General features: G+C 41.4%; 2 protein-coding genes across 3 annotated transcripts; one reads left to right on the forward strand and one right to left on the reverse strand.

Annotated features, from left to right (window-relative positions):
* The first annotated feature begins 12873 nt into the window (after nt 1–12873).
* Nucleotides 12874–45718, forward strand: SLC18A2 (solute carrier family 18 member A2). 2 transcript variants are annotated; one of them, XM_074592202.1, is made up of 16 exons: nt 12874–12999; nt 13219–13355; nt 15146–15497; nt 23704–23762; nt 25645–25728; nt 28959–29051; nt 29643–29732; nt 29841–29884; nt 29960–30020; nt 35267–35362; nt 38734–38812; nt 39061–39112; nt 39575–39638; nt 40699–40818; nt 41384–41517; nt 44091–45718. In XM_074592202.1, the coding sequence occupies exons 2-16, from the start codon at nt 13235–13237 to the stop codon at nt 44199–44201; spliced, it is 1560 nt and encodes a 519-aa protein (XP_074448303.1). In that variant the 5' UTR covers nt 12874–12999; nt 13219–13234; the 3' UTR covers nt 44202–45718. The 2 variants fall into 2 exon arrangements, with proteins under 2 accessions (XP_074448303.1, XP_074448302.1); XM_074592201.1 differs by having other exon boundaries at nt 12985–13094.
* Nucleotides 45719–47711: 1993 nt separating this feature from the next.
* On the reverse strand, nt 47712–112767 carry PDZD8 (PDZ domain containing 8). Its single transcript, XM_074591881.1, has 5 exons — nt 111750–112767; nt 91781–91903; nt 85893–85995; nt 52956–53118; nt 47712–52383 (listed from the first exon to the last, which is right to left on the reverse strand). The coding sequence occupies exons 1-5, from the start codon at nt 112643–112645 to the stop codon at nt 50180–50182; spliced, it is 3489 nt and encodes a 1162-aa protein (XP_074447982.1). The 5' UTR covers nt 112646–112767; the 3' UTR covers nt 47712–50179.
* Between the last annotated feature and the right edge of the window lie 31412 nt (nt 112768–144179).

A 144179-nucleotide genomic window follows, 5' to 3' on the forward strand; every position in this document is an offset into this window, starting at 1 on the left:
TAACTGTAGTCATTTCTGAAAATGCAAAGCCTGCTTTCTTTATGTAACAATTTCCTTCGATAAAAACCAAACAAATGTAGCCTGCAAGTGCTTATCCATAAAGCTATTCTTGTCTGTAACTTCACGCATATGATGGGATCCCCTAGAAGCTAAAAATCAAGCAAATGGGTGCAAATATTTGCCGGTGTAGAGCAATAAAGCTCACTAAAGGAAGAAAGTTGAAGGGAAGAGCTTACGAAAATGGCTCTCCCTTAATTTAACCATGTGAAGCAAACAAACCTTTGGAAAATGAAAATGAGGAAATCAGATAATGAATAACTATAAAGGCTCATTAGAACTTAGACGTGCTCCCCTCAAATATAATTATGCTTAATATGATTTAATCAAATGTCACTGAAGAGCTGGAAACTCATAATGATGAGACACTTTTCGCCCCTTCTGCCTTTCGGTGAGAAGGTCTCATCAGGCTTTATAAATATTGACAATGACTGACTCTTCCTGCAGGGAAAATCTGGTGACTGGAAAATGTGAACGCTTAATCTAATACATGGCCCAGCCGGCGTCACACACCGGGTGCAAGATTGAGCCTCTTGGCCCCACGCCGTCCACTCAGCCGTGGTGCCTGCATCCCACACGTCCACAGAAAGCCACTGCTGCTGCTGGTTCATGCTCCAGCACCCTCATGTCAGCCATAGAAGGTTTGCAGGTTGACCTGCAAGTAGATGGTTTGCAGGTTGACCTGATGTACTTGGCACACGAGATCCCGGAGCAGAAGAAGGGACAGGGATGCTGCCCTGTGCTTCCAGTAAAGTGCTGCTGGCAGGCACTTAATCAGGTGGGACCTCTGATGATGCTCAGAGGTGGGAAGGTATGTCATCTCCACTCACAGCTCATGTATCAGGATGCTAAATATTTGTCAGATCTGAATATCTAATGGTGGGACTTCCCTCCCCTAAAACACTAGAACTTATCAGTGATTAACTAAGCTGCATTGGATCCACACTTCAATTGTGGTGAGCTGCCATGGAAAGTAGGGGAACTAGAGTGATTTATAACCATGAAAGAGCTGGCCTCAAATATTTCATATGTGATTGGCTTTGTTCATACAGAAAAACTGAAGGGGAAATTATATAAAACTATTTAGGTTATACAAAGTTATATAAAGCCAGGACTGTATGACAGAGAAGATATTCCATGTCACAGAATCCTGATTTTACATAACTTCTATCTTTCCTTTTCAGAAAGGTAGGAATGCTATAGTAAAAGTTTAATACCCCTGATGTCATGCACACAGGAATCCCTCCACTCCCTTTGTAGAAATATTTTCCTACTCACAGGCTCGTCCCTGGATAAAGATGGATGTACTGCAGGTTTTTAAATGCAGTGTTCAGCAAACCACATTTTTCCATTTCATGGCTTCTATGGTCTTATCCATCATGTTGCATTTTGCTGTACTAAAGAAAAAAAATCTCCGTTTGCCAAACTAAGCCTTTTTAAGGCTTTCACGGAAAGCTCTGGGCTCGGCTCAAAAAATGCCTCTTTTGATTTATCAGTAGCTTTGTTATTTATAGTTAACTTTCCAACCTAAAAGGGCTGAGTCGCTCCCTTCCCTGACTCTGTGAAGAAACTTGGGGCTGCTCATTGTCTCCCAACGACCGAGTGGAGTCTCACCTGAGAGATGCTGCAAACTCCCTTCTCCATGAGAGAAAGCCACGAGGGCCCTTACTCAACCCTTTTCCCACCCACATTACGGCTGATGATGGCATTTTGCTCGCTGATACCACCTGCTTCACACCTACGCACCCCCTTTCCTACATGCCAGACACAACCAGTTAAGACTTCTTGCCATTACATCTGTTAATTACTGTCTTGTTAACCATCTGACACCACGCCGACTTCACTAATCTGTTACGTTAGCATCAATATTGAAGTACAATGGCAAAAAGAAAGGCACATAGGAAAGTACAAGCGTAAGAAAGCATTTTATTGAACTGCTTTTCCCTGGAAGATCCATGAAAATCCTCTAGCCCATGTACCGTTTAGAGCTCATCTTTGGACTCCTGTGGCCCTGAGAAGCTATCACTGACAGCACACCTAACGCCCTGGGAAAGATTTGGTCCTTAAAAGAGGAATGTCACATGAAAACGTGCAGCAAGCTCGCCAACAGCCAGAACTTACTTCACTGCTCGGAGCTTTTTGGCTCATATTTGCTTCCTCTTTTACTGAATGCATTTACAATAGCTTCTGCTCAGTCAGAGTCAGCGCTCATTAATACTTTTGCTCTTTGTGTCCCCACGGAGAATATCAATAAAGACGTCAGGAAAAGCTCGGTCAAATATGCTGCAACATAAATGTGCAGTTGCAATGATACGTTATAAGAAGTTTCACATCTCATTGCTAAGTAGGGTTGAAAATAAAACTACAGAGCACACTTGATATATACAGTGTACCCACACATCCATACACACGTGTTTATATATAAATGTGACATTACGTGTCCATGCTCATGGATCCCTGCACACATGACACAAAATTACCTATCGCATTAAGCCTGCACAAGACTTAGAAAAGCTCAAAACACCAACAGAAAATAGGAAGTAGCACAGCCAATTTTGATGTCTTCCAATATGAAATTGTACCTTTTATCTTTCGGTTTTGTCAGCACAGGCCACCGTGGGTATGGGCAAACCCCGCTACAGCTAATGGAAATACGTCTGACAGCAGCACCAGTTATTTTTTCCATCTTTTAGTTCTATAAAGAGAAATAAAATCAGGAGCAAAGCAGGCTTTATGCAAAGGGAAATGTGATTTTAAATTTGAATGTATGGAATCAGTTTTGGGCACGGATCAGGAAAGACTCATTTGCTCAGTGTTCTGGGGGTCATTAGTCTGTAAGACACCGCAGTGTGATCCGGCACAGACTAACTTTGCCAGCGATGGTTCCTTTAGACCATGGAGCTAATTAGCCCCTCTGAAATTCCTGCTCAGTCCCTTGTGGATTTCTTTCTGAAAAACCTCAGAAAGTCAATATAAAAATTCCTGTTAATATTGTATGTCTGCAGCTCACTCTGTTTTTCAGTGTAGGACCAGGAAGAGTACCACAGCCTTTAAGATTATTCACAGCTCATTACACTTTTAAACACATACGCGATTCTGATCTTTAGTATTGCTGCCATTAATAACAAAAAAAAAAGTATAGGGTTTGTGCTGCTTTGATTTTCTGTTGCAAACATCACTGCTGAAGGAAAGAGGATGCGTGAGAACCCCAACATTTGTGCCTTCAGGTCCAGGCTGTAAGCACCACCGGGCCCATGAACACTAGTGATGAAAACACCATGGGTTTCAGCGGATCTTCAGAGATCGACAGCTCTACTTACAAAACAGCTAATGGTTGTACACCCCAGTCCTATCTTCTACTGCTTCCTTCACTTATCGCTTCTTCCTTTCCCCTGTTCACCACCTCTCCTGCCCTGTTTGCAACGTCCATCCTTCACTTCTGCTGCCTCAAAGGGTTATGGAGATACCAACCCCAGCCCAGACGCGCTGTCTCAGGATCAAGCCTTATACCCATACTATAAACTCAGGCTCTGGCAGTGATTTTCTCCGCAGGCTGACAACATGTTTTCTCTTCGGCTGAGCAGTACCGTCAGGCAGCTGCAAAGCATTACGGGCTGTGAAATGTCTCGGTATTGTTCCCTCTGCGAGTGGCAAGGATCTGTGGGAGCTGAGCTCCCTTCCAAACGTGTAAACCGGGCTCCTCAGGAATACTCTAGCTAACTCCGCTCTAGCCATCCGCTGTTGGATTATTTCTAGGCATTAAAAAGGTTTTCTTCAAACAAACACATTTAGGATTTTCTAATAGCAATTTAAACCTAATCTGAGAATGTCTGGAAGTGGAAAATGACTTCTACATGCTGGGGATACTGTTCCATTACCAGTAATTTATTGTCTTTAAGAGCATCACTGGAACATTTATTGACACAACAAAACACAGACATTTCTGGTTTATTGTAAAATCTCATTGCACTCAGCCATTTGTGACTAAGCACAGCAGTGCAATTTATATTCCCAGGCAGAGCTTCCTATTTTTCCAAGTGTGTTTAGACTCATATGAATATTGTATAATCCGAGGGACAAAAAAAATCTCCTGTTGAAAACCAATGCAAAAACCACAAGTATCCTTGGTCGAAGAAAATCCAATAAGACTTTTTAAAAAGAATTTGGCTGAAGAAATTTACTACAGCATTTCCAGTAACGTATGCAGGTATATAAGAGATTATGACAGATTTGATGAAGCAAAGGATTCAGTCATTCTAGATCATGAATCATGTTTCTCTGTGTTAAGAATTGTAGTTCAACAAGCTCATGTCAGGTATAAACTTAGTTTGTGTCTATTTACTTGACTCTAGAACAGATATTCCAGAGAAATGTAATTTCTATTAAAAGATTACACAAAAGAGCACTGTTTAAAGAGCAATTAAAAAAAAAAAAAACTTAAATACTTATTATTGCTAGTATATTTTAGGATCCAGTCCTGCAAAGTCATATCCTGAAGTCAGGGATTATACGTGTGAGTAACTGTTAGGGCTGTCAAAGTACTAGAGTAGAAATCTTCCTTGAATTTCATCCATTAGCAATGAGTGAGGGAATAAGTCCATGGGTGGTTTTAAGCTATTTTAGATGCCCTATGACCACCAAGTTTTTGGTCCAGGTGTTTAAGGAGATGCTGAGTGAGTCACACGTGTAGCAGAGAGGCACCCCGCGTTTCCCTGGTATTTCCTGCAATACTCAGAACAAACTCACAACCAAATTGTGCAAGGATTCACAGCTGTCCAATGCCAATATTTAGCCTTCAGATCTTTCAGAGACAGCCACATGTATTTATTTTACATGTATTAATTTCTTGGTACCTTTGACCAATCTATCCTTCAGCCTGACCTCTGTCACCTTTCAAAAGGGAAACCCATTGTCTTGGTAGGTTTGTGCGGGAGAGCCACATCGTTCCCACTCGCTGAGTTGCACCTCCCTTGGTTTTTTCTCATGTTCATTAGAAATTTCTTGTTGTGTTTGTGGCCCGATAGTTTTAAATAAAAGAAAACAAGCTGGTTATTCAATGACATCCTGCATGGAAGACTTTCAAACGTAACTTCTATACACTAGCTCAAATGGCTGTGTGAAGCTACTGGCGATTAGGTAGAGAGCGTTACACGCGTCCTACTGAGGCAGCAGGTGATTATGTGGCGGGTTTGTGACTTGTCCCGAGTCGTGTGGGTTAGTGTAGAGACAGGCAGCCGTGGAGGGGGTTCAGTCGCAGCAAGGGCAGCCGCCCTCTGAACGCGCCCGTCACCCTTCCCCGAGCCCTCGGGAAGCCCAGAAGGGAAAGGGGTGGCACAAACCTCCCTCTTCTTCGGCAATCTCACCTCTCCCGTATGACTAGGATATTTTATTTAAGGCCTTGTCCTTCTGCAAAACTATAGTGATTCCCCCCAGAGAAGGCAGTCAACATTCCTCATTGACTGCCTGTATATATAACATATTATATACAGGCCTGAAGAGATTTTATTTATGCCAGTAATATAAATAAGGCCACACAAACACTTTTCATCTCCCACCTAATCTAGCATCTTCGTTCCTGCATTACGGCTGTTTGTTTTCTCGCAAGCTCTGAATGTTTCTTTGTGCTCTTATCCCGTAATTATTTCATTAGGATCCATAAGGCTGTTGCAGCAGCACAGCACAGTCAGCCCAGGTGTTGCTAAAATTATAATCTATGGGAAGCACTCACAGTGTTCGGCAGCCTGCAGGTCACGCCTGCTCTGTCTGGTTGGCTTGTTTTTCATTATGAATTTTCCACAGGGTTTAATCCAGGATAATATATTTAGATGTAGGTCTGGCACGCCATTCAAGGATTTTGGGGTGGATTCACTTTCCGCAAAGGATGGGGTTTGCTCTTAGACGCTAATGAAGTCGGCCAAACTTTTGGAACCACTTCCACTAATGATGATTGTGCATTTGGGGGAGTCTACTATACTATCATAATTCTTTAACATGGCAAACAAAACCTTGTTTTATGTCGTTAACGCTCAACTCACCCTTTAGAGAGACAAAGTTACAGGTTGGTTTAACCTTTATACACAAGCAGAAGCCAGCTGTGCTAGAACTGTGTGAAAGAACAAGGAATGACCCCATGAGAAGTCCCAGGCATCCCGCCGCTCGGTGGGGCAGCCCTGACGTGACGGCTGTGCCCTTGTGAAGTGGCGTGCCATGGGGTGCCAGCAGCGCCCACCCGCCCCACGGGAACTGGAGGCCCCTTTACAACGGTGCACGGATACGTCTGAGCCAGCCAGTGGGTCCTCAAACAGTTCATCTTGGTCACGCTGGAGGATTTCACAGTGAACGGTCTGTTGGGGAAAAAGCGAGCATGGAAATCCCGGAGAGGAGAACCTCGACAACCACCTGGCCAAGAGTTTTACTAAGCCAGGACCCCTGATATGGCTTTCAGGGCCTTGCAGCATGTTGTGCTTTATCATGACAGGCCAGCAACTGAGCTGAAATGCAACCCAGAGGCAGAAGTGCTTTGTCGTATGTTTTACCCTCTTTGTTTGCACATCTTTCTTTGTGCTAAATGAAGGTTTACGGATCTGTGGGAGGTATGGAAGGAGTCCTCATTGCTGGCAGTTTCAAAGGTACACAGATAGAGGAGACCCTGCCCTGGCCGTCAGCCATTTCCTCCTATTGGAGGCAAACACTTCACATAACCCCCTTCCCCAGGGCTCGAGCTATGTCTTGAATGTATAGCCATACTCGGGCTGAGTTCAAGCAGGATATTCCCTATAACTGATTCAAGACCTGGCGAAAGCATTTCCCTGCCCAGCAATCCTGCTTTAAACTTCTGCATGAGCTTCTCTGGCTTTGTGACTGTTGCCTTCTCTGAGCATTTGCTTTCTTCTACCAGCACCACAGCTGATGGTGAATGCGTGTCCCACTTCAAACTTGCCTCACCTCCCTTTGGGGCTCTCTCTTGCTCAGGACACCCCTGCATTCAACTGGCCCCTTGGCCACTTCTGCTAAACGACTCGGTGCTAACGCAGGCAATGTGTTCTATGCCAGCAGAAAGAAGAGGTTGAATCCGCTTTCGGATGACGAGCTATGTCGGGGGAAAGGGCTTATGATGTGGGTGAAAACCACCTCATCTTTTAACCAGTCGACAAATATTAAAGGTGAACAACTACTTAAACCAAATTGACCTTGAAACTTCCTGCGCACTCTGAGTTACTGCACAGGCTGATGCCTGAGTTAAAAAAGCAGGAAGATATTTCCCTCTGAAGCCCAGCCGCTGAAGGAAAAGCTGTTGTGTCCTTTCCCCACAACCTGCTCACCCTCTGCTTTGCCTTCAGACTTCCCAGGGCGTGTGGCTTGGGCACCATCACCCCAGAAACGGCTGCACTCTGGCATCTTACACGTGCACACGTATAAAAGCAGGCACACACACACACACACGCAACCGTTTACATGCATATGTCTGTGCATGTATAAGTACGAACACATACTGCATTCTTATTACTAACCATATTTCTTAATATATGGAGTTCACCGTCTGTGCCTGGAGGGGACTCTGCTTTCTTGCAAAGCGACCTAAAAGGCACCGGTTTCAAAAGACATGTAAGCGGTCAATATAAACGCAATTTACATGCAATGACTGAATTCCTCTAAGCTCCAGGGACAGGAAAGATTTTTTTTGTCAGATGCCTTTTAGTTTCAGACAGATTTCTGAAGAAGATAATTAGGTTTGTAAAACTGAGGCCAGCATGCCTTCCCATTGATCATGGAGCTAACAGTGGGTTGCCCTGAGGGTTGGGTTGGCTGCAAACAGAATACCAGCTTGGAAAGAACGGATAAAACAAGACGTTATTTAGCCTAGTTATTTTCCAGACCCTCTTTTCTTGTCAGAGCAGTGAAACGTGTCAGAGCTAGAGCTCACCATCACTAACCTGTGGTCAGTAATACCAGGGCGGTTACACAAAGCCTGCCATGAACAGCACTAAAAATAGCTTCCCTGGCTCTCTTGCAGCGCGATGGCTCTCCTGACAGATCCCGCGGACAGTCACGTGAAATCCTCAGCATCACGCGGCTCTTGCTGGTGTTCACTCTTGGGAGGGAAAAATTATTTTGGGTGCAAAAAGCCAGCAGAGAAACGATGATGTTCTGGGGTGCGGGAGCGAAGGGGACCGCCCTCCCCTCCTCCAGTGTCGCAGACGTGCGGAAATACAACACAGCATTGGCAGACAGGAGGAGAAATCAGGGCCGGCGCTGACATCTGCCCCCTCCTTCATTGGTTTTGTGTTTCTTTAGGTTAAATTTTCAATCAAGTCTAAAAGGTGAGGATATACACCCGAGGAAACCAGGAAACCATTGCACTGAGCAAACATCACTGGTGTTTCTGCTGCCATTACTGTAGCTACTGTACCCATATGTAGCTAAATATTTTCCCATATAGAGTGAAATATTCTTTTCACGCTATAACATGCTGGCTTAAGCATTACGGGCTATGTGTTTTTTTCAGGGGTTTAGATAGGGAGCAGGCTGAGCGGAGATTCTCTACTCAACCGCTTCCCCAACTCCAGGAGAGCCAGAGATTTTTTCTAATGTGAATAACAAAATAGTTCAAAAAGTGAATTTTAGAGGGGGAGTGTTGTGCTGCAGAATAAAATTTCCTGGTTCCGAAACGCTCTTAAGATTCCAAACCCTCATTTAAAGTCTTACAATACCGTTTCCCAACCGTATCAGCTTTGGGTTGGTTTTTTTTTTCGGTGTGAATGGAACAGAGAAAACCTGCGGGGACTGTACCCCAAACTGCTGCTGCTGCTACTTTGGGCCAAGACTATGCGTGAACAATATTTCAGAATAAGTGCCCAAACTTGTAAAACTTTACTTTTTAACAGGTTAAATTATCTACTGCATAGAGATAGGCTATGCCATTCTGTATTGTGGACCCGGATCTTCTCCATGACACATCTCTGTGTCTCCCGATGTCTATCACTTCCTATAAACATCACAGCAAAGCATCACCTGTTTATCTTCATCTCTCCTACTCCTCTTCCACTACAGCCTTCCCACATCTCTAAAGAACGCCTGCACCTCCTGCCGCAGTTTCCCGGTGCGTGGGGAAATGGCTGCCCTCTGTTCCTACATTCAAATTGACCTTGTTGTTTCTGCGCAAAGTCATGTTTTGCTTCTTTTTTAGCAGAGACACGTGAGCTGTGTAATATCTCTGCTTCCCCCGCACGCCCCCTCTCCACCCTGAGTCTTTCCAGCTTTAAAGATGAACCCCTCATAGCCTCAGATGTTCATCTAAAGAAATGTTTAGCATTATGGATTAATTGATGAGTGGCCCTCTTGAAAGCAAAATTTCCACTTTTTTTCCTCTCTCCCCTGAACATTACCTGCCACGGTGAGCAATCGTACATATATAAATACACACATTCACACATATACTCACTCCAGGCTACATGGCAGAAGATTAAAACACAACGCATATCCTCGGCGCCTGGAGAAGGGGAGATGCATTATTCAGTGGAACTACCTACCACACAGGCTTACTACAGAGTAATTAGTAGCATGACTGTTGGGCACAAAGGAAAAAAAAAAAAGTCTTGAAAGAGCTACAAAGGCTGAAAAAGCTGACTAAGTATACTACTTGTTCTTAGTAAAACAGAAGCTGCCAGGTATGTCTTCCAACTGAAATTGTACAAATTATTTATAGCAGGAATTTTCCCCAATAGCAATAACTGCAAATGATTAATTCATACAGAAAGCTAAGATAATGATGAATTATTGCAAATCCAACTCCAAGCGCTAAAAATAAATGTAAATCTTAAAAAGAGACAGCTTTGAAAGGGATTAATTTCCCCACAAAAGCCGGCAAGGGAGTGCATTTCTCAGCCTCGGTGGTGAGAACCAGAAGCAATTTTTTCTAAATTTCAGCATTTAAGGAACCTGTTGGCAAATTGGCAAAATGTCACTTCTCCCCAGTGCTTGTAACGACATAGTGCCGCGTCTCACGGCAGCACCCAGGACCTCTTGCCACAGAGGAACTTTCAGATGGGGTCAAAATTTTGCCTGCTAAGCAGCAGTATTCTCCAACATCATTTCCAGGCTGGTGATTATTTACCGTATCGTTGCACGCGTGTTTATGGCTATTTTATTTCTCTGCATAGTTCACTTGGCTACGCAGGCTCTGTGGCACCGCAGAGGGGATTCAGGAGAGTCTACCATTCATTCTGCCAAAGCCTAAGAGTCACATACCACGTTAAAGCGTATTTTTCATCACCAGCTTTATGATGCTCCGTGCCTTTAGCCTGTGCCCTAATGGCTCAGGGGTGTTTCACTCAGAGGGGAGCATTTGTAAGTCCTCAAAATCCTGATTCCTAAATAAATAAGTGCTTTGGGAACTTATTTCAGAGTTCATAAATATTTCTTATTAAAAATTAGTAAAGCGATAATGTTAAATCTGGGTGTAATAAGCACATGTATACTTGAAGGGATAGCTAAAGCAAATAAAAGGTAGAGACTTAACAAGAGGTGGAGCTGGCTAGTGTTTTTCGAAGCGTGAAATTTGCTCAACTGTTCTACCGAAAGCTCAAATAACAACGGGAGGAAAATCCCGTGGCTTTTCTTCCCTCCTATTTGACCAATCTTAATTAACGATTATAGAATAGTAAAAAGTTCAGTAGGAAAACCAAATCATCAACAGCTTCCCAAAAGTAATTGCTGCTTTGGCTGTGCTCCTATTCTGTTTCTGCTTGTTCTTTGGTAGGCACGAAGTCATCAATTAAAGATAAATAAATGTTAGTGGGGGAATCACTATTTGCCTGAATACAGTTTACACCTGCAGAGCAGCAAACCTGGCAGGTTCCTGACCTGCTCACTCCCTAGAGGTAACCACAGTTTAATCGGATAGATTAGTGAAGAGATAGAACCTGTGCGTGATTAGGCACCTTTACATGCAAATAAGTGTATTCAAATGCTCTCATGCCTACCCATGCTAACAGTGCAGGCGTGATTTTGCATATATAATTTTGACATTATTTGTTGAACAGTCAATTGGCTGAAGGCAAGAGGAACTAGGAGAGCAGAAAAGAGGGGGGATTTAAAGTCCAGCAAAGCAGAGTGGCCGGGTGCTGTCGGTGTGAGTACCAGCATCGCAGCAATAGAGGGACGAAGAGGAGAAATATTCCAGAATAAAGAACTGGGAGGGGAGGTGGGGGAATGGGAGGTTCACCTTGTCACGGAGGTGATACGGAGAGAGAAGGAAGTTGCTTCTATAATCATGTCCCTCATCAGAAACGGCAGGAAAATGGCAGCGTGTTGTTTCTCTCCACGTCTGCTTTCTGGCAGGTGACAGAGAGAGCAGCACCGCTGGCAGTTAACTCTCCTGTGAACTGCTGGGAATATGAAACACCCAGACCCGTGTTCTCCTGGTAGAATATTGCTATTGACATTTCACCGGCAGACCCGTTCCCATATTAATGCTGCTGCTGCTGCTAAGCAGAGCCAGTGTCCTCGTTCTCCTGCTGCGCTCCACACAAGTTCTCAACTCAGTGATGTAACTTACTGTACAAACGCCTTCAGGATCTGATACTTGGAAGACGAAACACTTCTCCCCAGTCCAGTCCAGTAGATCGTACTTTTTTTCTTCTATTTCCTCTGAGTACAGAAGCAGAAGCTCTGTTTTGGAAATTCAACTTCAAACATGAATGTGCCGAACTCCTGAAGTTGCTGGTTAAAAAAAAATTGGGAAAGACGAACAATTTACAAGCCATCATTCAAGAATCAATAGCTTATTAATGGCCTTGGGTGATATTTGTCATGTACCAGCATAATAGGTCCCATATAAAAATAATACGTGGTGGACACGTGAAATAAAATCAAAGCTACCTACATGCAAAAAAAGAGATGTGCTATCAGCGCATCCTCTCCCACCTTTCATTATTTTTAGAAAAATCTGCGCATAGCCAATAACATGCTGTCATGAAAATTTACTCCCGTTCCCAAGGCCTGTTAAACTTCACCCAGAGATGGATTAGGACCTAAGAGAGCGATTTAGACCATAAACATTTATCTTCTACTGTTACGCACATTAGCAAAATTCCACAGTGTAAATATCTTTCGTTATTCCTGAAACTGAGTGTTTAGAGCATGAAAGGAGTGCTGCTATAGAAGCACCAGCATAAGTTGGAACGTCGCTTCAGAAGAAACCAGTGTTGGTAATGAAATCATATCGCATTCAAAATGAGCACCACTAAACCGGTTAGCACACACAGCAGGCAATGTAGTTAAAGAAATAAACGATTTGCGTAGCGATGCTGCCGTCAGCTTCAGCCTGACGTTTGGTTCTGGGACCAATAAACTCTTTAAGAGACTTCCCTTGCATTCAGTGGGCTTTACCAAAAGTCAAGCTCAGTGAAGACAGTGAAGCAAAGAACAGTTCACAAGAGTTCAGTACTGGGTGACTAAAAGTGTATTATGTGAGATGAAAAACAACATTATACAAAAAGAAGTCTTCGTTAAAATGTGTTTCTTGTTCAGTTCAATGCACAGGTGATCCCTTTTCTAACATAGATTGAGAAGAAAAACTCATACTGATGACGAACAAATGCCACAGGCTGGGTACAACACTCGGACTTCTGTACCGGCAAGAAAAATGAGCAATTTAAATGCCAAATGGTGCAAATTCCTTATTCGAGGAAAAAGAATCCATCAGCGGCACCATTTCGCTCTGGCTGGCCGATAGAGCACACCGCCCGCCTGTTTAAGCGTATGAGCAGCGACTCCCCCCCCCTCCCCGTATGTGTTTGGGCGCATCTCGGCGGCACAAGGCGGTGTTGCCGCGGTAGCCCCGCCCGCAGCCCGGCTCGCCCGCCGGTCGCCCCGCAGGGGAGAGGAGGGGAGTCCCCCTACCCTGCGCCAGCGCTCCCTGGGCTCACACGGGGACCAGAGGTGCCTCCTCCTCCTCCTCCTCCTCCTCCTCCTCCCCGCTCCTGCCCTGCCGGCTCGCAGCGTGCGGCTGGACGGGGACCTGCGCCGGGAGCCGGGTGCGCTCCGCGGGGGGATGCGCGGAGCGGGGCGGCGGGGTTTGGGGGGGGGGTGAGGGGGCACCGCCCGGGCTCCCCCACCTTGTTCCCGGTCGCCCCTAATGGCCTTTGTGTCTCTCTGCAGCCGGGAGCCGGGGAGCATGGCTTGGGGCGAGTTCAGCCTCCTCCGCTGGCTCCGGGAGAGCCGGCAGTCCAGGAAACTCATCCTCCTCATCGTCTTCATCGCCCTGCTCCTGGACAACATGCTGCTGACGGTCGTCGGTAGGTACAACGGCTTTTGGTGCGGGTTTGTTGTTGTTTTTTCTTCTTTTCCCCTCCCGATTTATGCCAGAAATAATCTCCGGTGACAGATGTACTCCCTGAAATGCACGATTAATGCGCTCCAACCAAACATTTCCAAGCACTGATTTTTATTTATTTTTTTTTTTAAGCACAAATGTTATTCTAGGTATTGCAAACACGCTGCCATACACATCAAAGTCTTGCCCTATTTCTGTGTTAATTGCAGGATAAGGAATTGTATCAAAGGGTCTTCATAATTCCTTTTTTTTTTTTTTCCACTAAATGCCACTAACGCTTCACAGAACGACAGATAACAGTATTTTTAGCTCATCATCGTTTTTTTCTCCTGTGGTCATGCAACTGAAACAACAGGCTAGATAACATTGGAGATGCCTGTTTCCTTGCGATAGTTTCTCTTCCCCTCCCCAGTCATCTTAAAATGAGAGATTAATAAGAAAACTATCTCACTGGGTTTTAAGAAAAGCACTTCTGTGAGTTGGTTTAATGAAATACTAAGTTTTGATCAAAGTCAAAGATGCAACTTTTACTGGCTTCAGTGGCATAGTGTCAAGATTTAGGAATCTACTCAAATAAAATGCCTGAAACATTTTTCACAGGTAGTTTTAGAAGTCAAATTCAAATGTTTATATGACTTTCAAGGGTTCAGAGAAACTAGTGGTTCATGGATGCCCACACAGGCACACGCATGAATGCACATGCTTCTCTTGGAGGTGAATTGGGCTGTGCAGAGCCGGCTCTCGGATGATGCTGCAGTGTCAGCTTCTGAATCAGACTCCGAAATTTCTTGGGGAACTTCAGCTTAAAAGCTGATGCCACAATGTAGACCTTTAGCTAAAAACATATATGTTTTTATCAAGTCGATTTTGGATTTTTTTTTTACATGAATATACTTTCTTACACAGGTATTAACATTTAATTACTTATTCAGTAACACGTGTGCTAGAAGCCCTAGAAATTATCATAGTTTGCACACTTATTGAAAGAGTGGGCTTTTGCAGGAAGAGATGCAAGACAAAGAGGGGTGATTCTGTCACTAGGGTTAAACGGAACGAACCTGACATCTGTTTTTACAAATGCTGAAATGCTAATTTCTGAGATACGTATTAAGGTAATTAAATTGCAGCTAAGATCCTAAAGCATATAAAGAAGGTCCCTTCTGGATGATCTTTTCAATGTAAATTTTAAAAAAATAATGAGACACGCAAGCATCAACACATTAGTTCTGATTACTTAATGCAGGAGCGTTACGTTTTCTTCCTTATGGCTGTTACTTAAACAATATTTTTTGTGGTTTATTTTGGAAATGTGTTTTACTACATTTTCTATATTTTGGTTTTACAATAGTTTCAATGCTTTTCTCATCTTTCATGTTTTCACAATCTGATAAATGGACTTGGGCAGTCACGTGCAACACAGACTCTTCAGACATGGGTTTTGATATATTTTGCTTTCTGAATGATGTCTGTGTAGAAAATCTTATATTTATGAAAACTGACAAAAAATAAAGATGAATGTAGAAGAACTTTTTTTTGGTTTAAATTGCGCTTCTGAGTTATGGGTGTGTTTTTTCCCTTGAGTAAAGTTCTATTTTAGTTCTGTGTTTCCGCCGTTCAAAATCCTTACTAATATGCTCTGTTGGAAAGCCTTGTATTTCCTAATCTATGGCAAAGCAAACAAGAAAATTTAGTGATTCCATTTACAAATAACCTGATAGTAAGATGCCAATATTATTCTATTTGTTTTTCCAGTGCCAATAATTCCCAGTTACCTTTACAGCATCAAACATGAGAAAAATGCCACACAAATCCAGACTACTACGCCTAACGTAGTCTCAACAACGATGGACAATTTTCAGAGCATCTTCTCCTACTACGACAACTCGACGATGGTTACGGGAAACGAATCTGATAAGACACGACCCAGAGAGCTGCATCACACTCAGACAGAACAAATGACAGTAAATGTGACTCCTTCCCCATCTGATTGCCCCAAGGAAGATAAGGACCTGCTGAATGAAAATGTTCAAGTCGGGCTCTTGTTTGCTTCAAAAGCAACAGTGCAGCTCATCACTAACCCCTTCATAGGGCCGCTGACAAACAGGTACGTTATTTCTGCTGCTTTACTCAGGTGGGAGTTTACATTGATGTTGTAGTCCAGGCTAGTATTTCAAACCAAGTATTTTTAATTCTGTTGTGGCCCTGACTTAACTGGCCTTCTCACTTTATCTGGAGGAATATTTTAGTGATTGATGAACAGATCTAAATGCCTTTACCCTGTCCAAAAATAAACTGGTAAGCTGCACACGAGCCATTTGATACGTTCAGTATCATACACTTTTCCTTCAAGTCCTGAGCTCTCTAGTTCTTCTAGAAACTTTTTCTGAAATGGTGTTGAAGTTCCTTCAGTCCGGCTGTATGGAGCCAAAAGATGCTACCGCTCAGTATTTAGGCAGCACTGTGAATTGATGATACGTCTGTTACACCTACATCAGGCAAACGTGATATTGAAGCTGTAGGCAGGGTTCAGATCCCTCCCTTGCTCTCACGGAGACCCGCAGCTCTCGGTGCCATTTGGTATTCAGTGATTCGGAGTCATCTGAGGTAAGAATTGGTGGGAAATTCGCGTGGACTTCAGTGAAAAATGAGAAAGCATCAAACTTTGCTGGTGCCGTGTTCATCACCAAGTTCAGTGGATCGCAGATTTCCATCAGTACATGATCTAGGCCAGCCTTCAAATTGTTCTCTCTGAATTCTCGCATAAATATGATATCTTCAACAAAATATGTTTAAATGGTACATTATAGAAAATCTATTTGAGCCAGGATAAAGGGTATAAGCACCAATATCAATGACTTATAACCCCTCCCCCAAAAAATCTGAGTACTAATGATGTTTACACAGATACTAAAAAGTATTTATAATATCATTTAAATTTCTGATGTCAAGAATTAATTTAATTTTATTCGTAGCATTTTGTGTAACTGTTCCCCCCAGAAGCAGCTGCAGTCCTCCCAAACCAAATACGAGATCAATCTCTGCAGGAAATAGACTCCAAATTGTATTTAGTCAGGTCACTGATTTTCATATTCCTTATTTAAGCTTATTTTATAAGTAATAAATTTTCCTTTCAGAAAATAATATGCCGCAGAAATTTGTCCTTGCGAAACATTTTTGTTTAAGCAGTCAATGCTTATCATACGTGGCAATAACCAAAACAACCAACGCCTTTTAATGCTACGTATTTCAGGGTTTGAAGCCAAAACTACCTTTCTTAGATTTTACAGCATATATATATATATTATCTGAGTGTTTAATTTCAATCTGATAGAAGAGTATCCAACTGAGGGCTCAGCGGTGGTTTGACGCACAGTGTTGTGAATTCAACCTGAATTCAATCTGTGGAACTGATCTAAACACAAAAGCTTTAAATGAGACAGTTTCATTCTTCTCTCATTTCACCTTATCTCCTGTGTGCCGCCTACACAGATATAAGTATGCTATTGCAAAATTACTTTTCTACAAATATGGCTGCAAGTTGAGGAGATAAACAGATTTTTGTTATTACCTGGATTTTCTGTTTTGTTTTGTGAGGATATGACAGCTCACCCACAGGCAAAGCAACAGAACATCAAATAATATTTTCATAATAGTTCTTTAAGTATTCTTCTAGATTTTCCTAGTTGACTAAATTATTGCCCTATTGATGTTTACTTTTCTCTGTTAGTATCATTATTTACACAACCTGCCAAACCAGGAGAAAGGCAATAATACGCTCTCCGTTGTCGATGGCTTTTTCGATAGCGCGGTTACGTCATACCGTAGATACGATCTCCGCTCTTTCTCTGGTAGACGTCTGCCTAAGCAAGAGGGTGGTGTCCCTGCCGGTGCCGCTGTGTGTGCCTGCGTGTCCGGGGACCGGAGCCTGGTGGTGCCTGTGCCAAGGCAGGGGGTCACACCTCTCCCCTGGAGCCGGCTGCGGGGATAGAGGGGGCACATCCTCAGGTTTAGGGATGGGGCTGGAGATGTTCTTGTAGCATCTCCCTTCACTATTGGGAGCAGGGTTGGCAACACACCAGTGTGAACATCAGTGCTGTGAGCTGAGATTTCCTCCTGGAAACAGCCCAGGGGGTTTTTTGCAGGGGGCTGAGTGTGTCACCGCAATCACAGGGGCAGGTTTGGGAGCTCGGATGCCCACCAAGTGGGAAAAGGAAAAGCAAGGAGCACATCACCCCAGCGTCCTGTGCGACAGAGACTTCTCTCATGCAGCTGAAATGAGTGCCTTAGTGACAAAGTGGCCCTAAATTAGATTTAAGGATTACTGGTTTTCCTTCATGCGTTATTTGTATCTTGGTACCAGGATCTGCCTTTCTTCTGAGAAATGCTTAGTGGGATCAGTTAACACATTTATCAATTAACTGTAGAAGTCATCAGAAAAAAAAAACCCCTAAAGCTGACATTTCCTAATATCAACGTGTGTATGATCAGTTAAAAAGCAGTGTGAAAATTGTGATTACTACAAATGAAACAGAAAATATCTGAGTTCCCATTATAAAGACTCTTTCGTACCACTGATAAGCCGTTTAGTGATAATTGTTGCTGCCGCTATTACTTTTGCAAAATTTCAGCAAAAAATCACAGCTTAAAGGAGGATTGGTTGCTTAGCTCGAGATCGGCGTGCACAGTTTGTTAAGATGCTCAGTAAGTTTCTTTTTCAAATAGGTAGCACACTGTGTTTGTGGTTTTTATTTCTCAATCAAATACAGTTGTTCAGGAGTGGTTTAGATTTTTAATCAAGTGTGGAGCTCCTGGCTTTCAGGAGGCTCTGGCTTTGAGCGCTTGAGTTTGCACAGGATGCAACAGGGTGTTCTATTCATATGGGTCTGTGAAAATTGTTACATTATTTTAGGTTTTCTGGAAGTTTTGTAGGCAGTTTTTCCTTTTTTCCTATAACTACTGGAGGTGTAGCTTTTTAAAATAAATTTGAAAATTGGTTTCATCCAAGAAGTTCTGCTAAAAATATTTCACAGGCAAAGCCCAGCTTTTTCTGTGGAATACCAGACAAAACACACACCTGGCTTAGGGAACTGGTTGGCAATTCATGAAACAACACAATTTACCTTTGGTCTAAAAAAGTCCGGGCAAAGGAAACGCCAGGTGGTGGCTTTGCCATAAGGTGTGACCACACACTTCCCACCGTGGGATGGTTTCAGGGCAGGGCTGACAAGATCTTTGTGGCTCAGACGCACGTTTTATTTTCACTTGTAGTGAAATTGGTAAGAAATTACACAAATGTCACAGCACTTGCTACAGGGCACTTTGTGAGGAGGATGCACTGGAGACTTGAAGGCTCTGCCTAATCCTTTCCAGTGAGGAGAGTGGGCAAAAGGCTGCTGTGCCCTCTATAATTAACCAATTTGCTCCATTATTTTTTTCTAATTCACACCGAGCTCTATGAATGAGGCTGTGAGCCCAGCTGTGCTGGCCCCACAGTCCACTGGAGCCAATGAATGTCTCCCCTGCCATGTCCCTCCCTCCCTTTATTTAACAGTCTGAAAAAATATGTGGTTTTAACTTTGTGCTTATCCAATATTGGCCTCAAAAATCATTAAAAAAAGGACAAGTATTTTCATCATCATTTTTACACCAGTCTGACTACAGCTTTGAAGGTCTTTGCATGCAAGAGGGAGCGTGTAGGACCGTGATATGTTCATGACGAAGATACACACAAAGGAGGAGGCAGAGAGATAAATAGCATTTGTAACTGCTTATTTCAGTTCCTGTGTAAGCTTTCCTTTGAGGTTTTGGCAGATGACAGAAATGACCAATTCTGCAGGTGGGACAAAGCCCCTCTGCCTACCCTGTGCTAGGGCGTGGAGCATGGAGGTGAGGTGGAGAGTGCATGGACCACGGACATTCCCTGTCCCTGCTGACCCTGCACGTTCTTCCTTACCTTCACACACATTCAGCAGTTCATAACCTCAAGGAAAATACTCTTCTTGCCATACATCCTCCTCAGTCTTCACTGGCAGTGAAGAAGACAGCCATACTGCCCACCAGGACAGACGTAACAAGGGGTGCTCACAGTGGAACGGCTGTAGCTGTATGGCAACAGGGTTGAAATCAGTGGATTTGCAGCACTGTAATGAATGGATAATTAAGCTCTAATCATCCACAGCTGCTAACCTGGTCAGTGTAACCTTTGTTTCACTGCTGCACAGGATCCATCAAATGGTTGTCTTATTGTAGGGTAACCTTATTAATGGGTATAATCCACTTCCAAACAGTCCTGCAATCTGAGGTCAACACGACACTGAAACAGAGTAATTTAGGCATTCTCCGTCAGCGGCAGCTTTTCCTCTCCCTCCTTCAACTAATGACTCTGGCTTTTTCAGATGTCATAAATACTTGTAGGAAGCAGTTTTAGCTGCAGGTAGCCTCAGTGAAACATGCTGGACTCTGCTTCAGATTCTCTTGGAGAGTTTTGAAAGGAATGCCTGAGAAAATCATAGAATCATAGAATCTTCATGGTTGGGAAGGACCTTTGAGATCATCGAGTCCAACCAAACAACCTACAATCTCTGCCACTAGAGCATGCCCTGAAGTGCCACATCTAGACGTTTCTTAAACACCTCTAGGGATGGTGACTCAACCACCTCCCTGGGCAGGCTGTTCCAGTGCCTGACCACTCTTTCAGTAAAGTCATTCTTCCTAATATCGAATCTAAACCTCCCCTGCTGCAACTTCAGACCATTCCCTCTGGTCCTGTCATTATTCACCTGGGAGAAGAGGCCAACACCCACCTCTCCCCAGCCTCCTTTCAGGTAGTTGTAGAGGGCAATGAGGTCTCCCCTCAGCCTCCTCTTCTCCAAGCTAAACATGCCCAGCTCCCCCAGCCTCTCCTCATATGACCTGGTCTCCAGACCCCTCACCAGCCTGGTAGCTCTCCTCTGGACACACTCCAGCACTTCAATGTCCCTCTTGTACAGAGGGGCCCAGAACCGAACACAGCACTCGAGGTGGGGCCTCACCAGTGCCGAGTACAGAGGCATGACATGCTTGAGCATGGTAACGAGAAAAAAAGAAGAAACAAGACAGGCTATAATATTCTTTTGTGTTGCACACATGCAGAGGAACAAAATGTAGAGATAACTGTGATGGAGCATGTCATGTCATGGCCGAGAAGCAGAAACTGCATATCACAGGTTTCACGTGTCCAGAACATGAATGGCCCAGGACCAAGGGACTGAATCACTGAATAGTTGGCTGTTACAGGTAGGGCCTCTCCTTTTTGTGATTATTTATGTTATATAGTGTAACTGTTTAGCAAAAGCTCCCACTCTGGGCTCTCTAATATCTGCTGGACGCATCAGGGAATGCAGCTGCAGATTAGACATTTGTGGGGGCACAACTGCCAACTAATTAGTGCTGCTATTTCAGGAGGAGGCAGGGTTTGCTAAGATTATGCAGGAAAAGGCAATCTGCATATATAACCAAATGCCAGCTGGATGTGGGTAAGACTGTCCCCTGAGCAAAAGCAACCACGACTTCTAGAGGTTCAGCGGTCTCATGCAGGGGCAGCACACCAGAATCGTGCATCCCCAAATTGTGGGTGAAGCTCCAGGCAATTTTTAGCTTTCCAGAGGATTATAACGACTTGTTAAATTCCGCGCAGATGCATGTCATGTGCTGACCCGTGTACCTTTGCGTCATCTTGTATGACGGATCACTGGCAATGCAGACTTTGCGCAGCACTAGCTGTGCCCACACACGGTCTGGTTCTGAAATGCTTAATTTCTGTCTGGAGGAAAAGTTATGTGTTAGACCTTGGTATATGTGATAAAGCATCATGGTCTGCTGGGTAGCGAGAGTAAGACTGAGTTCTGCTCCAGTTCTGCCCTCGTCACCCTCTGCTACGTAGCGCTTCACACCTTGCTGTGAGCCTGTTTGTCCAAGATAAAGGAGGAATAATACCTGCGGCTGCAAAAATTAAGAACAATGCTAGGACATTATTTCATTGAGCGCTGAAAGTGACTTCCAAAATACTGGTTTTCCTACAGCTTTCAACCACCAGAAACTGTCCAAGTGTAGGAAGCCTAGTGGACAAATTTAAATCTGCTTTAGCTTGATAGAGTATCATTTAGAACTAGCATGATAGCCCTTCTCTTTTTATCTCATTAATGTTTGTGGAAGATTTCACAGCTCATATGATGGAAACATGAATGTGGGAGCCAATCTCGATGGCACTGGTCTTCATGAAAATAACCGAATTTTAATTCAGCGTACTTGTAGCAGAAGCAAATTGCTGTCTCATGGCCCCTGTGTCAAGTCTAAGAATTGCTTGACTTCCGTGCTGAAATCAGCCTTCTCCACCACACTGTCCCTCCTAAAATACCTCTGGGATGGCCTTGATAGACACAACCCTACTTTACTTTGCAATGGAATAAGGCATAAGGACATTTAACTTTTGCTTTCATACCATGGAGAAAGATGATATCGCTCACCAACGGCAGTAGAGTTGCAGAGTTGTTTTCATCTGTACTTCTATTGGTCCTTTTTTAATTGAAAAATCCAAAAATCAAAGCAGTTATGGTCAAACTCTCTGCGGCCTGTTCCACCCAAGCCCACTTCCCTGGGAAGTGCCCCCTTGAAGATGGTAACAGGTCGTTTTTTATTTCCTCATGTACATAGAAACATCAGTGGAGATTAGCATCCTGTTGTATAATACCTATTATACAGTAAGAGAAGAGGCAGCCTTGGAAAAATCGTCCACTTTAAATAGAGCAGACCAAAAAAAGGTAGTATTATTTTCTTACAGGTCATGTATCAAGGTGCTGAGAGACTAAAATGATTATCGTAAGACCACAGAGGAAGTCGGTGATAGTGCTAGAGATTTAATTTGGAGACACCAGTCCAGTGAAGTACCACACGAGTAACTAGTCTCTGCTGGATATTTGTAACACCCACTTAACACGTTTCAACTAGAAGAATCCACGCTACCCTTTTGTCATATTTTTAATGTAGCGACAACATTTAAGGCAAAATGGTTCTTCATTAGAGATTTCTGTGGCATGTAGAAATGTGCATGCTAGATTTCTTTCGTTCACAAAACTCAAGTGTTAGAATGAGACATTTAATAAACATCAAGCCCTGCACTTCAGAGAGTTTTCCATTACCCATGGTCCTTACTTGTATAAAAATTATATTAATGACAAAACGAAGCTCAGAATAATTAGGTTGGTTTATCTGTGCAGGGACTGCTGTTATTAAAAATAAAAAGGAATTATAGACTCTTCCATTATTTGCTTGACCTCCTTAAGCCAATGCTGCCAATATAAATGCCCAATACGGTCAAATCATTGGAAATGGAAGTCAGTCAGTACCCCTTTGAAAAGCATTGTCCATCGTTGGAGAATTTAGCCATTAAATAATGTCTTTGCAAATACATTTGAGATGCACAAGCCTATGAAAAAAGAAGCCGTGAATAAAGCGTGCTGAACAGAATATACAGGTTGTCTTAAGGGCTACCTGGGTAATGTTTTTGATTCTACAGTAGAATTTTAATGGTGTGAAAAATAGTATATTGTGAATTTTTTGTTGAAATTATGATTTTAGCTGCTCAAAAAAAAATGCATCTGCTTTCCAGACAGAAAATTCTCTATTTCCTGGAAACTTGAAAATACTTATAGCAACCAGGCATTTCTACAGGCTGTTTAGAGTCATAATGAAGAAGCGGGCAGATGAAGAAAGCTTTGATCAGCTCCATTTTTACTCCTAATACCACAGAAAGCAAAAATATTATTCTCAGGCTCCTTGGGACTCTTCCAGTTTTCCTGTCTGAGGCAGAACTCCCAACAAAGCGGATGACAAATTTTTCCAGTAAAAAAGCCATTGGTTTGACCGTGTCTCGTTATAGTCATTGTCTCATGAGGGTGGAAACAGATGAGCACTGAAACACTACTGGGGTATTCCAAAGCTCAGTATGCTCAGACAAATCTTCCTTTCTCATATCCTTGGCAACCCCATGGAGGCCCGGAGGGGCTTTATTGGGAACAGTTACAATGGAATGAGAACAGGGCAATCAGATTCTCATGAGGGAAGAATTTCTTCCAGGGATTTCAGATACAAAGTCTGCTGTGCCAGATGAAAAGGCATTTGTAACATGGACAAGTTTGATCATGTGGTCCACACTATGTGAGTCAAAGCCTACCAAGGAGCTACAGGTTGGGTTTTTGCGGTGTGTGAGGAAGTCTAACTCAAAATGTCAGTGAGACAATTCCAGAAATGTCAATGTTCCTTTTGTTTTCCAGAATAGGCTACCAGATCCCACTGTTCGCTGGCTTCTGCATCATGTTTGTGTCAACAATCAGTAAGTGTCCACATCTTATTTGGTCTGGCCCAGATGCAACTTTTAAATAAATGACCTATAATAATTGTCACTAGGAATTATTCTTGTTGATGTAGAGGGACTGATTTCCAAGGAAAATTTAAGGCTGGCTGTGCCATGTGGATGGTGGTGCTGATGGGATTTGACAAGTATGTTCTTATGAACATGCTCTAAGGAATTCACCACCTTCCATCCCATCTCAGCAGGTCTCTTTCTTAGCTGAATCTTTCTCTCAGGTTCTTGTAATACGAAGTGGTGCTCAGTTTTAAACTGATAGCCATGGGAGAGCTATCAACCATGAGAGGGCTATTCTGCAGGGTCCTTAACAACTAGCTGTCGTAGGGGCTTATCAGAAAGATCGTGAGGCTTCAGGGGCTCACGAGTAGAATATGAGTCAACAGTATCATAGCGCTGCTAAACATCGCTGTGGGATGTGCAAACAGGAGCATAGCCTGCAAGTCAGCTGAGATAATTTGTCTGCTCTAATGGCATTGATAAGGCTTCAGCTGCTGTTTTATGTTCAGTTTTGGCATGGCACTGAAAACTGCGGCCCAGATGGAAAGAGTACAGAGGAGAACATCAAGGATCATTAGAAGCCCGTGAGGAACGATGAAAGAACCGTGTCTGCTTTAGAAGGCAGATGTAAGGCATATCAGAGTCTATGACAAAAAGGAAGGGAACAGTTTTCCATGTCCACTGTACATAAGAGAAGGAATAACGAGGTTAAAACTGTATCATCCAGGGGACTGAAGTGCTGGAGATTACCTGGTCTTGGGGTCACTGCATTTTAGGAACTTGTTAGACAAATTTTGGTTCGGTTGGAGATAATACTAAGCCTAATTCATGGCAGAGGGGAGTATACTGTTGATTTGCTGGCATACTTCTTCCTCGATTTTTCTCTGTCTGCACGTGTAGGGATTTTTGTAAGACTTGGTGAAAAGCCCGAGAGGCACAATGCCGCAGGGTAGGTGGGAGAAGTGCACGTGGATCTTGGGTTTAGTTGGTGCGTAACGGCTTCCCCCAGCTATAAGCTGCCTGGCAAAATTCCTCAGGTGGGCAACAGATAGGAGCTTTAAAAAAGTTTTTAAAAACTCACTGTAGATTTAATGGTACTGACCATGACAGAGGCTCTACAAACAGAGATGGGCTTGGGTTTCTGGGATGCTCCTACTTTCTGATGTTGTGGATAGGGAATTTAGCTGGACTGATGAGTACAGCAACCAGGCGCTCTGTTCCCAAAAGGCAGAGTGTTGCCAGGCGTGAAATGAGGAGAGAGACAGAGAGGTACCTCTGGTGGTCTGCTCTTGGGAGGATCAGGAACTTGCTACGGCCCTTGAATGGGTGGAGCTGCCTTCTCTGCACCTCCAGCCATTGCAGAGCTGGCGACACCAGGGTAAAACCTCTCTCCACCCCTTTATTTACTGGGGAAAACATCAGTACATGTATGCGGGTGCGTGCATGTTAAATCCTGCTCTCCCCGAATGCCTGGAGCTTCAGACTGGGCAGCCTTAAATGAAGCGGTGTGGGGAGGCAAGGCTGGGAAGAAAGGTCTTTAACTCCTTCTGTGTGCAGCTGAATCAGAGCAGGATGTAATCAAATCCTAAGTAATTAGTTAAAACTGCTTGTGCGCTTGCATTCTGTGTTACCGGGAGGCTTAGACACCTGAGAGCAATTCAACACTGACACATCTAAATGCAATAAGAGAAAATAATGCAGTTAGCATTGAAAGTGGCACAAGTCACTGTAAACACTTGACTGAATTGTATGAAGTTTTTGTGATAGTTTCCAGAGTTCTAACTTTTTAACCTAGTTAGAGTTAATCTAATTTTAAAAATTTACCTCTGTTTTTTTTTTTTTTCTGTAGTGTTTGCCTTCTCTGGAAGCTACACATTACTGTTTATTGCCAGGTCCCTTCAAGGAGTGGGTTCCTCTTGTTCTTCGGTGGCAGGTAAGAGAAGAGATGATAGAGTAAATTACAGATCACCGATTCCGTCATTTTTAGTCATTTTCTGAGTTGTGTTTTGTCTGCAGTTTCAATAATTAATACAAAAATATTCAATTAAATCAATTTCACGTTTTTTATGTCCCTTTCATATGAAGTAGCTCAAAAGCAAATGTCTTTTCAGACTTGCTTGATATTTGGGTTGCAGGAAGGTAGAGCACTAAATGAACTGCACTCTCCCTGGGATTTCTGCATCTGCGTCTTCAACATTTTAAATTCGTTTTTAGCCATTTTAAAGGTCATCGGGAACTGATGTTGGTACTTATTGTAGAAGGGATAGCAGCTCTGTCTGTTACTGAAATTTATGTTGCAAAATGTTGTTTTCAAGGACTTACCATGTCATCTGCCAGTTTGGACTCAGTTTACCTGTACCAGATTTCCAATACAAGGTTATCATTTTTAAATGAGTAGGTGAAATGGAGTATGGGTTTTCAGCCCAAATTATTTAACCATGACTGAGACCAGGGAAATATGTTTTGTTCATATTAGGACATTTTGCAGTCTTTTATTGGAAAAGTTTCCTGTGACGGCAGCAGAAATATAAATTTGGCTTGGGTAGGGAGATGAATACCAGTGATTTGTAAAGAGTGTGTCTTCTGGCTTCCTTGGGAAAGTTCCCCCTTCCAAGTTGGACTGGTCTATAAGCAGGGTTCACACACACTCCATAGAAACTTAAGAAGAATTTGGCAGCTGAATTCCTCTGAGGTTCCTTTTGCAGGGATCGTGCTGCAGCCCACATCTGGGCAGTGCTGCCTGGGGCAGATGAGGAGATGCAAAGCCCCAGACTGAGATTTCAAACTGGGAGCAAGAAGCTCCCTATGCTTAAGATGGTTTGGAAGCTGCTCAACAAGCACCAGGGAAGCAGGGAGGTTTAAGCCTGGGTGAGCAGTGGGAAGAGTGGGGATGTGGCTGAGGGAGCAGGCAGGGGCTGGGGTGAGGAGCCAGGGATGGGGAAGGCAAAGACAAGCAGGAGGGGTGGAGACAAGAAAATCCATCTCTCCTCCTAGTACCAGTTAAGGTTACAAATCAAGCTTTCCACAGGGAAGACATGCCAGAATCAAAATCATTGTTCAGCTTTAACTCAGTCCCTGTGGAAATGTGCACCTCGAGATACAGCTTTTAGACGAGTATGTGGCTTTTTTCACAGACAACCTAGAAAATACAGCAGAAAAGGCCAAGAGACCATCTAGTCCACCCCCTTCCTGAAGGCAGGATCAGCGTTGTATCTATCATTCCTCACGCATACTTGATAGGCGTGTTTTCAGAAGCCTCCAGAAACGCCCTCAGCATCTAGCTTTGTGCTTACATACCTTTACTGTCAGGAAGATTTTTCTGATGTCTCATCTAAAGCCTCCATATGGTCACGTAAATCCATTTCTACTTCCTATACTTGAGAGAACATGAAGAACAGTTTCTTTTCTCTTTGTAGCTTTTTTTCACATTGCAGGACTATTATCACGTTGAATCATAGAATGATTTCGGTTGGAAGGGACCTTAAAGGTCATCTAGTTCCAACCCCCCTGCCCTGGGCAGGGACACCTCCCACCAGCCCAGGTTGCCCAAAGCCCCATCCAGCCTGGCCTTGGACGCCTCCAGGAATGGGGCATCCACAGCTTCTCTGGGCAGCCTGGGCCGGTGTCTCACCACCCTCACAGTAAAGTATTTCTTCCTGATATCTAATCTAAATCTCCTCTCTTTCAGTTTAAAACTGTTCCCCCTTGTCCTATGGCTCCACTCCCTCATAAAGAGTCACTTCCCATCTTTCCTGTAGCCCCTTTAGGTACTGGAAGGGGCTATAAGGTGTCCCCGGAGCCTTCTCTTCTCCAGGCTGAACAACCCCAACTCTCTCAGCCTGTCCTCACAGGAGAGGTGCTCCAGCTCACATTAGTTTTCTCCTTTCTGGTTTTAAATTAAAAGTCCTGCAGTTGCCCCTCACAGATATTTTTATAAGTCTGTATGACAGTCTCCAGTGACCCCCACCTTTCTTCTTGTGCTGCACCAGAACCAGACCCAGCACTCAGAAGAAGCTCCGACTCCTTACAAGGGCCAGGAGCAGTGAGAGTTAGTTCATGTGTCTCACAGGCAGAGGAAGTTTTCTGTAGTATGGTGCCAATCAGTCTTTTACCCGCCCTGCGTTTGTGCATGTAATCATTCCTGTCCACATGTAAAACTTTGTGTTATCTTCTTTGTATTGCCTCCTGTTTTTTCCCCTGAATATTTCTCCAAGTCTCACAAACTCATTGTGAATTCTGATATCGTTTGCTGACTTGATCTTCAACTGCTCACGCAAACACTTTGGTGTCCTCCTCGGTTTTCTAAGCATCTTCATCTGCAGAGGACCTCTGCACTTTTGGGACACGTGATGGATTGTATTCACTTAATCATCAATCATGCAATATTTTGTTTTCTTTTTCTGGCTCATTGTGTAGCTGTGGACCCTATTTACCGAGTCCTACTTAAACCTTGATTTGAAAACAGAATTATTAATTTCTATGAGGACTCTTCTGCAGCATTTACCTCTGCCTCTAGTGCCTGAATGCTTTGCAGAAAACACAAATAGATTGGGCTTCATGTTTCCTTTTGTGAAATGAAGGCTCGTCATCAAATGCAGAAGTGAGGCATGTGAAGAGCAAGGTCGAAAGAATCCTTTAATTTGGGATGCTGAACTCAAAATACTCATTTTCAAAGTAATCAGCTCAGCATAATATCTCATGCCTGCAGCAGGAGCCAGCACTGACCACAGCTACAGCTGGGAGTGGCCACCAGACCTTCGTGTCAAGTGCCCGGAGTATAAATAACCGATAGTGAATACTTGTCAAAAGCTTTGTTTCACCTAGTTGAAAAGCATCATCTAAAAGCCTTGTGAAAAAGGCAGGGACAAAGAAGCTAGCAAATGAGGGCATCATTAAATTACCTGAGTAATACTGTATAATGGAACATGGTCTTAGAGACCATTTACATTTGCCAAAACTCCTTTTTGCTTCAAGGTGAATTCCATGTGGAGGGGAGATATACATATATGTATATATATATGTATATATTTGTATTTATATCTAGAGAGATACCAGCTGTCAGGCCTGTATAATGTTTAGTGGGGCTGGCAAATGATAACCATAAACTGCAGTACACAGCTGCCTAACTTTGTGTTGTGCTTTTTTTTCTTTAATTTATTTTAGGGATGGGTATGCTCGCCAGTGTATATACAGATGATGAAGAGAGAGGCAACGCAATGGGAATTGCACTAGGAGGCCTCGCTATGGGAGTATTAGGTCAGTGAGATGGAGACTCCGCTGGCAAGAGAAACCACCCCTCAGCCATCCCCATAGCATGTGCTTGTGCCCTGTGAGAGCAGCAGAGGAATTTCGAGTGCAATGTTATTGTTCCATCTCCAGATTAGATTCATGGTGCATGTTAAGAATGGTTTTTCCCACAGAAGCACATCTCTCATGCAGATACGTATGGCAGGCAATAATCTCTGAGACGTTTGGGGTTTGTTTACATGGACCGTTGCCCAGAGAGGTGGTGACAGCCCCATCCCTGGAGATGTTCAAGGCCAGGCTTGATGAGGCTGTGAGCAATCTGATCTAGTTAAAGATGTCCCTGCTTACTGCAGGGGGGTTGGACTAGACAACCTTTAAAGGTCCCTTCCAACTCAACACATTCTATGATAAGAGTATTTTGGGGAGTGACGAATACGGTTATTGTCATCATTGGTGAGCTTCGTGTTGAGTTTTGGTTTGTTTTTTTTAAATTGAGTATTTTGGTCACTGAGTGCCAATAGCAGGATGCCCAAAGGCTTGCAGAGGGTGCTTGTTCACAGATGTGGCTTCACAACTGTGTCCTTTCTTTCTCCCTGGCAGTGGGCCCACCTTTCGGGAGCGTCATGTATGAGTTTGTGGGGAAGAGTTCTCCTTTCCTGGTGCTGGCAGCACTAGCTCTGTTAGATGGAGGTCAGTAAATACGAAGAGTCAATATTGCCGTGTAGCACATCCCTTTCGTATTCTTACCATCTAACCCCCTACTTGAAGAAATGTTACAGTATTGATTTCTTTTCACAGCTGTTCAATTATTTGTTCTGCAGCCGTCCAGAGCACAAGCAGAAGTAAGTATTAAGGTAAAACACTCTGGGCAACGGGTGATGCTTTGCCTTTCCTAATTCCAAGCTTTTGTTTCATAGAGTCAGAAGGGGACACCGTTGCTGACACTTTTGAAGGACCCGTATATCATTATTGCAGCAGGTACCAGATCCTTTTTTTTTGTTTGTTTGTTTTGTTTGTTTTTTAATTTAAACTGTCTGCTGGTGTTATACCTGGCATCCTGGAATGCCTCAGGCTGAGCTGGTTTGACAATAGTGTCATTTGCTGTTTTCATTAACATAAAACTCAAAAAAAAAAAAAAAAAATCATGTTGGTCATACAGAATGAATATGCCAGTAGAAATGGAACAGGCTGAAAGTTTGAAATGTAGGTGTCTTTCCAGCTGAGAGGACACTAATGACTTGTGGATGCTTGCTAAGGCGATGAGATGTGGCCATGAAACTTTCTGTCAGGCAAGTGAATGGGGCCAAGGCTTTCAGAGGGAGGGATCACCAGGACGTGGCAGGCGTAGGGAACAACACTGAACTTCATTTCCATTTGAAGAGGGTGTGAGTTTGGTCTCTAGAGCATGGATTATATTTCAGGGTTGAATGGTGAATGGCGTTTGGTATTACATGCATCGTTTCTCCACTGAGTCTTTCTGTCTCAAGGGAAGTTTGCCTTTTTGCATTGTTTTTTGTTGAATGTTTATTCTGAAGTCTGTAATTAAGGCTGGCCCTCTTTAATGTTCATAAAATATCTGAAAAGAGATTGTAATTTTTACTGGTTTATTCCTTAATCCTAACCCCCTTGTCCAAGAAAGCAATTCTTCCAGGCGTTTTTTCGGGTTCGCTGTTTCTTGGTGTTCTTGGGGAATGACCATTACCCGAACTCTTGACTAGACACTTGGTTGTGCTGTGACTGAAGTTATAGAAACACTTTTCCTTGAGAAATTCTTGGAGCATTAAAAGACCTTTTAATAGAAGTATTTGAGGGAAAAGAGTAGCAAACACAGTAGCTGTTGTAAGAGGTCAGATCTATCATTCAACTGATTCAGTACTTTGTCTCTTGCTGTGCTTAAAGCAGGTGCCGAAGGGTGAGGTTCATCTAGCATATAAAGGAGATTTCTGGAGAATAATGTAATCCCTGCCAAGGTCTAATCTGTGACCAGAACTTGGTTTAAACCACAAAATATGACCAGGGGACTGATTTCAAGGATGAACCTTGGCTCATGCCAAACTAGTCTTAGCTAAGGAAAAGGTACCCAAAGACCGTGTATCCCAATATTTTGACCATGTCCCATGTCTGCTAAGAGCAGGGGTGGGCTTTGTTCCCATTTTCTAATGCATTTGCATGGCATTCGATTTCTGCAGCTATTCTCTTCTCTGAAGCTGTTTCGGCTGACGTTTCGGGGCTGTGTAAAGCAGGGCTGCACAAACAGTCGTGGGGCAGCAAAATAGTGAAAAGATTCAGGGCTGTGTAGCTTGGAATCAAGACAGTGCATGTCAGGGAGACCTTACCTTGGCTGCCCTGGCTCTTTCTGCCTCTTGCTTCCCTGCGTGTGCCTGCAGGCATTGCCAGTGCCTCCTGTTTCCCCTTCCCATCTTCCATCCGCAGCGGCTGGGCATGGCCAGAGGAAGGGAAAGGAAGGATGTACAGAGGGGTAGAAATATAAAAACCCTCTCTGTTCCCATCCCTCCTGCTCTTGACAACTGCTCTGGCTGACCTGTCCCCCTCCCACCAGGCATCAGTGCCCCGGATCCGAGAATGTCCCTGTGGTGGGCTACCGGCGGGGTTGGGTACAGCAACTGGGGTCTCTGCCTCCCAGGACAGAGGCTGCCCAGTGCTTTGACAGTACAGACGATACTGATGTTCTGTACTTTCAGCTTCTTCTCCCCCTGCTTTATTTCCCTTACAGACCAATTTTTATTTTTTTTTCCAGAGCTGAATGCCAAATACTAACTATAAACCCAGCCTTTTGTCTGGCCTACCAGTGCACATCGGTCCAAGTGCAGATTTCTTGATGTACCAGGAATACACTATTTAAATGTTCGTTGCTTCAGTTGGGAAGTTGTCGCTTTTTACAGTGGAAAGGATCTGGAAGTTTCATTTGCTCTCCCATGCCCGAAGGAGTTTAGTGATTTCCTTGCTCTGTTTTCTAAGATGGGAACTTCTGCCCCTGATATTAACGGGGAAGGGTGGGTGAGCGGTTCGTTGGGACGGTAGAGTTAGGTCTGTGATCTGACACTTTGAGGCAATCAGTCAAGGCACCATGCCACATTTCTCCACATCTAAGCCAGGATACTACATCTTCTGCTTCACAAGGATGCTCTGAATGTCAGTGTCCCACACTGTGTACGATATTCAGATACGATGATTAGAGAGGAGAAGGTTAAAAGTCCCATTGGGTTTGCGTGCTCAGGGAGATTAGAGGTTTGAATGGCTTTTAAGCCCGTTAATGACCTCATTAAAAAATTGACTGCATCTCTAGTGGGCTGACTTGTTAACCACAAGTAAAACCTAGGGCCATTGTAGGCACACTGCAAATGGACCAACAGTTTAAGTATTTCTTGCACTCTCAATTTAGGTACACTAATTTTATGGTACAAATTCAGATTCAATCTCCTGAGTGTGCGTCATACACTTGAGTCATAATTGTTTGTATTCTCAAAGTACGAGCACTTTCTGACCAATTTGGCTTATCTGTAGCATGATATTAGCCTTTAACACAAGGCGTCCTGAACTCAAGCGTGGTGTTCCTCTCTCTCTGAAAGTGTGACGTTTTTCCTTGATGACCCATGTTGTCTGTGAGTTAATAGTGGTGACTGTCGGAGCAGATCGGAGGCCGGTGCTCTCGTTCCCTTGCTGTGCGTCGCAGTCCCTACGGCCAGTCCTACCTCCTGGTCCCCTCTGGTGTCAGCAATAGTTGCTGTAGGATGCGCTGCGGCCATTCCTGTTGAACATGCACTCGCCAGTCCAGGTGGGGAGGTCACAAAGATGTGGGCATCAGGGACAGGACCAGATGATACGGCAAGCTCCCATGAAAACCTCTGCAGGGAAAAGAAATATGAGCAAATACAGACTCTGCTTTGTGCATCATGTCAGAGGTGATGCTTCAAAGTCAGTGCCATCGGTACTCACTGACCACGGGAAAAGAAACATTATTGACGCTCTTTGTCACTGCGAGTAGGAGCTCAGTGGATGAAGTTGATGTCATTCTCACAGCCAGACCTCACTGACAGGGATTATGGCAACTTTAGGTGCTACCAAGTGACAAAGCTGCATTGACAGGCAAGTTAGTTTAAATTACCAGATCCAAAAACCGGAGTTGAGACAGAGATCATCATGAGCACATGGGTCCTTGAAGGTGCGGGACAACTTTTCACCGGGTACCTGCTTTTCCACAGAAAAATACTAGTGATGTCTATGGCACTCTGCCCAAAGCTGGGTGGGTTCTCTGCTCCGGAGATGCGATCCAGCTGGAAGGTTGCAATTTCACACCTCCTGGCCAACGCAGGACTTTTAAACAAAAAAACAATGTAGGATTTATGCCCTCGAGACTCGGCCCTCTAAAGAGAGGTCAGCTCCATGCAAGACAGAGGGGGGGGGAAAAAATATTTTATCTTTTTCTGGGGGAAGCTTCGCTAAGGTAGCACGGTCTCTATCGGGCTTTGCCCTGAGTTTGCAGAGTACTGGCTCAGGCTCTCACTTATCTTTTGGGGTGTATCTTCAAGATCTGAAGTACCTTTGTCACCATGTACCGATGTACTTTGGTCAGCTCTGGTGATGCTTCCTCACCTAATGAGAAGTGACGCCACAGACGCACGCACGCCTGTTTCTCATTTCTTTGTGAAGTTTGTGAAGAGCAGAATAAGGCCTTTGCTCTTTAAGCCGTGTCTGTTAGAATGGCCCCGCTTCCTCTGGCTGCGCTTTGTGTGGCTTGAGTTGTTTTTCCAGCATCGAGGAAGCAGCTGGAGTGTGGCTGATTTTCGGCTTGGAAGAGGGAAGCCCCAAGGTGTTTCACTGGGGCTCCTCACAGATACTGCGTTAGCGGGAGCTTGCACCGGAGTGGAAAGGTTGGCTTTGGATCGAACCTTTCATCCGTAGGGTAAGGCAGTGCTGACCGGTGGCTACTTGCCCCGGGAAGGGAGTGAGCCTGCTGGCCTGTGAGGTCATTTTGGGAATCATGGATACGCAGTCTAATATATTCTGACTGGTTTGAGCAAAGAATGGCATCAGTGCTCATTTTGTTTTCAACTGCATGATGAGGAACTTGTTCCAGCGGAAATAATGTTTCTCTGACCTCAGACAAATTAAGGTGTGTGTGTTTGTTTGTTTTTAAATGTAAAATTTGGACGGTAAATGACTATAAGAGTCTAGAAGATTTTATTAAATTTTAGAGATTATAAATATTAGGAAGAAAAGTGGTAACACAAGTTTGAGGTTGTCGCTTCTAGCAGTGACTCCCAAGCTCCCTCGAAAGCCATTTTGTAAGGGATTAGCAGAGGGGACGTGTCCCGTTGCCCCGCATTAGGCTTTGACTGCCTCGGGGTCTTTTGAGTAAGTGGGAAAGGCATCTCAAATCCACAGAAATACCACGGGGTTTAATAATCACCGCACTAAAGCCGAAGTGCACGACTGAGGACAGAAGAACTTGACACAAACCCTCTGGAATCCGGATCCGCAGGCGGTGATGGAGGGCAGAGCTGAGCCGGCGGGAGAGACTGAATCAGCACTTCCACCGCCTGTTATCCCGTTATCCTTTGCAGCTGGGTGACTAAAGGGCCAGAAACTCAAAAAAGATTTGGAAGCATTTGAAATTCATAAGGCTGGGCAAGCTCAGCCGGACTCGTGCTTTGCTGCACGGACTTACTGGCTGCTAGCTACAGGATCGCCACACAAAATTCCCTTTTCTAGGGGACAGACATCTCTGGGGTTGTCTCTTGGTATTTTTAGGATCGAGACCTCCATTATCTCATCACAGTCATTCTCAGGTGACAGAGGCAGAGGGTCAGAACCTGTGGCTCTCACACAGCAGGGCTCCGGTTTGGCCCCAGGAGACTAGATAAAGACCAGAAGATTGTAGGTTTAGCTAATCGTTTGTACAACAGTCAGACCTCATGAACTTTCTAAATGTCATCAAGCTCACTGCAGACTTTCACGTTATGAAATAGCTTAACCTTTATTGTAGAATTTCTAGGAGAATAGAAAGATATAGAAAGTTTGTCTTCAGCGATTTTACATTCTGTTCTATTTGACATTAATCAACGTCTGATGCATGACAAATAGGACTGTAAAAAGTGCAACGCTTTATGTAAAAACATCCATTTTTTTGCGTGTTTTTTTGTTCATAGTCAAAAGAAATAATTACTACTACTTCTTTTTCCCCCACCCCTCCTTTCTCTAAGGATCAATCTGCTTTGCCAACATGGCGATTGCCATGCTTGAGCCAGCGTTACCCATCTGGATGATGGAGACCATGTGTTCAAAGAAGTGGCAACTTGGTAAAGTACAGGATATTATTCGCATTGCTATATTTTGTCTAATGATTGTCTCACTTCTGATCCTGTTAATGATGGGCTCCTTATATACTTCAGGGTAGTCATTTATTTGTATTTTTTTTTTTACTATCTTTAAATTGTCAGTGTTGTGCCTGCACAATTGCAAACATCGGTTTGTAAGAAAAATAGGTAGTGGGTAGATGTTACTGTAGTAGAGGCTCCTGTAAGGGGCAACACTCACATTGCGAGGAGAAATAGATGGAGGCAGCCAGGGCAGGGTGCTTGTCCTAGCTCCTCTGGAAGCCAGTGTTGGCTTGGGCAGCTGTGAGATGCCCCGTGAGCCACAGAGCCAATTTGTTTGGGGTTTTTCCCAGAGGGAATCCTTCCTCGGCTCTAGCTTGGATTGCCAGGAGCAGGCAGCCACAGAAATCTCCAGCGGGTGCGGTATCTTTGGTGCAGAGCACGCCCACGCCAACACATCGTCCTTCCAGGGCTGTTCCTTGGCCAGGTGTGGAAGAAGCATGGGCTTTACTCAAAAAATAGCCACGAAGGACACGAGGAGCATTTTCCCTTGGATCTGACAGATGTGACACCCTTCCGGTGGTTACTTGATCATCCCATTCAACAGGAAGCGATGGGAGACCCCCAGCTTGGACCACCTTATGACCTGCAACAGTCTCCGGAGACCAGTGTCCACAGGCAAACTGGGGATTTGTCCCATGTGTCAGGTTAGGCTAGAGAGCAAAACTGGGGCAGTTACTTTCTCTTTGAGGAGAACAAGGCGGGGAAGAAAAAGGGACTAACTTCCAGTGAGCGCCAAACTGCGTGCAGGAGGCTCATGTGAATCATCTTGGGTGTAGGAAGGAGTTACCATTAAAAACACAACATATATTTGATCTTGTTAACAAATGTTCTGTGCCGTGACTTGCCATTTAGGGTATTTTTTTAGTATTAATATATGGCATTCAAAAGAAAAAGAAAACTCCTTCATGAAAATGCTGTTCAGCTAGCGTCCGATGAGTATCCCTGCCCTATCTTAACGTAGGTGTCCCTACGCCACATCGAAAGCACAACCCTTAGTTCTAATTAATGCAAACTCAGACCTAGGGTGGCCGTGGCAGCACTCCTTCACGTGCTGCTGTACTGTCAGACGTGCTCATGACTGCTAGCCTGGAGTACGGCAAAGTTAACGCGCAAACCTAGGCGTTTTAAACCTCATGAAGAAAACCAAAGATGGCTTATCTACCTCCCTCACTGGAGTTCCACGTAACTGGCGCGACGGAAATGAGACTTATAAATCTCTTAGTTGAATAGAGGTTCCTACAAGGAAAATACCCATTTTAAATTAAGACTATTTTTACCCCTTAATGATATAAGTAATTGACTCCATTGCGCTTTGTCTGGCTTGACAACATTAATTAAAGTTTTTAAGCCTCTTAAATTATATCTGGAACTGCAGGGTTTTAACCAAATTATTATCTTATGCAATTTGGAGATCCAGCTGTTTGAAGCCTGATCTGAAGAAGGTATAAAGAACCTTGATTCGATCAATTAATGTTACTGTGTGTAAAGCTTATTTAGAAAATTATGGTTCTGCTTCAGTATGCCACAGCTTACACACAAATCTGCAAGTTTTATTTAACAAACCTTCGCAGTATTCTTTCTTTTTTTTTTTTTTTACGGCTGTCGAGGTCTGCTGTATGTGACCGTTTGGTATAAACAGGTAGCTCCAAGCAGTACTGAAGTAGCTGCGGTTACACAGGTGAAAATATTTCCCCAGCATCACTGTTGTAACCCACAAGGATTTTAACCGCAGGATATTGCTGTGCTGAAAATTACCTCTCCTTTTTTTTTTTTTTTTCTTTATTTTTCTTATGAATATCAGAGAGATAGGAAGGAAGATGGATAGGCAGGAAATGAGAAAATCTCTGTTGTCTTGGTGAAAGATGAGGAGCATATACACTGAAAGGAAATGGCTCGATCGTGTACCGTCATGTCACAGCTGCTGTCTAAATCTGAATTACCTGATTCAACAGTGACCAAATGGGAGGCTCCTCGTGGCATGCGCTGATTTGTCAAGCTTCCCCAGTTTTGTCAGGTTTCCCACTTTTATTTCCCTTAAATTTTCCATAAAACTTAACAGGAACAACAGAAGAATACTGCGTTATTTCTTCCAGGACACGCGAACCCTTGAACACCGTTGCACGAGGGTCCGGCATTGGGCACGGCCGCCCCCTTCTTCTGCCTCTCGGATATTTTTCATACAAGCTCTTCTCCTCGAGGGCAGCCCCTGCTCTCGCGCACGCCCGCGGCATCCTCCCTGGTGCTCTGCAGGCAATGGCACACCGCTCTCCGTCAGCGTTTCTCCCTTTGACACTTCCCCCCCGCCCCGTCTGGGTCCTGCCCCTGCGCCTTCCCTGCAGGGAGAGGATGAATCCTCACGTACGGGCTGTAATTGGCTTTTAGACCAGAGATAATTCCGGCCGCTGCTCGCAGCCGGCATCTACTCCAGATCCGGCCGCTGCTGTGGAAACCTCAGGACGAGAAAAAAAAATTGCTGGTCCCAACAGTATGTTTTTCCGAGTGGATGTGGGGGAGATGGGAGAATCCGGGCACCCTTCCATCAGGGCTGGAAGGGCTTTACAGGGGCGCCCTCATCTGCAAATTGTTACAGATAATTATTTTTTTAAACTTATACCAATAACTGATTGTTTTCAAATTAACTTTTACTGTAAATACATTGGCTAAGTCATTTCAAAACCACGTTTTTCAGGTTTTTTTCACCTTTACGTTACTGATAAAGGCTTGGCTTTGGTCGCCGCTTGACCAAGGAGTGTATCATGGCATTACAAACTCGCCTTAACACGAGGGCTCCCGGCGTTCAGAGCCGGGGGGGGGACCGTGACCTGCAAAGCCACAGCAGTAACCCTGCTGGCCGCTCCTCCAGGGAGGGATTCGCCCACCCCTGGCCGCTCTGGGCTTGCTGCATGTGCTGAGCATATGCTCCGTAAGCCATGCAACCAAGAAAGACTTGCTTTCCTTGACCGAAGCTTATTGTAGTTAGATATCAACTTTTTGCTCTTTGTTGTTCTGTCGCCTCTCCCATACCGCTGCCTGTAGCTGATGCTGAAAAAAAACTCTTTTCAAAGACATCACATCGCTCCCGCATTTCATAGATGATATCCTTAGATTTCATGAAAAGGCTGCAATAAACCGGATATTTGATATTTTTTTTTTTTTTTTTTTTTGGAGGCTATGCACAAAGACTCTGTTAGATGCGTTCGAACCAAAATTGCAGTGTCTGGAATTTATTAGTTTCTTCTAGCACTTCAGTAAAATCATTGCTGATAAAACATCTCATTCATATTTTTCAGGCGTTGCGTTTCTCCCAGCTAGTATCTCTTATCTCATTGGGACTAATCTTTTCGGAATACTTGCGCACAAAATGGGAAGGTACGCTTAATTTAAAAATACTAATAATCTGCCAGTCTGTTCATGTACCGTTTCCAGTGTTTCCCAGGGCGGTTTATTGATGATGGAAATTATTAAAGTTTGTTCTATAGTAGCAAAATCACTTTTTTTTGAGCGTGTTGCTGCTTTGATTGTGTAACTGAGCGGTTCAGGCGTGACTCTGAAACGTTCAAGATCAGCTCTAAAGTCTCTGCATCGCCGATCTCTGAGGGATGTTTCTTCTTTGGTAGGTGGCTTTGTGCTTTACTCGGGATGCTAATCGTGGGAATAAGCATTTTGTGCGTAAGTAGGAGATCACGTTAACTTTCAAACCGTCTAAATGTTCGCGTGTTCATCTTCAAATATGTGCTTTCCCCATGAGATTTTGCTGAAGTTTCCTCTTTATGATGCGTTATTAAACAATGTGCAGTTAATAGGTTCCAGATCAGAGTTTTGAGAGCTTTCAAATTGCAGTGCTTCAATTACTTTAAGGAAGAATGGCTCTGAGAGGAGGAGGATGATTTTTTTATTTTTTTTTTTTGAGCTGTCACTCAAAAGTTTATTCTTGCTCATAACATTAAGCATGCCAGTGGTTTAAAGGCACAGTTGTCTGAAACAGGAGCCCAGAACAAGGATCAAATTCTAACTTGCACATCGGTACCAAGCGTGCCGTAACTATTCTGAGAATTTATCCTAGAAATAGAAAACGAACCTCATTAGCATGTGCAACGTGACTTAATGAACTGCCTGAAATTTCCTTTATAGGTACCGTTTGCTAAAAACATTTACGGGCTCATAGCACCAAACTTTGGAGTTGGATTTGCCATTGGTAAGAAAAACTACAATGACTTCCTGCAGTCTGTTGGTTATGTAAAAACGATTTTATATGAAGTTACGTGGAAAATCAGTTTTGTTGCCATTCTGGCCTGGCAGTAGTGAGGCCTGAGCCGCGGCCCAAACTGGTAGGTAAGGCAAGAAGGATTAAAGGAGGGTGCTCAAGGCAGTTTGAACCGGGCTCCTGTGAGATGAGCTGGATTCTGAAGACCGCCCAGAATTGCTCATTCGACCTAAACCAATCTTTCAAACTGTCCGTGAATTTATACCTTGTTTTCAGAAATAAAGCGATGCGCTGCCCAAAACCCACTTCCTACAAAAGTTTCTATTTAAGTTCTTTTCCGCACCAGTGGTATGTGTGAACTTTGCTTGTGCTGGGCCACGCGGTCAGGCCGGAGTGGTGGCCGTGGCTTGGGTTTTAGCACTTGGCTGGTCAGCAAATGTTCTGGGGCTTCTTCACGCACGAGGGATGTGTAGTTGGGGGGAAAAAAGTTACAGCACGACTCCAAATACGCAGCATCTCAGCAGGTTTCTTTCAGCTGTCTTGTGCCGTATCTTGCTAGCGATGAAAGTGGGGATCAAAAGGCTTGTTAAAACCACTGTAATAATTTTGATTGACTGGAAGCTAATGCAGTCTTTTAGGTCTACAGTAAGTGCAAGCTCGCACAAAATAACTTTCCCCACAATGAAAGGTACTTGGCTGGTAACGTGAGGTACGAGCCTGTGCACAGACAGCTGCTCTGTGATGTGCTTTCTCTCTTGCCCTCCGGCAAGTGTCACGTGTACACATCCATGGATGTCCATGCCTGAGCTCAGACACTGTAAAGATCATAAAAACATGGATAACAGTTCTTGAAGAACAAGATAATGCAGATTTTGAAAAATTTAAACTTATTTAAGAATAAGCATCCTTTTAGCTGCATCCGTTTTGCATCCTGTTTTAGCACGTAGTTGGCCAAGGCGTTAAAAGAAAAAAAAAAAAAAACAAAAAAAAAAAACCCAACACCCAAGTCAGTAGCATTTTCCTGAAATATGTTTTCCTCCCTCCTGACCAGGAATGGTGGACTCCTCCATGATGCCAATTATGGGCTACCTCGTAGATCTGCGTCACGTGTCGGTCTATGGCAGCGTGTACGCAATAGCTGATGTTGCCTTTTGCATGGGCTTCGCCATAGGTAAGTCCAGCCTTTTCCTGCCTGTAACGCCGAGTTAAGAAAAGAGAATATGCTACGGTGGTAGGTGTGAATCCCACGAGCATTTTCAGGCTTTATGAGCAGGGGTTGGTATTTTCTACAAGAAATCAAAGCAGAGGGAATTATGTTTGGCATCTGTTCCCTGCCTGTGCCGCGATGCCGTGCTCAGCTTCGTTAGCTCTAAGAGGCTTGAAAGTGTCAGGCACTGAACACAAATAGGGTATCCCCAGGAAGGAGGCCTTGGAACACTTTAAATTGACACCACAGCTGTGCTCCGAATAGTCTGCGAGGGGAATAACTCCCTGCTGACCCCCTGCCTCCTGGAGTGCGTGATACAGACGCCTCTAGGAGCATCCCCGATTTCTTCAGTGAACGGGGAGTACGGAGCCAGGAAAGGTTCATGTTGTAATTACAAACATGTCTTTACATTCCTCAAATCAATTTGTAAGGCAGGATTTTTTTGTATATAAAATTACTGTGGGTTAAAGTGACTGCTGCAAATTCTGCGTCTGAGCGATCTTCAGAAAAGGGTTTTTATTTATACAAGGTCCCTCTGCTGGCGGTGCCATTGCAAAGGCCATTGGATTTCCATGGCTCATGACAATTATAGGGATCGTGGATATCCTCTTCGCTCCCCTGTGCTTTTTCCTTCGAAGTCCACCTGCCAAAGAGGAGAAAATGGTAAGCATAACATGGTTTCTTTCTTTTGGTTTTGTGTTTTGGTTTGGTTTGGTTTTCCCCAGTGAAACAAACGATAACTTATTCCTGCATCTTCGCCTCGAACTTCCCCAAAATTGGACCCGCACAGTTTATTTCACCCTCATGCGTCATCTTTGGAATGAACTCCCCCTTCTCTTTGTGTCCAAGGTGTATTTAAAAAAAAAACAAACAAAAAAACCAAACCTTTTTATTAGTTACATGTTACAAAGTCATAAAATTGATTATCATGAAACAAGGTCCAGCAGACATTCATCTGCAACAGCACACGCTGTGGTGGAGTCAGTATAAAAGGCATTTTTGTTTTCCTTGAAGTGCCAGAACTGTATTGACCAATTCTCTTTTATTCCTTCACGTGCCTCAACCTGGATTTTTTTTCCATGGTTCTCTACAGTGTATTTTGCATCATCTTTTTTGCCTCCGCCTTCCTCCGTACAGATCACAAATTAGCAGCGTCTTTTACCCTATCTGTACCACGGGTCTTACCCTAACTCGTTTTTGAAACAACTTTGCCAATGACTTAATTTTCTAGAGCAGCCAGTGCTCCCCAGCCCCTCTATGGTGCGTAAGGTGAAGGATGCTCGGCCAAGCCCGCAATCTCGCCCAGTCCCCTGGGACTCGCAGTGGTACCCAGGGATGAGTCTCAGAGCAGGCGAATGCGTTCCGATACATCCCTAAAACAGCAAGGTGATGGGAATAATGAAGGAATTACAGGGCAGTGCAGTCAGTAGGCAGTGCAAGCCCTCTTGTGATTCCAGGACTGGGAAAATCCTGAAAAACAACCACCGATCTTTGCGGCAATGTCCGTCACCAGCGGCTCATGCTGAACAAAGTTGACTCGGGCCCAAAATGTGGTTGCTAGTCATTTATTTGGGTGAAAAGAAAATGGAATTTTGCATGCTCGTGGTCTTGCTACACAGAGCCGCGTCTCTGCAAGGCAGGAGCAGGACCTGGTGCACAGGCTACTCCCGCTTTGTACTGGCACAAGCGGAAAAGCCGGAAGGATGAATCTTGCTGAAAGAGCGGCATATGTGAGGCCAGAGACCTTTCGTTTTGCACGTATTTGGACTGCAGAATCCCAGAGATTCCAGCTAATCCCTGCTTATGACCTTTGCAGACTGCACTGATTGTGGTTTTAATTATCTTTTTTTTTTCTTTTTTTTTTTTTTTTACACACTCAATAAGGCTGAGGAACAGAAAAGTTAAACATGGATGGGGGGGAAAGAAAAAAGAGCTGCTGTTGTTTGCTAGAGATACGAAGTTTGTTGTGTGCTTCCCTGGTCAGTGACAGGATTTCACGTGTAACGTGGTAATTGCCGAAGGGGCAGTGTCTCTCCCCAAGCCCCTTTCATGCTTTCTGCCCCCCCCAACATACCTGTAAATGCAAAGTGACTCCTGGTCCCAAAGTGGCAGTGGAGGGATGTGCCCTTACTTTGGGGCAGTGGGGGGATGTGCCCTTACTTTGGGGCTTGAAAAGAGTCAAAAGGAGGGTCCCTACTTTGTGCTCTTTGTGCAATTAATTAAAAACCAAACTTAATCACGCTCAAGGTGAAATAAGTTCCACAACTCCTCCAAGTACAGACTCCGATGGTCCCAGGAGAAATCCATCACGAAGGCTGTAATAGTGTGGTCGGCCCCTTGTAGCTTGCCCTGGATAACCCCTTGTAGCTTGCCGTGGGTGTACAGTCGCAGCGTTTGGCCCACCGCTCCCAGCAGAGCCCGGCTCTGCCCGTCTGGAGCTCCACAGAAAGAGGTGGGAAAAGCAAAGCCAGTAAGGGAGGCTCAGCTCGAGGCAGCAGGACCGGTCCAGCTCATTCATCCAGCTTCGAATAGATGATTAAATAGAGGCGAGGTAAATTACTCTAACCGGAGAGCAGGCAGATGTATTTCAGTTTAACACATGGGCTGAAATACTGGCTGCAGTAAGGTAATAGAAATTGGCTGGTGATATCTATATGGCCAAGGTACCACCTTCACCTCACCCAGACCTATGGGCTTGGTTTAGAATCATAGATTCATTTAAGTTGGAAGGGACCTTTAAGATCATCGAGTCCAACCATCAACCTAACCCTGCCAAGTCCACCACTGAACCACGTCCTCAGCGCTATGTCTACCTGTCTTTTAAATACCTCCAGGGATGGTGACTCCACCACTTCCCTGGGCAGCCTGTTCCAACGCTTGATAGCCCTTTCAGTGAAGAAATTTTGCCTAATAATATCTAATTGATGAAGAAATTTTGTCTAATATCCAATCTAAACCACCCTTGGTGGAACTTGAGGCCGTTTCCTCTTTCCTATCGCTTGATACTTGGGGGAAGAGCCCGGCCCCCACCTGGCTACAACCTCCTTTCAGGTAGTTGTAGAGGGCAATAAGGTCTAATTGCCATCAGTTTGGGCTCTGCTTTGAGGGAGGACGGGTGAAGCCCTGAATGGTGGCTGCAGCCCGATGTGGGGGTGGGGGTGGTGGAGCCACACGCAGAGGCTGAGCTGAAATGCCTCATTCATGTGAATATTAATTCACACTCTGTTTTCTTTCAGGCGATACTCATGGATCACAACTGCCCTGTTAAAACAAAAATGTACACCCAGAACAACATCCAGTCCTACCCCATAGGTGACGAAGAAGAAGAATACGAAAGTGACGAATAACATTGAAAGCCATAGAACATGTTTTGGTGTACAAAACGCAGTGTTTCATGTGAAACGGCTCATCTAGAAATAGGTTTCAGTTGCACTGTACATTTAATAGTGAAACGGTCAAACCCAACCAAAGGTATACTATTCATCGCCCATGGTTATCAAGCAGACTGCAAACCCCCTTAGAAGGAGGGGAAAAGCTTTTCTAGAGGATTTGTATAGTGTTAATCTTTATTTTGTGTATTTAATTTTATTGAATATTACACTATATTTTTGATTAAGTGTGTAGTACAAATCTGTATAAACATGTGAATTTAAAATATTTGCGTTTGTTTTAACGTCAACTCATTGACCCCATGTTTCATATTTTGTTTGGAGTCATGAGTTACCGGTAAGAGCTTGGGAATTTCTTATCTAATTGAAAGGAAAAGAAAAAAAAAGAAAAAGCAAAGCTCAAAGAAAACTTAACCCAATTGACCTCCTCCTGCCCTGTACCCGGCCAGGTGCATCCACAGGAGCTGGAATTCAGAGTGTGGACATCACTACAAGGGGTTTTTTTTTTTTCAACAACTTCAGATCATGTATTAGTAAAATAAAGGCACATCTTTTTTTGTTAGTAAAATAAAAGGCACATGGAATGTTGGGGAAAACAGTATTTTAAGCAGCTGAGTGCATAGCTATTAGTCAGTAGTATTTAACGAAGTTTTCGCTAACCAGGTGTGCAACATGAAGGCCCCAACAACACCCCCCCTGCCCCCGGTGAACAAGTTAGGTATGAATGTGCCCTTCCCTTTCCCTTAAAGGGAATAAGAACGTCATAAAGATACTTTTCATATTTCTAGCTTTTGAATCTTTTAATTTTAACGTATCTCAACTTTATTTTAGATGCATCTTAGGTGACTGGTTAAGAAAAGCTGCGGTATCACAGTATTTAATCTCCGCAGGAACTGAGAGTAAGAGGATAAGCAGTTCAAACAAAAAAAACCTTATTTCATGTGATGTGCACGCTCATCTAGAAACTCAATATATATTTATTTTTCAAAAAAATGAAGTTAAAATATCAACTTTGCTAACAACAATAAAAAAAACCCGACCCATTTGTTGCCAATCTCTCTTACCATTTGGGGGCACAGCCTAAGACAGGAAAAGCACCGTATTTGGCAGCCCCTTCCTGCACTGGGAGAAATCTGACTTTTAAAGAAAGCATTTTAAAACAATCCCAACATCCGTATCAACCATGGTGTACCTTTTCATTTGTCAAATTAAAAATCTTTACGTGCCTTCTTCCATGTAATTGCAGATGGTTTATGTACTACAGCATAGATACTATGTTTACATCTAGTTTTGTAAAGTGTATAGACTATGGTCAGAAAATATGAAAGACATAGTGGATCAAAGTTCGAGTATTGCTTTGTCAATAATTATGCATTCAGACCGCATTAAAATAAAGTTATCTGAAAGAAGTTCATCATCTATTGTAATAAGGTAAAAATAATAATAAAAAAAAAAAGAATTCCCCCCTCTCCCGATTTGCCTTATGCATTGTGGTTTACTGCATACCAGGGGGGGAAATAACCCAACAAATATTTCAGATGGTGAGAAAGCAACTCCTCATTTCTAGTCCATTTGTAACTCAGGACAAACATGTTCACTCCGGGTCATAAATACACGCGACTTGTTTAAGTAACAGCAATAGCTTCCAAAAATCAAGTCTGTCCTGGGGCTGCTGGTCTGAGATTTAACTCTCGGGAAATAGGTAAGACCAAAACGTGCCAGGGACTCACTCCCCTGTATGTTCTTTAAATAAGGGCGAAGATTCTGAGAAAACATTGTAAGAGGTTTAAATGGTGTGAAAGGCCAAGCTATATGGTCCTATGGTTGATTTGAAAAATGCACTTCCGGGTCTTTATATTGGTGTTATCTTCTATTTCATTCTTTTGAGCACATGGCAGATGGAGATGCTCCCCTCAAAGCTGAGAGCTGGCTGGAGACAGACACTAATACAGCAAATCCCAAGATTCCGTCTACTACTGACGACTTCCCTGCCACTGAATAAGGGACGATTCTGCATATCGAGGACTATTTACATTAGATTCAGACTTTAATGCTGTAGATCATTCGGACACTTGAAATTTTGCCCCCAGAGAAGTTATTTTACATAGCTTCACCAAACTCTGCTAATCATCAAAGTGTTACTCTCAACGATATTTGAAACTGATATACCTATGGTAGAATTCTAAATTATCACACAACATATTCATTTGCCAGCTGATTAACCAAAGTATTGCTTAAATTCCCAAGTGCAGAAGCAATGCGAACATAGTAACTTATATTTTAAAAAAGCAATAAAAAAGGCAGCATAGGAAGGCTTATTTCATGGCTTGTTTTTTTGGAGCACATCAAAATTAAGGAAGAGAGCTCACGTTAATCTGCAATAAAACCAGTACGAGGAGGAGACCCAAGGACAGATGAATCGATCACATTCCTCTTCTGCAGACAGAGCCAGGTTTCTACAGGGGCTTTACAAACCAGCATCTCACCCCAGTTAGCTCAGCAGACCCCCAGAAGACCCCCCAGCTCAGCCTGGCTCCTCCAGGCTCTTGCTCCACCCCTGGTCCATCAGAAGTTTGAAGATAACAACTAAAAGCCGCACAGACACCCACGTTTGGTCTCTCTATGCAACCCTTCCCCCCCAAAAAAACCACCCCAGACAGCTAGCAGTTGTTCCACATTTTGCATTTTTGGAGGAATAAGTAATCAAACACAAACTTTTTTTGCTGACAGTCAGAAAGTAACTTTAGTCACAGAAAATACACAAAAGCCCATTCTGTCCTGGAATAATTTGGGTTCTTACATATTTTGTATATTTTTATCTGTGTTACTTTAAGTGTGATGAAGTCACTTCATTCATCTGCTCCCACTGCTTAGTCCTCCCCTATAGCTGTGAACTTCCATGCTCGTTTTATTTCAAATTTGAGGGGAAAAAAACGCCCAAGGCTAAGGAATTATAAGGAACAACCGATTAGACAACAAGTAAGGATTTGTTTAGTTATCCATTAATATTTTCTGAAGGCCAGGACAAGTCAGAAGACACTTTCTTGGACAGTTTTTTTCCCCCTATGTAACTCTGGCAGTAGTCACTATTGCCAATAATTGAATTATAAATGAAAGTATTATTTGTGCAGCGCTTGGAGGTCTTAAAAAAAAAAAAAACAACAACAAACAAACCACCAAACCAAACCCAACCCACAAATGTCCTTAGCATTTTAGAAGATTCTCTCGCTACACAAGAATCACCCTTTTGAAAGAACTCTGTGTCTACTGTTAAACTGTGTAGAATAAAAATAAATGCATATGCAAACAGAAAGAATGCATAGAAGCCCAATTAGCCCAGCAATCAGCAGTTCTAGTTAATGCAAAATGTTTTCTCCCAAAGATCTGTCCTTTAAGTAGTGGTTTCGGATGATAAACTACTGCAATACAAATGTTTTAAAAAAAAAATATTAACACAATGCAAAGAGGTTGATAATTTAGCAAAACTATTTTATTAAAGCTTATTCTCATGATAAAATAATAGCCAACAAAATCATATTAGGCAGATCTTCTGCAAATGTGTGTAGCTGCCACCTATTCGGATATCATTAAGTCAAGATATTCTTGTTTTCTGTGGTATTCTTTATTTTCAGCTATTTACAGTCAAGCATGAAGCAAAGATTACATCAGGAATGTAGTATTACAATTTTCCCGTCGAGATTCACCGTTTATTGTAATTAATGCCAGATAGGAATTTACGTTTTCTTTCTTATCACTAAAATACAACTATTTTGGCCTTTTCCCATTCAGTATATTTAAAAATATTGCACTACATTTAATTTATCTCTTACAATCATCATTAGCAATACTATACGAGGAAAACTATATCCAGCTTTTCTTACCCACTGTATTACACAAGTCAATTTAAAACCTTGAATGCATCTTTTTATTTTATTTTTTTTTTTAAATTGGTATTTGCATTGTTTTCACAGCTCCTTCATGTGTACCAGGGTTTAAATGAAGTACTTGGATATATTTGAAAACCTCTATAGTAGGCCATAAGAGCAAACACTGATGGAGATTGAACGCAGATCACCACCAATGGTAAGCCACTGAGAAAATGGAGTGGGGAAGTCTTAATATGCATCTCAAGCAAATACAGGTTAAATAACTTTTAGTCAATAAGGGAAGCTAATTTTGTGCGATTATTTGCTGAAGCTTAATTTCAGACGTGTGTCACATGCCTATTTTAGCATGGATAGTGTTTTCCATACATCAACTAAGTAAGTATCAACTGCCCAGAACTCACAACAAAGTGCAAGTAGTTGCATGAGTGGAAGTAACCGTTTTGTTTAGAAGTACAAGTATGCTCCTCCATCTGCGAAAACCATTGCTTCTTCGTTTTGCCCATCACAAAATAAACCGAGAAGCAAACTTAATGGAGAGGTAACATTACAGACTGCCTGAAAATTTAAATGAGGTTTTGTTTTGTTTTGTTTTTCTTCTACCATCTTAGATTCAACTCCATTTCCACAAAGGCATTTTTTGTTTTCTACTACCAGTGATAATGACAGCAGTACCTAACACAGTACCTAAAGTAAAGATGATATTCTATACATTTCTATACACGGAAGATGAAACAAAGACATGTTTACAGGAAAGAAGAACAACGGCCTTAGCCAGGTGATGCTAAAATCCACAGTTTACACATAGCACAAGACCGGATAGTTCTTTTCAAAAGCCGCTGGCTGAAATTCTTCCTCATCTCTACTGGACGCACGTATTTTGACTCAAATAAAACATGTTATATACAGTATACGACATTTTTCTGACAAAGGTGATCCTTCTGCTCAGACTGGCTCTTGTCCGAGAAGCTGAATGCAATTTACCACTATATGATTACTCAAAAGTGTTGAGAGAAGATATTTATCTATTTTGTAAAGTATTTTGTACCTTAAGCTTTCTGAAATGATAAGATAAAGTCTGCAGCAAAATACATTTTAAAGTTACTTAAACCATCATTACATGCTTTTTCCATAGAATGCAATGAAACCTCCAACTCTTGTGAAGAACCATTTTTCCTTATCAGGTTATCAGATAATACAACACCACTTAAACATATAATTTTGTCTGGAAGGCAGCCGGCCTCTTATCCCAAAAAAATTCCCAATTAGATTGTTATGAAATACTGGTATGTACTTTGATATCTAGTATTATTCAATCAGGACACAATAGCCCAAATTTCTAAAGAGGATTTTTTTTTAGCATAGCATTACTATATTTCATGTTAATTACTAACAATGAAAAGTTCTTGTCTGTAACAAAAAGATGGAAAACAAATGATACGCGATGTTAACTTTAGTAAGTATTAATAATGGACAAAATGAAAGACGTTTCGTTTGCTTCCATGATATGTTTGGCAAGAAATACACAACTACCTAGAAGACGTACAATAACCGTGATCGACGTTTTAAAGCCTGGTCCCTCAGTGACTTCTGTGTCAGTCATCAGCTCAGGCATGCAACAAGCTTGTAATTTTTTTTTCACCATACAATGGAAACGAAACATTTTGAAAATCCTGCCAGTTTCCTGTTGAAAACACCAGCTCAAAACCAAAAATAGTTGGGGGGGGGGGGGGGGGCAAGTAATGCATTAAGGACACCACACACGTTAATGTGAAATGGTAAGGTTACATAATTAGAAAAAATAAAAATAAGTTATTAAAAATAAATTTCCAATATAAACCCCAAAATGTAGTTTTGACCAGCCAGTTTAACAACATGACGGTGCTGTAGCTGGAGAAGAACCATTATTAGCTGTACTCTTACACAGGCAAATAACTGTGGAGAAGCAGGACGTGTGCATTAAACCAGTGTCTCAATTTAATTTGTGTATGTTTGTAATTAAGTGCAAAGTATTCTTTTAGTCCATTCCTTCAAACGCTAACTATGTAAGTATCAGTCTTCTGACTCAGGTGGCTCGACTGGTTCTGCCGATATGATGTTGAATGTTGGCGCCTCCATCAGACTGACATCTTCGTTCTCCATTTCTTCTGCTATATTGGGTTCCTCTGACTCTTTAGTCACTCTTTTGGACTGTCGCTCTACTGACATGTTCTCCAAAGACTCTATATCCTCAATGCCTGCTCTGTAGTGAATCATCAGCAGTGTAAGGGCCTGCAGTCTTTCGCCTGACTTAGCCAGCGCAGCAGAAATCAAGGCTTTTTTCCTTGCATCGGTCGTCTCTTTTTCTTCTTTAACAAGTGAATTATTATTTTCCAGCTCCTGGTCTATTTCATTCTGCAGCTTATCCAACATAAATTCTAATTTCTGAAAACGCTCCTCTGTGGGTAAACTTCTGTAGAGATCGCGTCCAATTTCTTTAACGGCAATGAAGACACTGTCATCTAGACCACCCTCCTTTCGGACCAGCTTTATCCCACTACCAGCTGCACGTTTTGAAGGACTGCTTGGCCCACTGATTTCAGTATCGCTGCTTTCGTTATCAGAAGTGTTTGGTGTGTGCTTTGGCGAAGGTTCTACCACCTCTGTTCCTTGGTCAGAAAGGCGAGCTTTGGGGACTTGACGAAGGTTTAACAAACGGGTGCTTGTATTGATGATATGCCGGGTCAGACCTGTAGTTCTGTTAACAGATTTAGATTCTGAATCAACACGAGAGGGCGTAGCTTGGGGAGCTTCCTGTCCTTCTACTCTGCAACTTCCCACAGTTCGATCGAGTCGCTTTTCGGCTCCTACACAAAAGGGTGTCTCAGTTAGACATTTTTCTTGACATTTTTTATGGCAAACGTAAGCACAGAGCATGCACTGGGAAGCTGCTTTAGTCCATACTTTCTTTTTGCAGTAATCACACCAAGTTGGATTCTGAAACTGAGTATCTTGAAAGTTATGCTTGTTCTCTGTAAGAACTTGTCCCAAATAAGGATCCTCTTTCTGAACTGCACGAGCTTCTTCTTCCAAGGGACACTCCCTTTCTTTCTCCAGGATAAAGTTTGAATCATCTATTTCACCATCATTTAAATATTTGAAGTGTAAAGTTACATCGCCATAACAAAATTTTTCATTGAATCCCTTATGGGTTGTCAAATTACGCAATGCTGTTCTAGTGACTGCTGCTTTAGGTGTAGGAGCATCCAGTTTAAATGTTCTAATATATTGCATTGAGGATGTAGCTAAACAATCTAAAGCAATTTCTTCAAGTTTTATGCTTGCATATCCTAAGCAGATAAAACCACCTGCTTTGAAAGGGTCCCTGCACCACAGTGCAACATTAAGGTACTTATGGTATTCTTCTACTTCAAACAGACAGGAAGATGTTCTTGTCCTTGGCCATCGGCCTTGCCGGGTTTTATAAGGAATTTCTGGCGATTCCCACGTTTGATGATCATCTCCACTATCTTTGTAACTACGTGCATTTTCTGTAAGTCCATCTTTTAACGTTTCTTGTTTTGGTGCTGTTATTACTTTTGATACTGTTGGGTCTTCTATTTGATCACTATTCTTCTGTACATTCACCTTCTCTGTACATTTATCTTCATTATTTGTTGGTGGAGGTGGCCTCTCTGGTTTTTCAGAAGATACACCTCCACTTTCTGGCAGATTTTGAGTTTCATTAGTAAGCAAAATGGGCTTACTTTGTGGCCTAGGCGGCACAGGGGGCTTAGTACTGGATCCTTGTGATTGTTTACCTGATGGCTGTGACGCATCTGCACTCTCGACAGGTTTGGATGTTGCCGCTTTAGCTCCGTCTTTTTGTTGTTGTGTTTTTGATGTTGTCTGATAACTTCCTAAGTGTAGTTTTCGATTCAGAATTGGAGATATAGTTCCAAGTGGTTTAGCAGCAAGTATTACTACTGAACGTTTGGGACTCAGAGTTGCTGGCAGGTCTTCTTTTTGGTCAGGTGATTCACAAGCTAAGTCCTCAAATTCTGAATCAAAATCTCTGTTATCAACATCAGCTGATAAACTAGCCTGGTCATCTTCTGGCTGTGTCAAGAATGCAGAGTCTTCCAATTGTCCAAATCCATCCTGCAGTGCCGAACCATGCTGATTATACCCAACCGGCCTTTCATAAAAGACTAAAACTCTGTCGCCAGCCTGTCTGATAAGCTTCAACACTTGGACAGTTGATGTGATTTTAACACCTATTAAAAAAAAGACAAAAACATTAAATTTGAAAGTGGCCAAAAATAGCCGAAAAATACATTTAGAACTTTAATGATGGTAATAATAGTGTCGCTCACTAACAGAGGAAGTTAATTATGACAGAACAGCTGAACTGAAATGTTAACAGTTGGATCCTTTTTATTTTATTCATACAAATATATTACTTCAGGAGATGAAAAACAACACTAACATACAGTCCAGTTTGCTGTTTGTTATTGCTATATTCTTAAAGAGCAAACTTGGTTTTACGTGCTAATGTTTTTAACCTTTGCTATTAGCCTTATTGTAAGCTTGGACTTCTCAGATGCAGGCATTTAACAAAGGATTAAGGGAATGATAACTGTATGTGGCCATAAATACACAAACGTTCATTTTTATTATGAGCACCAGGCATAGCTGCTGTAATTGTCAAGAAAGGCAGCCTAGTTGAACTGTATGCAAAAATGTCCTTCCAGTTTGCAAGATGACACTTATTAATTTAAAAGCTGACACACGATGATCTTTAAGGTCCCTTCCAACTCTAACCCTTCTATGAGTCTCTATTACTCACTGCCAATTGCTAGAAGTCTGTCTCCCCTCTGTAGGTCAGCAGCGGCAGCAGGTGAGTTTGGAGTCACGGTTTCAATAACAACATGTCCTGCATCTTCCTCCTTGGACTGCACAAGGCGGAGCGTGAGCCCAACACTTTGCAGGTTCCCTTTCACTAGTTCTGCCTAGAGAGAAAGAAGTTAAGAGTACGTTGATTAAACTGCAAGGATGCAAGGATTCACAGTTACTAATGTCTTTGTATAAACTAAAATTATAACAAGTGATATTATGAAAAGAGTTACATTAGGACATCCGTTGACTTCACTAAGCAGCTTATCACATAACGGATTCACTATCTGCCAATCCAGCCTACTCTGGGAGAAAGATGGAACCAAAGGTCACCAGATCTGAAGAAGCAAATATGTCAAAACTAGAAAGCGGTGCAAGGAATTGTCAGCAAAATATACATATATGAATAAACGTGTGTACATCTGTTCAACAGTTTATAGACAAGTAACAACAGCACTGAGCTAACCTGCGCAAATACAAGTCAGCAGGAATGGCAATACGAGGCTCATCTTCACGAAGAGGCCCAGCCCTAACAAAGCTACAACAAAACACAACCTCATCATCCTTTTTATTGGGAAGAAGTTTTATCATAAGGAGCACTGTACCATCAGTCTCAGTATCACTTTGAATACACTGTATGTATCTTATAAAACCTGCTAGCGTAAGTAGCTCTTCACTCGTTTATACAAAAGGTGTTTGGAGTGAGAAAACCATTATGTATTTGCACATTGATAAAGTATATTTAGAACAAATCTAACTTAAGATTAGCCTAAAAGCCTTCGTCAAAAACCTCAGACCCCTTTCCTCAGATTTATCTTGCAACATAAATACAAGGTAAAATTTAACTCTATAATCTCAAATATTTTCTTCGTAAGAAAAGTTACAATCTCCGTGGCAGAGTTCCACCCCACGCTTATACACAGATTTCTTATAAATTTGCAAGTCTCTATTAAGGAATATACCTAGGTAGTGACCGACTGTTTACACATCTCGGTGTCTAAGATCTTTGGCAACGTTTTTCTTAAAGATTGTTAATGAATTTAAAAATACATTTATTTTTTTTCCCCCTAAAGCACATTCCTTCTGGACTGTTTCAAGTGACTGCCTACGGTCATTCATACAAAGTATATTCTGTCTGTTTGAAAGGGGAGCTCATAGTCCATGTTTCAGTTCCAAGGACAGAAATTTAATTTCCTTTTTTGATTCCCAAGAACAGAGAGACAGATACTGTTTGTAGAAAACCTCCGTAGGAAATCTTGTATTTGGCTTCAATTTACTGACTTTAGGTAGACAGACTTCTCCCCCGTCCTGCATTTACTTTGTTGTTATTCAATTGTCTGTGTTTGAGCTGTCTGGACTTGAGCCTCGTCTTTTGAGGATGTGTTCGTTTGCTTAGTTCTGTACAATGGCTTTCCACAGATGAAGCGGATTACTTAACTTCAGTCCATGACTCTGCCCTTGGCTGCACGGCTCTCGCTCCTTTCCTATGATCTTAACAGCCCCACATCTTAGCTTTTTGTTAGTTGTTGTTCAGTTTTTTTTAACTAGAAATGCTACACTAATTAACAGTTTGCTTAAGAACAGGATTGAGTTTGAAGAAGTAGACTTGCATGAACCTTTTAAGCTTTGCCATTAACTCTCCGTATTTCCCACAGTGATTTAAAGATAATATTTTCCTCTTCAACTTTGTTAACATGTCTACTGTAAATACCCAGTAACATATGCAAGAATAACAAGATTCAATGTAAGCTTAATTGCAGTTCCAGGATTCAGGGATCTTCTATAATGGAAACAAGTAAATAGTTGTGTACAGAAACAACTATGGTAGTGGTTTTGGGTTTGTTTTTCTAGTTTTGTTTTAATTAAGGTCACATTCCCATTAAGACCAAAGAAACTCTGCTACTTAATTAAATAAAAAAAATAATAAACTCTGAACTGTTACAAAGAAAAAGTATTAGAAACACTTGTGGAAGAAAACAGAAACTTTTTTAAAGGAAAAGACTTAGTCTTTAAATTAAGAATTAGTGGCTTTAAGTTAGCAATTCACAAGTGTTTCATGTGCTGTGTGGAAACAACGTGAACAATTACTACAATTTCAAAACAATCCTAGTTGTATATTTTAACTGTCAAAACCACAAATGACATGAATTTGCTATGGCAGCATACAAACCTGCAACAGAAACCCCTCCAAAAATCGCTCCCCTATGCTATATGGCTCTGCCTATTACTATTAAGCAACAAGGAGGGCGTTATTTCTGGAATTTGCCACAGAGTTTAAGTATTCACATCTCAATTTTCCTATAATGGTTCCTTTGAAAGTCTTGCTCTAAGTGATTACGGTTGGAAAAAGATTTCCAAATCCTTGTTTGACTAGATAACGAACCTAGCATAATGAAGATCAGAAAGTGAACTCCCACTTAAGGAACACGAATGTTACAAATAACTGAAAATCAAACTATAACCACTTTTTCCCCCCTTAATTTTTGCTAGTCCACTGAAGTAGAAAGCCCGAGTTTCAGGAAAGAAATGGATCCTTAGAGTGGTGGAGAGAAAAAAAAACACCATCACAAACCAGGATGATTTTCCACTTAACACTAAGTTATTCTGGTCATTAAAGTACAGCCCTTCAGGGATACATCTATTTTGATGATACACAGTTTCTTCTCAGATCTTATACAAGTTCTGGATCTTAAGGCCCAGAACTGAAGTTAATTAATATGACAAGTCATTTTAAAGCCATGACTCATACAAGACTGAGAGTCTTAGTTTTGCATCAGCAGAAGTGTTGCTGTAAGTCTGCAATATGAGGTTAACACTTGTGCAATCGGTCTTTAAATAGATAAAAAAAAAATCCAACCACTGAAAGAGGCTGGCCATTGTAAAACTTTCACAGGAGTTACCTCATGCAAACCTACTTTTCTTTACAGTCAGGTATTTTTTTATCCATTCAAAGAGTGGCACAAAGAAGCAATAACATTTCTAAAGACCTGCTCTTCAGAGATCAAGGAGCCTTATTTGAGAGTGTCAGAAGGAAAACAGGAGCTGGTTCTGTAACATCCAGCATTTTGAAGAAAGGCAGCAATGACCTCTCACCACTGTTCGCGCTTGTGATCATGGCAGAGTGCATGATGAGCAAGATAGGGGAAAAGGGCATAATGGGAAAGTAAAAAGGAAAAAAAAAAGTTACCAAAAGATCTTTCTTAGAGTTTGTCAGTACAGACGCTCGTCCTCTTGAGCTTCCTTTGAATCCAAGGACTTCTTTGAGCAGATCTCAATAGTGGATGATTTAACAGGGCAAATATTCCCTACTGTAAAGCACTAGAAACCTCTGAGGTGATTCCCAGCACTTCACCCTTCCCTCCTCCCCCAGGGCGAGACCACATAAAAGAAACGAGGGACAGCTGGGACCGAAGACACTTAGGTATCTCTGAACATTTGGCTCCCATGCAGGGACACCGACCGCAGATATACCGCACGTATGACTCACTGATGGCGAGGAGACTTCCAATATTCTAGCAGTATCTGATGGAAAGCTGTTTTTGGAAGGAGAGCGCCTTTGAACATAACAAGCGAAGTTCATCTCAACTTTTTATTAACTTTGGCACAGTCACAAACTTTCTCACGAAATAAACTGGTTTTATTTATCAACCCAAACCAGATGAATAGTTTCCTTGATTTTTCTTTTTGGCAACTCCAAGTTCCACCAAGTAATACCCCAATATCTCAGGCTAGCTGCAGTGCTGGTGAACACTGTTTCAAGCTCTCAAACACCGCCCCCCCCCCCCCCCAAGTACACTCACAAAACCAAGCATCTTCGTACACCCAGCACAGCTACTTTATGCCTTTCTGCCTCTCTCTCTCAAATTAAAACTTGATAATAAATGTGAAAAGTCAAAGATCTACGGGAACATGAAAAGTCAGCTGAATGACACAGAGGTTAGAAGAAAACTGCTGATAATGAAAGGACTTTTATTATCAAGGAAGCTTGCTGCAAGGGAGAAAAATTAACAGCTGTGAACAGGAGAAAGGGAAATTTTAGCACACCAGCTATACCATATTAAAGCAAGTTTATTTTAATTTGATCTAATTAATAGCTCTGTTCTACTAGTTCCTGCAAACCTTAGTAGTTACTTAAATAAGGAACAAGACAAAGCAGATAATGCTACACGCTTGTCAGTGAAAGGCATACATTCAGAGTAATTTATGTTGAAAGAGAGCTAAACTATGTCACAGAACTTAGAAAATGTACTTTTTTTAAAAAAAATGTAAGCGACCCCCCTGACTATTTATGAAATACATGTTGAGATTAAGATGCAACAGAACAGGAATGACCATCTTGGGGAAAAAAAATGAAAAGAAGTAATTTCCTTAGTGATTTATTATTCAAGGAAAAAAAACAAGGAGAGGACACAAGATGTTCATTCAGTTTAAAATTAATAAAACATTTTGATGTGAGGCCTGACTTTTACAGAGCAAAGTCTATAAGCATTGATTTCACAATACAGGCTTTAGTTCATTTATACACATCGGTGTGTGAGCCACTGCAGCGCGTAACCCCACCAATACTTTCAGTTCGATATTGGAAATACACTCTGGAAATACAATGCAGCAGAAAATTATGTTGTGTCGCAGCCTTTCCTTACCTCAGCCTTGTCGTTCTGAAAGCCTAGGAAATGTTGGACATCAATGAAAATCAGTTTTTCCAACGTGTTTGACATACTGATACTGAACTCCACAGCTACACAGTGATCATTCGGAAGTTTATAGCTTGCTAATACAATTTAAATGGCCAAATATTTTGGAAAGTACCAATACAGGATGCAGTTTTAATCTTCACACGCTTCATTGAATTATCAGTCTGAAAGAATTTGCCAATGCAAAGGTATGATAAACAAACATCCCTCTTATAGACAACAGACAAATTGTGATGCCAAAACTACCTGCAAAGTTAGGTTTATTTTTTTAATAGAGATGAGAATGTCATCGGTAATACTACAGTCTCATAACTACAATGAAGTTACCATTAGATATAGCACTTCCATTCAGACTTTCTAAGACATAATAAACAACGTCCATCGATAAATATGCAGATTACAACATCTGGAAAAGGATGTACTTACTAGTAGTGCAAAATCATTCAACTAAACTTCAAAAACTATTAGATGCATACAAAAATAAAAAGTCACAAAATTAAGCCAGAGCATGATAATTAGAGCATAAGACTTGTGCTTTTAAACCAAATTACTCCTTTTCAGCAATTAAAAAGTAAATTGTTTTTTTGAAAGCTTAATTTTACTCTGTAATGAATATTCCATATTTGCTTAACTATTTGTAAGCATTAACTTAATAAAGCTTTATTAGAATTTAGTAAGCTTGTCACATTCTTTTGAATAAATGCTAAGAAAAGCTTCATCAACCAAGCACATATAAGAAATCTTATTTCATTAACTTTACATCAACTAAAGAATAATATTTTTACAAATACTTCTTATTCCCTATCAGTGGTACGTAACATGCGGTATGTATCACAAACTGACACCATGCCAGTGCTGTACTGTAGCTAAAAACCTTATTTTTTTCCAGCCCATCAGAGTTATTACAGTGGATCTTAGATATTCTTGTAAGGTATGGCCTAATGTGCTTTGGGGAAAAAGAAGAGATAACGTCTATGAAAGTGCCTGCAAAGCATTACATTCTCCTAGACAACCCTGCACGCTAAGAGGAAAGGAAGGAATATTTCATGTCAAAAGAAACCCCCACACATTAAAGTACGAAACTAGGAAGCAGTTCCTTCTATTCTGAAGACTTAGATATTTGTATTATTAAAAAAAGGGGGTTGGCATATATCTTTAAAGTACGGACTTTAACATTATTACTTTTTTCAACCCTATTATTGAATGCAGTCATATATAACCCGCACAGTGAAGCGACTGCTAGATTATTTATACATGCTAGAGGAGACAGTGAAAGGAAACAGGTATCCCCAATCTCACGATACTCTCCTTAGTAACACTAGACTCAAAGGAAAAAAAAAAAAAGAGGAGTTTTTTATTTTAATGTTCTGAGAGGATTTCCATCTACGCTTTAAAGGAGTAAGTGCTTTTTGTGAGACGGCCCTGAAGCCCAAACCCATGGGGCCAGAGTAGCACATGCCTTTTCCATCCTGTTCCCCAGCCCTCCTGTCCATGCGGCAGGATAACCCCAATTTTGCACAGATAAGCATCTGAAGTAGACCTTGATCAAGGAGCCCATGATGACAGAAACCCTTTAATTTCCCAGGCATAGAGACAACTCCCAACAACAGAAAGAGAAGAAAGTTTTCTGAACATCTGAGAGTTAGCCGTGTTCTTGGAATGCTTAAGTAGTTCAATAGTCAATAAAATATGTACTGATTACCAATTATAAACTGTGTTCACTATTATGTATTACATGTATATGTAAGTGTATTGATACGTATGTACACCCACTCAGGCACACAGAAAGCCATTAAAAATATGGTTCATAAACTTGCTAATGAGGCCGGGATTCCTAAGAAACTCCCTGGTTAGAATGCATTCAGATATACTGCAAAACCAGATCCAGACCCAAAAAGAATAAACCCAGGAACTGGCTACCTAAAACTGTACATGTATTACACGTACAATCTTTCATCTTTCTATTTCTTCTAGCAGGCTCAGATGTTTAAAAACATACCAACAGAAATAATTAGAAGATTTTTAAAAGAATCAAAATAAAAAGTTACATTAGTATTTATACAATAACTAGACTGTACAGTGTGACAAATAATGAAAAGAAAGGGAAATCTCTATAATAAAATTAATTCTAAGCATAAAATTGAGTCCTTAATATGTATTTACTTCTGCCCTAGAAAAAGACATGAATTACAAATTAGAAAAAGGTTGAAAGTAATTTAGTACAAAAGACTACGTACTGGCTACTTAAAACAGCAGTCTACTTCAGAGCTAGAAGCCACACTGTATTCTAAGAAACCAACACATACTAGGAAATACAAAGTTGGAAGTTAGTTTACTGATTTGTGGATTTTTTCAAGTAGTCCACAAAATGTGTTTCCTAGGATTGTTTGAATAAAAATATAAAAAAACCCAATATGTTGTTCCTGTTCCAAAACCCGTACCAAGTCTTCTACGACAGTAATTAAAATACTATTTCTAGCTATGTGATGCTTCCTCCACACCAAAGCAGCATACACCTTTAATGCCAGATGTGGTTGAAATTTTTTCATGTATTTCACCCTATTCCCAGGTTTACATTGATTCAGTTAAATTTCAAACATGGTGATTTGATTTTCCCCAATTTCTTTTTATATCTTGCCAAAACATATTAGACAAGTATGTTGAATTAATGTGCACTAGATCTATTAGAACGGTGAGTAGTGTGAGGGGTTTTGTTGCTTTTTCAAAATAGCCTAACTTAAAAATATGTCTAAACATTTAAAAAAAAAATATGTATCTGAATAAAGCTTTCGGTAAGAAATTTAAAGGGGAATATATCTGTTCCTTATGACAAAAATTCCTTTGTCAAACAGCAATCACGAAGGGCCAGATTATTGTTCTTGCACAATTCATTTTACAGTACAGAACTGAGCAACTGCCAAAGACAATTCTTCTGTTCGTTTTGCTTAGAAGTTTGCTAAAGCCATTAAAAACTTAACATGCAAACACAAAATAAGTTTGGAAAAGCTAATAACAGCAGAATGAGCTTTCACCATAAGTGGATACCACCAATAAAACTTCATGGCAAAGAGAACTGAGTTACAGGGAATATAAAAATACGAAAGTTTTATCAGAAATCTGCCTCCACAGGGATATCACTGGATTTCTTTAGGGACATAACTACATTTTCTTAATCCATCCTATACCACTTAGTTTGATAGTTAAACCATCCCTTGCCTCTACCCAGTGTTCATTGCAGTGTTTGCAGTGGGTTTCTGGACCAGGCTTATCCTTCAGATTTTAGACTATTTTAATTACTTGCTTTTTGCTTTACCTGGTGTTCTGCTTTCCTCCGCTGCAGCTCTTCCTCTGCTCCGAAAACCCATGACTCTAGAGAGGTTTTTCTGTACCCACATAGCTGTCCTTGGCAGACATCCACTTGCCTAATCTGTCATCCATTTAAAAAGTCAACCTTTTACACTCATCACCTTTCACACCAAAACACTCGGAACAATACAGTCTGTCTTAAAAACAGTCTTCGCCAGTAAAACAAAGGAATCGGGCCCACACTCAGAATCATCTTGAAAAGGAATGTTCACACCATTTTTCTGGTACAAATATTTGCAATATCAGAAAGTATGTTCTTTGACTTATTTAGTTTTATTCAATACTGCCAGTTTTTGCAATTACTGCATTTATTTTTATATATATTTGCCTTCTGTATCATATCAGCTGAAAATGCTTGCTGACTGGAGTACACTTAACCAACTGAAACACCAATTACTAACTGGCAAGTTGGGTAGCGATGACACTAGCAATGACTCCTACTGTACACAGCTTTATGGGACTGGCTATACCTTTGTGCCTTTCTGGGTGTCACGGAAGAGATACTAAAATCATCAGCTTGTGGACTCTTCTTGTTGCCTTGAAAGAAATTTTATAATATTGCCCACTCCTAACGCAATGGTTCATTCATCATCACAAGTAACACGGGCGTTCATCCATCATCACAAGTAACTCAGCAAGTTTAGCGTGAGTGCCACGGACTTCTCAAAGGGAGCTCCGACCACTGATCAAAGCTGAGGAATTACACAGCCATTTCAAAAGGTACAGGTTAAGGTCAAACACTAGCAAATAAGGCATTCAGAGAGAAGTTAAGAAAGAAACACTGGAGTCCTAATAGCACTGGACCTTTTAAAGGCTTTTTTTAAGTTGTGAAAAATCTCAGCTCCAGAAAAAGATTATTTTTTTAAATTGTGGTTATTATTCTCCCACTCAGCAGACGACGCACATGACCTACACACCACTTTCCCATTTCTTCTCCCCTTCGCTAAGAGCAATAAAAAGCAAAACCAACCAAAATCCCCCTCAAACACACACATGAAACACCTTTGCCTTCAAAAGACTTGTGACATTTACTGGCATCTGGAAACGGCCAGTAAGTAATCAGTTCTTAGGCTCTCCTGTGGCTAACACACAGAACTGTACACCCCGACTTTAAAGGCGTTAGTCTGTATTCTGCTGTCAAAGCAGTCGGCACAAGACGAATTAGCCCACTCTGGGTTTGGTGTTGAGACAGCACTAAAGCTTAGTCCAGATAAGCTGGTACTGCTGACTTACATCAGGTATATCAATATTCTAGTGCTGCACTGCAGTGCGGACCCACCTTCAGTTGCTTTGAGAGTGTCGGTTTTTTACTATTCTCCACTGTTTTTAATCTCTTCTTGACCATTTCAAGAATCTTTAAGCATAACATAGGATTTTATCCAAGCTATACTGAAAGCAGGTTTTAAGGGACAGAATTTCCCATGAATGGATGTCACATTTCACCCAACCCAATTAATAAAATAAAAAAGTGTTAATAAAGAAAAAAGAAAAATCGTGGTGCACACTTTCTATTTAAACAATCAAATGGCATTATTAATGAAAAAGTCTGTACAGCAAATGTGTCACAGAACACTCAGGTTTACAAGCAATGGAGTCACGATCTCTGCTTTCTTAGCAAGGTTTGGAATAGGCACTGGCTTTGCTTTTTGTGGCACATTAGCAACAACAGATTTTTAATGACAGTAAAACAGTGGAAAAAAAAAAAGAGAAAGTGGGACGTTGGACCTTTTGCTGTGAATTTTTCCAGCTATGTGAATTAGGTCTGAGCATGGGAAGACACAACTATCGCAGACGAAGGCTGCAGTTTTCATGGTTTGGTTTTTGTTGGTTTTGAGGTGGGTTTTTTTCATTTGCTTAGTTTTACTTTTAGGAAGATGCTAATTTATGGATAAATTTCTTGAGACTTTTTTACTAGTCTTCTTATACAGCAAGCTAGTGGGCCTCATTGATTTCTGTTATACACGATACCTTATTAAAAAATGCAAGTTACAAAATATAACAGTAATTTCATTCTGCAGTAAGTTACATATTGGACCAAGTTCATATTTAACATAATAATTCATTAAAGCCACAATACTGCAAACATTCCACACATGTCTAACTTCATCATCATGTGAAATCAATGTGACAATTGATGGTAGCAGAGTTAAGCATCTGCATGTCTGTCCCATGAGCACTAAAAACATTTGACATCAGCAAGATGCAGAATAGGCTAGTTACTGAACAAAATAAGGAGCTACATCTTATTTTCCTCGGTATTTCTGACACATCGCAAGTACTCTTTTACTAGGCTACTACTGAAAAGTGTACTCTCCAATTGCACGGTGACACAAGTTACATGACATGCAAAAAAATAAACCATTTAGCAATTATCATGAATTGCCGCGACTTTCTTACTAAAGAGCAATTACATGAGCAGAATGGAAGAGTTAAAAACAAAACAAGGCAGCAGAAAACCTGCATTTAACTTCAAAGTGTCAGAAGCAGGTAAAATGCAGACCTTCAGCTTTACATGGAGCTTTTCTTTGGAGAGCAATTTAGCACAAACACCAATGTAGCTCTTCTTTAAGTGCTCTTACTCACCGACATCCTTTTAGTCTTTATTAAAGCCAACTGTGATGATTTCCTTTGGCCCCGAAAAAATGGAAAAGATTGATTCCACACCCCCCAACCACCCCCCCTCCCCTCCAAAATCTTACATCACCATTTATGTCTTTAAGAGAAAAAAGGCTTCCTCCAATATTGCTTAAGCATGACTCAGGCATCATAAATATTTTGTAAAAAACTCAGGTGGTCTAATAGTAAATACTGAAATAAGGTTACTGAAACTGGATATTAAAAAGAACAGAGAAAGTTCATTAATACTACCATGTGTGACATCAAACCAATCAAAAGTTTTCCTAGTTAATGGTTTTCTTTGTGGAAATTTGTTATGAATTGCTGCAATGCAAATTACAGGTAAAGCAGATGAATGAGTACATAAATACACGAGTTCATGCACTGTGAATATGTGCACATGACAGAGATCAGCCTAGGGGTTTATTCATCTCTGAGATGGAAGCAAAGAAAAAAAGAAATACATTCAAGTGTATAGATGAAAAGCAAAGCCTCTAAACCAGCTAGTAATTACTTATATTTATCTTGGATGTACCTGAATTAGTAGTGATAGAACAGTTACTATTACCTTTGAGTAATAAATTCAAAATATTAAGACTATCAGGTAGAAGTTCTTTATAACGGAAATAATATTCACGGTTATGAGTTTTCTTCTCCACACAGGAGAAACTGCTTGACAGTTCTGACCATCACACCCAGCAGCATTACCCACCTGATTACTGACATGGATATTGCCATCAAAACTAGAAATGTGAAAAGTTATTATCCACTGCAATTACAGTAACATGCATCACAGATGCCAGTTTCCATGGAAATAAAATATACAATACTACTTTCTAATGCATACAAATCATCACTCTTAGATCTCACTGATGGGTTTAAAAGTCACATTTTAAAGGGCCTAAAAGTTACATTTCTGAAGGAAAAATGTTAATGGAAAGAGTGAGTGCATTATTTATAGGTTGCTTTTAATCTAGAGCAGAAGTGTTTTCTCTAAAGCAACAGCAGCGCTAATTGCTGAGTTCTATCTGGAGTAGAGCGCATCTTCTGAAATGAGCAGGAGCTACATAAATAGGCCTTGCCTGGGAATCTCCAGTGAAACGCCAGGGTTTGAGAGCTCCTCAATTAAGTTCTGGAGCAGCTCTTCCTCGCTGCTCTGAGGAAGAGCCCGAGCACTGGCCTCCTCCAGCTCACCCCGAGCCTCACAGTCTGGCTGAGCCCCTGCACTACCCTCAACAATAACAGCATTATCAGATTAAGCTTTGTACCAAAGTTGAGGAAATCAAGCCATTCGACTTAAAGATGCAACATATTTAAACAGTTGCTTACACAAGAGAGTGCAAAAAATGTAAGAGACTATTCAAACAAACCATTACAGTTTCAGATAATACAAATTACACTCTTATCAATAACATTGTCTGAGCAACAGGGACCTCACGTGTACGTAGGACCAATGCAATTATACAATTGGAAATATAACGAGGACTTAAGTGAACACAGTTTGTTATTTCTGTACTGCATAAACATACTATCTTCTTGACAACTGTTAACATTTCTCATCAATATTAATGGCTCGATGGCCATTAAAGAAAAGCAAAAGCCTAAACAATATCCTGCACAACCCGATCATTTTTCAGACTCCTACATTCCCACAGAACTAACTAAACCCGAAGGAACTAAAGCAGATGTAGTAAAATGATTTGTCATCATAACAGCTCTTCCAAGATTAAATAGAAGATCCGTCTGTATCAAAATTAAGTTCCTGTTGCACACAACCCCCCAACCCCACCCTTCGCCTGGTAAAACCAGAAGATCAGTTTTCTTCTGAAATTCTACATTGCCAAGACCAGAAAAGACAGGGATTTGTATGTAGCTTATTCTGAATAATTACCGTCAGAAGGCCAAGGTTTTGTGTACAATAATCTTTCTCTACATAGAGAGGCAGCCAAACCAAACTTTGTTTTCAATTAAGTTCTGGACAAAACACCACAGTATAAACACACAACTATATAACCAGTAAAGATTTCCAGGACCATACATCTATTTCTGGTTATTTTGTTGAACACATCAGATCAAATCAATTTGTTTATGGTTATAGGGCACAAGTCGCTGCCAGGCAGTGAAACAGCAGCTCAATGTCACATCTAATTAGTAGCACCAAGACAACAGCACACCTAGAAGCCAGATTTTCATACTGTTACTGGTCATCACTTATAAAAATTGCCACAACTATTAAACTGCAAAAGATCTTTACACCAACGAAGTCAAATACTGGCAATTCACTTCGCAAAAGGAATCAATACCTAGATATATTTGCTTTCCACTTGAAAAACATTCTAGATTCCCCTCCCTGCCCCCCCCCCCCCCCACATAAAGGTGCCAATGTATCCAAAGAATGATTTAGAAACTGAACATTAGCTGTAAATTGGAATCAACACACTATCCAACTTTGCAGCCTGACTTCTACAAACATTTCTGAATCTTTCATATAATCATAGAATTGGATTGGAAGGGACCTTCATGTTGCAGCTGCCTCTCCATATAATCAATGTGATCATATAATTGGCTAACAAAAACACAGGATTTTCCCCCCCCCTATAATTGGATATCTGAGTGACAAAAAACCAGAATTGGTATAACTACTTCAATAAAGAGTTGAATATCCTCCATTTGTAGGCTATGAAAAAGCTTTATTACAATGGATGTCCAAAAAAACCAAACCAAACAAAAACCACTTAGCTACACCACTAAGATTCCTGTTAAACATTTGAGATTGGTTTCTGGAGAACTTGTAGGTTCTGCTACCCGCAGAAATAATGGGGGGAGGTAAATTATGGGAGAGATTTCTGCCAGAATCATCACTAAGCCTTGTGGTAATGCACAATCCCAATCTGGGGTCTCCAGACCCCAAGCCACTAACACTGAAGCATACAAAAGTGCTAAAAAAACCAAACCCCAACACTCCTCCAGAAAGAGCTTATTAGGATTATAAAAAAAGAAAAAGATACAAGGTGAGCAGGACACTACCCATAACAGAAGTAAGAATTCATTCATATAGATTATTTTTTTTTAAGTATCTTCTGGCTCACGGACGTAATACATACCAATTCCTCATCCGCAAGGTAAGTGAAAGAATGCATAGGAAATTATGTCAAGCTTAAAAACTTCTTTGCCTTCAGCACTCACTGTAACTTCATATACTCTGGTTCTGTGCACTATTATTTTTAAATTAGCAACAGATCTGACTGATAGCTGGTGAAACAGACATGAAAAATACCCAATAGATTTCATAATGCAACACATTTCCATTTCCCTTTCCCCTTCCGTCTGCCACCAGAATCAGGGCTTGCTTGGGACTGTGACTATTACCTTACCCAAAGAATTTACAACTCACTCGCTTAATTTAAAAATGAATAAAGAATTAGTCAAGACCATAGAATGCCTGCAAAGTAGATACATTTTTTTAAAAATAATTCATACTGAACAAGGGAGGGGGGGGGAGAAGACTGCCAAATACCCATGCATGACAGAAGCTGTCCTTGAGTAGATCTTACTTATTTACTTAAGTGTTAAATATTTGTAAGGTGGTAAGTATCTTTCTGCATATTACAGAGATGGAACCTGCATCAGTTCTGAAAGCGTGAGTTCTTTGTTTCTTTGATTTTTTGACTTAAGTATGAATAATTCAGTTTACCTAATAATTTGAATGAGCTTTATCAAACAAAAAAAAATTTAAAATTGCATCCAAGAAGTTGAAAACATTCTGTGTTGTATCATTTGAATACCTGATCTCAGGCCATGGTACTATACTTTATTGACCGTCACTGTAAGGCTGTTGGTGGAGCAGCCCAAAAAAAGTCACTGTTCATAAATGGCACATTCAATACTCAGTATTTAAGGTCTGAGGTTTCTCTTTTAAATTGATACTCTCTAAAATATTTGATTTGAAAACCTACATGTTTAAGAGATTAGAGCTCTGTAGAAAAAACAAGTGTGCAATGTGATGAACCATGAAATACCTTACAGTAAAAAAAGAGAGATGAAATACCTTATAGCAAAGCTTCAGGATATAAATTTATAAATTTAATCATTAACTTGCTCCCAATTTGCTATACAGTCGCTTAACTCCCACCATAGTTCATTAGAACAAGAAATGTGTTAACTCAAAAAAGTTATTTTATTTTATAACCTCTGCAACACACTAAAAAGCCTAAGAAAATTCAGAGTTTAAGGGGGGGAAAAAGGACAAGAACACTGCGTATGTAGAGATGGGGAGGGGAAGGAGGATGTAGATAGAAAAAAATTAGATCTGGATTGGAGAACTGCAGTCTGCAACTCCATGGGTGTGGTACCATGCCAAAACACTCCTAGTTTTCCCATTCCCATGACCTCTGATTATTAAAACTTTAATAATTTACATCAACTACCAAGAAACACACGGCTTCAACTCAGATTTTCAACTGCCTATTTATGTACAATATTACACTTAGGTACTGACCACCATGCACATACGACAATATATTCTACCAGGAAATAGTATGAAGAATTGTCTTTTTTGCGAGACAAAAAAAGACCATTTGAGGAGCTAAAATAGCAAAGCTGTCACCACAGTGCTTTATTTTGTACTTAGGAGTCTGTTAGCTGCAATACCAGAAGAAAATCATAATGAATAAACATGTGTGTTCATCATGCACAGCTTGCCCTTCTTGATGAACTCTCAAGGTTCACAAAAATAGCCTTTGACTTACGTACTTTAATACCATTTGAAGAGGAGCACTGCAAGATAATTAAAACCAAAGTAATTCTACACTGCTAAGTGTTATGGTTTAGGCTGGGATGGCCACTAAAACAAATGACAAATACCAAAAATGAACTGTAATTTAGATGTTTTCAGCAGAAGCCTCATTGATTTATTTTTTTTTGCCATTTTCATACAAGCACACATGTCTGAGTTGAACTGGAGACAGTATTTTGCATACAAAGCAAGCCAAGCTTAAATACAACATGCAGGGATCACGACTTGTGTATGATGATGAAGTCAAGTAATATGTTACTTACAATTATTGAAAGAGCTACGGTTTTATTACACAGGGAGTAGATGTGGTGTTTGCTTCTATGGAGAATATATGGTTTTTTTTGTAATGGCTGACAGTGCTGCTGTTCACAGGGATAACACAGCCCTGATGGAAAACAAGATCCACCCCTGCCCAGAGGGGAGTGGAGAGGGACAGTGGTGGTCCCACAGCAGCACCCGTGGCACTCTGGTGGCAGCAGGACCCTCATCAGCCAGGCTGCCCTGTTGGGGTGGATGACCCCGCTGTGGCATGGAGCCCAAGAGCCAATTCACCTAAACAAAGAACCAGAGATGTTTACTGGGGCTTGCTGCAGCTGTACATTGTTGAGGGAACACCACCAGCAAAGCTCTAATGAGGATGCCGGGCCAACAGAGGATCTAGAGCCAAACGGCACTGCCTCCTGGTTTCAGTCTCTGCCTGGCTAAATACTTACTTTTTTTCCAAAGAGCAGTTCAGAAACACAGATTTTACAAATCACTGTGCTTTCTTAAAAAAAAAAGTATTATACAGGTATACAGATACTCATAGGGATATAAAGAGACACATCTAAATACATATGAAAATGAGACTCTTTCAATGAGTAATGAGACAATTCGAAATCGATATCAAACTTCTGCCTCCAGGCTTAAGTGATGCTCACTGAGTTGGCAGAACTACCTTAATACAGTATGACCAAATATGATTTTCTGAAATGGTTAAATACCCCAAAAAATTGCAATACTGACAATAGCCAATTAAAAATTAATCCTTACATTAGCTATGACCCCTAGTAACAGTCACATTACACCAAGCATTCAAGATAAATGGCAGCAATACTTGGAGAAGGGAACTAAAGGATGTTAGGGGAAGAGGGGAAGCGATAGACAGATACTAAAAAAAGCACACATATGCACATGCCGGGCAATCATTCAAGTTTTGCATGTGGGCCATACTCTCTCTCTTGTAGAGGGCATTGCTTTAAAGTGTTCCTGGTCAACTGACAGTCACTAGTTGCCTGCTCATTCAGCATTCTCAACTGCTATGCTTTCTTTAATAAATATGCAGAAATGTATGATACCTATAGAGAGACAGAAGGATGACTGTCATACACTTCAAGTTCACGATCTACTTGCAAAACCTTCGTGTCTTAAGTAATAGTTGGGGTAGCCATTGCTCCCCTATGTTTTGGATTTATGCTGCTGCCTCAACAGAAATCCCACCTTTAAAAAACCCCAATCAATTTATTCTATTAACAATGTAATTTATAGTCCCATACTTCTCATTTAGCAATACATAATGCTTGAAGCTTACCTAGGAACCTGTGGGACTGCTAGACACCAGCCACCACAAAGCACATAGCAAGAAAAAAGAACTTGAAGATCTTGAAGATCAAAAAAGATCTTGAAGAATTCCTTTCAGAAGTTGGTAAAGGTATTCCCCAATAAAAATTAAAAGTAAAAAAAATAAGTAAGAGTGCCAAGTTTCCATGTCAAAGACTTATTTTCTGAGTTGATATAGACAGAAGGAGGAATTAGCTTGTACCTCTCCTGTGCTACAAGTGCTTTGCTGAAAAGGAGGCCCAGGGCACAAGCAGCCAAGACCTATGTAGCATCTTTCCCTGAACTGTTCCTCCTGCAGCCACAGCAACATTCCTTGCTCCTCTTCTACTGTAGCTTTCAAATATTTACTTCAGCATCTGAAGTGGGTTGGGGGTTTGGCAATAGCAAAAAAAGATCTCTTTGCTACACTAAATTATTTTTTGAACGTGCAGAGAAGAGCTTATTCTGTCCAGGACACATTTCCAATGCTTTTAAAGGTTTCTATTTCCAGCTGTCAAAACAAGTCCAGAAATGAAACTAATCTCTGTAAGAGTAAATTGTGTGTTCTTAGCTAGAATCAGATTCTTTGCTTTCTGGTAGATCTCGTTTACTTTCATTCCAATTATTAGATATGAGAGAATATTGCTTTAATGACCTTTCATAAAATTACTTCCTCCTAGCAGCTATTTTTAAAGCTGAGGAATTAATTACAGTTCTTGGTTACCTTATGTAACCAAGACTGTGGTTCCTAATGCACTTCTACACATCAGTTGGCAACAATCTGAATGCCTTTGCTCACAAAGGCGGCCAAAAGATTTTTCCTAGTTATTACAAACATATTTTTAGACTATATGTGATTTCAGATTCTCTTCCAATAACTAAAGCTTCAAGAACTGCAGTGGAAATAGAAACATTTATCAAACCTGGCAAAAAAAAACAACTTTGTTTAAGAAAAAAAAAAGAATTCTTTGCTCAAATATTGTTTGCAAGGAATAAAAATCTATCATAGATGTTTTGGCTAAACAGCCATTCTAGCCAGACAGCAGAATTTTAATAAATGAAATAAAAATATTACATATTTACTACTCTCTCTCTCTCCAGCAGGTCTGTAAGCTCAGGCAGAGCCTTGATGCAATTTCGTTACAGAGGTTATAGGCTAAAACTGCCTCCTGCCTGGACTGCCTGCAAAGCAAAGCAATTTTACTCTGTCTAAATCCATCCCTACAGAAATACTCCTAGAACAGTCTAGGGACTAAATCACTCTTTTTGTGAATTATTTTTATTTAACTAGTTGAAACGAGTTCAGATTGCTCTGCTGCCCCCCCCCCCCCGTGTAACAGTATAGTCTGTCACGTACTACTTACTGAGGGGAAAAGGAATAAAATTTGAGAAAAAAAGACTTTTTTTAAATAACTGGCAGTGCCTGGCTGCCAGGGCCCCTCTGAACAGGGTCCCGAGCAACCTGAGCTAGCTTAGCCCAGACCTGTGTGGAGTTGGGACCAGATGACCTCCAGAGATCCCTTCCAGCCAAAATTACTCTGATTCTAGTCTAATAACCAAATGGATACCTTGTCCAGATATCATTTAAATCTCACCTGGAATTTTATATATATATAAAATTCCATACATATATATATGTATGAAGAAATGCTTGAAATCCAGCCAATTTGTCTGCTGAAGCCAGCTGTTTAATGTTTCTGCTAGTACAACCACACATTTCCTGGGAGTTTCTAACCTATAGGTAACATGCATTAATCAAGTACTTTAAAGATTCCATACTAGCCAAATATTTACAGTTACTCTGCTCCCTTGACCTTACTCCTCCTATGACTTCGTTAGTTGTATTATTCTTGTCATACAGCCTCTGCTCTCTGTTTATGCAGCTGAATTGATGCAGTTATTCATCATACACCTGGTCTCCGGCACCAAGCTAATAGCCATTATTTGCTCTCCCTGACTACTGTGCCTGCTCTCTCCTTTAATAATTAACAGTTATTACATCTCTAAGTGCTGCTTAGAAAACTGGTTTGGTTGAGTAACAGACTTCCTAGCACCTAGGGTATTTTCTTTACTGAAGCTTTCAAAGAAATTCTGGCTAACTGAAGTGTTTTACCCCTGAGTGCCTTATTTTTCCTTGCTGACAGGGCTGGTTAACTAGCCCGGCTCCCACCATGGCCTTCCTAAGCTCCCCTGCTGAACTCAGAGTGCAGAATTTCACTCCTGACATCTTAGCCCACCTAAGTGGAGACCCTTCTTCGGGTCAAAACTGCGTGCCTGCAATTCAGGCACATTTGCATCAGTCTTAAAACAACCAAACCAACTCTACCAATCAACAAACTCCCCCTCTACCTCTCCCTCGCTTCCCTGTACGGTAACACAACTAAGAGAACTCAGAAACACACTCAAAATTCTCATTTCATAAATACTCAGCACTGGACTTCACCCCAAAGTATAGCAACAGTTGAATGACATAACAGACTACCAAAGCAAGTGCAGTTACTTTGTCTTAGGTATCACAAGAAATCAAGTTACCTAGACAGAAGAATATATACACCTGCACATCATTGCTACCTGTTTCTTTTCCATTTTGAGCTATTTTATTGGATTTGAGTCATATGTATTGGCTCTATCCTGTCTTTCCCTTGGTTTCCCCCCTCCCAAATATTTAACATACAGGCAGTTAGAGCCCTCCAAGTTTTTTTCTCCTATGTTGATCTGTGAAATGCTTGCTTTCCACAACTTCTGACCCCTTCCATAAAACGACTTCTGCATCAGCCTCACTGCACAACCTAAATCCATCGACACGCGATCTACCTATCTGCCCACAGGACGTAAAGTTTGACCCAGGCTGCAGCAGCCCCTCTGTTACTTCTTTACTATGCCCCCCATGAGCAGAAAAAAAAAAATAAAAGCTTGATGACTTTTTACAGCTAGATCTCTGTGCCATGTGCAAAACAGTGACAAAATAAGTTCAATAGTTTTTTTTTAAGCTTATTCGAGAGACAAAAGAGGTAGGAGCAGCAAGCCAGCCAGCACCAACGACGGAGTTTGCAATGTAACAGTTGCTCAAAGCGTATGCCTATATTTGAGTTCAGATCAGGCATGTGCTTTTGAGGCAGAACTTCCCATGGTCTCCACCTAATGTGATTTCATTTGCACTACCGAGTGCTCCTGGAACGCACAAGGTACATTCCCTCCAGAGAAAGCTACACCAGACAGTGTGCTCCTACCGCTAGCCTGTGGTCAGTCCAGGAGGACACACCAGGAGCAGATCCCAGTAAAGCTTTCCCCAGTGCATCCGGCGTGGGAGCCATGTCCTCCACCCCAGGCTCTACCCCTTACTAACACAGAGACAGCCTCAGCACCCTACTGTCAGAGTTTGTGATATCCACATCCATTTTCCAAACTGCTTTTATTTATAGGTACATGACCATCGAGAGGACAACTTTACCTACATAGCCTATACATCAGTCTCAGATCCAAAAGTTATGAGTAAAAGCATATTATACATGAGCATGCACAATATCCATTAACACCTTTGTCACATGGAGGTTTTCATATCCCCTAAGAACAGGCTACACAACTCAAATAGATTTTGGCTCCGCATTTCACAGAAACAACATTTGGCTAAAAGCAACTTATAATTTAAGCAAGTTACCTGTTACAGGCTTAACTATTTCACTCAAATCATGTAGACTATGTGTATCTTCATCTCTGCTTATTACAAACGTGCATCTGATGTGCCTCACTGGTTTGAAAGGGGGAGAGATTACAGTGGAGACGGACCACATTTATCTGTGATAGGAAGTTACAAACACCATAATCCTATGCTCACTTCACATGTAGTTCACATTGTTATGTAAAGTGATTGTATTTTTAGTTTTCAAGCTGTTGTACAGCCTATTCTCACTAGATTCCCACAGATGTCCAATTTAACTACCAAGGAACCTAGAAACAGATTTCTGCAATCACTCTGATAAACATCATCTTTATTTCTTGCCTCTTGTATATCATCAGAGCTATAAGCACTGGTGAACTTCAGGTAAGCCAAGCCCAATGTCTCAGGCGTCATTTACTGTATTTACAGGTATCTACATATTTTAAATGCATGGTCAATTTGTTAGCCATGAGATCTCCTTTGAAGTTTAACTGAAGAAGAACCGATGTTTTTAATTTCATATCCATATATAAATAGATTTGTGTGTTTATATTAAGTGCACGACAACTTATACATCTATAAAGTGTATATATAAATAGGTATTTGTTTAGATGTGAAGAACTTTATGGCTGTTTTCATAATTAAAAAAATAACCTTTCTGCTTATGTGGCCTCAGATTTCTAAGGGCTTTTTTTGGTTTTATTTTCTTCCATCAGCTAGGGAAAATACATAGCTTCAATTAATGGATCAAATGGATCTAAGGGTGCACAGACATGATACTTGCTCCAAACTAGGCACTTAAAAATGGAAACAGATGACATCAGTAAAGATCTGAAGATATTGACTTTTGGTTAAAGTATTTGTAAAGACATTCATAGTTCAAAGATTCTATTTATCTTACCAAAATTTTAATGGAGGCAGCCTTTTAACAGACTGCATTAAGGGAAATGCTCCATTCTCTAACGATGATTCACTACTGATTACTTCCGATATGTAGGTGTCCTTTGCAGACCATCAGTCTGCTATATCTAACCTTAATACACTGGAAAGACCTTTTAGTCATTTCATTTGTATGACAGGAATCGGCAATTCCATTTTTGATCCCCAAGGCTTTTCCAGGTCAATTCCTACACTGCTCACCCATATTATTTTCTCATTTCTGTTTGCCATCCTTACAGAGCATTTGGAGAACACGCACCGTATTTGCATTACAAAATGCTTGTTTATACTTTTTTTTTTAATTACTGAAAGTATTTTTAAAATGCTTGGTCACCCTTAAGAAAAAGCACAGAGAATCACTTATCCTGCACCAGTAATTATCTTAACACACTTTTGCCCACAAAGCAAGATTCCACTCCTGCCGTTCTACAGACATAGAATAGCCACAGTAACTAGTGAAAATGATAATGACAACATATAAATACTCCAAACACCATTCTCATTCCCTGTTGCCTCCAGAGGTTGAGCTCCACCCTGGCAGACCTATAAGAGACTTGTAACATTAAGAGACAAACATCTAATTTCTGCTTCAGCTTGTGATTGAAGGGCAAGAAAAGTGAATAGTCATTTCAAGATGATGATCAGTTAAATAATTACAGCATTCTAGGAAGGTAAGACACAGCACATGTAACAACACTGAATTACCCCGAGTCCAAGAATCTGAACTACTTAACTCATTTGACTTCATAAAAATAGCTACATTACTTAAGAGTATACTTGGAATAAGGAATTCCTCCCACAAAATTAAAGGGTTTCTTTGCAGTTACTCAGTTTTTATGCCTGTATTTTGACACTTGAACCACAAAATTTAAGACCACTAGATATCAACTATCTGTGGTGTATGAAAATTCATTTCCATCCCATTGAAGGGCATCAAATACCTACATTAAAGAACAGTGGGTTCATTAGTTAAAGCAGTAATACTAATAATTATTATCACACTATATATTATTAATTAAGGATATTTTAAGAAATATCCGTTCCAAATTTCTTCCTGGTATTTAACCTGATTATGCTTTTCTTTAAGCTAATGCAATTGTTCATTTAGCTGGTGTAAATATGAAAATGAGAATCAGAACCAAGCAGATGAGATTTCTTCTACTAATTTGAATGTTTATATGCGAGCCATTTTGTGAAAAGCAAAACGAAGGAATCCAATGCAGTTTGTCCCATAAGCTCTCCTCTTCCCTTCCCACACGCTATGAGGGATGACATGCTGTGGCTCACAACAAACTACTTTTGTGCCCGGAGTTACCAGCTTCCCACATGGCCTTAGCACTAGCACTCTACCCCTGTTTGCCTCGGAGGTGTCATTTTCATATCTCCCATCTCCAGCTCTTTGTTTTCACGAAAATCTTTATTTTTGCAACTTAAACTAAAGTCCAACCACACTTGAAAGAGCAGTAAACTATCTAAAAATATTACCAGGTACAAAGTCACTTTCAAAGAGACAGGCAGAGCAACCGTATAAATCAAATGGAACCGAGAGAAAATATAATACTTTCATCAACTTCTCACTAAATTGCAGTGGAGCAGTATGCATATTTAACTAACATATACTTGACGTTCAAGAAGATTTGAATACGATCTCTTCTAAAACCTCATGAGAACAGAAGGGTAACTAATGAAATCCAGACAGCAGCACAGATGCATCGGGGGATCAATCATATAGAGAACCAGAGACACTCACACTTCCGATTATTAAAAGAAAAAATAAAATCAATGCGAAGAGCTGCACTTATGCAATTGTAAGTGTAAATCACACTAAGCGTATAGCATGTTGCAGGTGAAAGCAGATGTGTAAAATGAATGCCATCCTATGCCAAGTGCCCAAGTGAGAGCAGCACCTGCTGAGAAGGAGCTCAGGATGGAGAGGAACAGGGGCCCTAAAGGTACCAGCAGATAAGCAAAATACACGCTTGTCCAAACCATGATACAACCACACCTTCCACAGTGCATTCCTGCTGGCTGCCCGTGCTGTTCATGATCCTCTTCAGGCTCCCTAAAGACTTGCACAGTAACTGGATACCTTTCCCCATTGACGTACAGTGTGCATTCTAAGTGGGGAATGAGGGGAAAGAAAGGATGGAAACATGAATGCCACAAACTCCGATCCACCCTCAGTGTGTTCATTAACTAAAACCAAGTGGTTGTTTGGATACCTTAATGCATCTATAGGCATTAAAAGTGAGCAACAACAATGGCCAAGCAGACTTCTGTTACAGAATTGACAGATGACCTACCAAGAAGAGGACATTTGCAGTTACATAGCAGCCTGCAGTAACCAACCTGTTCGGGACCCCTTCATTTCATACATCCCTCTAAAGCCTATTCTTAGTGCTGAAGAACCTGCTCGCCTGGTGACAAACACCAACCTGTCTACCTTTCCACTGTCTCTATCTGCTCCCTACATTACAGTTTGTGTCGCCTAAAACATCTCCATTTCCAATGGCACAGTTCAGCAGCCAAACACATACCGTTGTGTTTCACTCTGGCTCTTTCATTTTGCCAAAATGAGTTGCCAAATAGTCGATATTACCCTAGTCTAGTTATGCCTTTTTCAAACTACCAAATGAAAAGTAGAAACTTTCCAGGAGGCCACTCTGCAACAGGTTTACTTCAAGAAATGGTCTGCCAAAGTTATCCACCATTTTTAGTGATTTAGCAGGAGTTAAAGACTCCTATCAAGTCTCAAAACCCAATTTGCCAGCTTGGGTTAAAAAAAGAAAGTGTAATAACAAAACAAAATAAGAACAAATAAGCTACTTAACTCCTCTTAGACATTCATTTGCACATATGAACCCTGTTCCTTCTCTAGTACAGCCCACAGCAGCAATAGTGTAAAGAATAAGGGTAGCTAAAAGCCAGCAGCAGCATTTGATGTCCTGCAGGAGAGCATGGGAAGGTGTGAGACAACCCATAAAGACTAAACCCAAACTTAAATGCAAGATCTAACTGCAGGCTCTTGATAAAGTTCCAGTAAAAAAGCTACTCAGTAGCTTTAATTGCTCAAACTTTGAAAACTGAACAAGAAAACTGAATAAAGCAGTATTCAGAAGAGGAGTCTTCTCAGTAGTTATTACTGCACTTCAAACTCAATAAGCAGGTAAATTGTTTATACTTGGAACCTAGGCCAATACCAGATCACTGAAGGCACTAATGGGGCAGAAGTTAAACATCAGCTGTTCTGCAGTAACTACAAGCACTTGCCTATCCCTTGACAATGTGCAGAAACTACAATGTCATTTTCTCTTCCTTAATTGCAAGATAAACTTCCAGCTGATGAGCTACTTGTGGGAGTAACTCACAGCCAAGTTCCCACTGAGCAACTTGCAGAGACAAACACTCCCACAACTTCGTCATGGGGTCAAACCCTACACACCTCACAGATTTTAGCAGTTACTTGGTTTTAGGAGGACATATGAGCACCAAGTGCCAGCACCTCACTATTTCTTTACACGTATTTTTACTCACAGACGTGGCTCCTTTTCCAAGGCTCTGTCTGTCCCCGCCCTCAAGGCGTTCTCTCTTTGTGATGTTACAACCCAGAGAACATATTTTTGTTCAGTAATTCAATATCCAAACACAGGCTCCCTTCTTATTCATTGTTTTGGGAGATAAAACTGTTCACCAACACAAGCTAACAGTTTTAGACGTGCCCAACGGTTTATTTGGTCAGGTCTCAATTTGGTAGGAACCACGACATCACCACTAAAGCCATTCACATGGGTAAACTAGTTTCAATCCAGTTATCTGCTTAATAGGAACAGACACCAATCTCTCAATCTGAAAAAAACCCTAGTACATTAAAGAGAGGTTAGCTTTATAAAAGTGCTCTGAGAAAATACATCTAAAAAGTAAACTAGAAGACCAAAGAGGAAAGCAAACCACAAACCAATGAGAATGACAACAGCTTATGTTTCCAAAGGTGGTTGTAAGTATCTTTGGGTTTCAATTTTAAGTCTCTCAGTTTATGCCTTGGATATGAGACACTCGGCCAGCCTGTCAGTTGGCAAAAATCTCCATATAATAGTTCCATTTAAAGTCTGTAATGTCAATTTTCTTCATGTGTTTCAGTGGAAAAGAACTGAATCAGAATTTCCCAAACTGATAGAGAACATTTCAGATTAAACATGACACAGTAAAAGGCCTGAATTTAAAATAAAAAAAAAAAAAGAAAAAAACCCAGATTTTTAAAAAATGCAAATGAGACTTCTAGTTTTAGGATTTCAGATCCCACACACACAAAATAACACCACCACATTCCAAACCAAGCACCTACTTTTGAGACACATGACCTTCAGAAAACACAACTCGCAGAGGTGATTCACTAACGCAGTGACATTTCAAAAGAGAGGAGAGGCCTGGACTTGCCTCCCCATCCCTGTTCTCCACTCCAGCTGCTGGCTCATCCGGCCCTACAACTTTGCAACAGGATGTAACAAAATAGTTTAGAAAGTCATTCCAGAAATACACTGAATTACCCAGAAACCACTTTGTTTACTCTGGTCAATAAAACACTTATCTCTCTCACAATAGGCCATACTGTTTATACAAACAAAGTTAGCTTTCATGCATCAACCATCTATTTATTTAGCAAGATCAGCTATCACTGTAAATCAATTTCTTTGCAAATGAGAAACACAGCTTCTGGAAAACCTACTTAAAACTCTTTCCTGCATCCAATATTTGGACATGCAGCAGAACATATGACAAGACTACCAAAAAAAAAAATAAGTTATCAGCACCATATCTAGTGACACACTAAAACAACGTGCCTGTCTTAGATTTTACAAGCATTTCTAAGGAAAAGAGATCATGCGGTGTTTACTTAGTAGTTTTCTATTTAAAATATAAAAGTTTTAGTTGAAGAGTATGACAAGAAAAGGTTACAATTGCTATTCAAACTGGGTGCTATCAGGAGGATATGGAAGATAGGCAACTAAAAGGTAACTCAAAGAATCTGTACTACAGGTTGGTTATTACATGAGTAACCTTCAAGAAAAAAAAACACAGAGAAAATGAATATTGTTTATCAGCTGTGTAAAAAGCATTAAAAGAACAGAAGTAATCCCTGATCAAGCTTGAAATTTTATATAATTTTTGTCCTAGAACAGCCATACAAAGAGGTCTTATAAAGGTGAATTCACCCAACACAGCCATCTAATAGGCTTGTGCTCTTTCGTGACTCTTTCTGATGACTGAGGTCAGTACCACGCTTTCAGACTGCAACACCCTGCAAAACAGCAACTTGGAAGACCCCAACTGAACTGACAGTATCACCAATGACAGCTCCAATACTACTCGGTTACAAAATCTAATATTAGAGCTTTTGATGGGAATTAAGTGGCTTCAAAACAAACATACTTCACTACGCAAGTCAAGTATTTGGCTGCAGAACTCTTTCCAAATTTGAGTACCATGGATGAGTTCTGTTGGCAGCTCATAAAGTAAGAGTTGGGGATGGGGAAGCACAAGTGCACACGCAGAGCATTAGCTGAGCTCATTAAAGATTTTGCTCACTCCAGTTATTTTACTTCTTAATCTTTTCATCTGGTATTTTAAGATTCAAACTCAGCAAGAGGAGTAACAGCTTCAAACTGGAAGAGGGTAGAATTAGGTTAGATCTCAGGAAGAAATTTTTCACTCTGAGGGTGGTGAGCCCCTGGCCCAGGTTGCCCAGAGAAGCTGTGGCTGCCCCATCCCTGGAGGGGTTCAAGGCCAGGCTGGACGGGGCTTGGAGCAGCCTGGTCTGGTGGGAGGTGTCCCTGCCCAGGGCAGGGGGTGGAACGAGATGAGCTTTAAGGTCCCTTCCAACCTAAACCATTTTATGGTTCTAAGTCAGATTCATTGCAAGCACTCAATCTCTGCAGAACTCCAGGGGAAGCTCAGAAGGATCGTGACTTCAAGCTCTGACATCAGGAGAAAGAAGGTGCATTAAGGACAGTTACAGACTTGGATGCATGTGACACATTTAGTGCTGTCTGCTGCCAAATGCATGACAGTTTCTGAATGTTCTACAAACAGGCAAGAAGTATCCGGTCAAGCTGTGACTACAGTGAAGACATCTGCTTCTAAACAACTGCCTGAATATACATACACTAAAAAAAAATATAAAATAAGTAGCTCTTAGTGGGTTTTTTAGGTTTTTTTAAAGCTCAACAGTCTCTGAGCAGTAAAGAACTACAGTGCATTTTCACAGAAGGTCTCATTAAATCACAGAAAAGCTCTCTGAAGCCCCAAGTCAAAAAGCTTAAATGTTTAGGATGAGACCGAAAAAATCCTGATGGCCTTCAAGTTTATTTGAAAGACGGATTACGGAATATTATGTAAGGCACAAACCTCAGAACTATTCCCCATTGTATTTACAAATATTATCAAATTTTACAAGATCATGAATTTTCATAAAAAGTGACATTTTCAAAAAGCTTCTCTTACTTTAATCCTCCTCCTTTCTTTTGATAGGATTAAATGCTGAAATGGCAGGCTGTTAAATAAGCACCCTGAAATGCCAACTGTGAGGCATTTAACTTCATGTATTTACAAATTAATGTTTCACAGTTGCTTCAAAATTTGACATTATAGTTGAGTGTCTTCAGGCAACTCATTTCAGAAGGTGCTGGATTTGATTTACATTATTTCTCATTTTATATTGATATGTTACAGTACTGGAATACCTTTAAATTTCCCTTAATCCCTGATAAAGGAAATTCGGTTTTATGAAAGGCTGAGAAATATTGCTTTGTTTTTATAAACAGGTACCAAGCAGCCTGCCTACAGCAATTTCAAAGTTATCATTAAATTTACCTGTAAAAGCCCATATCCATCAAGATAACCTCACCATAGTAAGTGAGGATCACGGCTTATGTATGTGTATGCATACACATATACACATCCACAAATTCAGAGCGCAGTATCGAAAGACAGTGCTACTGGTCTTCCCCTTCAATTACTCCAGTGCTGACCACAACGTTCAGAATGAACTGGAGAAAACATCAAGAATTCCTAAAAAAAGTGGTGGGATGCTTACCTTAATTCTTTAATTCTTTCTCTTATTAGGATACTTCAGGGGATATTTGTGTGCTCCTGAGACAGCTGCTGCAAAAGTATAGTCCTACGGGCTGCTAGAGGTGGTGTTTTACGTGGAAATTTTTACTTTGCAGAATACGAAATGCAGTTTCTGTTAGTATTTATAGGAGGCTCAAAAAAGAACAAACAAAAAACCAAAAAAACCCACAAACCAGCCACCAACAAAACCACCACCACTTACTACCTTTAGGAATACAAAACTGTGGCTACTCCTACAGTACCACCTCAGACAACGTATTAGTTGAAGACAGAATTTAAAGGTGTTTTCTTAGATGATCTAATTTGGTTATTTCAAGATCAATAACGATTCTCTTGTGCTCCCAAACTTCTATTAAAAAAAGACAGACGTACAAGAAAACTTGCAACAGATACATTGCTAACTGACATTTCAATGGACACAACCATTCACAATTATGACACGGCCTCCATTTAATATTGACAAACATATATCTAATTACTTAGACATATTTAATTGTTTAGCCCTAGAACACCTGTCTAGTAATCCAATGCTGCTAATGCTAATTACTGCATCCTACCCATACATAATTAAGTTTTACATAGCAATGCAGTGATTAATGGTAATTCCAGCAGCACGTACTACTAATTAAGATACTTAAGAACATTTACACGTGTCACATGGGAACATGCCAAATCACCTCACTGAAGTCTTATTGGTGTTTCAGACTGATTTGACAAACAGCTTAGAAGCCTGAGACACCTTTGTATTGTAACAGACACTTCAATAACACTCCAGATATGTTCAATAACACAGCATCTTTTTTCAGAACCGATTTTGACACCTACTAATATTCCATAAATAATGGGATCAGATTAAAGTCTCGCCAAAATTCATTATGAAGTATTAAACCTGTCTAATCTTTTATCACTACTACTAACATAATAAAAAGAATGAAAATGCCAGGAAGTACAGAAAGTTACGAGAATTTTCCCCAGGAGTGTTGTAGAAGGTAATCTGACTCAGAGGATGTATTGTCATTCCTATGTGAGACTCTTAAAAATTAGAAGCTTTTAAAACAGAACAAGTGTATCCACTTTTTACTTCAACTTCTCCTTAGTTTCTGAGGCTGTTATTCATTCTAACAACTTAATTTCAAATAATTATTACACACATGGACATTAAAAGAAGGATTTGCATATTAAAACGATATTAGAAGGTACTGCGATTATCTGCCTTGTGGTTAACATTGCATTAGAGCTAAAAAATCGTAACTAATGACACAAACTTTCTGTTTGGAAAATACCAAAATGTCTTTATATCTTTCTTTTTAACTATTCACACAGTTACCGTTTCCCAGAAAAATAACTAAGCTCCAATATTAAGTGTGTTAGCAACACTTCTTATTTTGTTGAGAGCCTTTGGCAATACTCTTACCATCCAGCAAGATCTCCTAGTATTCTGTAACTTAACTTGCATATGTATCCGATTTCCTCTGTTGAACATAAGCTGAGAAGCAAGAAGTAGTTATGCAAGTCGCTCCTTTTCAGCTTCCATATTCTACCGTATCAAGATTTTCAAAAGCGGGATCTTAAAATTAGGCTGCCTATCTAGCATCCTGAAGTTCAAGGTGACTGAGCACAGTGAATTCTTCCTACTGACAGCAGAGCTAAAGATGCAGCAGCTCAGACCAAGGAGTCTCTGCTCTCTGCCAGGCAGTGTTTGGATGATCCTTAATGAAGGACTGCAACATAGATGTACAGAAAACCCTTCCATACATCGCAGGCCAGATTTCCAAAAGCTTAAGAAATTTTTAAAACCTGCCCTTTCATTTTAGATGCTGCAACAGAAGAGGAGTTCTTGTGAGTCTCACCCTGAGTACTCTTCTGTAGTTTCAAAAAGGAGCCATTCCACCCTCCATCAGTTTAGTCCTACTGCCATCTGCTGTTACAAAACACACTGGTGCCATGCTGTCTGCAGTGTTTTCTCTTTCCTCTTCTGTTGCTAAGAGCATCAAAGACTATATTCCAATATTACTACTCAAAATTATTTAAAAATAAGCACAAATTAATTTGTCCAGATAAATTTAATGGTAAATAAGCGTACTGCCACCCTCATCGTTAGCGCATCAACCCTGCAGATATGCGCATGGTTTCACACACAGCTTATCCCAACAAAGGGGTCATTCCCATGAGCAAGTATTAGCAGGATTGGGTCCACATCCCAAAAGCATTTTTTGAACACTGACAGTATTGCTTGTTTTCTTGAAAATTTTGAAGTTATTGTTAAGAAAGACTTAAGACTATGAACTGGCCAGACTACTACAGCTGAATTGCTCCTACCTGATCCTTATGCGATCATGCAAAGAGGCTTAAATCTTTAGATCAAAACAAACCAGAAAAAGTTAAAAAAAAATAAATAAAAAAACTGCTTCATAAGACAGATTAAACAAAAAGGTCTCAAAGAGACCCCCTACCTCCTACCTAGTGCTTCAATGAAGTCTAGCAACTTCTAGAGTTAAACTAACTCAGCAATTCCTCTCAGGACCACTGGAACACTTTATGTCACCACCTCCGCTGCCATCCCACCCTTCTTTCTCCTTTCCACTGGCACTGGAGGCCTCATGCAGCAAGCCAGCTCAGGGAGTGGACATGGCTAATTCACAGCCACAAACACCACTGACTGCCTCAGGGTCAGCTTGAGAGGGGGCCAAGGCAGAGACAACTCTTGAGAACATAGTCCTGAGCTGCCATTGGTTTCTACGGTGTCCACACTCCAGTTAAGTTCTTCTCTGAAGTGTCTCTTGGTCTGCACCGCAGCTGCATACTCCCTACTTGTCTTGTCCCTGACAACACTCAGGAAGCTAACTGCCACCCAGTGTTATGGGTTCCTAAGAGAACATAGGTGAACCTCTACCCTACCTTCAAGTTTTTCACTTGACTAAGAATACAGCAGCTCAAACAACATGAAGGGGCTTTCTGTCTGTTGCTCAGGCATACATCCTTTTTTGGAAAAAAACATACAGAGTAAGATGAAAACTAGTGTCATAGCATTTGTCACGAGGAGTTTTAAAAACGATGCAAAGTGGAATTTAATTGCAGAAATTGAACAAGATGCTGAAATTCTGGATTCTTGTTGCTCCGGTGGGAAAATGATGGTGGTCTCCAAACACTAGTCCAGTTAGATATAATAAAGGCACGGGGCATGAGCTAGTTGCACTCAGACAGCAGAGGGTAAAATGCAGGACACTGATTTTTGTTCCAGTGATCTCTTTGCATGAAACCAATTGTTGACATAAAGTCTTTTTAAAGCTTCTGGCCTCCCCCACCGCCCTCCCCCAATAAGCACATTACTTATTGCTCAGCATAAGCCCAATTCAATTGGATGACTACCACAATATCACTCTACTGTGAAACAGAAAGGTTCTTTCATACATTGCACCTCTTGTTTGAGGGGGAAAAAAAAAAAGAAAGTTAGCTCTCATCCTCACACACACACAAAAAAGAAAGGCAATATGTGGGCTGTATGCTGCTAAACTCGTGTTATCAAGTATGATATAATTAGTAAAAGATTAATTTACAATACCACCAATACTGGTACTTTCTATATTTGCAGCCACTTGTAGAAACATTTTTCTTTAGCAGACAGAGTAGGATTCATATGCTCTAGAAAAAGTTTTCACAAGATGCAGTGGGAAAAGGAGGAAGTCAGTCGCATGAGCTGCCCTCTGGTCACGCGTGTCTACAGCACTCACATCAGATGGGAATACTCCCCTGGCCGGTGAAAGGTGGGTGAATCTAACTCACCATTTTCTAAACATTGTCCCACCCAAATACAACATGACCGTAAAAATGCATATTTTACACTATTTGTTTTAATGTAGATGGACAGTTGACAATGTATTCAAACCAGGTATGTTTTTAAGCACAGTTGTGATAACTGAACATGATGTTATCCATACCTGTCTATTTGTCAGTGAAATACTTCTGATTAAAAAGTAAATAACTGGTCTGTTATGATTTGGGGTTGGGTTTTTTTTGGGCTATATCACCCTTTCGACCAAACGATACACTCTTTCTAGACAATGTATTAAGAGCATAAGACATAGCACAATATGCAAAGATTATACCCTTTTTTACCGTTTTAATAGAACTTCTTGATTTTTCTTCCCAAACGTTATTGCTCAGCTCCATTGTGCAATGAACATTTGTTTCTCTTTCATAGGATCCAAATATAAGTAACCTGAAATAGAAAAGCCTCTAGTAAGAATTGTAATACTATTACATATATCCCAGATATCATATTAAATTCACCATTCTTCATTTATGCACTCTATTATCAATGCCTACACACAGAGAAGTCTACATAGAAGATTCCACAGGCACAGCTTTAGACCAAAGAAAAGACACTGCCACCCTCTAGTGGAGTAAATATCAAATATCACTTGAAATTTTTAGCTTGGGGGTTTTTGGTTTTGGGTTTTTTTTTTTTAATTCAATCAGCAGACTAGTATTTTTCCACAAAAGAATAACTTTTCTTTTTTTAAAAAAAAAGCAACAATAGCCACAAGAGTCTTTCACTCTAGTCCTAAACTTCACAACATGCTGCAGCTCCTCTTGGTTACTGTAGATTAAAAAAAAAAAAAATCACAGTTTAATACTGATTATGTTTGTTTCACTAAATTGGGATGCTCTCGTATCTGTAATTTTTTTGTAACATTCATAACAAACAAAAGAGTGGTTCTTCATGCGTGATACCCTTTTCAGGTAGATATTAGTACTATAAAAGAAAAAAAACAAACAATAACCTTTAGGCCATAGAATAGCAATAAAGTTGTACACAGCTTACCTCACAGTAGCTGCAAGCAAATAAATATTTTGGAATAAAAACTCCAAATCTTACTCTTTCAAAGAACTATCAGATTTTAAACATAGCCTCCCTGCCCCCCCAACTTTCTATATATATTTGACAAGGGCAGTTTCTAAGTTTTCATACAAAGTATGTTATTTATGATTGTGATGTGTTACACAATTCTTTAGATGACACAGAAAAAAGCTGTCAGAAAAACACGCCAGTTTCTGTTTATCTTGATGTTGTTAAATAACATTTCAAGGTTAAGTGTTTATGATCAAAAAGTGCCTAGCCCTCCAGGTGCTAAGATATATAGTAAACATACTTTGAACATTAAGTAAAGCCATCGAAAACAACCTCCACCAACAGCTGGAACTGGTAAAATTAAGCCAATCCTAAGGGAAAACAGCTCTCCGGTTCGCATTGCAGCAAGGAGAGTTAAAATAAATATTTATTTTCTATGTCTCTCTATGAAGAATTTGTTTAACTGTTTTTTAGCTGAGTACCTGAACACATGGGGCAGATGACTGGGCAAGATCATATGTGGGTGGGTACCCAGCCCACCTGCTTTACCAAGTGTCAATTGCTTTGGTTCCAAGTTTGAGGCTCCATCCTGTAACCCCATCTTCAGATGCTCTAGCGAAACACCCCTAACAGCAGCTGCACCCTCATTTCCAGCTTGACCTTCAGCACTCATTTATCTAGACCTTATTGATTTGATTACTGTAAACAGAAATCCACCCTCAGAACCAACTAATTAGGTACTTTGTCTGGACAAGACTAAGTTTGTTCGAGGTTACTTGACCTGACAAACTCATGCCGCCTTTGCTTATTTTTAAGCCATCCCCAGCTTGTCTGTTCTGCTTTCAGTAGTTGCTTTTGAATAACAGTTTTTCATCTGTCACCCACAATCTCTCTCACATTGACATCAGCCAGTTCATTAAAGCTTTTCCACAGCTGGTCATTGATTGCATATATTTCATCTTCTGGTCACCTAACCTCACAGTAGGGAAGGGAGGTGTGAGCAATTATCCTCGAGGTACACAAGGTGGTAGAAATTTGCCTCCTAGCTTTGCATAGGGGAGGGAAGCAGAGTGAGACAGAGAAGGGGAAAAAAAAAAAAGGCAGACAATGAAGCCGATAGACCAAGACACAGTTACTCAATGCAGTTAGCGAGATTCAAAAAGATACACAAACTGTGCAGGGAATTTTCCAGCAGTACTTGTGGTCCCTCTAAAATACCATCAAAACAAGCTATTTAGCTGGTTTGTACTGGTGGCAAATAAGACAGAAGAACAAGGACAGGAGACAGCTCACAACAGGAACATAATTTTCAGCCAGAACCTTAACGTAAGAGTCACATGGAAAACAATTAACCATAATGAGTTTCACCTCAGATTAGGTTGCCAAAACCCAACTTCAAGAAACATACCACAAGACAACATAACTATACATTTGGACTTTAAAGAGCAGCACTGGCCTGTGGATGCTTCTCGCTGGAGTTTGGAATCCAATTTCCAATTTCAGAAAGACAAAGAGGAAATTAATTGCTACTACACTACCGTAATTTTTGTTTCAATAATACTTCCATTAATATGCAAACAGAGGGTGTATTCTATAACACAGCTGCAGATAAAGACTGACATTAAGATTGTGTCACAACACACCCAGAACAACTGGATATTAAGGAAATACCTATATCCTACAGATTTAAAATTTGTAAATCAGTAGGGTATGAAAGATACCCTAAAACAAAGTTTCTAAGCCCAGCTACAATTAAATCAATACGGAAGTGTGATTAAATTACCACGAGTACTTAAAACATGCATACAGAAAGTGAATTTCTATTCCTTCCCCAATTCTAAATTGGGTGGTTCCCTGCAGCAAGCGAGCGTGAGGTAGAAGAGAATGACACAACAGCGCAGCCACAGATATGAAAACAGTTGTTTGTAGCCGTCCTGCTTCCCCGCTGAGAGCTACGAGGGCTCCAAGACATGAAGAGTTTGTCCTCTGACACAGGAACAGAAGCACACGGAGGCTGGGGTCACCTCCACTCCTGAGCCGAGCCGAGAACTTGAGCAAATCTTTACAGTCTTCCAAAAAGGAGGATGAATAACAAGGCTATCAATTTTCCTGCTTTTTGTAGGATGATGCTGAAGTGCTGATCTGCAAATCTAACAAGAGTCTGGTATGTGCAAAGTACACACCAACCTTTAGTAACATATTATTTGCTACCAGGTACATACATTCAGCAAGCTGAATTTATTTCCTTTACAATCCTTTCCTAATTTTTTTTTATTTTAACTGTGGCCTTTCTATTTGCAGGTATTTTAGGATCTGAAATAAGCCGAATGTTTCCCAGATTTTAAGAATGTCAAAAGCAGATTCAATATCCACATACTTAAAAGGTGCCACTGCCACACACTGAAGTCCACCTGAAGACAAAAGGAAAAGAACCCATAAAACTCCAAATGGGACAAATCACCCTCAGGTACACTCTGTGGTATTTTACTAAATAAATATCTCAAGAAAATTTCCTTGTCCACAAAGGCTACGTGGTGAAACAAATGCTAATTTAGAAAGCCCACTTGGTGGCATAGTTTTGGAAGAGTAATCTCATTTAATATAATCAGAGTTTATAGGTTAAGACTTTCTTCGTAGGGTATCTTTAAAAAAATCACCATAGCAAGATTTAACAGCATGTTGCTTTGTCTTCCCCTTTTCCTTAAAAACTTCAGGTAATGACAGATAACAGCATTTTTGCAACAATCGAGTTCTGTGAGGACACTGTATTTGTACATGAAAACTTACATTTTTCAACAGGTCAGACAAAAATTTGCAAAATATAGTCCTCATTATTTACACCAAAGTTCCCATCCTTTTGTTAATTTAATTTTAAAAATATGCAAAGTTTATTTTTCTTTCAATAGCACAACTGCAAGAAAATGAATATGGTCAAGCCTGCGATTAGAAAAGAAACTAGTGCAAAAAGTGCAGGTATTTGGTTGTGTGAAGGATATAATGAAATTAAACTGTACATTTACAATGTACAAAAAGTTTCCTAAATGTTTTATCACTAGTTTCACCTCTGTATTTCAGACTTGAGCAGGAGAAGTAGCAGAACTCTGTTACCAGACTAGATGGAATAGAACGTCAGTGGCCAAGAATCCTACTCCAAATCCTGTGCATAAATCAAAGAATATTTTGTACACAGAATACAAATTCTGTGCAGAATACGAAGAATACAGTACCACTGCACTGGGAGAGAATATAAAAGCCTTCTGGGGTACTGAGCAAAACCAAAAAACACACGGAAATTAAAGTGATCTTTCATTTCTGGAAGAAGAACAATCGCCAAGTAAAATGTTCAGGTCCCAGAGGCAGCCACTAGTGAAAGAGCTCCGTATTCCAGCATGTAGCTGCAGCACTGCGAAAGAGCCGCTGAGAAGGGTCCCAGGCAACCTTAACACCAGCTCACATGCAGCGGTGATGAAAAAGGGAAATTCTGACATTGTTACTTCCGTATATCTTGTATATTTCTTCTACTACTACCAAAATCCTCTGTCTTTCAGCTTCTACCTCATCAATATCTTCAGGTGCAAAGTAAGCAAAAACAGTTACTCAGGGGGCACGCTATGTTAGTTCAAAAAAGGATGGGACGCCTGGAAAATCTGACGAATAGTAATTGAGACCCAGAGTCATACATCTAGAATGAGAGGTGTCGGTTGAGACACACTTTTCAAGTGTGCACATCCAGAAATTCCAGGCTGCATAAAACAGTAGGATTAAGTCAGACCTGAAGCTTAAAAGGCCCAACAAGCCAGCGACTGCATCCTCTCCCAGCCATCTGATAAGCATCTGTGACAGCTGAAAACACTGAGGAGTCAAATGATGATGTCAAACTGAGCAATCTGGCTTCTAAAAGGTAATGGAAAGAAAACACTAGCGGTATCTTGGCAATGTTACACAGTGTTTCAGATTCAGGAATTAAAAGAGTATTTAAAAAAATTACTTTCCAACCCCAAAACAACTGCACACATCTTAAGGTAGTTATTTTGAAATGAAAAAAATATAATTTTCTTATAATGAAAACGAACACACTACTGGACTGAATTTGGAGACTACCTATAAAGGGAGATCAGGAGTTCCCTTAGTACGGGCAGAGAGGAAATGCTCCTGGCAGCCAAGGAGTGCACAGAGTCATCCACTATTCTTGGGTCATTCACAGGAAATGTGTGTGAATTCACAGAAAATATCTGCTAGGGAGGCAGGTAAACAGCAATTTTATTACAAAAAAATAATTACTGCTGTGACCCACACAAACCTTAGAAGCAGAACAGTATTTTCTGGAAATTCGTAGCACTGATAAAACACGTTATAAAGCAAATACGGTTCACAAACACAAAACTACAGGAAAAAAAAGTACAAAAAGGAGCTCATATGGTAATAACAGCAATGAAAAGAACAGGTTAAGAAAGAAAGTCTTGCTGCAAACCAGAGTTTAGGTCATAAAGAGCAGAACAGCACATGACTAGATCAAAGCCTAAGCACTACTAGGATAAGATCTAACATAAACTAAGAACTAAGAGGTCTGACAAAAAAAAACCCAAACAAACCAAAAGCCCACACACCTTTTCACCAGCTTTACAGAGAATGATTTTCTCTCCAATGAACAAAGGAAGCAGACTTTATTTCTTTCAATTATTTTGTTCAAGACAAAGACAATAAATAAAGCCTTACAAAGTTATTTGGATTAATCTAAGTAAGACTGAGTGAAACAATTATTTCCCCTTGCTTACAAAATAATACAATAGGATAATTACAGCATTTATACTGTCCTGGAAAGAGATTCATAATTTGGTGTGCAAAAAAAAAACACAAACAAAAAACCCCCAAAACCAGAAGGCTCAGACTAGCTCATAACCAGGCAAAACTCAAATGAAAGGCAAATACATGCGCCCACACACAATGTAGAATTGCCTCAGGAACTTGCTGCAACTTTCGTTTGTTCATTTTTGCTTCAAAAAAATAAAATACATTTCTTGATTAGAGCTCAGTCATAACACCAAAGCTGCTACTTCTCGAATCAGAACAGGCCTACAGCTATAATTACTACAACCTTAAGAAAAATGTGTACTTGCTTAGTCAAGATTGAGCAAAAGACTACAAAACATACCTTGTACATTCAATTAACGTGACTTTTAGTCGACCTTCTGTCAATAGAGAATCCTGTACACAGAGGTCCCGATCTTCATATTCATCGGGTGGCAATACTTGAAGTGGAAAAAATGGCTTGAACCTGAAAAATACAGAAGAAAATCATCTTAATTCAAATGATGTAAACAATACTAACACACAGAAATTAAAAAAATGTAATAGGATTACAGTGAATCTTTAACACTCCTAAAGAGAAATACATACCATTCCTACATATTCATTGGCCAAAAGGAACAGGTAGAAGCTACTAAAGCTTTTTGAATGCAGAAGACTGGAGAATATATAAGCAAAGATTGCTTCACAGGAATAGGTTTTTTTGAGTTCTATTTACTAGCGCAGATAACAGTGAGAAAACAGGAAGCTGATCACATCACAGAGTAAGTTTATGATTGCAAACAGGATTTAACACAAGAGTCCTTTTGCAATAAATATCTTACCAGTTCTTTAAGTTCATCTGCATAAAACATCACAGCACTGAAAGGCAAAAATATACCAAGACCCTAAAGCTTACATTTTTATGACACTGCTGTACTTAGAGGACTGCTGCATCCTAATAAACAGCACACTTCAGTTACACAGATTTATACTTCTCTCATTTCGTGAAAAACATTCAGTTGTTCTTTTCAGTCAGTCTTCTTGCACCAAAATAAAGATCCAGGTATTCTAAATATTTGTCCTTGAACTTTATTTCCCTCATGACAGCATGTGAGTCACAGGAAAAGCAATTCATGTTGAAGATACTAAGTGTTTTACACACGTTATCTCACCACATAATTCACTCCCTTTGATTAGAATATGCCGAGTTATAAATACCGGTTTCATTTTTAAGTGATAGCGCTCGGGTGTCGGACACAGCCGGGATCTGAGGGGAGGAAGGAGGGGGAGAGGCCGCGCAGCTGCAACCCCATCACACGGCAGACACACACATGCGAGCCTAACAGCAAGGGCCACAACCCTGCAAATGGAAAAATATCGTGGAATCCGCACCAGCCTTAAAGTAAATCGTTTGAAAAAGGACTTGCAGGGTATTCCTTCTTTCTGTTTTTATTTATTGCTCCCATTTCCTAGCGCTGCCCCATGCCTTGGTTTCCATCCCCTCTCACTGGCACGGCCTCCCAGGGATTATTTCTGCGGAGAAGACTCACAAATAGCAGGACACGAGCCCCACTGCCTGCGGGATGGATCTGCCATTTCATGAGAAAGAAGTCTTTCATAAGCGCCGTTTGCTCAACCAACAGAGGCATCTGCTTGTCACATTCCGAGATCACAATATGTTCAGGAAACAGTCACATGGATCTGAACTGAAGAGTTTCACAAATTCAAATAAATAATTAAGCGCCCTTTAACTGTCGGCACACTCTTCAGGAGGGAGCCCGGCACTCCGACTCAAGACACTGCGTTTCTGTACAAGCAGCAGCCTCGTAGACCCATGAGAAAGACATTTCTTTTGTTCTCCTTGTGAATAAATACAACTCAACACTCCAGCTATTTTCCTGAAATCCAATTCAACTTCTAACTTTAATTTGCTTCCAAGTTTCTCCCTCATTAAATCCTTCAGGAAGAAAACAGTTTTGAAATTGGTCAAAGTATTAAATTTTAAAAAATATACAGAAATTGAATAAAGTATTTAAGTCTGTGGATGAAAAATATGAAACGATTAAATCACTCTGGCCATGGTTTAGGCTTGAGTATACCAGTAAACAACCAACCCAAAATATGTTTTTTGTGTGTCCTAACTGGGTTATTTTGCTCATAATCTTCCTTATAGTTCTTGAATTATTAGAGGAATAATAAGCATCACAAGAGTGGGGAAAATGCCACCAAGATGACCCCGCTATAACTCCTAAGACTTATTGTCACTTCAGGGCCTGGCCAAGTTCCCACTCAGAGCCACCCGGAGCCAGCACAGCTGATGACACCTCCCCACGCACTTCTCACCTTAAGGACAAGCAAAGGTACCCTCTTTCTTTTACAAATGATTTCCCCCCGCCTTAGAAACATATTTGGCTCATTTTGTTAGGCTAAAAAGGATCAGTTAGACAACTACACCGAAAAATAATACCAAGTTTGGAGTAAGTACCTGTACTTTTTTTTTTTAAATTATTTTTCAGCACAAATAAACAACTTTTCAAATAGTACCAGCAATTGTCCATATACGTTCCCCCAAAAATCTATTCAAATAGCTTTCCATGGGAGCCACAAAGTAAAGATAAGCAGCACCAGGAGCCTCGGGGAGCTACTGAAACAAGATTTCTGGGAGGTAGGAACAGAAAAAGAAATTGGATCCAGTACCACCCTGGTAACCAGAGAGCTCACCGTCACCTCTCTGACTTTCTGCAAACACCAGGCTTGAAAGCGTTGGTATTGATGACGCCTTTCCCTTATACACACCATAGAACAGCCTGCAGGCTATTGAACAAAAAACACAAACCTGGACAAACCTATTTTCAATATTGAAAATAAGCAAGAACAAAAGAAAAAATACAAAATAACTGACTAAAATATTCCAGTAAGGATGCACACATATTATCTACATATTCAAACCAAAAATCTCATCTCTCAAATAACTTCCAAACAAAGCGTTAAGCACAGCACACACCACAGTCTTTTGTTACAGCATGGAATGATGAAGTAATCCTCAAAACAAGCCATTTTTCCTGCTTAATTAAGACATAATGTTAACTATAATTTTTGTTTCTATTTTCAATTTTTTCTAAAGTTAATCTAAAAATGAATTAAAGAGGAAACAATTCTAAAATTGTTATATACAGTAATATGCAAAACACTTAAGAGTACATGCTGGACTTCGTGTAGCACTAGTTAAATTTTCTACAAATATGGGATTAAACACAGTCTCAACAACATTTTTAATTTACAACAAGCACTTATGTTCACATTCTTACCACTGAAACTAATTTGCAAAATCTTTAGCAAAACAGCCTGACACATTTCCATTGGCTTTAGAAACATACAAATAGCTAAACATCCCACATTAAATGCATTTGTAACGTTTAAGTGCTGCCCTGAAGTTTACCAATTTTACAACATAGTACTTATTTAAGGTAATTTACTGAGAGTTTGTACATTTCCAAAATTAAACATTGGACAAATTATTATTTCAATTATATATTAGTTAAGTGAACTGTTGACAGATTATTTAAGTACAAGATAACCCAAATCTCTTTGGAAGACTTTCCTACTGAGAAGCAGTGAATGAATACGGACCCTGACGGTGACAGTGGGTGACACAGCAAGACTCTGATCCCTGGTCTTGCAAATCCACACGCTGGCAACCTGCAGCCCACGCACATAACAGGCATCGCAGGGTCTCCCATCTTTTTCCCCGGGGTAGGGGAATCCTGGGAGCTACCCTGCCTTTTAAAAACAGACACTAATGACAGGCACTCCGAGGAGCACGTTCTTAGGAAGCCATCACTGCTGCAATTGCGTTTGGTCCAGCAGGAGTGCAGCACAACAGCAAGGGACGTTCTTCTCTCTGCAGAGAGACCAGAGTCCCCACCTCTGCAATGTCTCATTTTCCTCCTTGAAAACTATCATGCCACTAGACAAAATGTAATCGTGAAGTTTGTTTCATAAAGCCTTTACAGTAGGGACAACAAAACACACTTTTAATATGAAAGCAAAGCTGTATTTCATTGTATTAAAGTACCATGAGTAGGCTTTTAGCTAATAATGCCAATAACATAATTCAGTGAACAAGACAAGAGATATGAACTCTATTCCCAAACCCTGCAGACTACAATATCTTTGCTGGTTCAGTATCTTCCTGTCCCAAACTTCCCTATGCAAAGGAGAGATAAGTTTCCTATCATCCTGTGTTTGTTATTATAATGTAGAACTTAACTTTATTAAATACCTTATGTAAACAGCCTTGCTGTAACTTCTGTAATGGCTTTAAGAGTGTATTTTCTAACCTCTAATGTTTGGTCCATCTTTAAAGAGCAAAAGTCCACCAATAAATAAATGCCTTAGAGAAATTCATCACACTAATGAAGAAAAAAAAAAAAGCTTGTGTAGCCTACCAGTAAGCCTCTATTCAAAAGTCTCTAAAGAAATCCTGACAGCAAAATAAACGCCTCAGTTAATCTCAGCTGGTCTCTGCCCTCATCACAGCAGCCATCCCAGGATCTGGTCGCTTCTGCTAGGATGCTCTTGGAAAATCAAGGCTCTCACTTTGCAAACTCTGAACAACGGTAGCGGGGGAAGTGGTTTCTATTTGGCTGTCTAGATCTTTAAACATTCAGTATTCTCAGCTTCTTAACTTTAACCGGTAATCAAAAGATTGTTACATATATTGGTGGACCTCCATCAGTGGAGAATAAACAAACAACAAGTGGTTTGCAATCAGCCCATTCAGTGCTGCAGCCCGAGAAAAAGCGTTTAAGCCATGACAATGGCATGGGGAAACCTAGGAGTTGCTCCTGACAGCACAACAGTTGAGAAAATGTCACCAAAAGGTACTTACAAGAAATATAGTACCTTTCTAAACACTGCTGAGCTGCTACCAGGCTCTCCGAGGCAGATTTTCATTGCAACTATATTAGACCCCCCCTTTCAAGTGAGGTCTAACACTGCCATGTCCTTATTCAGCAAGGTCAAAATTCATGCTCATGTCACAAACCCTTGACCTACGAACCAGGATTACACCAACTCAATCCATATATCCTAAAGCCTCCTGCCTTTTCAATTCCAAACCTATGAAATTAGACTAAACAACTATCAGAAGGCAGATTTTGTGGGAGAGAGATTTTACTGTCTTTCAAACTATATTTATTAAGCCTTTGTAAACTTTTCATCTTTTCCAGAGGAACAAAATAGGCACATCGTAGCTACATAAGAACACACACAACTTACACACCCCCTCCCCCCCTCCAAAACCCCTGCTTGGATATGGCATGCCATTAACAAAAGTCTTCAAAATTGCCTTATATTAGATGCTTATAGTGTGTTTTCAATTTGTTTTTAAATTATCAGTCTCCCTCCACAATTTTATCAGCTTGTTTGTCCAAAAATCTACAATTCAAATGGCCCATCATTAAGAAAATATTAGTTAAAAAACAGCATTTTAACTTAATACGAATATGAAGAGGAATAGCCATCAAACTTCACGTGAAATTTTAGCAAGTGAAAAAAAAACCTACAAAAATAATATTTAAAAGAAACTGTCGAGTAGCAAAAGTGTTTCTCAACAAATACCACAAGATGCAAACAGCAAAAAAAGTAATTTCACATGAGAAATTAGGTCAGACTACTATACTAAAACATAATTAAGATAAAGCTAGTTAATATACAGGATTAAAGTTATACTAAAAGTAGCATAATACCGAGATCTTCCACATACAAAGACAAAAATGTTTCCAGCCGCTGCACGCAGCCTGCACGGCCCCTTCATACGAAAGACTAACTCCGCTCATGCCATATTTCAGACTCAGCTCTCCCCTCACCACCACCACTCAAAGTCTGGATCAAAATCACATCTGAATAAAAACCAAACCCAAACAGATCAAGTTTATTCTCCTCACTTTGGGTGTTTTCCACCCCTGATTAATGCTGCTATTCCTTCCAGTTGCCAGTTCTGTGGAGGAAGAACTCACCTACTTGGAACAAGGCTGTAATTCAGTGGTTTAGTTTTAGAAGTGCCTGACTCACATTCACATTAATTTGTATTCACTGTTCTGGGATGATTGTTTTGTGGTCCTTTAGCCAACTTTTAACAGAGAAGAGGACAGGAGTCTTTTATACCTTAGTTTAATTAAACTATTATGTAAATTAACTGCTCCTATCAGTACCTACTTAACTACAGTATTTTTAGTTGCATGAGGAAATCTATTAAGAACTGGGAGGGGGGGGGGGTGGAAATCAATTTATCTGGCCAAAGATAACCAAGCACTTATGTGTTTCTGTTCACTGCATCTGTTAAGAATATCCAGAATCATGGTAAAAAAAAAATAAATGTTAAGAGCTAAACACAGACAGGAACAAACTTCAAAAGCTCTCAGGGCTCCATTTCCTACTTGGAGGAGCAGAAAGACTTACGGCTTCATTCATAAACGCAGGAAGAGGCTACGATTTTGTAGAGCTTTTGCTAAGAAGTGAGAACGCTTTTCTAGAATAAGGTCTGGGAAAAGTTTTAAATTATTCTCTGGTTTTATAAAGCAGTTTGATATCTAAAAGTGGCCTAAAAGTTACTAGATATCTGTTTAAGACCACATTAATCACTTGTATTACATGAATTCCAGCACTAATTACTGCCATAAAGATTAAACATTGTCAGGTTTATGAATTTTTTAAACAAGTTGCATTAACTGAACATTTAAATCCTAATAAACAAGGCAAAAAGAGACCTTAAATCTCAGAAGAGCCCACCAGCTAAAAATGCATCTTTAGCACAAGGCTACTTTGTATACATTGCAAGTCTTAGAATTTTGTTTACCACTCTAAGTAAAAATTAAATCAAAATCTGAAGTCAGACTGTGTTTAGTAAAGCATCAATTCACTTTTGTAAATGCTACTGTATTTGAAGATTCTAGTATCTAAAATATTTTTGAAAGAGTAACTGCTGAATTTATTTTCAGTTTTGGGAGTACTCAAAAGGTTCAACTAACAACGGAAGAGAATTCAGTCATTTTCAGATTGCCCTTTTTATATGATTCATGAAAATACAAGTCACACGCTTGCAAAGTGTGTAAGTTTCAAAAAAGCAGTATTTTAAGTCATTAAAAAGTCCTCTATTCTGTGTAATTTAAGATGACGTTTACTTATACAAAAATTCTAAAATATTACAACCCACTCCTAAAAACGCATGATCACATTAATAAGATTTTGTAAGTATTTATCAGCCAACATTTGAGCTTGTTAGGGTTAGGTATTGTAATGCAAACAGCTTATATCATTCTTCACATTGAAGATATAAAAATGGAACTCATCCTTATTTTGAAAAAAAAATTAGTAGTAACTTTTTTTTTAAATGAGTACTTTACAAATAAAAGTACCATGACTGTAGATTTTGCAAAACCAATTCTCCAGCTTCCACTGATTTCACAACGGAACAAAGCTGCAGAACCGTGTCAGTTTTCATATTCAAGGGACTTTAGTAATCCAAACTATACTCTTACTCAGTATAGAAATCTACTAATTTCAGCTTTACCTACACCCATAAAAATATGGCTTACAAACAACCTGAAAAACATTGCCATAAGAGAGGAGGTTTATAGAGTAGGTTTATTTTCTAGGAAATTTTATTGAAAACTGCAAATCAGTTCTAGCACTCCACCCACTGTGTTACAGAATATTCTGCCACAGGCATGTGGGAGGCTCATACACAAGTTCTCAATATATGAACAGTCACTTTTAAAATCAAGACTTCAGAAAAAAAGCAAGGATTTTATTATTCGTTTTTCTTTCTCCAAAGATGTTTCACACATTTCCAGATTCTTAAACCATAGTCTTTCTTATGGCGATATCAGTACCTCTGAAATGTATCTCGAATCAGACACTCAAGAGAAACACTTAAAACTTTAAAACCCATTCTACAAGAACAAATAAAAGAACAAATGTAAATAGTCAAGTAGCTTCTTCCAAAAATATAATATTTTTTCCTGCTTACATGACAGAAATCATTGTAATTACGGCAACAAGAGTCTTAAGGATTTGCCATTGCTGTCTGTATTGGACTAGCCAGGGGTAAAAAAGAAACCTTAAAAGAGGCTTATCAAAACTACTTTCTTATCTGCACAAACAAGATCAATTTGACCACGCACAGACTTTTTTGCATTTCAAGAATACTAGTTTCCCAAATTCCAAATTCCACAAATACTGAAATAGCTTAGTTGAGTCAGTGCAGTCGATGCCTGTTTGATCTCTGAGTTTTCATGTGTTGGGTTTTTATAAATTGTATGTGACCTAGCTGAAGGCAACTGGTGGTTCAAATTAAGAGAAAGAGATCAAAATCCTGCTATATTTCAGTCTCAGACAGGACAAAGACAGAATTTCCCTGTCTAACCAGGAAGCCTGAATTGTTGTGGCTCTGCTCCAAATGGGACAGAAGATGCAGACTATGCTCTTGTTCACGCGGAGCTGGAAGAGAGGCCGTTGTGGTGCAGCAACCAGCTTTTAGGCGTTCAAGGAGAACATCAGCAGGAAGAAAACACAACAACAAAAAAACCAAACAAATAAACCCAAGCCACCACAAAACTGTACCTTTAGCAATTGGATTAGAGATTGGTTCCATTAAATAAAGAGGTCTCAAGTCTCTCTACAAACATCATTTCTCTGCAATCCTGGTCAGAGAAAAACCAATGCTGATGTTCTAATAAAAGTCTAAGTTCTATACATGACTCATTCATTGAGCTCAAAAGTTTCAGTCCTCTGCTCTAAACACTAGCCTCTGTCTATACAAGAACTAACAACATCCTCTTAGACAGAAAATCGCTGTCTCACTGCTGAAAAGTCTGACAGTTGTAAACCAAATGTGAAAAAATATTTGTATCTGTTCTGAATTCTAGACATGATAGCTTTCCAAGGTTTATCCTCACTCCTTCAGTTAGTTTTAAAAATGCTGGAGCTACAGAAGCTTCTCCTCAATCTACATTTATCTCATCACTTCTGACAAGCAGAAGATGGTCCAATTCACACCCTTAAAGTTTCCCAAAGTGGTAGAGACAGTCTAGCTCAGGATCAGTAATACCATTTTCAAAGCTGAGATGACTGACAGTTCACCTTAAAATTGCCAACAGCAGTAATTAAGGATCTATTTTACAGAGAGCTCAGCTATTCAGACTGCAATGGTAGGGAGGGCACTGATGGGGACACACCATGGCTTACACTTGCCAACTGTCGCCCAAGCAAAGGTGTCACCATTTGTGAGTCACAGCATTTTATTAATGGGCCCCTGCTGTAAACTGACAGGATCATATAACGCAGCAGCTCAGCCTAGATATGACCTGCGGCACCACTGCTGGCAATCAAATACAGCTTGTGAGATTAATTACCAGGAAGGATTCCTGCACTTTGCAAATCCTGCATCACTGATGGCAAGTTACAGTTGGGACTTGTGATTACATCTGAAAGAAGCAGATGCTCAAATTACTATAATCTGCTCCCACCATCCCCGTAATGAATTTGGATATTGTCTCTAATTTGCCCTTCTTTCAGACTAACAAGGGGGGAAAAAAAAGAAAAAATATCTGTGTTTTTGTAGTATTGTTCTAAAACAATACCACTGGCTAACATTGCTGTTCCCACCCCACCTCCCCTTGTAATCCACTGGGCTCGCTGCTTGGCAACATTAGAATTTGTTTTGTTTATTCTACCATACTGCATTAAGTTTTGTTAGCAAGTATGCAGAATTATTCTTAAAAAAAAATACAAACTGTTGAAGTTTTCAGAGTTACGCTGCATCATTTCCACTGTTTAATTGCTTGGGAATTATTCACTAAGCCAGATCATTCACAGTGGTGATTCGAACACCACCATGAAGCCTTCTGCCATGTCACTGCAAGTCCATGATCTTCAATTTCTACTCTTCCTATTTTAGCTCAGGCAAACACGAATGATGGTTTAAGTCATTTACTACACAAGTAACATTCAAGTAAATTTCCATTTTAGTTCTTACTACATAATGGCTTACATTTAAAGTACACTATCATTTGACAGGATATTTTTCCAAGGTTTTAGCATCACTTAAAGCATATGTAGTATTAGAATCTTAATTTCAGTGACACTGGCAAACACAAACTTGTACTTAATGCCATTACACAAGCAGATTGTAATATTTGTACACATTTCCTTCTGAATGGGCACTTTTCATAACTATGTTGCCATTAAAACTGATGCAGGAAAATATATTGAAGCTTAGCACTAAGACTAAGTTAAAAGAGTCAGGAACAAATATGTAAGTGTTACGAGTTCCACTAGATATTCAGAGATAATTTAAAAATCTGCAGAGAAATTAAGAAATAATTTTGTAAATTTACATCTCAAATTGTCCCTGTAAGTTTTACAGTAAAAGCAACACAAAATTGCTAAAAAAAAGTATTCCCAAGTGATTATTCTAATTTAATTTTATGCTAGTCATATCTGGCAATTAATTACTGCCTGTGAGTATGTGTAACAGTCTGATTAACTCTATCAGCTGATCTCTGTAATACACTCTCTATTGCAGACAGATTTTTATGACATCTGGTAAGTCTTCAAAAATGTGAAAACTGTACTGCTGTAGTAGAATCCCAGTATTTTCCACTACACAGAACAGCTTTAATGGAGAGGGCTGGGTACGCTTCTCCTCACAGACCCTTCTGCTGAACTCTAGCACAGCTGCAAGCTGAAAGGGGAATTAAGAAATTATAAAGGTAAGTTGTTCCCATGTGGTTTTAAGGCTAAAATGAAGGACAACAGCTAGTGGGGGGAAAAAATGCCCACAAAGTAGGTCTCCAGAGCCCAACACAGAGTTGAAAACAATTTCTGCCTTTCTCTCACCTCATAAAAAAATAAGGTGTTTCCTCTCTTTTGTTTCTTCTCTGCTACACCTAGCATCTCCTTGGCAGTTTTCATAGTTATATATGGCCACAGATAGGTCTAAAATGCTGCTGGGCTCCAGCTGGGTCCCGCAGTAGAGAGACACACACTCCCACGTCCCCAGAGGGCTTATTAAGAAGCACACTTAGGGAGGCAGATGCACCCACATGGCTTGGGGCAGGTGTGATGCAGACATTTGAGCTACCAAACCCAGCACTGCATATACCCAGCTTGCTGGGGAGAGCGATTTAGGAGCACCCACATCCATGACTCCACATACACAACTATTTCACAGCTGGTTGGGACCTCTAACTGTACTGGAGAAACTTTCTTTGCAACACAAACCTATCTGTCAACTGCATCTTTTTTGCGGATTTTTTTTTTTTTTCATTAATTTACTAGATACGCTGTCTGGGATCACTGAACATCGTGAAGGTCTGAATTCTAACCTAGATTTGATTGGTTTGTGCACTTCACAAACTGCCATTTGTTAAACAGTGGAGGTAAATAATAACAGGAAAAGCTTCCAAAACTTGTCTGGATCTTTCTCAGGTCTCTCAGCCGAGATGAACACTATTCCAGCAGTAAATTCTTTAGTTTAACCAGAAACTCAGTGACTGCAACAGAAACTACTCAAAGAAATTATTTCCAAGTTCTGTGTTCATCTGAGTATGTCACAATTAACCTGACAAATGTTTATAAAATAATGACCTCCAAATCTCCTTCACACAAACTGGCATCCAGACTCATTTCCAAAATGAGAATGTATCCACTGTTATGACCAAGCCCTCTTCAATCCTCAAATATCAAAAGAAACACTTTCATAGAGCATTTTTTCTTAATTATATAAAATATTGATGTTCATGTATCATTCAGAATGGAACCTGCTCAAAAAGCTAATTGTTCCAAGCTCACATCTATAATAGCGGATCAATGCGCTCTTCTGGACAAAAGCACCATTTGAGATCATCATGCAAAGGTTTTTGCAGTTCTGCAATTAATGGATTTTACCCGACTAGGGTGGCAGAAATTATCTATTAAATGAACAATCCACACAGGTATGTGATGTTTTCTCCATACTCATTTTAGACGATAAAGCTTATTAATGGTAGAAGTTTTAAATTTAAAGTCTTTTACTATTCTTTAAGGAACGGTAACATCAAGAATAATCAAATGTTCAAACAGTTTTAAATCAAACAAGTGTGAACATGAACTGTAAACACAGGAGCATATCGGGTGACTTCAGGCAATCTCTGCAGGAATGCAGAATAAGCAGTTTCCCATAGAAACCCAGTAACATGAAAGGACTAGCTCCCGCAGTGAAATCGGCAGCCTGAGACTAAGCTTTGCCGTCACTGGAGCACCACACTGTTCTACCACACTGATTACTAAAACCTACTGTCCTTACCCAGGCTGCTTATTTCAGAGCTTTCTGATCAAGTATCACTTGCTAATAAAAAGATTAACTATTTCATAAGCTTAATATATATGAAACGGGTTCTACAAGAGACTCATACACTTTGACATTAAATGAGCTACTGAGAGGTGTATTAGCTACCCATTCTTATAGGTAAATTTTGTGCCTCTCTTCCTTGGAGTAATCTCCTTCAAGGAAAATCCAGCGTTCAGTTTTGTGTGACAGGTAAGGAACATCAGTCATGCTACGCACAGAAACTAAAAATCATAATACAGCCTGTAGAAGGCAATTTAGAATAGCCCAACTCTAGTGCTTGAACACACCTGCCTCTCCAACAGACAGGCTGAAAGCCACACTCGGACATTTGTTAGATGCTCCGTAATGTGATTAACTTCTATATGCCCTATATTTACTCTGAAATCAGCTACCTTTCAAAAAAATAAAAAGCACTACTACTTATTTCATATTTTATTTAACGGAATGGAACGCTATACAAATTATGACAACTGAATAAAAAGAAAGGTTCTCACTGAGCAGCAAGATCAGCTTAAATGTTCAAGATCAGAGTTCAGATGAACAGAAATGCAAAGTCCCAATGCTACTGCACGCAAAACGCCATGAAGTACCAAATAAATCTTATCAGATTTTTCAGAGCTTTCATTCACTATCCACATGAAAGAAGTTCACTGCAGGACGAAGATCAAGAATAATTTTTAAATACAAAGCAGTAAAGGTGTTAAGTGAGGTAATTTTCATTATTATTGCACAGAGAATCTTTTATATACTGTTTCAAGTAAGAAAAGTTGAAGGAGATTTTATTTTCCTGTCACACAAATTAACCTTAATGTTTATGGGAGTGCTATCTAGAGCAAATGCAAACAGTAATCACCAAAAACTTATTTTCTTTTATGTCTTCATCCATTTCTCCCTCCAATTAAGATATTTTTTTTTTGTTCCCAATTATACCTCTGGTCTCCCAGTTTCTCCACTAATCCATCTCAAGTCAGTGCTGTGTTAGGTCCTCACCCTTGCAGGTAAGAAAAGAGAATGTAACATTTTTTGACTAATCATAGGAAAAGGCTCACTCTTAACCTGAAAAGAATGTCACCCATATACTGGGAAATATCCAATCTGTAGCTGATCATTCATTAAATCTGACTTTATAATGGGCAAGTTTCAAACTGGCATTCTTTCAGAATTAGATCTTTCCAGTGTGAAAGCCTTGAAGTGCTGAGCTGGGAAAGAAGACTAAAAGGTTTCAAAACGCCTAGAACAAATAGGTTTTGAACCTGATACCTACACAAGGAGATTTACATACATATTTTGTATGACATACTTCAGTTTAATCTGAAGAAACATGTATTTATAGACCCTCCAGACACAATGTATGTCTGAGATAGACCACTCCCAAAATAAAGACAGTAAAAAGCTCTGCACTACAAAAAGCTTCCTTCTACACATGTAGCACCCTTGAAAAAATGAAAATATTTAATATTCTGGGGTTTGGTCTTGTTTACTGCATGTCAGGTTGCCTACAGATCCATTTATCTAACTCCTGTATGAATAAGAAAAACTACTTGTCCATGCACTACAAAGATAACCTTCCAAGCATCTGTCTACAGACAGATCTACTGATTCCAATTATCGTCGCTTTGCCATTAGCGGAACAAATCCTTGTGCCGGCATCATTCAGAGCACCACCTCTCTGGAACAGTATGAAAACCCACAAGCATCACAGTGCCGCTTCAATTTTTGCGCGGCAGGAAAGGACTCAGATCCTGTTTTTTTTTTTTTAATGCTTCTGTATACTAGAAGGTTTTTGCATCTGGACTAGGCATGGCATTAAAAGAAAAATAAAATAAAACCACCTCTTTTCCTTTCAGCAGCAAGAGGAATGAGAACTTCGAACAGGAGTGCCTTACAGATTTAACCAGTAAGAGAGATTCATATCACAACTGAAGTCGAAATCCACTCAGGAAAAGAATCTCCATATCCTCTGCCTTAGGAGAGCTGTAAAGAAAGTAGGTACCTCTACAGGCTGCTGATTTCTGAAGACATGCTCATAATCCCAATCGCTAAGATTATTTCTGGTATTTCTGAGTATAACCTCATCATATGAATAATACATACTTTTTAAAATTGTATACTTCTTCCAATACCTCTATTACCATATTATGAAGTCATTTCTATTATAAAACACACTTCAAATCAATAGCTACTTACATTACTTAGCTTAAGTTTTGCCAAAAATAAGAAACTGCTGTGTAACTCTCAAATTGCATTCTATAATGGTAAATTAAAATAGGCTTGTCTAATGGTTCTTCCCAATGAAATTCAGTATAGCCCCAGCTTCTAAATAAAGCATAAAACTATTTAACACAACCAACTATACTGCAAGTTTTCCAAGGATAATTCATGTTGGAAGGGACCTCAAGAGGTCATCTAAATACCTGATCTAACATGTTAGTCGTAATCCTTTGTGGGATTACTTCTAAAGAAAAGCAAGTTATTCCACTATGTGGTAGCATGCATTAAAATGAAGTATAGTTTCTCACACAGGCTAGTATCAATACAAAATATTAGCTTTTTTTAAATCATAGCAAACTGAGAAACCAAGTGTTCTTAAAATACACAGAACTAACTCACTGCTTAGGCAATACCTAATCTGCTTAGAATCTAAATGGATGAACTTGCAAGACCTTAAATTTAGAAAAAAAACAGCAGCTGTCAGATTTTTTACATCACTGATTAAGAAATACTGGGAAATTAAATTCTGCAGGGAGACTAGACTACAAGTACTTCCTCCTCACCCTTTACACACACACAAAGGGCTTTGTATCTTCATTATGGCAAAGTGTATTTTTTTTCGCCTAGAAAGAACCCAAAACCCAAAGCTCTCCAAAACCTACACAAAGCAGGATCAGGATCTGTTCAAAACAGCAAAACTACAGCTGACTTAAGAATAGGCTAGACAATACAGCATAATTAGCGTGCACCTGACATGATGGGGGAATATCAAGGTTGCCACCAATAAGCAGCTTAATAATAGGTTAACGAGAAAGGTACAGCTCATTAGAGAGCTCAGAGATGAACCTTTGACCACTGCAACACTACAAGCAAGGAGACAGACACCTGAAATAGTCCTTACTACATGTCTCTAAATACTAAACGTGCTACGGTAATGCTAGTAACTACAGCTTGGTGTTAACCACTTTATCCTACACAAGGACACAATATAGAAAGTTAAAACCAACACGAACAGTGTCTATAGTACTATTAGAGAACTGTTTGAGTGTATATAATGAAAAACCAAAGGCTGAATTCAGACCCTAGATAAACACCACTTTGTGCTGATAATTAGTATCTACCATCCTGCTCCAGTAAAAGAAACATACATGAAAAATACAGTGTCGTCAAGCTATGCCAATGGGCAAGACTGACTGAATACTGTTCCTGAGGGGGCCACCATTAGAGATTTTGGGACAGAAAGACACAGAACACCAATGGCTGACATCACAAACACCCAACAGGGAAGTCAAGGCTTTCCATGTTCATTCTCAACCTCCACCCACTGACCAACTTGACTTAGAACTAAAAAAGGTACAATTTAAACAATTAATTGAGAGGAGGGCCACAAAGATGATCAGAGGGCTGGAGCACCCCTCCTATGAAGACAGGCTGAGAGGTAGGGTTGTTCAGTCTGGAGAAGAGAAGGCTCTAGGGAGACTTTATTGCAGTTTTCCAGTATTTGAAGGGGGCCTACAAGAAAGCTGGAGAGGGACTTTTTACAAAAACATGTAGTGATACGATGAAGGGTAACATCTTCAAACTGGAAGAGCGCAGATTTAAATTAGGTATCAGGAAGAAATTTTTCACTCTGAGGGTGGTGAGGCAGTGGAACGGGTTGCCCAGAGAAGCTATGGCTGCCCCATCCCTGGAGGGGTTCAAGGCCAGGTTGGACGGGCCTTTGAGCAACCTGGTCTGGTGGGAGGCGTCCCTGCCCAGGGCAGTGGGGTTGGAACGAGATGATCTTTAAGGTCCCTTCCAACCTAAAACATTCTATGATTCAAGTCAAAACAGAGTTATGGAATACATAGAGCTAAATAAATGATACCTACAATTCTTCATTACCTCACTGAGGTTAGGGCTAGTTATAAAAAAAAAAAAACAAACAAAAAACACACCTTGGCTCACAGTTATCTGGTTTCTCAAGAGTGCACCAGAACTCATGTATATTGGAGAAGAAGAAAAAAAAATATTGTCATTTTAGATCTTCCCCACTTCTGAACAAGAAACTTCTGAGAGACCACAATGTTTTCAGAAAAGCTGTTTGCATTTCTATTACAAAGCAAAAACACATACTTTAAGATTAAAGTTGCTATAAAACAGTAATAATTCTTGCTACTACCAACTGAATTGTACAAATCCTTTATTAATAATGATTAAAAAAAAGATAAAAAAGCCTACCATTCACTGAATTTTACCAGCAGCCTTGCTTCCAGAGATTTAGCCAAGTTCTACTATATGAGATAGCAATTGCCATTCAATGGCAGAACAGCTTCAAAATAGGGTGTTTTGCCAGACACAAACACATTTCTTACAGAGCCAAAGAACAGTGATTACACACTATTAGAATAAAATACAAATTACTACTTATTTGTTTAGACATAGAGTGTATACCTCCTTCTTCCAATTAGTAGACAATTGCTTTTATGTTGAAAGTCGTACATAAAATGCTAGGCAAACTTTAAAATGCACTTACTAGTCTACATTGCCTTCCCTCATAGACACTTAAGAGTGCATCAGGAAAGCAAGATGCCTTTTTCCACTTTAAAGCTAGTTACGCACATAGCCACTCCTAACAACACACGATACAAAAGATGACGATCTTACTAATCACTGCTTTGCTGCATAAAATTCTGTACATAACTGTATAGAATACAAAAGTATGTGTGTATAATTTGGCTGTAGCAACAGGCAGTATACATGTGAAGATACAACACAATTTTAATGCAGCATTTTACAATTAAATAACAAAGGAGGGAGGGGGAACCTGCTTTACACAAAACTTAGTTACAGGATGTTCAAGATCAACTACTGACAAGAGTTCTGATGCCATTCACTACCATGTAATAGCCTCTAGAAGTTGCCTAATACAAAAGACAAAGAAAATAGCATCTTTTAATTTTTAATGCTACTTAGCATCTTGAAACAAGATAAAACTCCTTTGTGGACTTCAATCTGGAAGCAAGCATGGTAACAAAGTGTTCCTTTTTAACCAGCTGAAATGAGAACTCCTCACACTCCAAGAGCTTTTGTTTACAAGGTTGTAATTACTGCCATTCGTAGATTTATTTACAAAGTTACTTGAGCAAGAGTAGGGAGACATCAGAAAGGTTTTGAATTACACATGGAAGCAAATACTATGTACTTAAACAAAAGGCATATAGGCCATAGGAAAAAAATGAGGAGAGGATAAGCACATTCCCTGTAGATGAGAAATTAAGCTTTAAGCAAGGTAACAGGTTATTAAGCAGTTGTGAAACACTGCTGACTTCTTCCTGTACATTCTTTCCTAAGGAATATATTAACATACCACAATCCCAAGCCAATGTATTCTTAAAAATACCAAGTTTTGCATCTTATCAGCAGGGGGCTTGTTTTTCCAAATCAGTTCGCCACACTGTCTAAACCGTAACATCTCAATTATCAACTATGCCACCACGTCAGAGTGTATTGTTACTACTCGACTGTTACCAAGTTTTGCTGTCTAGGGATCTACCTGCACAAACTCAGATGAGTCACGCTGGTGGAGAATACGTGTTTTCAGTCTGTGTTTTACAAAACCTTGGGCAACTCTGGACAGCTAAAGGTTAACAGATAGCTGAAGATTCCCACGCAGGAGTCTGTGTTCCCACTTGCTGCTTTAAAGGCAAAGTTATAGACAGTTATGACATCAACGACCCAGTCTTCCTTCCTTAAGACAATTTCATTAATGCGCATTAAGCTCAGTGCCCTGCCTTCCCCCTCCACACCGCAGCGGGTCAGAATGACGCGTTCAGAACATGGCATAAAATTTAAAGGTCAAAAGCACCATATACAGGGTTGGACATTGTTTTACTGAACACTTGCCATCCCGTGCTACCAGCCTACTATCTAGTGTGAAAACCAGCTATGATACTGCATTTCCCTCTCAAGCATTCGCAAATTCCCAAATCCTTATAACTTAAAGAGAACATTTTCAAATAACAGTTCATTCTTCCTAGTTCTATAATAATTTATGCTTCCTATATTGTTCGTGATGTCAGTTACCTTCTGTCCTTACACTTCTGCTCATTTCTGTCCCAAGCACTGTGCTCTGCTTCTTTCCTTCTTTCTCCCTCCAGTCCCTTTAACATGTCAGTGGCTCACACACACCTCGTCCATCCTTTCTGGTGCAGAAAGTTTGAGAAATATGTGGAAAATTCATGACCTCTAACAAAATGATGAAAGCACCCTACTGCCCAGGGGCATCTCCCAGAGGAAAAATGCGGATGTCTATCCTCCTCTGCTGAAGGGGAGGAGCACATCACCACTCGTTCCACAGGCACCCTAAAACTTGTCTAGAGAGCATAAAGCTCTACTTGCTCTTTCTAGGTACACTGAGAGTGCTCCCTCTGCACCATGACTGTGCTATCCCAGCCACTCCTTCAGGCTTTTCCACACAGCTAACAGCTTCCATCTCTTTCCAACAGCTCCTGACAGCTTCTCTGCTGCCTAGGGATTACTCTCTTCTGGAAAGCAATTCAGTACCTCAAAATTTGAAAGGACCACCATGTTACTCCAAGAAACTACTTATCACCCTGTCAGGGCTTTCCAAATCTTGCATGTTTTACACATCCACTTTCATGAGAACTCTTATAAATTCAATTGCAGAAAAACTGCCTGAAAAGTCTTCAAAAATTACATCACTGCAAAGCTAATTACACTTCAAAATTCATACACGCATTTTCAGTTACTCATCTCTGATGAATTTCAGAGAGAAGGCTTATTGCAGAAGAATGTGGTAAACAAAACAAAAATCCTTACTTCACACTTAATACAAGCTAGAAAGAATAAACAAAAGAGAAAGGAAACAATAGCGTCCAAGGAGTGGTAAGACCAAAGGTGTGGTGACAGAAAGGGAACATGGTACCTGAACAGCGGTAAGATATTTAATATGTTTTAATCAGAAACAAAGGTGGAATCAAAGATGCCACTTGCCACTTCTGCTACAGAATATCACTGAATATTTCATTATATTCACTATATAATTCAGTCTGTGCTATAGTGTGTGCATTTATAAAAGAAAATATGCTACCTTACAAAAAAAGACAAACCATGAGGCCTCCTACAGTTTTACTTACCACAAATGTGGCACTAGTTCTCTTATCAACTTCTAGATTACCCCAAAGTTACTGAAGAAATTCAGCAAACCAGAAAGGAAGAGTACACTACCTATCATCGGATCTCAGAAATATTCCCTAGAGAGTGAACTTTATCCTGACATTAAGCAACAACCACCTTACCTCTGCAGATAAGCATAAGCCAGAAGACTCCCCCAGGTGGCTCACCAGTGGCAGAAGCTTGGGAGGACACCCCAAACCCACACACTGTCCACAAAGCCATCCTTCTACCTTTTCCAAAAAAGGATATCATGGTCCTGTCACTGGGACACCTGACAGGATCCCAAAGTTTTTTTGATACCTACTAATTCTGCCATTTAGTTACACACAGTTCAGGGCATGTCACAATCTGACTGTGCAATGGCTTTTTCACCTACTATAAATGGAAAACGATGCTTATCTTCATGAAAAGCTTTAGATATCAGACAAGCAGTGTACAAGTACCCCTACTGTAGAAGGGCCACCAGAAACCTCTTTTTACCTATTAAGAGCAAAACAGCAATTCTAATGCAGGCCACCCAAAGTAACATTGAGGACACAGGACATCTTACCTGATTTTATAATTGGGTAAGGTGTGCTTGCGCTTAATAACTTTCTTGAACTGGTTCACAATGATGGAAGTGAGCTGAGGCATGGGCCTCCCTTCAAACTGAGACTTCACTTCAAAGAGTATCACAGGGTCATCCATAAAAGAGAAGGACCAGTGTGTGAAGGGCAGGCGGGAGAAGACCAGCTTCACCTTCCCCGTCACCTGGGAGATCTTGACAAAGAGGTAGCCCGACTTGCCAAAGAACAGGTCAGCATCGATGGCCAAGTGGAAGCCACCGTTGTACTCCACATCTACCTCAAAGCTCAGCTCCTCGGGACAGCCCTCTTCGTTGCAGACCACAGGTCGAATGAGCTTGACAGCTTTGAAGATGGGCAGGACGCTGCCGAGAGAGACATCCCTGAGGCTGAGCCCCTCCAGCATCTTCCCCGTCACCTTGGCCTGGAGCAGCTCCTCAAACTCCACCTTGATCTTCTTGGTGACCCAGTTCCTGATCAGGGCCGTGTCCCTGAGTTCCCTGAAGATGAAGAGGAAGATAGCATTGAGGAAGTGGCACGTCTCCTCACGGGAGGAGGGGGCCGGAGGGGGCTCTGGCTGCTGCTGCGGCGGCTGCTTGGCGCTGGGCTCCGGGCCCGGGGCGGCGGCGGCGGGAGACGCGGCGGCGGCCGACGTTGAGGCTGTGGTCGGCTCCGGAGACGCTTGGCTACCGGCCGGCTCCGAGGCCTGGAGGTAGTCCCTGAGGCTGCAGTCCGCCGCGACGCGGGCGTAGACGAGGCCGCCGGAGGCTCCGTCCCCCCCGGGGGGCTCCGGCTTCTTCCTGTAGAGGAGCAGGAGCTGGAGCAGGAGAGTGAGGAAGCAGCCGGCCAGCGCCGAGAGCAGGCTCACATAGACCAGCAGCATCCTCGCCGCGCCGCGCCCCGAGCGCGCTGCCCTCACCGCGCCGCCGCCATGGCGGGGGCCGCGCCCGCAGGCCGGCGTTTAACGGCCGCGGCCGCCCCAGGCTGCCTCATCCGGGTCCCCCCACCGGCCAGGGGGCGGGGCCGGGACCGGCCAACGGCGGCACGGCACTCCCCCCCGCTCAGCTCTCATTGGTCCAGTCGGGAAAGCTTCGCTGCGGACGTCACGGCGCTGCGCGGTGTGGTGTCACAGCGCGGCGGGCGCATGCGCGGTTGGGGTGCGCGCGCAGTGGGCAGCCCGGTGCGTGAGGGGGCGACGGGGGCACACCCCTGAGGGACACCCCTGAGGGACACCCCTGAGGGACACCGACCCCCGGGGGGCACCCCCGGCTTTCCTGAGCTGCCCGCTCACGGGAAAACGTCCCGCCTGTGGGGCGGCCGTCCCAAGCACCAGTACAGCCTGGGCGGAGATGGGTTGAGAGCAGCCCTGAGGAGAAGGACTCGGGGGCGTTGGTGGATGGGAAGCTCAAGTGAGCCGGCAATGTGCGCTCGCAGCACAGAAAGCCAACCGCATCCTAGGCTGCATCAAAGGCAGCAGGGGCAGCAGGGCCGGGGGTGGATTCTGACACTCTGCTCCAGTAGGCGAGACCCCCCCGGGTGTGCTGCTGCTCTGGGGCCCTCAGCCAGGACAGACATGGACCTGTTGGAGCGGGTCCAGAGGAGGCCGCAAAGATGATCAGAGGGCTGGAGCACCTCTGCTGTTGTTGCCTGAAATAAAAGCTCTGGAAAGCAAAAGTAGTGTTTATTCGATGTTGGGTGCTAGGGGGAAAACCCACAAATCTAGCACGACTTACCGGGGTTATTCACCCATTGTTTATACACAAAATAGTCTCATGATTCCACCTACCAAATACATAACTGCACCTAGGTTTACATATTCATTAGGATGACCAAATAGTCTTTTTGCATGTGTGTATCAAATTTTGCCGCATTGGCAAAACACCTGCACAAGCGTGAGTGTATCGGTGGTCTTTTGGGTAAGGAGAGCCTTCCTCACATTATCCTTTGAAGGTATTGAATCATCTCAGGACAGTAAAAGTTTACTGTAAGTTTGCCAACTTCTTGAAGATAATAAGGAAGTTCTTTGAAGTAGCCACAACTCTATCCTAATTGGTATAGGAGTACAATCTTGATGTATAAAAGAACCTTGAAGTGATTAACTACTTCTTGTTATCCCATCCTTGGTGATTAGCTACTTCTGGCTGTCTCCTCATTGTCACTATCTGTAACATCAGCTCAGTGACTATTTTTTTACACAGTAAGAAACTCAGTAATTAGCTATTTTCTCACACAGTAAGATGATTAGTAAGAAACAATCATTTTAGAAACAAAGCAGAGGCCTGTCTTTGGTAACACTGTGGGGACGGGCTGAGAGAGATGGGGGTGTTCAGCCTGGAGAACAGAAGGCTCCAGGGAGACCTTACAGCAGTCTTTCATACCCAAAGGGAGCCTACAAGAAAGCTGGAGAGGGGCTTTTTACAAAGGCATGTAGTGATCGGATGAGGGGTAATAGCTTCAAACTGGAAGAGTGTAGATTTAGATTAGTTATCAGGAAGAAATTTTTCACTCTGAGGGTGGTGAGACACTGGAACATGTTGTCCAGAGAAGCTGTGGCTGCCCCGTCCCTGGAGGTGTTCAAGGCCAGGCTGGACGGGGCTTGGAGCAACCTGGTCTGGTGGGAGGTCAGGGTGTTGGAACGAGATGAGCTTTAAGGTCCCTTCCAACCTAAACCTTTATGATTCTATAAGGTGACAATTTCACTGGTGCTTGGTTGCCCAAGGAATGTACAAGGAGTGATGAAAGAGAAAGGACGTTTAGTCTCTTCAAAAGTTGGCAGGTAGATTATGCTTATTTCAGTAAAATGGGCCTGGAGAGGGGCAAAGAGACAACATCTGTTTTCATGAGATTTCTGTCACCTCCTAGAACCTCTTCTCTGTTTCCTGCTGATGAGAGATGCTCATCAAATTTTGAAAACAGTACCTAGATAACATTTTATCAAGCTCTGCTATTACTGGTGATAAGATATAAATCTGTTTCCATCCTCTTCAACTATTTACCAATGCTTAAAAGCTGTCTTTGAATAAATGAAGTAAAAAACACAGCCAAGCATATGGAGGAAAGGAATACGAGGAAAAGAAAGCTGAGGACTTTGTACAACATCATGGTATTTCAGCCTGTGATGTGCATGAGACCGCGGTTGGCTTGTGTGAGCCAACAGCGACTCAGTGACTGAGCCACTGCACCAGTCAAGGGCAGCAGTTTCTTTGTAGGACAGACTGTGGCTTTGCTGAAGTCAGAGGGGTAAGGAGAAGGGGGCATCTTGCCTCCCAGAGCACGCAAAACCCCTTCAGGGGAGGCAACAGATACCTGTGCAGGAGACAGGGCAAGTGGCAGGAAGAACAGACATTTATAAAAATGGCTTTGAAAGCAGTGAACAAGGGTAGAAAGAAGAAACATGATGTGAGGCAGTGCTACAGCGAGTGGGAAGAACATGTGTGGAGACTCCTCAGAAAGAGTCGTTTTGAACATTTTGAGAGACTAAACCAGAAGACCCTTTATATTCAAATTTGCTTTACAGGAGTGTCATTTAAAATAACCATATTTTTACTGGAAAATATATACATACTTCCAAAATAACCATTATTCTAATTCAGCAAACTCATGTAAGGGCCAGATCAAAGCTGTACGTGCTGCTGGAAAATGTACTATGACAGCTGCACGTTGTTTTTCCAGGTGCTTCCCTGTGTCAGGGGTAGTCTTTTCTTTCAGTCTTGAAATAGAAGTTTTATAATTTCTGAAAGACAGCCACTATTAAGACAAAAGTTACTTAAATGATAAACACCGTTTTTTACACCTGTTTTTATTTTTAGCCAAATATCTAGCTTAAAGGTTCTTGGATAATGTTGTATTTTAATAGAATAAAAAAATGCTCAGGCTTACATCGTTGGTTGGTGGGGTTTTTTTTTTGTCAACCTCCAGAACTACTTAAAAATGCAAACAACAGGAGAAGAAAATGTGAAATTTAAATGCCAGGGAGATAAAAGCCCTCTTTCCCTTCCCCCTTCGTAAAGTGTGTGGGGTGGGAGGATTGGAAAGCTCTTAATGATGCAGCGCTGTGGTTTGAAACTAGAGATTCAGAGTATGAATTTTTTATAAGTCTTGTGACTGAAAGTTGAAATGCCTGGGTGTTTAACCGAGCATTTCTATAGAAATACCAGAGAGGTCATTAGTCCAGTGTTTGAAATGCTCTGTTACGGGCCTTTACCGTGGCTAATATAGGCATACGCAGTAAGAATGGAAAGGTTTTGGATTTGCAACTAAATGGCTTTTCAGATAAGGAGTAATATATTCAGAAAGGCAATAGCAGCCTTGGTTTTGGGTCAGGAGGAACAGCAGGAGAAAAAAAAAAGTCACGTTGCAGATGTTTCAATTGACTATTTTCTTCTGTTAAACAAGCAGAGTAGGAAATTTGGCACATTTTGTGCACCTGATGGCAGCTTAAGAGCCTCTGAAATGTTCAGCTCAGTAATCGCTTTTTCCTCTCCCAGGAACGTTTTCAACGGGAGCCATGTTATCTTAAAGACACGTTATGAGGCAAGAATCAGGCGTGTTTCAGCATTTTCAATGAGAACGAAAGAATAAAGGGAAGTAGCAGCAAATGTGTTAACATGAATACAAAAAGGATGTGCAAAAAGTGTTCTATAACATAAAATAGGATTGAAATAAGAGAAAAGCAAATTGTTTAAATTTCTCAGGTAGAGGAGAAAAAAAGATTCATCTTAATACCATCTAAAAAGGACCTTTAATAGCATATTTTACTTTGGCTTCAATTTGGAAGTTGCTATTGGCATTTTCTGGAATTCTGGATAAATAGAAAGGTGTATGCAATCTCACTAATTTCTACCCTGGCTACAAAGAGCTTTGTCAAGCCGTGTAGAATATATTCAACTATTTGCACTTCGAACAGATAAAAATTATTAAATAGGATGGTAGACATGCAAAAAAAAAAAAAAAGACCCTATATGTATATTTGATTTTTTTAAAAAGTACTAGGGGAGAGTTTATTAAAAGGGATGTTTCGCCTATATTTAAATGAGGAAAATACTCTCTTGTTTTGCAAATCAATTTAGGGCAGCAACAAACCTGTAAGTCTAGAACTTCAAAACCAATTTTCAACAGTTTGCAGGAGATTGCAACAGTGCTGGTGTACAAAGATTGCAAAATATATAGAGCCCGGTAATTTAATAGAGAACATGTAGCATAAATTCACAGGAGGGACGTGTGTTTCAGCCAGTTCTCCTGTTCTAAGCAAAGAGTAGTGACACCCTGGGAAGGTTTGTCCTGATTCATCCCGTCTCGTGACTGGTACAAGGATCTTTGGGTTTAGGAGTGTGTTTGTGACAGTAGGACCAGTGGAAGAGGCACACCCTGAAGTTCACGTCATGGCACCAAGGAAACAAACATCCATATCACAAGCTTAGAAAAGCGATTACAGGTGGTTTTGTGTTTTTTTAAAAAATGTAAAAAAGTCTAAATAGATTCTGTTTCAAAGCAGGAAGCACTGGGTTGTTTTGTAATTAGTGGTTTCAGTAATTTTCTTCATCCCTGGACTGGAGTCATTGCCTGCTTTTGTAATATCTGTTGGCAAAATTATTTCATTCTTTCATGGGCCTCCTATTGTTTTTGTATTATATGTCTTAGAGGCCAAAATTAGATTACCATTCTCATGGTGCTGCATGAAACAGGATTTAGAAAGTGATTAGGTAAATTCATGAGGAAAAGAAAAAATCCATTGAAGGCTCTTAAATAGAAAGATTGCTGGAAGTTCCACGGGTGACTTACTGCTGGGGGGTGTCCTTTTCTTTTAGCTGTCCTCAGGCGTCTACGATTTCAGACAGGATACACTGCATAGAGAGCAGCTGGTCTGGTCCAATTCGGAAGATACGTTTAAAAAAATAAAGAAATGCAGTGATCGGGACTGCTTCCAGTCCTAGTTGTGAACTCTGCCAAGCATAATGTCATCTTATTGCCAGGTGATTCTACATTTTGTTGGAGTAAACCTCATTGAAAGCACTGAGGCTTTGAAGCATGTTATATTTCCTTTGAAATAATATAAATTCCTTTTCTTTTTTTCTATTCTGCTGTTAGAAGAGGTGGGTTGCAGTATACGTTTTCTCCCAGTGCTGGCAGAAAGGGCTTTCCCCATCTCCAGCTGGTCCCTTTTCGCGACCCCCTTGAGCCCATTCCTGGCCCAGATGATGGTGCATCTCTTGTGGGTCAGTATTCATTTCCACATCCCTCAAGTACGTTTCACTGCCATGAGCCAACTTCCTCTACTCAGAAGTGGAGGAAAAAAATACGGTTTGGACAACTCAATCATATTTAGGCTGTGTTAGTTCCATAGAGAACCACCAGCAGTCATGAGTTGTCCAATCCATTGAGTTGAACGCATCCATTTATCCTCCTGAAAAATCTGACTCTCCAACATTTAGTTATTTTTCAGGATGAAAACTGAGAATTTTAGGGGGTTTTAGTCCTATCCTAGAAGTTACTCAACGTATGAATTCAGAAAAGGATGCTAGACCCGTGTTTTCAGGATTGGCGTGCACTTTACGCTAGACCCATGTTTTCAGGATTGGCGTGCACTTAAGTGTTGCTTTTTGGTTGGATCCTACCTGAGACACCTCAAGCTCAATTCTCAGAGCTAATGAGAAACTGCAGAGTTTACTTTAGAATTACAAACACTGGGTGGAGTGGCAGAAAATAGATTTCTCTGCTGCCCAAAAATGCAGATGCCCCAAATTGACGTTCACTTCTGAAAAAAAAAAAAAAAAAAAGAAGAGGCTTTTAACTTTGTGTCTCAATTTACCAATCTAATATGATCTGTCTCACAACAGGGATCCCGCGGCTGGTTACGAACAGCTTCGCAATCTTAACGGGCAACAAGTAAAGCCCTTGAGTGGGTTAGTAATAGTGGCTGAGAGCCCAAACGGTTTGGATCAGAACGTGTCAAAAAAAAATAGAGAGTGAGCGTTTGCATGCAAGGTTTAGTTTGGCCCAAATACAAATCCAGACATTTGACTGAAGCTCATCTTTAATTATCGTCAAAAGTATGTTCTGCTTGTTTAATCAAGAGCTTAATATTTTGGATGTAAAGGTGCTTTGGGTACTTACTTCAAGAGGCTCATGTTCAAGCTTAGAGTAGCCTGTCTTTTAATTAGGGATTCTGTTACTCTCTCCCTGGCTTTTTTTGTGTCATGAAACAAGATCCTCCACTTAGGGACTGTAACACGGAGATAACTTTTCCAAGATTTAAAAAAAAAAAAAAAAAAAGGCTATTTTAAATGTAAATATAACAAATTCAGGCTTTTTATATTACCAGTATCCAAGGCAAGTGGAAGATTTCCTTTATTCCCTGCCTGCTGTTACATCCTTAAGTCCAGAAACTGCTCTTTAAATCACAGACGCGAGTGAGGTTTGTCACACGTATTTTGCTCCTTACTGCGTTTGCTTCCCTGGCTCCTGGTATGCATGCAAATGCTAGCTTGCTTAAGCTTTAGAAAGCGATATGTTTGGGATAGCTGTTATTACATCTGTCATTTAGCGTTCGCTCAGGAACCTTTTCCTTACCCACTCTGAGGCAGATTCACCATCCCTCATAAGAATTGCAGGCAGCCTCCCCGAGCCCCTCTTGCACGCTCCCAAATTGTCTTTCTCAGCGTGGAGATTATTTTAGCTACTTCCCCCACTACATTTCAAGTATAATTACACTATGATCAATATGGTTTAGATGTTCCACAACATTATTTTTTTTTAATACTTGGCTCACTTCCTGAATTAGTCTGAAGCCCCCTCTGGCTGATGGAGAGGATTCAGGAAACTGCATTAAAAAGCAATTTTGGGCTTGTGTAAGGGTTCTATGGCTAAAGAGTTAATGCACACACTTCAGGGATGAACATAATTTTTTGAGATGAGGGTCCCCGTGAGGCTTTGTGCCGCACTTGCCCTTCATTAAAAGTGTAATTCCCTGCGTGGGTCCGCAGGGGGTTGGTTGCTGGGCTGGGGTTTGTGCCGGGGGTCCCAGCGGCAGCGGGCGCAGGCTGGCTGCTCTCTCTCGTTAACCTCCGGATAAGCTCGGCCAAATCAGGCCATGGCGAGAAGCTTCCTCCCTTCTGCTGGAGGTTATCACCCCTGCGGTAAGGTCAGAGCTAAGCACGTGTCTGTGCCGCAGCCGTTTCGCTGCAGAGCTGAGACTCTTGATTAGCCCTTATGGCCGTGAAGGAGGAGGAGAGAAAGGGCTGGAGGAGAGGGGGAGTGGGAAAGAACCACCTGGCTCTTCAACAATCCCAGCCCCAGATCCGTGCCCCGGTCTCGGGAGAGCGCTTACTTGTGCAAATACTCCGTAATCCAATTTCACCAGCTACAGCCCTGGGATCAGTGACATGCCGTGGCAAGGTCTTGGGTTTCTGTAGCTGCTCGCAGCTCCCGTGTAGCCTGACACTGCCTCAGCTGGAAGGAAAAAAACTAAATAAAGGCACAGTAGGGGATTTGGGGGAAGCTGCCCCAATTCTCCAAGCCAGAGGGAGTATCAGAAATTTTAGCCCACATCCATGAGGTTTCTTGGAAAAGGAAGATTCTGACATTTCTCTGTTATTCACCTTCACCTCTCTGAATGCCTCTAAGTTGCATGTGTGCTATCAAGCTACTAAAAAAGGGGAAAAAAGGACTTTACTGGTCATCTCTGCGTACTCTATGGAGAAGGTTGGCCTGTGTAAGTGCGGTGGATAGACATGCCTGTGTGCTGCCGCGCCGGGACTTTGCGGTGCTTTTGGCATCCCCACAGGGCTGTACATAAAAGCTGTCCACCTAAACATACATAAACGTGTTTGTGGAGCTGAACCTTTCCCAAACGCCTGCAGAGATCCTTTCCTTTTCCCTCCTGTATGGTCAGCCCCCACCTCCTCCCAATCTAACAATTTAAACTAAAATGAAATAACTTTTTCCAGGCAGCCAAAGCTAGACCAGGCATTTTCACGTAAATAAATCGGGGCGGGGGGGGGGGAATATCTATTTTAGAGATGAGTCTAACAAGAACTAAGTAAAGAAACAGTTTCCTCAGTTCCCACTGCAGAGCTGGAGGATGGCCATTGCAGTTCCTTGGATAAACCCAGTGCCATTTGAGCATGGAAAAGTAGATTGGCTTTTCGATGCATGGTCTTTTGTATTGGCAGGAAGCTCAGGAAAGGAGCACGGAAACACTTATTTACATATTTCCATTTCTGTACCTTCCTACTAACAGGTTTTTACAACAGTTTTTCTGGGCCCGTATTGATGCTTCTGTGTTCAGATAATGAAAATGTTTAGTTTTATTCCCTTCACAACCTATTTTTGCAGAAACTCAAGTAGCTTTTTTTCAGAAGATGGATAAAGACCATGTTTAATGGCAAATAATAATCATTGCACACATATGTGGACTACATATTGTAACACATATACATACATATGCATATGTAATACATATATATATATCAATCTGGGCTACATATTTGTAATAACATAAGTTACTCTGTTCAACTATATAAGACAAATAGCTATATTACTGAAATCTCTGTAAATACCATTAGTAACACGTTTCAGCTGAGAAAGCATAACGTTACAATTCCTGTCTTTCTCCCGTTAGAGTTTATTTAATAGTCTGGTTTCATACTACCCTGTCTGCGCTGCTTCTGTGCGGGGTCTGCTCGGAGCAAGGCACACACCAGCCAAATTTAAATTCACCCAGAAACACGACCTCAGGCTTAACGCTCAAAAAGTGACGTTTGAAAGAACAGGAGCACCTCACAGTTTCCCAAACATTTTGCAAGTTGGCAAACTGTATTTTCTCTGGAGTAACAGAGAGATCTGGCCTTATCCTTTGACACTTTTTCACGCTTTCTACCTTGTTTGTGCATAAGACACTGTAGAGGAATGGGCTAAGTGAACTAAGGAAGTATCAAATAATTAAGAACAAGAATTAGGAAAAATATTAGGGGTGAGGGGTTGTTCTTACATTTGGATTGTCAGTAAAAGCAGATAAAAACCTCTTGCAGAAATGTGATTAAAATCAGTGTTCTTCATGTTCACTTCCAAACTACTGATGGGGAAAACAATTCAAATCCCTCTTAAGTGAAGAATAATTTCCCCATTTTTGGACAAACTGTGCTCTCGTAGCTTCATTAAGCCAGAAGGCAAAATTCACGCGTATTCATATAATTTTGGTTCTGTTCAGTTTCCGTTCTTTCTTCCCGGGCACTCAGTGATGCAGAGGATACTGGATTGACTGAGAAGGTGAAATTCTAGTCTGCGAGCTAAAAAAAAGCGAGGAATTTATCTGTTGTCCTCAGTATCGCAGCAAATTAGGAATTCCTCCCACTACCAGCCTACAACTTTTCAGTTATTCCAATAATTTTCGAAGCGTGTCTCTAAAACCACAGCTGCCTGAAATGCAGCCTGTACACTTCTATTTGAATTTACTTATTGAGCTCTCCGCCTAACAAATGGAAAAACTGAAGTAAATATTTTCAATATGAAATTTAAAACTTCTCTGAAATAAGCCCTAAAGAAGCTTGGCTTCCTGAATAATTTCTGCTAAAATTTGTCATCCGTACAAGGTTATTTAATCCGAGTCAATATTTAAAAAAAAAAAAAAAAGCCAGGAAGATGAAAACTGTCATATAAAAAGTGAAACTGAAGTTCTGTGAAGGCTGCATTTCCAAATACCGTTATTTTTATTGGAATGGGTAAAGCTTAGAATATGGTAATGAAAACTTGGAGGGTTTTTGCCAAGATTTTGACTTAACCACTTTTGATCAGCAATGTTTTCTCAAAAGCGTTTTAAAAAAGCAGCCCGTGTAACTCCATGAGCACCGGCAATACATTTTCTGCCTTCAGTACAGTGACCTAATCAACTCGGCTTAAAGACAAATAAAATCTTTAATGCAGTCAGTACAGTTTTTGTTTGAATGCCGTGTGTTGAAATTACTCAGATGTAACGGAGGGAGCTGCAGATGCATGCACTGCCAGCTATATGAATGATAGCCCTTATTTTTATAATAGGATTGCTGCGTTTATCACCCCAATTACAATGATCCTAAGCACTTCTGCTTCAGAAAAGGCAGAATGTATTAAACAAAGGGTTTAAAGGTTAAAACCGGGGCGAAAAACTGCTAACGGAGTACTAAAACTGCACATTTACAAATTTTTAAGAGTTGAAAAACAGAGTAAACCTCCTCTCAACGTTTTTTTAGTTCCACAACCTGTATGCTCCTACATACCATCTCGTACAAGTGGGAGTATTGTCGGCTTCTACTAGCCTGAGAGAAACATTACCGACGTGGAACATAATCAATGCACATCACGTACAGTGGCTGAAATAAAGGTCTCCGTAGCAACATTAACAACAGTTATTTTTAAATGTTCTACCTTAGCCTCACGTTCATGTTTTTTTAAATACAACTATTAACTGTTTCCACGGCAGATGCTGCTGTGAGCCGCCCATCCAACAAAACTCCTTTGTCAAGGCTTGAAAAGATGATCCCTGCCTTGTTTTTTCCGCAGATCACTGCAGGCTTGCTTTCCTTTGCAGTCAGCAAATACCCACTAAATATTGCATAATTATTTATCAACAGGCAGCTGGTCTGGAAAATGACCCTGTGAGAGCTCCCTCTGCTCTCGGGAGGAGGAGGAAGGGGAACGGGAGCAGAAAGCATCTAACAAGCAAAACCTGAGCAGGTTGTGGACAGAGATCCCTCAAACTGGTAGCACAGAAACAATGGAAAAAGGGTAGAAAACAAGAAGCTGGGGAGGCACATCGTGCTCGGGAGGAAGGCTGGGGGGGCAGATTCAGCAGGTGAGGTGGTGAGGAGGAGGAGGAGGAAGAAGAGGAGTTTGGAAAGCACCTCCTCATCCCCCATGAGCATTGCCACAGGCGCTGCAGCGGAGGAGCCACTGCGGGAGCAGAGCTTGGTTAAAGACAGGAAGAACAAGAGAAAACAGTTGGGTTTTATCTCAGGGATCAGAAATTGCTGCTTCTGGAGGAGGAGCAGGAAGGACGATAATATTTTTCTGAGAAATGAAGCACAAGTGGGTTTTTCCTGCGTACCCCTCCTTCAGACCTGCCATCCCCTTGCTGATTCCGCTGTAAAGACCAAGTTAAGGCTGGTGTGGATCCCCAGACCGCCTCATACCCTGCATTTGTCTTCGTTATCTCAGGGTAATCTTGTCGCTTTCCCCTGGTTTCTCACCCCTACAGAAGGCAAAGCAGTTCGCAGGGGGAATGCAGATTTCAGGCAGGTAAAACTGGTAGAGAGCGGGCTCAGCTCAGCCCCGTGCCTGGTGTGGTAGTGGAAGGAATAGAAAGCTCTTTTCCGTTGTTAACTTCTCAAGAGACAATGAGCGAGGGCCAATAATAGGGATAATTTATACAGCGCTGTACACGGGAGTGATACAGGAGTAACAGAGGCATATAGTGCAAAACTCTTGGGTTTCGTTAATAATATATAAATGCACATACTGGGTTAAAAAAAAAAATAACAACAAAACCAAACCAAAAAACCAATCAACCAAACAAAAAGAAAAACCCAAAAAACCCCAACCAAGTTTGCAAGTCTGTTAATAGACTTCTGAGATGCTAATTTTTGTTTCATTAGCTTAAATGCTTAAAACATAGTCTGGCCATACTGTTTGTACCCTGCAGAAATGATCTGCTTCGGAGGGAGCATGAGCCAGGGAGCGTGAGGGCGTACTTGAACCATTCTCTGCTCTATTAATATACCCACGCCTGGGCTCCATCTCTGGAGCAGCTTAGGCACAAAGGGTGTCAAAGGCAGGTAAATATGGATAAATGACATGGTAAGAAGGATGGCAGGAAACAGATGAGCGGGGTTTTGACAACGGGCTTTTTCTTTGACAATGGTTTTTTTCACAAAGAGGGTGTCCATGGATAGGCAAAAGGAGTGAGCTTTGTTCCATGCTAAATCTCTTCAAGGGAGACCAAAGGTCTTTAACAGAGAGATGCATTTGTGCAACAGAATTGCCTGGGGTGGGGGGAGCTGGTATATTTGGGGGTTCTTCTCTTTCCTTTCTATTAGGAAGGCAGCACAGATTTCTTCAGCTAATTACAGCTCTGTTCTGAATGGCGACTGTCAAGGAAGTTCTTCCTCAGGACCGTATCCCCCTTTCACTTGTACCCTACGCTGTTTGGCTGGGAAAGCCTGGGAGAGACCCTGTCGATGGGAAATTTGGCCGAGCTGCCCATATCTCTAGGAAAAGGGCAGCCATCAGCAGCTCTGTGAATGCTTAATGTAGTCGATACAGCTACTAGCCAGGCGGCGGCGGGGGGGGGGGAGGAAAATATCTGAAGATTTAGGACCAACTGCAAGGTCTGTTCAGGATCTGTGCCAAGGAGCAGCTGGACAGGCTGCGAGCTGAAGCCTGTTACACCACCGTGGTTCATAACCAAGGTAATTGTCTGCGTTTGATTTTACACAGGAGATTTGTGGGCATTAATACTTCCTCCGCACCAGTTGCTCAGCATATCTGATGCTGTAACGTGAGCTTGCCTGCTTTCTCGTTGGTTAAAAGGGCACTGTCAAGGACATTTTCAAAGTACATGCCAAGTTATTTGTGAACCCCTCTCAGAGCAGTGAAAATACTGCTTTTCCACAAGGCCACGTTCTTCCTTTCCTACAGTTACTCGCATCAGCGTGACCCTTCTCACAGTAACTTTCTTTTTAGCATCTTTTATTGGAAAGATGCATTTGCTGGGGGAGACTGTTCACTTGCCACAGGACGGATGCCATTAAGAGCAAGCAGAGGTTCAAATTTAGGTGAAGGAGGAGGTCACAGAGGCAGTGAAGGTTTGAAAATAAGTTATTGCTGCTCTACCACATGCTATCGACTTTTCCCTTCTACTTCCCCACCTTTAACTTTTAGTAGCATTAGCAGTAATATCATGGTCTGTGGCTGGTTCACATTTTGTTTTGTTGTTGGTTGGGGTTTTTTGACACAAGCATTATCTACAGAAATAGGTTTTGGTCAGAATTCAGGAGCACAGCCCTGTCTTCCCTCCCCGCTCATGGTCTGGCTCAGCATTTTGTTCCTGTGTTATTCTGCGTCTGGGCTCATCTTACCCACCTTCCAGGGTGGTTTTGATTTGAATCTGCCCCATCTTGACATTCAAGGACAGTATTATAACAATTTGGGTACCAAGCGTGGAGAGAAGGGCAGCCCTTCTAGATAGCAGTGTCAGGATTCCTGCCCTGACTCTCACCACAAGCCTCAGCTGAGTCATTTTGTATCTTCAGAAGGTACCTTGTCACCTGAGTCCTATGAGAAGATGGGGCTTAGCTCCTCAACATTAAAGTCACACCTGTGAGATCAGGATAAACACACTTACTAAAATGACAAGCTGTTTAGATAGGTCACGTAGGCACATCTGGGGCGGCTGGGATAAACATCCTTGACCCTCAGCCGTGCTAGTGGGCTGAATATAGCTCTTGTTGGAGGCCACAGCAGCAGGAAGCTGCGTTACGCTCTATCGAAGGACCACAGGGCAAGTGAGGGTGCTGCGGTCGCTCGCATTACATTTTCTTTCCCTGTGGCTTGGTGACTCATCTTTCACACTTCCTTATTATCCCATTTACCGACAATACAAAGTACCCTTCTCTAATAGAGAAGCATTTAGAAGCACTGGGGTTTGGTAAACAATATAAAAATGATTCTTGTGTAGCCATTAAGATTTTGGGTTCACAGCTTTTCAGAGGAATGCTTATCTTCATGCGAGCACATCTCCTTTCCACAGCCCACTGCTGACACATGGGACCCAACTGTTAATAGTTTCAGCAATACCCCTGATGTACTTGGGGCTTCTCTCATCCAGAATACGTGATGGATGGTGAGAATTTGCAATATCTGGTCCTTAGCATCTGAAGATTTCATGCTCAATAAATCTCCTGCATTTCTTTCTTGTTTTTGTCTGAGAAGAAAACTTCTACTGACTTTTCTGAGATTGGTTCGGTTCATTATGCTTTCGCTGGCGCCTGTTTGCTGATTAGCTCATCTAAGGAAATTAAGTCCTGAGCTGGTCTGGCAGACAGAGTGTATGTTCTTGTGCACTGTGATGAAGAAGGTGGAGAACTTGAAAAACAGAGCCTGTTATTTGTAAATGCAGTAAAGATACCAAGGAATAACTTGCAAGATTTTGCTGGACATGTAGATCCAAACAGGCTGTTGCTAAAGACTAACATGGCTGAGTGGATCAAAGGCACCTAGAGGATGGTCACAATCAAAGAAAATACATTTTCCTGTAGGTAAGAATGGAGAGAACCCTCTGTCTTCTCATATTACTGATACTGGGGGTTGTGATTTTTTTTTTCTTTTTTGTTTTTGTTTGGGGTTTGTGGTTTTTTTTGTTTTCTTTTAAACTAAGCCTGGAATATATTATTCCAGGACATTACTTAAGTGCCTCAGGAATTAATCACATAGAGACTAATAGCTGCATCCCTCAGGTTTCCTGTGGCATTAAAAGCCTCACTGAAAAACAAGCACAATAAAAATACACGATCCCTTGTACAGCTTCTTCTGGAGATTCAGGAGTAATCTTGGCTTGAGGAAACAAAAAACAGTCTAAAGCTTCATCCCAATTTTTCCAGGACATGGGGATCTGAAGCTTAATTCTTTTGGAATAGCAAGAGATGCAAAGCCAGCTCATACTTTCTCCAAAACAGATCAGCATCTGCACGTCAGCCTGTAAAACAGAACAGCGAAGAACATCACATCATTAGATCTTGCCAAGGTTTGTCCAGTCAGGCTTCCTGTAATGTGATACTAAATCTAGCAGCGGAGGAATACTGGAAAACCTAAGTGCAATTCCTTCACAGGTGGTAATATGCCATTATATCTCGTCTAAAGGGTTGGTTTCGGTACTACTTATTGATGGTAACAGGAAAGCTTTGTGGTTGTGTAGGCAAACTCAAGCAGTCATTACAATGAAGAGGACTTTCAGCTTCTTCCCTTTTTTCCCCCAGCTTGAGCCCCCATAGAGCTAGAATCAGCACAGAGAGACTTGAACTCATGCATAAAAATATGCAGCATCAGGTGCCTTTTTATTCATCTATGGCTAATGGTGCAACTGCTGCCATCACTCATTTCTTAACGGTTTTTGAAGAGCATGAGCACATTTCGCACCACTCAGTTGAGTTCCCTCACCTCTAGACAAGTAAAGCTACAATGAACTGTTTTCTAGAGAGGTCCTAAGAGGACAGCTGAGAGAAAACAAAAGATAGCCAGCAAATGGTACACTTGTCTGCATTCAGAAGGGCCTGGGAGAGGTCCACTTAAAACCAGCTTTGAATCCAGTCACCCCCTCTTCTCTTAGGGGATCCGCCTGTGGTGACACCACCACCAAGCAAGTAACCTATTTCCCGGTTGTCTCAATAGCTGAGACTTTTCTGGACAGATGCACAAATTTTTTTTTAGCATAAGTTAATAGAGAGTTTTGTACCTTATCAGTCCCTCTGTATTTCTCATGTCTCTTCTCTGGGAGCTGGGTTGGTGCCTGTCCGTGGGCTGCAGCACGGCCATGGGGTCAGTGCTGTGTTTGCTCCTCAAGGTATATCCTTACACACTGTTTGGATTTCCAGCGTGTAAAGTGACAGAGCTTTCCAGCACAGGGGTGAAGAAATCCTGTAGGAGAAAAAATGCAACAGCTCAGGTATTGTTTCACCTTCTACAAGCATTATTTTATTTTTTGATGGTAGAATCAGGAGAATGAGGCAAAGGTCGAGCTCCAGCCTTCCTGAGGTGAGTGTATTGCTAACAGTCACCCCTACTTTGGCCTGGTACTTGCCTTCCAAGTGCCTGCATGAGACCAGATATCAATAGTTTTATTGTTTCAACCATGCTCAACACAAGCTGGCCTTGTCAATGGATTTAAACAGCTCTATAACATTAATTTACTTCTTTCTTTTTTTTTTTTTTTGAAGGGGGGGATGTTGTCAGGAAAGAAAGAAAACCCTATTTTCCTCCAACAAAATTTACTTTCCAGGAAGCTCAAGAGATTCTACCTCTATTTCTTGCTACAGAAATTAAAAAAAAAATTAAAAATGGAGACACAGCCAACAGTTGCTAGCTATACAAACAAACCAGTTCCCTCTTCCACACTTGTAAGGACTAAATCTATATGCCCTGTATCTCCAGCAGCAGGTAGCTGTCGTGGATCCTTCCCCACAGTGCAAGCAATCTCGAGTCTGGGAGAAAGACCAAGGCACCCAAGCAGAAATATGCCACGCTCCAAGGCAATGAAGCCCTATTTTACCAGTCCACAGCCTTTTTTCTTTTCAGCCAGCAGCCACCCTCCATATATATTACCTCTTCTGCAGGTGGGTCACCTAAAGACCATATCGCTGCCAGGGATTTGAAATAATAATAGTAATAATAGAAATAATAATAGTAGTAGTAGTAGTAGTAATAATAATAATAACGAAATAAATACTCCAGCCACCCCTTTTAAGGTTTCATTTCTTAGTGAACTGCCAAACCTCCAAATCTCAAAGCTCTGAGAAAGCAAATCTCACTATTTGCTCTGAATTCAGCCAAGTTTAATCCTATTACTTTCAATTAACCCCTGCTGGACTTACACTGCTTCATAAAGACGCTGCTGGAGACCGGTCTTCTCACTTACTCCCTTCTTCCTTCCCTTCTGCCAACCTGCTCTGTCCTTCAACCTGGCACCGATGACATAAAGTTTTCTATTTTTAACTCCTTCCTTGCAGCCTGGTATTTTTCTCAGATGTTATCCTGACATCTGGTAGTGGTGATGTGTTCACTCACTCCTGGCTCACAGGATGTTTCACACCCCCTGACAGCGGGGTGACCCAGGCAGTAGCTCACACGTAGTAGCTCGGAGCATCTATGGAGACAGGCACTGCTTACTTTCCCCTTCTGTGTCTTTAGCAGGAACCAGGCCTCTAGATGATGATGAACTCCTCCATCTGTTCAGCACGTCAGGAGAGAGGTGGTAGTTTTACTGCTGCAGTATTAGTTGGTCCCTTGTCCATCTTTTGAGATGTCATCCCAAAAATTTCTGTAAGAAGCAGAATCCAGATTTTCTGAAGATACCCACCTCTGTTAGAAATTCATATGACCTACCATATGATTGTTAGTAAGTACTAGTTGAGTATAAATAGTTGCATGTGTTTGGTGCCTTACCATTAAATAATATGAGGTTGCTGCCATCTGTGTTCTATTTGTAGTCTTAGCATCTTTTAATCACAAAAGAAGACCAAGCATTACCGAGTAAATAAACAAGCATTACAAGAAATGGAAGAAGGAGAAAAACTACAGCAGTCCTGGCGATCACAAAACAAAAAGTGACATGCTAGAAATGTCGGTCTTCATAATGTCCTTAAGCAACCATCCTAAATGGACAAGTAAGATGTTTTACCAGGCTGCTATCTCCGACAAAGCATCAGCAGGATCTGAAAGGCTGGCTTATGTGCCTCTGCTTTTTAGTTTCAATACATAAGTTTTTACACTCTGTACATTGCGTCATTCCTTGAAATATGCAGGTTCTAAATGAGTAATGAGCAGGGGATTTACTGCAATGCTTCCCATAGCTGTGAGTTAAAGGTTTGGGTCTCTGTGCAAAATTTGTTGCTCAAGCACCTCAGTATAATACCCTGGCTCAAACACAAATCAAGTTCACCAGTGCCACAAACCAGGCAAGAGCATTACCAGAGCCCAGGGCTCAAAAATGAGTGAGCTCCTGCAGTCTAATGAGTTACTTACTGAGCATCACTGGAGCCAGATGCTCTTGGCCTGTCACATATTTGAGGAAAAATGTGTTCATTTAAGTGTCAGGAGAAAAAAAAAAGAAAAAGATTTAAGATAATGCATTTTGGCCGTGTGTTTGTGAGGGTCTAGAAGTATGCATGTGGTTGAACCCCCAGCCTTGACGAACACACAGTAACTCTCCAACCAACAGTAACTTGATTATCTCTCCCAGCCCTGAACTGAACCGCAGCAGTCGCTTCAGATTAGAACTGAGCGAGAGGCACGGGGCTGTCAGAGAGGGTGTAAATTTAACTTCTGAAATTGCAAGTGAGATTGAGTGAGAAACAGTATTTTACTGAGGATTTACTTTACGGAGTCACAGCGTCAGCACTTTCCTAAAGAAAAGCCTATTGTCTGCGAGGGAGAGCCGAGCATTTCCTACTGCACATTTAGTCAGTAAAAACTATTCCGTGCCTGGCTCACGCTGGGCTGTTCCCCTGACCGCATGCTGGGCTGGTCGGTATTTTTCTAACGCACTGAGAAAGAGAAGCCAGGTCTTCTCCGAGTTCCCTGAATCCTACAAACCAGCTGATTCACTCGTCGGTGGCCTGGTGCGTGTTCCCCGGCAGGAACGAAGTCACTCTGCAACCCTGGGTCAGCAAGAAGTGAAGCTGGGTGGCTGCGATCCAAGACAAGGGCTCCTGTGTCTGCTTGCTCAAGGTCAGGGAGCTGTTTGGATGCTTGAAGTATGCGCTTTGCTGTATTTAGCACATTGTGGGGTGGAACAGCGTGATAACATGAGAAGAAAAGGAAAAGAAAAATCGTGATGTAGAAAAAGTCAATTCTACTCGTGATGTAGGATTGCCAAATTGGACTTGGACAACCTAGATCTAGTGGCCATTTCTAAATCTAACGGAAATACTGTGGAAATAATGCTAGGGAAGTTTTAATCGGTGTCTGTGCTGGGGAACTCTGTATTTCATACACATTTTCCTTAAAAGAAGTATTGTTAGCAATTCCCTCACCTCATCATATACAACCCACGAAACCCACAGAGTCATACTGTGCAGTGCAGATAGCCCCTTTGCTCAGACAGCATTGCCAGAAGCAGCCTAAGAAGCCAAGCAGATAAATGGAAACCATCTGAGAGCCACAAAGCCCTTTGAAAAAAAATCATAAAACAAGCTGCCAACCTGCATGGGCAACCCACCTTCTTCTGTAAGACCTTTACATTTAATTCACTTCATAATATCTGGTTGAGTGAATTAAGCTTCTTCCAAAGGCCAGCCCCAATGGGACAGAACATACTTCATCGTGTGGCTCAGAGCAGAGCAATAGCTTTGAGGACAAGAAGTTGTGGCACTAGCCCTCGGAAAGGTGATTTGGGTGGATATGGTGTTTTTCTTCTCTCCCTGGACAGTGGTACTTATAAGAACTTGTCATGGTTTCAGCTGGGATGGAGTTAACGTTCGTGCTAGCAGCTGGTGTAGCGCTATGTTTTGGGATGAAAAATACTCTTGGTAGTGCACTGATGGTTTTGGTTGTGGCTAAGCAGTCAAGGCCTTTTCTGCTCCTCACACCACCCTGCCAGTGAGTAGACTGGGAATGCACAAGAAGTTGGAAGGGGACACAGCTGTGACAGCTGACCCCAACTGACCAAAGGCATATTCCATGCTATATGACGTTATGCTCGGTATAGAAAGCTGGGGGAAGAAGAAAGAAGGGGGAGTGATGGCATTTGTCATCCCAAGTAACCATTACGTGTGGTGGAGCCCTGCTTTCCTGGGGATGGCTGAACACCTGCCTGCCGACGGGGAGCAGCAAATGAATTTCTTCTTTTGCTTTCCTTGTGTGTGTGGCTTTTGCTCTATGCATTAAAGTATCTTTATCTCAACCCATGAGTTTTTGCTCACTTTTCTGATTCTCTCCCCCATCTGAACTGGAGGGAGTGAGCGAGCGCCTGCGTGGGCCTAGCTGCCAGCTGGGGTTAAACCACGACAAAACTGTATACAGTTTTTTGCCTACAGAATACTTTTAGGATACATGTAACTACTAGTAAATCCATATCACTCTGTAACAATCCAAAATTACTACAGCTGTCTCAGTTTGTGGCCACTGGATGTCACTACTGATCCATTGCAGAAGACCAGCAGATTTTTATGAGAGCAAAACAAAAACTCTCCTAATTTGGAGAAAATGAAATATTATTTTTCTTACTCTTATTGTTTATGAGAACTTGTCAGCTCATTTTCCTAAGTCAGCATAGCACGCCTGTTACCTTCTCTGTAACTGCAAAGGAGCACACGCGCAGACTGTTTTCTTGCACTTCCAGACAACTTCTCATTGAGGAAGAGTCCTTGGGATCAAGGAGAAGAAACTTCAGCTTCTAGAGCAACGACACCATGCCAAGGCCAGTGTGGAGCAGGAGCACCTCTGTGCAGCCTGGGCTCATGGGCTGGGGGACCCCAGGAGGCAGCTGTGGGTGCTGGGACCCTGCTCCGTGCTTTCCTGGGGCTGGTGCCAAGGGCCAGCCCATCACCACCCTCTTCCCTTGCCTCTTCTATGGATACAGTACAGATCTGCTTGTTTTCTTGGGGATAAAAGACTGATCCCACGTGTTATAAATTTTAAAAAGCGGTAGAGAAAAAGCACCTGCCAGGTGACTAAAGCTGAGTTGTCTATAGATCCATCCCACTGTGTTGGACGCTTGCATAGACATCAGGTGAGAGGTGGGTCTGCTTCTGAAGCCTTGCAATGAAGGAGGGAGCAGAGAAAATGAAAAGATTCTTTTCTGAGATATCTTTGCTCTGCTCTGCTGGCTTCCCCGCAGGCAAGAAGGGAGGCGATCTGATAGGAACAGCTGAAACGGGGCACTGGGGAGGGGAGAGAGAAGATGGCATCAAGATTTGGATGAGACTGGGGTTTTATGGCAAGGAAAGGGGGGTTAAGGAGATCCTGGAACAATCACATAGGAAATGTCATGAAACCAGGAATCAGCCTCGCTTTCCTGAGACATCAGGCCAGATCATATACATTGACGCACTTAGTGCAGTGCTCTGAAGGGTCCAACACCACTCACCAGCCCGACCGAGTGGAGCGCTCTGCTGAACGCTCTGCCAGTCCACCCTGCACCGCCTGAGTCCCACCTCATGCCAAGGTTGCTCAGGGCTTCCCAGGAGAAGGTCCTGTTTCCCATTCAGTATAGTGTCACTAAACTTTCATCATCCAAGCTGAAAATTTCAGTTAGATTTTCTGCCTCAAGCTGAAAAACAAGGGGATAAAACTATTAATCTGTTTTTAAGAGAGAAAATTGAGAGAGAAATCATACATACTCCGTAGAGACCTCTAGAGATTAGTAATTGGACTCTTCCAAGATTTATCTCCTTTAGGCAGGCAGCAATCCCCAAGCCATTTACAGGCCGGGTGACAGCCTGGGAGGAGAAAGGAGAACAGGACCAGACAGTTAGAGGGATGGAGAGTTGATATTATGCACAAGGTGGAATTAAGTTGTTACAGGTAACCCAAAACTATTGCCTTTGAGCTCCTCCATGCCACCTTGAAGTGGTTTGAGTGTAATTTTTGGAGTGGGTATCTTCCCCTTGTGAAGCAGTTTGTGCTGGGGGGTTGTTCAAGGTGGGTCAGGTGCTTTCAAAAGCTCAGAGGACCTCTGAGCTCCGGGGTTCCTGAGCTCCATTACAGAGGAGCAGAGCACGGCCTTAGAGCCTCCTCACCCAACCCAGGAGCTCGGTCCAGTGTGGATTACATCAGCTTGATGAATTCCTTGCAGTGACATAGCCACATAAAGATAGCAGTGACCAACACCCAGTTCTCTAAAGGAGCCGTGGATCTAACGGGACTGAGATGGGGCTCTCCCCGTCGCCGGGCTCTGCAGCAGCCGACCAGCCCACTGAGCTCATCGGAAACCTGAGAAACTCGTCTGATTTCTGCTGGGAGGTTCATTTTGATTTAATCAGCCTGGCGCTTCGCCAGCGTGAAAATTTCCTCGCTGCAATTTCCAACCCGTTTCAGCGAGAGCTAGAGGATAACCCACGGAGATCTTCCGCGCAGCTCCTCTTTGCCTCCTATTTCTTTACATGTGGAGCCATATGAAATGCCACGGGGAAATGGCATCACGTGCAGAGCTGTATTAGTGTCATGGGAAATGAAAGACATACTTACGTGTGACAGGAGAGAGGGGATGCAGAGCAGGTAGTTCCCTTAATCAGCTGACTTTGCTCAGAAAAAGCAGCAGAAAGACCATGCACATGGGATCCGTATTTTTCCTCGGCTAGTGGAAAAACTATGCTCTTTTTTAAGACAGGGTGTCCAGTGAAGTACAGCTCACTTTGCCAGTGTGACTGGGAGTTTGGCTGGAGAAAGGAAAGAAAAAAAAACAAAAACAAAAACCAAACACACAACCAAAAAAACTTAACCAGAAAAACCAAAATGCCATTTTGGCCAAAATTTCGCCATCCTTCCACACCCTGGATTTCTTTTCGTACCCTGGGAGAGCCAAGCAGGCAGCAAAGCTCAGCCATTGCACCTCAGTCCCAATACACTGCAGTGCCTGGGGGTTAGAAGCTTTTTAATACAGAAACAAACAAGGTGAGTGGGTATTTGGAACCAAAGCAAGCAACCCTTACACCATCCTAACACATCTTTCAACTCCACAAGTCATCCCGTTGGTTTCGGTAGGATTAATCACAGAGTAAGAAGCCGCTCGGCCTGAGAGAGGGAACCCAATCCCTTGTTTTCAGCTGAAGATGTAAACTTTGGGGCATTTTGACTTTGCAAAGACTCAGTTTGGCTCTCACTCAAGCTAGGGGGAGAGGTGGCTGTTCTGTAAAGCAGCCTATTGCAGGAAAGTCGTTTATCAGTCCAAACCAAGAGGCTGAATATCAAATTTAAATTGTCTTTTCACCAGCTTCATTTCACAATCACACTATATATTAAGCTAGTAAAGTTGAAGCTTCCTAACAAGGAAGCAAAGAGGGAAGGAGCTGGCCAGAGCTTTCCGAGACACACTGGCAGGATCCTTCCTTCCCCACTCCGTTGCAGATGACTCCCCAAATGCCTTAGCACCAACTGGATGCTTTCCCCCTCCTTTCCTGGAAGCGTTGCTTTGTCCTGTAGAAACTCAGATGCATATGACAGTATGTAAGGAGTTCTCACCAGCTCTTTTTATGAGCGCTATGAAAGATGCCAGATGATTATCTGAGACCTTCCCACCAAACCCGCGGCTTCAGGGGGACGCATGGAGGCTGGCAAGATAGGGAAATCCTGCGGCCAAAAGCTCTTGGAGAGAGCAGTTTCTCCTCCCACTTGCAGAGACCACACTTAAATATTTGTGGTATCATAAATATGCTCTTTAGCGTGTGCACTAATAGATGTCTGGAACACATCTGGGTTTGGTGGCTCGAGACCCTCGGGCTTGTGCAAGGCAAGGTAAGAAGTGTCCCGTGTGTGTGTGTGTGTGTGCTGGGGGTGTTGGGTGGGCGTCTGCTGGGGCTCCGTGGCGTTCTGTTCGACCCCATCCTGCTGCTAATGCGACCTGCCACCTCCACAGCTGTGGGAGCCTGAAAATAACAGTTTTCTATCACTAACCTGGATGACTATAACTTAAATATTACATGGGGGGGGGGGTGGAAGTTAGTACCATAGAGAGAAAACTTAGCAAAACAGACCTCTAGTGCCTTATAGGTTATGTGGCTGCTTACGTATGCCTGAAATGGATATAAGATATTCTCAAATTTGTTTATATAAACATAGCGATAATGCCCTGCTTTCCCTCAATACAGTGATTTTATGTTAAAAGGGTGTCACTTACATAACATGGTGCTCAAACCTCAATCGGGAAGTCTTAATTCCCTTCTTCAGGCATACTAAAACTCCCCCTTGGGGAGGAGAATTTCTCTTTTCCCCCATGCCCTGTGCTCTCCTGTGCTGCTCATGACTTCAGAGAAGCCTCTTCAGCCTCCCAAGCTGAGGTCCTTCCTGAGAAAAGCAGCATTAAAGCCACGCTCTAGGCTTTGCTTGTAGAGGTTCGGTGTAAAAAGACAGCAGTCCCTCAGGGGAGAGGGACCGAGGCTGATTTTAATGATTTCCTTCGTGTCGAAAGGAAAGTTTAAATAGATTGCTGTGCCCTGAATGTGAGAGCAGAAGAAATGATTTCTGTTTAAGTAGGTGTTAGGAGGTAGGAAAGAGCGTTGTAATAACAACCCGTCTCATAAGCCGAGGAAGTGAGATGTTGAATCTGTACCCAAACAAAGAGCGAACCTGAGTCACAAGAACATTTTGTATTTATAGGGCAGCTTTCACCAGAGAATTTCGGAGTGTTGTACCAAGCCGGAGAGCCAGGGGTAAACACACGAACTTACACCCAGTCCGGCTTTCCTCGGTGATGCCATGGAGCCAAACCGTTAAGGAGCACAGAGCAAGGGACTGTTTCAGTATGAGTAAGAGGAGAGAATTTGGCCCCACGTGCTTAACTTCCACATCTCGTTTCCCTCATAAAGTAAGCTTTCGTTCCACTTCATAGATGGGTAACTGATGCACAGAGATCCCAGGGAGTTTGTCCAAAGTCACAGATTGAGGAAGTTAATGAAAAAGGACCCAAGAGTTTCGACTTTGCGCTCTAACCCCAAGGAAAACTTAATTTGGCACCAGCAGCTGCTTGATCTTTAGGGCTTCTGCATGAACAGGGAGTAGTTTGCTTAATGAAATAATATCCCAGGCACATATGAAGAGCAATTACTTGCTCTCATATAAACTCTCATGTATTCATTTAGAAAAAATGTTCATGACTCAGTCATCTGGGATGGTTCAAGCTACTCACCCTCCAGCATGAGGCGTAGGCATTACAGTGGTGAAGTTAAAAAGGAAGACACATGACCTCAATTACTCACAAGGAGTCAAATTATGATCTCAGATACAGTGGTATAAATCCAGAGTCATTCCCCCCTGAAGTAATTGGCATCATACTGTATTTCTCTAACATATGGGAAATCAGAAGGCAGTCCATAATCTCAGTCTGTCTGTAGAGTTTTATTCAGAGAGAAGCTGTGCTCTCCAGCGATGGATGTTAGTGATGGAGAAAAATAAGGTTGAAAAACGTACAAGGCAGAAAAATGTGCCAAGCCTCCCTGTAGCAAGAACAACAAATTGCTACCTATTTTTAACAGCGTACTTAATAATGATTTCACCTTTTTTATCAGGTTTCCTCCATTTTTTAATAAACAATACAAATTAACTGATACAGAGAAAGACTTCATCAGGGCCTGTCCAGTTGAACTCTATCTTTAGTTCCTCATTTTTGCTCTGGAAAACATAAATGATGGGGAAGGAAGGGTTTGACTGTTAAGAAAGGTGAAGAAAATGAACTTACAAATTTACAGATGGAGTGTGACTACAAACACAGATCTAGAATTAGGGACATTGCAAGCTCGGAGAAAAGAATGATTAATGTAACAACCACAATGAACTGTCCCGGTGGGACATCTGAAATTGTATGAAACTGTTTCCATCAGTGCGGAACAAAGGACCTACGGCTTGAAGAGCAGGGACACTGGGTTCAGCCCAGCAGGAGACCACATAGCAAAATATTATAAATAGACCCTCCATTTACAGTTTCTGAGCTTTCAATAACTGATATTCTCAACCGTATGGTTCTAGCAATTTGGAACTTATAGATGAGGACTTTGCTCCTTTGGGACTATGGAAAACCTGGCAGAAATGAACAGGTGAAAGGTTCGGTTTGACAGAGGAAACGCATTATAGGCACCTAACAAGTTTCCAGCACATCAGGCAACCCAGCGTTTTCACAAATATGCTTGCTTTTAACATTTTCTAAGCCTACAGAAGCAGTCCAAATGCATGTTAAATTATATTATAGGCAAATCGTACCAGCAGCATGCAGAGGGGTACCATGGGGACCTTCCTTAAGAACTCTGGGTGCGCGGGAGGACAGCCGGGGTGCCACCAAAGCACCCTGCCTGCTCCCGCTGCCGGCACTGGAAGCACCACAGCGTGCGGCCCCGGTGCGTGTAGCAGTTCTTTATGGGCACGTATCGCAATTTCTGGCTCGTCTTCCAGCTGTTACCCAATTCAGATTCCTTCCTGAAAAATCTTGGCACATGCATCTTTGTTGATATAATTTCTAAGTACGCAGAAGACATGCGTGTGCGCCAGTAAAGCTACAGATCTTGTAGACTTAGAAAAGCGATACCTGTATTACATGCATGAATGCAAAGTGGGTATATTTACATATGCATAAGATGTAGATGTTTTTGAAATATGTGACAGCATATGTGTACTGGAGCGCAAAGCAGGGTCCAGGGGTATCATTAGGAGACACTTGGGTGAAGGTGATTAAGACACTGTTTGCACTGGCACCGCTGGAGCCTTCTGCCTCTTTTCAGAGGGCAGCATTGCAACAACTTGAAATGTTTTTGTGACAGATCCAAGAATAGTAAGCCTTTCCCAGCACCAAGTACAGTTGAAATGACAGTTTGCAGTCACTGGCTAGGTGCAATTAACAGCTATCCGTACCTGCATCAGTCAAGAGTCTTGCTGTGGAACTTCCACATAGCTGGTAATCCTGCCGGAGAAGGATGGGTGAAGTGGCACCCACGTAGCACCCAGCCCAGTGTAGCTGCTCCGTGACCGCAGCTGTGTCCTGGTCTGGTTTGGGCACTGCGTATGCAAAAGTGTAGACCAAAAATTAAGTACTTTAGCTAAGTATCCTGTGTTACTAAAATAGTGAGTCTTGGAAGGCTAGTCTACTTCAATTTTATACAATTTTAGTTCAGGAGTGATTTTTTACTGAAATAGTAAACCAGCCCATCCCTGCACACCTGCAGTGTGTGCAATGCTATCAGCAGAGAAGCTGCTTTATCAGAACAGCATACTCCGACCTCCCACAATAAACTCTTCCCTCTGGAGAGGCAGTTCTGCTTTCCTGATGGAGAAGTAGCTAAAATAGTATGACTTGGTAGCGCAAACAAATCCATAATCGGGAAGTTTCATGGGAGGTTCTCCTTAAGCCTGGCCGTGTTGCTGCTAACTTGTGTCAGTGCTGATGGTGCGGCTGAGAGAGCAGTGCACAGCGTGTACATGGTTGTGTTAATATTGCTCTAAAAACCTCCATGGGGTCTTCAGAGCAGCCTCAGGTAGGAGGGACATTGCCATCAAGAAGATTACCTTCATCTGGATAGGCTTTGAATGAGATGGGAAAGAACTGAAAAATCACATCAAGTATTTCTACTTACAAATTCCTGGGTGTGGGAGTGCGAGATGGTTGAGGTGCAGGTCATGACTGAGGAACGGTGTTGATCTCTGGTGCTGTTACTGAGAAGCTGCCCCATGAGACTCATGTGTTGCAGCACTTGGTGGGCATGGGCATCCCTGGAGGGGCACAGGTGACATGGGGGTGGTCACAGGGTGGGCGTGGGTCCACCATCCCATCATATGGGAGAAGGTAGGAAGGGCAGGTGCACGTTGATTACCTGCTGCTTGGTTACACGAACATCTGCAGCCACAACCTCTCAGCTGCCCCAAAAAGTGCTGCTGTTCTGGCCTGGGACCCCCATGGGAGGTGATGGTGGTGTGTTGGCGAACCAGCAGCATCCGTGCCTCTGAGTCAGAGAGAGGTGGCAGGATACACGGCACATTTGTGAGATGAAGGTGAGTGTGAGGTGGGAACGTCTAAAGGACCCTGAGAAATTAAAATGTATCCTGTGAACACCGAGAGCTTGCTGACAATTATGGCTTTGTGGCTGGGAGAAAGTCAGGCAATACAGGACAGTCTTCACAAGCAGGGGAGGTTCTGGTCTTTGAGAAGCTTTAAGGAAAGGGGTTCCAGCTAGTGATGCGTGGAGAGGTTGCGTCGTCTCTGGAGGTGACAAACCTCCCTGACATTTGCTTAGGGAGCTTCAGTCTCCTGATGATGGACACTGTCCCTTATAGGCTCTGCTGGGAGCACAGGGCTGCTTTCAAGCAGCACCATCCCAGGCCCTGGTCAGGACCGAGTGTGCAAAGCTAGATTCTGGGAAAGTTAAATCCCTAAAATTGCATAAAGATCGCTCTGCAGCCCTATTTTCGAAAGCTTTGGTATCGATCTAACTCCTCTCCATCTGAAAGCTATCTATCTAAAGCACTTTGGTGAGAGTTGTAGGGCTGCGGCACAGCACTTTGAACTGTGTTTTCCTCATACTCTGTGGGTAGAGAAATGCTTAATTGGGTATTTATTTAATGTACCAGAGCCAACAGGTGTAGGTAATTTGGAACTGCAGAGGACAAATCACCGCGTATAATGTTAAGGCAGTTACTCCAGGGAGGAGAGAGGGAGGGGGGAAATGGCATATATTAGCATAACTATCTCCTCACACATCCTCTCTCGTCTTTGCATAATATCTGAGTCCTGTGGGCCCCTGCCAGCGAAATAAAACAATGATCCAAGCCCTGTGGGCCTATTATTGTTGATTTATAAAAATACCCACAGCTAGTTGTGTTAAATCTGTCCTTCCACTGCGAAGAAAGAATTACTGGGCATACAGCGGTGTAAGACTGCGGTGTCGTTATTATGCTATATGAGTTACACATAAAGGCATCTTCAAAATGTCTTTTTTTAGGCATTTCAACCACTTTATGGAAACCCATCTGGAAATAAATGTAGCTGGTCTAATGTATGTAATGAATTTAATGTGCCGTTATTCCACATTAAGGAAAAATCTAATAGGATGATTGAGTGGGGCCAAACTTCTCCAGGAAATTCCTTTATAATACATGATTGAATTATTGTTTTTCTATTAGGGCAGCCAAAACATTCAGTGTCCTCGACAATACAGGATGTGTGCCGTAACGTTTTTGCCACTAAGCTAGGCATACTGTATCTGGACATGTGCCCAGCTATTTGAGTATTTCCATTTGAATGATTTATTTATTTTCCAAAGAAAGTCTACATAAGTTATACCGAACTCGGCAAATTTCTTTGGGATCAGACGACAGAAGTAGGTGCCTGGCTGCCAAATGAATGAAATCTAAGGAATCCAGAGGCATTTACAGCAAAGCTGAGATTTTCCTAATGGATACCTAAAAGTTACGCTCATGAAACTCCTAAACCTTTTCTCAATAGAAATTGGGCAACTAACTCCCTTCGCAAATCCTCTTCTCAAGTCCGCATTCAAGCCCCCAAGTAAGTATCCTGATTTTCAAAAATGTTGGCTTTCCAGCTGCAACCACGTAAGCTAGGGGAGGCTGCCGAACGTAGCACATGTGAAAATTGGGTTATTTATTTATAAGCCTAAATGTGATCCTAAGAGCCTAACTTTAAATGCCTTTTAAAACCTAGGACCAGTACTTTTGCCCATGTAAGTTGCACAGAACAGTGTTTTGCAAACTTCTCACTAAAGATATGAAGCTACTAGTGCATTGATGAACACACTGAGAAATTGGTATAAGATATTCCAAGCTGGTATTTCAAGCTCCCTCCTCCTTTCCCCCCTCCAAAAGCTGCTGCTGTTGTGATACACAGGATTAGGAAAGCAAATAATTTGAATGTTTTTTTCTGGAAAGTCATTGTCTATTTGAGACATCTACCTGCACTCCCAGGGGTTACAGCTATAAAATGTACATAATTATTACCGCACGTTATAAGAATATGCTAGTGACTTCGAGATATCCTAGAAATCCATGTATAAGTATATACAAGAGGAGACAGGGAGGACAACTCCGTATTTTTCGAACTGTAACTTGGGAAAAGGTGGTGTATATTAGTGTAGCCTCCTAACCTTGTCTACAAGATCTCATGGCTCATTTCCCGTAGCAGCGGAGCCTCTTCCCTTCTGTCTTCTTAATAGGGGAGGGCAATTATTTTTCTTCTGTGAACAAAATATTTGCCCCCCAAAAGTAGTCCCAGGTCAAATTAGTCATATAGTTGCAGCTGGAAGCTATTTTTGGCTCAGGTTTACAACACTGCGGAGGATATCCAGATACTTTACCAAATATTTAAGGCACTCAGCCAAGGTGTGGGAGATGCAGGTTCAGATCTCTCTGGGGAGGTGGATTTGAATCCACCCCCTGGGAGGTAACTATCGTCCGCATCTTGCTGTAGAGGGAATGATGGGGGGAGGGAGAATGATTCGAGCAACCTGAGGTTTCACCAGCTACTTGTCTCACTTGAGCTGTGTGTCCTTCCACAGCTCCCGCGCTGCAGGGGAGCCGGGACGGGGTACTGAGCCAAGCGGGAGGCTCGGTTTGCCCTCACAGGCTAAACCAGACCACTTTTATGTCCAACCATCATCTGTTTCAGCTGTACAGCGGTGAGGTTGGGCTCACCTTGCCCCCACCCCTCTCCCAGAGAAACCGGTGTTTGATTTCTGTGTTTGGTTCCCAATTAATCCTCCTTAAACTGAAACACAGAGGTTATCTACCACCGAGCCAGGATCCTTACTCATCCCGGCAGAGATCGGGTTCTGACCTCTGGGACATCAAGTAAAAGCAAAGAGGCGGGTAATATTTTATGGGCTTTATTAGTAACACAAAGTGAAAGACACCCAAGTGAGTAAAACTGGAGTGACTCAGTACCTGCTCTGTGCACAGAATAGGCTCGACCTCTCCTTGCGATAACATTTCACGTGCCCCACGGCCTTGCTCCTCAAGTTTATCTCAAGTCAAACAGCTCACCAGGTTAACCCATACATTTTTGTGCAGGATTCTGAAGCCAGCCGAGTTGTTTATCATCCTTGAGGAATCCAGCCCATAGAGGTTTGATTAATTTTTTTCATATACACATAAACAGATTCAAGATGTTCTTGTTCAGCCAGAGGATAAAGGTTTCTCCTGCTATCTCGGTTCTCCATCAGAAACACGGTCAGTCCCAATGTGCCAAGATTCTCCCAAAGGCATAATTGCCATCATCTGTGTTTACTAACGCAGGCTCACAGGCATCCTGAAAAACAAGGACTGTGTCCTTTCCCGGTGTGAACTCACAAGTCCCAGATAGTCTCAGGCTTGAACTGCTCCTTAGGAGTACCTACAGCCTGGACACCTCTCAGATAAGACCAGAAGATCCCATCCATGTTGCAGAAGTAACGCTGGTCAGCTTTGATCAGTGGCCCAGCCTCTCAAGAGCAGTAATGCTAAACCCATGATTCCAGTTTGGACAAGTGTGGAGCATGACCTAAATCTCCTCAGTTCACTCAGAGTCTTCACTTTCCCTCCTAAGTTGCCAGATCACGTTGTCAGACACTGCGTAACTCCTGGTGGGGTTTTGCACTGTTAGTGCCACGTGTGGGTGGATGTTAAAAAGAGTCATTTTCGTTAGTGAATCTTCATCTGCTAAACAAAGACACTACAGCATCGGTGAAACCTCATCAGAGGATGGAGCCGTATACTTCCACACAGAGCTCCCCAGGGCATCCCATGGCTTCTCCTTTCCTCCGAGACAGAGGGCAGGCTGTTTGTCCAGCACGAATCCAACCAAACTAACAGTCTCTAAGTGATTTCACTGATCTTAAATGAAGAAAAGATTATTGGGTCTAAGATTCACAGAAGTGAAAAATTTCCACCCTTCCGCCCTTCCCTGCCAAACCCCAAATATTTAAATTGAATGCAACTGCAACTGGACAAAAAAATAAAAAGTCCTGAATATTTTGATTATCTGGGATCTC

Source organism: Larus michahellis, chromosome 6 (assembly GCF_964199755.1).
Source record: "Larus michahellis chromosome 6, bLarMic1.1, whole genome shotgun sequence".
NCBI classification, from domain to species: domain Eukaryota; kingdom Metazoa; phylum Chordata; class Aves; order Charadriiformes; family Laridae; genus Larus; species Larus michahellis.

What these genes read in the sequence shown, in the direction of transcription:
- SLC18A2 (XM_074592202.1), top strand. Translation starts at nt 13,235, where the DNA reads ATGGCTTGGGGCGAGTTCAGCCTCCTCCGCTGGCTCCGGGAGAGCCGG. An exon ending in CATGTTTGTGTCAACAATCA is followed by an intron (nt 23,763 to 25,644) that starts GTAAGTGTCCAC and finishes TTTTTTCTGTAG; the next exon opens with TGTTTGCCTTCTCTGGAAGC. An exon ending in ACTAGCTCTGTTAGATGGAG is followed by an intron (nt 29,733 to 29,840) that starts GTCAGTAAATAC and finishes TTCTTTTCACAG; the next exon opens with CTGTTCAATTATTTGTTCTG.
- PDZD8 (XM_074591881.1), bottom strand. Translation starts at nt 112,645, where the DNA reads ATGCTGCTGGTCTATGTGAGCCTGCTCTCGGCGCTGGCCGGCTGCTTC. An exon ending in ACGTTAATTGAATGTACAAG is followed by an intron (nt 85,996 to 91,780) that starts GTATGTTTTGTA and finishes TTTCTATTTCAG; the next exon opens with GTTACTTATATTTGGATCCT. An exon ending in CAGACTTCTAGCAATTGGCA is followed by an intron (nt 52,384 to 52,955) that starts GTGAGTAATAGA and finishes TTTTTTTAATAG; the next exon opens with GTGTTAAAATCACATCAACT.